General features: G+C 37.3%; 8 protein-coding genes across 17 annotated transcripts; 6 read left to right on the top strand and 2 right to left on the bottom strand.

Annotated features, from left to right (window-relative positions):
- The first annotated feature begins 4,182 nt into the window (after positions 1–4,182).
- rsf1b.1 (remodeling and spacing factor 1b, tandem duplicate 1) lies at positions 4,183–17,974 on the top strand. 4 transcript variants are annotated; one of them, XM_043229309.1, is made up of 16 exons: positions 4,183–4,399; positions 5,592–5,683; positions 5,888–5,980; positions 6,120–6,325; positions 6,486–6,634; positions 6,718–9,263; positions 10,244–10,522; positions 10,605–10,709; positions 10,790–10,869; positions 11,041–11,095; positions 11,777–11,886; positions 12,710–12,777; positions 12,865–13,072; positions 13,154–13,356; positions 14,399–14,578; positions 15,190–17,974. In XM_043229309.1, the coding sequence occupies exons 1-16, from the start codon at positions 4,246–4,248 to the stop codon at positions 15,705–15,707; spliced, it is 5,046 nt and encodes a 1,681-aa protein (XP_043085244.1). In that variant the 5' UTR covers positions 4,183–4,245; the 3' UTR covers positions 15,708–17,974. The 4 variants fall into 4 exon arrangements, with proteins under 4 accessions (XP_043085244.1, XP_043085243.1, XP_043085242.1 ...); XM_043229308.1 differs by having other exon boundaries at positions 4,184–4,399; positions 10,247–10,522; positions 13,157–13,356; XM_043229307.1 differs by having other exon boundaries at positions 4,184–4,399; positions 10,247–10,522.
- Positions 17,975–23,392: 5,418 nt separating this feature from the next.
- On the top strand, positions 23,393–32,397 carry slc1a3b (solute carrier family 1 member 3b). Its single transcript, XM_043229388.1, has 10 exons — positions 23,393–23,913; positions 24,447–24,694; positions 24,937–25,074; positions 26,784–26,988; positions 27,073–27,115; positions 28,175–28,446; positions 29,365–29,598; positions 29,680–29,874; positions 29,967–30,101; positions 30,547–32,397. The coding sequence occupies exons 2-10, from the start codon at positions 24,514–24,516 to the stop codon at positions 30,755–30,757; spliced, it is 1,614 nt and encodes a 537-aa protein (XP_043085323.1). The 5' UTR covers positions 23,393–23,913; positions 24,447–24,513; the 3' UTR covers positions 30,758–32,397.
- A 1,642-nt stretch (positions 32,398–34,039) lies between these two features.
- Positions 34,040–59,412, top strand: nipblb (NIPBL cohesin loading factor b). Of its 2 annotated transcripts, none has more exons than XM_043229305.1 (47): positions 34,040–34,340; positions 38,048–38,191; positions 38,701–38,866; positions 38,982–39,112; positions 39,629–39,737; positions 39,897–40,048; positions 40,348–40,496; positions 40,630–40,711; positions 41,688–42,227; positions 42,423–44,096; positions 44,259–44,381; positions 45,310–45,498; positions 45,598–45,669; positions 45,745–45,834; positions 45,953–46,053; positions 46,151–46,237; positions 46,320–46,551; positions 47,299–47,450; positions 47,710–47,790; positions 47,870–47,970; positions 48,047–48,176; positions 48,581–48,663; positions 49,168–49,300; positions 49,377–49,520; positions 49,601–49,687; positions 49,787–50,001; positions 50,117–50,219; positions 50,299–50,397; positions 50,478–50,624; positions 51,172–51,306; positions 51,566–51,664; positions 51,769–51,822; positions 52,147–52,255; positions 52,339–52,475; positions 52,573–52,713; positions 52,803–52,896; positions 52,985–53,139; positions 53,812–53,902; positions 53,997–54,170; positions 54,283–54,473; positions 54,551–54,658; positions 55,578–55,778; positions 55,946–56,090; positions 56,741–57,071; positions 57,162–57,336; positions 58,032–58,208; positions 58,300–59,412. In XM_043229305.1, the coding sequence occupies exons 2-47, from the start codon at positions 38,128–38,130 to the stop codon at positions 58,660–58,662; spliced, it is 8,316 nt and encodes a 2,771-aa protein (XP_043085240.1). In that variant the 5' UTR covers positions 34,040–34,340; positions 38,048–38,127; the 3' UTR covers positions 58,663–59,412. The 2 variants fall into 2 exon arrangements, with proteins under 2 accessions (XP_043085240.1, XP_043085239.1); XM_043229304.1 differs by having other exon boundaries at positions 55,946–56,093; positions 56,744–57,071.
- Positions 59,413–60,519: 1,107 nt separating this feature from the next.
- Positions 60,520–65,368, top strand: LOC122331823 (mesenteric estrogen-dependent adipogenesis protein-like). Of its 4 annotated transcripts, none has more exons than XM_043229349.1 (6): positions 60,520–60,961; positions 61,041–61,171; positions 61,387–61,502; positions 61,601–61,669; positions 61,756–61,771; positions 65,236–65,261. In XM_043229349.1, the coding sequence occupies exons 1-6, from the start codon at positions 60,762–60,764 to the stop codon at positions 65,244–65,246; spliced, it is 543 nt and encodes a 180-aa protein (XP_043085284.1). In that variant the 5' UTR covers positions 60,520–60,761; the 3' UTR covers positions 65,247–65,261. The 4 variants fall into 4 exon arrangements, with proteins under 4 accessions (XP_043085284.1, XP_043085283.1, XP_043085281.1 ...); XM_043229348.1 differs by lacking the exon at positions 65,236–65,261 and adding an exon at positions 61,843–63,124; XM_043229346.1 differs by having other exon boundaries at positions 61,601–61,771; positions 65,236–65,368.
- Positions 61,930–65,833, bottom strand: LOC122331824 (arachidonate 5-lipoxygenase-activating protein). Its single transcript, XM_043229351.1, has 5 exons — positions 65,562–65,833; positions 65,277–65,364; positions 64,426–64,496; positions 63,949–64,030; positions 61,930–63,572 (listed from the first exon to the last, which is right to left on the bottom strand). The coding sequence occupies exons 1-5, from the start codon at positions 65,677–65,679 to the stop codon at positions 63,410–63,412; spliced, it is 522 nt and encodes a 173-aa protein (XP_043085286.1). The 5' UTR covers positions 65,680–65,833; the 3' UTR covers positions 61,930–63,409.
- Positions 65,834–67,727: 1,894 nt separating this feature from the next.
- Positions 67,728–74,789, bottom strand: uspl1 (ubiquitin specific peptidase like 1). 3 transcript variants are annotated; one of them, XM_043229370.1, is made up of 9 exons: positions 74,635–74,789; positions 73,796–73,947; positions 73,418–73,540; positions 71,838–72,489; positions 70,738–70,848; positions 70,511–70,640; positions 70,286–70,411; positions 70,030–70,190; positions 67,728–69,306 (listed from the first exon to the last, which is right to left on the bottom strand). In XM_043229370.1, the coding sequence occupies exons 2-9, from the start codon at positions 73,913–73,915 to the stop codon at positions 68,081–68,083; spliced, it is 2,649 nt and encodes an 882-aa protein (XP_043085305.1). In that variant the 5' UTR covers positions 73,916–73,947; positions 74,635–74,789; the 3' UTR covers positions 67,728–68,080. The 3 variants fall into 3 exon arrangements, with proteins under 3 accessions (XP_043085305.1, XP_043085307.1, XP_043085306.1); XM_043229372.1 differs by lacking the exon at positions 73,796–73,947 and having other exon boundaries at positions 74,635–74,783; XM_043229371.1 differs by having other exon boundaries at positions 73,796–74,763.
- A 2,000-nt stretch (positions 74,790–76,789) lies between these two features.
- Positions 76,790–80,169, top strand: hmgb1a (high mobility group box 1a). The gene is made up of 5 exons (XM_043229375.1): positions 76,790–76,927; positions 78,657–78,818; positions 78,901–79,046; positions 79,139–79,313; positions 79,433–80,169. Exons 2-5 carry the CDS (start codon positions 78,672–78,674, stop codon positions 79,580–79,582), a joined length of 618 nt encoding a protein of 205 aa, XP_043085310.1. The 5' UTR covers positions 76,790–76,927; positions 78,657–78,671; the 3' UTR covers positions 79,583–80,169.
- A 1,243-nt stretch (positions 80,170–81,412) lies between these two features.
- katnal1 (katanin p60 subunit A-like 1) lies at positions 81,413–92,541 on the top strand. Its single transcript, XM_043229373.1, has 11 exons — positions 81,413–81,544; positions 83,892–84,150; positions 84,312–84,472; positions 85,478–85,640; positions 85,777–85,904; positions 86,658–86,763; positions 87,134–87,292; positions 89,304–89,430; positions 89,519–89,653; positions 90,626–90,752; positions 91,871–92,541. Exons 2-11 carry the CDS (start codon positions 83,989–83,991, stop codon positions 92,067–92,069), a joined length of 1,467 nt encoding a protein of 488 aa, XP_043085308.1. The 5' UTR covers positions 81,413–81,544; positions 83,892–83,988; the 3' UTR covers positions 92,070–92,541.
- Positions 92,542–101,062: the final 8,521 nt, after the last annotated feature.

Here is a 101,062-nt window from a genome sequence, read left to right as displayed (position 1 = left end):
GTGATTTTTCCTGACCTGTTGAAGGTCCTAAAAGGTGTGTTAGAGGAGTGCATTCAATAGCCTGACCAGTAAGCAGGTGGTGCACATTAACGTCACTGCTGACTTTAGAAACGCTGTTCTGTATTCCTCCTGTCATTCTTAATATGGCTGTCCCATCATGCCACGTCATTCTATGCAGGCCTTTGCTGTGTCAGCTGGCCGACTGCATGGAAATCAGTGGCAATTAATTTTATGAAGTCACTAATAAAAACTCATATACTATTTATAATAAATAATGTACGGATACGATGTTTGTTTTTACATATATGTATATATGGCTGCGTATAAAAATGGTTGTAATTCCTAAGCATTTTATGTTATATTTGTGTTTAAACCTTGAATTAAAGCTTAAAATCTGCTCTACATTTCATCTTGATTGTTTCATTTTTGTCTGTTCTGGTGGCATGCGTAATCGGAAATTATGTAAGTTGTGTCTTTTTATTTTGTTTTTTCAGTTTTATGGGTAAAGACAATTAAACGTATACATGAATTCACTTAATAACATAATACTTGGTGTAATGCACATTTTTACCTTTTTTCAGCAAAAATTACACTTTTAAAACCACTGATCTTTTAGTTCTATCAGTTTCATAAACATCCTTAGTACATGTATCTTAAGTGAAATACAAAAAATACTTTGAAACATACTATAAATGTTATTCGCCATAATCATGAATGTAATATGTAAATATAACATTATTATTTAACAAAATTTTTCCTGTTAGTCTATGTTGTTTGGTGTGTGATGACAAGGAAACATTTGCATGTTTCCAAGAAGAAAGAAAAAAATTAGGAATTGCCTGGGGTTGTGAATTAATGTCAGCATGTAAAACCTTATCAATTCCACAATGTTTTTATTTATTATATTTTTTTAATTTATTCATTTTTGCTGAGAATACAAAATGATAGATCAAAAAGCCACATAATGGTGTTCTCACACACAAGATTTGTAGGGATATATTAAACAATAAGACAGCAGGAGTTATGTACAAAGAAACCAAAGTGTCACATGATCGTTCTATAATTTCACATTGCTTATTATACTGCTCATCATAAACTTTCCCATGACATGTCATGACTCAGCAGACTTTATGATCCAATGAAATATGCCAGTCCACACTTTTTGTAAAAAAACTAAACAAAACTGCAAACTTGTATTATTTAAATGACTTACAGACCTACATATCAAGCTTATAAACCTAACACTTAACTAAATGGCAAACAGCATCTGGAATGACTTTGGCTTTAGCCAATGGGCTGTTTTAAACACACTCTACCCTCCTCATTATCCCAGCTTCACTGAAAGGAAAAGACCACCTCAGTTCCCAATACACAAATAACTGTTTAAGATTCATATAAATGGAATGCACAATGCCAAATAGAATAGGCATTGTGCATCACCAAATACAATTACTGTACTGTCATTATTTAACACATTTTTATTGATCAGAACATCACAGGTATATGATAAATAGGGTTAAGATAGTTGACAATTTACGCTAAATCTCAATTGACTTGAACAAAAAACATCAGCTTTCATTATTGTTTATCTGGTCTCTTTTTCTTATCTCATCAAAGCACTGAACCAAACTGTGATTAACTTCATGTTACAATGAGGAAATCTGACACAGAACTGAATGTACTCTCCAAACCAGGAACTTTTCCTTCCTGTCTGACCATATACATTTTCTGACCTAGATTGAACCAGAAGAATGTCTGAATGTAATGTTTCACACAAACCTTTCAGTTTACCGTGAATAGCAAAGTGATTGCATTTATTATTAAATCATAAGCCTTGTTTATAAAACAACAGCAGAACAAGTTTCAGAACCACACTGAATTGTTATGTTAACATCACTGACTCAATCTACATTAATTTATACCAACAAAACTAATTTTGGGGTAAATCCGGTAGAAAAAAGCTATATATGGTAACAATTGCAGTTTACCACTCTTTACATTGTGCACAAACATTCAGTTGTCCATTTAATTAACAAATCACAGTGCTCCCTAAATTTCACCAAAACGTTTTCTGTCACACCAGAGGAAACAAAACTTTGGACCATGTATACACGAACATGGCTGAAGCCTATGCTGTGACCCCCCTCCTCCATCTAGGACAATCGGATCACCTTTCTTTGTTCCTCACCCCCAAATTCTCCCCCCTCATCAACCGTGTGAAGCCATCAGTGAGGACCATCAAAGTTTGGCCAGCGGGGGCTGACTCCACACTCCAGGACAGGTTTCAACACACAGACTCGAGTATGTTTGCTTCCCAGGCCACCTGTGGCTCTCATATGGATATAGATCACTGCACTTCCTCTGTTCTGGGTTACATCAACACCACCATAGACAGTGTTACTACCCAGAAACAGATCACCACATACCCAAATCAGAAGCCATGGATGAACAAGAAGGTGCGCCTTCTGTTGAAAGCACGCAACACTGCCTTCAGATCAGGTGACGCACAGGCCTACCCACGACTGCAGGCCTGTGTTTGGATCTAACTCCATCAAGTTTGCAGACGATACTGCGGTGATCAGTCTCATCAGCAACAACAATGAGACTGCCTACAGGGAGGAGGTCCAGCATCTGGCCACGTGGTGCAAAGACAATAATCTGCTCCTTAACACTACCAAAACCAAGGAGCTCATTGTGGACTTCAGGAAGGTGAGAAGAGGCACACATGAATGGGTTTGCTGTTGAGCCAGTCTCATGCATTGAGTTCCTGGGAACCCACATCTCTGAAGACCTGTCCTGGACCACCAACACCTCCAGCCTGGTCAAGAAGGCTCACCAGCGTCTTTCCTTCCTGAGGAAACCTAAGAAGAACCAGCTGTCCTCAGCCATCCTGGTGAACTTCTATCGCTGCACAATAGAGAGCATCCTAATAAACTGTGTCACATTCTGGTATGGGAGCTGCTCTGTTGCTGAGCGTAAGGCACTGCAGCGGGTGGTGAAAACTGCCCAGCGCATCACAGGAACTCCACTTCCATCCATTGAGGACATCCAGAAAAAACACTGTTTGCATCGAGCATGCAGTATTCTTAAGGACTCCTCTCACCCTGCCCACAAACTGTTTTCCCTCTTGCCATCCGGAAGGCGTTTCAGATTCCCCCGGACTAAAACAAGTAGACTGAGAAACAGCTTTTTTTTAACAGAGCTGTCTCACTACTGAATTCTGCCCCCCACTGATTTTCACCCCACCCACCCCCATCCCACCCCATTAAAAAAAAAAAAAAATTGCACTGTTTAACATTCATTGCACTCCACTGTATAAATGTACATATCCATTGTACATACTCTTGTATATTTGTCTATACATATCCTGTATATCCTGTTTGTACATAACCATCTGTAAATTGCTTCTTAAATTGCATATACATAAATTTCCCTTTCATAGACAATCGCAACCTGTATATTATGCTCTTAACACATTCACCTGTAATTTAATTTATACATATTTATACATATATATTTCTCCTGTACATATTACCTGTATGTGCACTTGTAATTTATATTTATACCTATATCCTGCACTTGCTGCTTACTGCACTCCCGGTTAGACCTAAACTGCATGTCGTTACCTGTTATTCGTGTAATGACAATAAAGTTGAATCTAATCTAATCTAAAATTCATATAGTTACCTGACAGCGCCCTCTGCTGGTAACCTATAGCAACAGTTTATTAACTTACCTGGCCTCATTATGAATGCATAACAAGATGTACTAACACACACGAGTTAATTTTAGTGAGTTAGTTATCTTACATTAATATAAAAACTACTGATCTCTATTTATTACTGCATTTGTTTTTAAGCAAAAGAATATATGTTACAAATACCTTTCCTATTAGTCCCTGGTAGTATTTCTGTCTGTCTTGTTTTTATTTTATGTCCTCTTTTTCAGAATCTCTCACTCTCAAAGAGAAAGACTCCTTAAGTGCAGTTCACGACTATTGCATTCTCACCTATTACATTTTTAGTCTTGTTTTTATGTAACATTGGAATTTAAATGTAGTGCCACTTCAGGGGCCTTTGTTTCAGTTCCTCTCTCTTTCTCCCGCTCTCTGTCTCTCTGCTGCTGCTCGTGGTTTGTTTACATCAGTTCAGTATCTCCGACGCAAGGGCTTCTGGGCCATGTGTCTGCCATAGTCGCGGTGCATTGTGGGGAGGTTGTGGTCCTCCAGCGGCTCGGTTCGGAATAATGTCTGCCTCGGAGGCAGCGGACGGTTCTTCCCCGGAATTATGCCCGAGCTTCGCCGTTATCTGCTCGTTCCTGGAGCGGTATGGAGCTCTGCTGGACCTGCCGGAGGTGTCGTTCCCGGAGCTGGAGCGCGGTCTGCAGGAGAGCAGCGCGGGTGAGCCGCTCCTCCATTGTTGCTCTTCAGCCGCTTAACATGCATTTAAACGGGCCATTTGGTACTCCACCCGTGGGTGTCGGTGTTTTTGTTGCCGTTTGTGCCTCTAAAGCGCCTTTTCTTGCGTTAATATCGGCGTTTCGCACGACGGAAGGTTTTATTACGCTTTATTTACTCATCACAGCGCACAGAAACGCATTTCTTCTTTATTTGCGTTCATATGCGACCTTTTACTTATGGAAAACCGCTTGTATTCGCGCACAGCTACACACATATTGAGAGGAATGAAATAATCATGTTTATTCATAGTTAAATAATATTTTGGCATGAATTAGTGCGATGTGAGAAGCGCGCATGCGCAGAACGTGTAAACTTCCTGCTCGCGCAGCCGAGAGGGAGAAATAACATTATGGGATTATTTTGATTGTCAAACTTGGTGAAAGTTAATAATTTGTTAAACAGTGTGTTACAACTATCTATTCCCTATATACATATATAGCTTACATATAATACCACTTATCTTAGCAAGTATTGATAGGTCCAAAATAAGCCAGTATATATATGTTTTGCATTTTAATTTTTTTAGTTAGTTATTGAAAATAATATTTTTTTGAATGAACCGTCCCTTTACATTGATAGTTTATTGTAGTAACGGTAAATATAGTTATAATTGTATCTTGGCTAAAACTATAGCAGCTATGCTATGTGTATAGTAGAGCCAGATAGATTCTGCCAGTCATAAACACATTCATGAAATATATTAAATCAAATATGTAGGGGACTATGGCAAGAAAAACTGCAATTTTAAATGTCCAGGTACGCATTTATCATTGTGTTATTTATTCATTTAATGAATAAATAACACACTAGTGGTTACAAACTATTACCAGTTTCTCAGGTTTTCATGCCCTAAAGGAGTGGTTCTTTAATCCTGAAATTGCATTAGCATTGCTTGTTTTCTGCTGATGGATTTTAATTACCCCACTGTGGCTATTTAAGAAGTTGGACTTTTAGAACACTTAAGAACATAAATGTGTTATTATTGGTTATGTTGCTGAATGAACAGAAACAACAATCAGACAGTTAAAAATGTACCGCAAACCTAAATCATAATAAGATGTGTTATGAAATTCTAAGTGTAAATTATGTGTACTTTACATGTTGCTTTAACATTGAAATAATATGTCCCTAGTACCCAAACTCCTCGTGGATCTTCATGTGAAATTACTGAGGAAAATTGGCAAATCTGTGTCAGCAGACAGATGGGAGAAAAACCTTATTAAGGTGAGTAAATCAGTGTTAACAATAAATTAAGTATTAGATGACGGCACATTCTGCTTTTAACAATCACATTCAAACAGCTGTGAATTATGGATAATATAATAAATACGTGAATAGCTTGTGAGCACAATGAGCACTTAATAAAAGTATTAATATTAGTCTCATCAGTGTTTAATTTTTTATTACTTTGTCTTTATTACTTTGTAGATCTGTCAGGAGTTTAACACCACATGGGCGTGGGAGCTAGAAAAAAAGGGTTATCGAGAGATGACAGTGGAGTGTAAGACAGGAATTCTGAAGGTAAGATGGCAAAATCACAATGTCGCACCACTGAATTAAGCGATTGAACCTCACATCAATCTGTAAAAACTTGTTGCATTTGTAGTTTTTTTTTTTTAGTAACCCAATGTAACTTCACAATGTCTTGCTTTGCACACAGTACTTGTGCGAATGCCAGTTTGATGACAATGTCAAGTTTAAAACCGCTATCAATGAAGAGGACCCAGATAAAATGCGTCTTCAGCCAATTGGCAGAGACAAAGATGGCCTTATGTACTGGTTCCAGCTAGATCAAGACCATAATGTAAGGATCTATGTGGAAGAACAGGATGATTTGGATGGGTCATCCTGGAAGTGTATAGTAAGGTAGGCATTTTGTGATCAATGTCCAGTGGCATAAAAACCAGTTCATCATAACATGCTACATTGTGTTTTTGCTAGCTGTACTGGATGGCTTTTGTTAGAAAAACATGCTAAATGACAGTAACAGATACATTAAAAAAAACAACGTTATTTTCCATTTCAGAAATAGAGACGACCTGGCTCAAATCCTTGGATTGTTGAAGACTCAGATTGATCCAGCACTTTTGGTAAAGAAGGATCCAGAGGAGGGCTCATCTAATAACAGTCCGAACCCAGAGAAAGAAGACGACAAGAAAAAAGAGGGAGCTGAAGGTATCTTAAAGTTAATATTAATTAATGACTGAACACGGCATTAGTTTGGAGTTGATTTGTTTTTATCTGCTTTTGAATTCTAGTGGGGATCGGAGATGAGAAAACACAGAATGATTTATCTGCGTCTGAAAATAAGGAAAACATATTGGAAAAGGAAAATGCAAAGCAAGAAGATGCAGAAACCATAAATTCTTTGTCAGAAAAAGGCTTGAAGGGGAAGGAAGAGCTGCAGAAACCTTCGGAGACGGCAAATGGCACTACTGCATCGATTAAAGAAGAGCCACAAGATGAAGATGAGAAAGCCAAGGACTTGTCAACGCCTTCACAGATCGCAGAAAAAACAGAGGATATAAAAAGAAAAACTTTAGAAGAGACTCAGAGAGCTTTGAAAAATGACCATCAAGCAAAAATTCCCCTGAAAAAGCGGGAAATGAAACTAAGTGAAGACTTTGACACCAGCAGCATGGGAATACGAAATGCTCCTGTTGCTCCTGTAAAAGAATCTCAGACATGTTTCGATGACAGCAGATTGAATGCGGAAAAGATCAACGGTCATGTCCCGCACCTAATAGCGTCTGAGAGTGAAATACAAAAAGGGTCGGATAATTTTCAAAAGGAAAGTACAGAAGAGAAAAATTCAGAGAAGCTCCCACTAGATTTAGATAAATCCAAAGAAGGAAAAAAGGAGACAAAGGATGACCAGATGGAAAAGAAGATGGACACAAATGAAACCAGATTGTGTGCTGAAGAGCAGATGGAAGTGGAGAAGTCTGAGGAGTCCTGTGCCCCCACTGCAGAAGAGAACAAGGAAAAATCTGAAACTTCGCAATCTCCTGAAAAGACCCCTGGAGAAGAAAAGCACTCATCATTAAGTGAACAATCAGAAAAGACACCTGTTTCTGAAGAAGTGACCGACAATAAAAAGTCTCCCAGTTGTGATAATACGGATGCTACTGAAGTAAATGCATCAACACTTCCCGTAGAGTCAACAGAAGAAGAATCAGTGAAAGATCTTCCAAACAATGAATCATCAAATGATCTTACACACGACAAGTCAGGGAAAATTCCCCTAAAAGATGATCCAACAAAAGGTCTGGCGGAAGATCAATCAACAAAATGTCTCTCAGAAGATGAAACATCAATTGAAAAGTCAACCCAAGTATTCTCAAAAGAAGCAGTGAAAGAATCATCAAAAGATTGCACAAGAGAAGATTCAATAAAAGATCTTCCAAAAGACGAGCCAGAAAAAGAAGAGTCAAATAAAAATCTCTTAAAAGAAGAGACATCAAAAAAAGAGTCAATGGAAAACCTATCAAATGAACAGTCCAAGAAGGATCTTGCAGAAGAAGAATATAAGAAAGTCCTCACAGAAGAAAGTCAGCAGTCTCCCAAAGACTCTAATAGGGTCCATAAAGAACCAGATCTAACTGCTTCCACGCTGATGGAAACTGAACCAATCCCATCATCTAAAACAGAGGAGTCTTCTTCCTGTGAAGTAATCAAACCACATTCTGGCACTGAAAAGCCAGTGAACACTGAAGAAACAAAACCCCATCACAGCTCTGCAGACACTACCACAGAAAAAGAGCAAAGTGCCATTCTCTCAGAAACTGAAAAACAGAGCATGTCTGAAGGAGACAAACATTCAACCAATGGAGAAAGTGACTCCATTGTTCCTAAACCTTCTGAAGATACAGATAGCCCTCAAGACAAAGTGCAAGAGAAGTCAGAATCCCCTAAGCTAGCATCAGTAGATCTTGAAAAATCATCTGTTTCTGATTCAACAAATACTCCAAGCACACCAAAAACCACAGAGAAAGTAGATAGTGAGGAAAAATGTGATGCAGCTGAAACTGATAAAAATAAGGATTTGAAAGCGTCAAAAGACAAGGATGAAAAGGGTGAAGCTGCAAACAGCTCAGAAGAATCTGCAGGAAAAAAATCAGGAGAAATTAAAGCTACAGAACAACCCAGTGAATCCACCAGTTCGGAGAATCCTCCTTCTGATAGAGAACATGAAAAGGAACCAGATTCAAAGGAAGGGAACAAAGAGAAGCCAATGGAAATTGATTCAGAGGGCGATAAAGCTGATAAAATTCAGTCGGCTGTTGACAAGGGATGTGGGACTATAACAGCAAGTAAGAAGGAAACTGATATTCCTGTGGATCAAAACATCACCTCAAGCAAAGAATCTAAGCAAGACGCGAGTTCTGGGGAAGACAAAAGCTCTGCTGTGAAAAGCAGTAAAAGACCAGGGCGGCCTCCCAAGAAATCTCAGGACAGTCAGGATGAGGATAAAACAGGCGAGGAACAAGAAGAAAAGACACAGCAGGAAAGAATTCGCATGAAGATCAAAATCCCAGCTCACAGACGGAAGGCAGAACTTCAGAGAGAAGAGGTGAGAGGAGATTCAGAGACTGAGGTGACTGACAGCAGGTGCTTGAGGAGATCTCCGAGAATCTGCAGACCCACTGCTAAAGCTGTGGAGATCCAGGACAGGAGGGCGGAACGGAAGCAGGCTACTCCGGTGTCAGAGAAAGAAAAGGAGGAAAATGAAGACAAAGAGGATGAGGATCCTGTACCGAGTAAACCAAGGAAAGCTGAGCCAGATGGCCAAACAAAACCAAAGGTATAAATACTTTCTTTTTTTTTTTGCTGTATAACACCATAACACCAGTCATAATCAATTTGGGGTACATTTTTTGAAATTGAGATTTATGTACTGAAATAAATAAGCCTTATTCTGATATATAGTTGGTTAGGATGGAACAATATTTGGAAAACCACCTTTAAAGTTGTCCAAATAAAGTTATTTGCAATGCACCTTATTATTTACGGTTGGTAATTTACAAAATATATTTATAGAACATGCTCTTAATAAAGAAAAACGGATCATTTTGACCCACACAATATATTTTAGGCTGTTGCTACAACTATGCCTGTGCTACTTATGACTGGTTTTGTGGTCCAGGGTATGGTTCTTTTTTATACTTTTAATACCTTTGGCTCTTTTTTTATTATTATTCATTCTGTTATTCTGTTTATTGTAATGTTGAGATGACTATATTCACTCGTAGCAATAAAATGGCTGATTGTGGTTTTTAGTGTTCTATTTTCCATTTAGGTAAAATAATGTAGAAATGACATGCACAATTTATTTGCCAAAACAACATATAATAAAAAACAGTAACATTGTGCAATATTATTATAATTTAAAATAGATGTTTTCTGTAAATACGTAATAATTCTGTATAATACGTAATAATGTTTTATTAGAATGTTTAGCAGCATTAATCCAGTATTTAGTGTCACATGGTCCATCAAAATGTTTAATGTTTCTGATTTGCTGCTTAAGAAACACTTCTTATTATTATTGTTGAAAACGGTTATGCTGCTTAATATTCTGGTGGAAACCAAGATGTTGTCTTCAAGTTTCTTTGTTTTGTTTTTTTTGGTAGCATGGCTAGCCATAAATTGGCTTTACTGTGACTTTTGATCAATTTAATTGGTCCTTGCTGAAAGAAGTATTAATTTACTTTTTAAACACAACCTTCTGAGTAATATAGATTTCTTAATTAAAGGTCATTTTTAATGTGACTCATCATTCAGCAGGCGGGGAGGCGTCGGAAACGGCAACCGTGGTCTCGTATGAGACGTAAAAGGAAAAGTTCTGATGATGATGATGAGGACGAGGAAAGCGAGAGTGAGGAAGAGGAGACAGAGGAGGACGACAGCGATGAAGACTATAAGGTGGAGAAGACCAGGAAAAGAAGGAGAAACCGAAACCGAGAGCGGCACAGCTCTGACTCCTCTACCTCTTCATCAGAAGATGATACACCCAATGACGACCCCTGCAAACACTGTGGCCTTCCCAACCATCCCGAGCTGGTGAGACACTCTCCTGCAAAAATATTAAAATCTTCTCACAGTCAGTGGTTTGGCTTTTAACCTTTCATTTCCGTTCCCCCAGATACTCCTGTGTGATTCCTGCGACAGCGGCTACCACACTGCCTGCCTGCGTCCTCCACTCATGATCATTCCAGACGGGGAATGGTTCTGTCCCCCCTGCCAGCATGTGAGTCGATTTAGATTTCAGGATTATTTTTACATCAATTCTGGCTATTCAAATGCTGATACTCCTCATTTCTCTTGCAGAAGCAACTTTGTGACAGGCTCGAAGAGCAATTGCTGAATTTGGATGCCGCCCTCAAAAAGAAAGAACGTGCAGAGCGAAGGTGAATAAAGACATATTTAGACCAGCTCAAGTGAATCTGTTTGAATCAGTTAGAGAAAAGTTCCAAAATTAATCCAGTTATCATTTATCAGTCTGTTAATCTATAATATAATGGGATCAGAATATGAGAAATTGTTTTCATGTCAGAAACGTTGTCATTCTTCTCTCACAGGAAAGAGCGACTGGTGTATGTTGGCATCAGTGTAGAGAACATCATCACACCCTCCGTAAGTGCCCACAGTGGTGATTTAAATGTGTGGATATTTAATATGAAATTAATGTGTTTTTTTTTATTAATATTATTATTGTATATTTTTTTATACAAAAGAGCATAATATCAGCTATTGCAAATCTAAACTTTTCTTTTAAAATAGGATAGATTTTAGGAAATAAAAAAAGTATAGAAAGTTTGTTGTATCTGTTGAAGCCTAATTACCATTTTTAAATTACAAAGAAATGTTTGGTGTATTTTAAATTCTCAATGTATAACTGTCATTTTCAATACCATTCATAAATTTGAAGTAGGTATGATTTTTGTGGTTTATGCTAAGGCAATATTAAGAAACCTTTTACAATTTAAAAGGTTTTTTTTTCTATTTTAACTTTTTTTAAACATTTGATGGTAATGCAGATTTTTCAACAGCCGTTTCTCAAGTCTTCAGCATCTGATTTGGTGCTCAAGACACATTATTATTATCAATATAAAAAATACTTGAATTTTTTTTTTTTATATTATGTTTAAAAAACAGTTTATTAAAATATCTGACCTTATAATTGCCTTTACTCACAATTTTCATCAGTTTAATGCATCCTTGGTGAATTAAAGTATTAATTTCTTTTCTAAAAATACCTACCCCATGTTAATAAACTTCTGTAGTAGAATTTCATAAATATAAATATTTTTGAAGGTGGAAGTGGAGGAGGAAAAGGAGGTGGTGGTGAAAGAGAAGAAAGATGTAAAGAAAAGCAAAGGATGGGGACGGAGATCAACCAGGGCAAAGAAATACATAAGCTACAGGTATATCAGTCCACTTATGGCTTGTTTCCACTGAGCAGTATGGTTAGGTATAGTACAGTACGAATTGGGGGTGAAACAAATTAATTAATCTAGCTCATCTCAATTCTTTCTCAATCAATTCTGAGCTTAGTTTTAAAGGCACACTCCACTTTAAAAAAAAAAAAAAAGTCTCAAGTTAAGTTGAGTTTTACCGTTTTTTAAACCATTCAGCTGTTCTTGTTAAAATGTGATCGCCAGACCCAGAGATCAGCTGAATGGATTCAAAAATTAGTAAAACTCAACTTTTGAGAAATGAGTTGGAGAATGAGCCCTTTTTTTTTTTTTTTAAAGTGTGTTCCTTTAATGGCAGATGGCTTTGTGTTCCTTACACACACACAGTTAAACTTAAATAATTATAAAGTTCAAAAAGCTTGAAACAAATTACAAGTGGTCACAGTGGGTTGTTTACATTTAATCTTGCATCATAAAAGCTAAAGTGCAAGTACATTTAACCACTCAGTTGAAAGCACAAGTGGTCTTCTTCGTGAGCATGAGTGTGTGGTTAAAAACCAGCCTAGAGTGCCATCTGCTGTTGAAAACAAAGTTTAAAATTAATTTAAGAGAGAACTGCAATGCAGTATAAATTATGTCCGTTTCCATTGTCAGACGTTGTGAATAGCAAAACAGCAGACTGTACTGTACCACTTTCTTGGTACCCTTCCTTTGGTGTACCTAACACAGCAAAGGGTACCAAAAGGGTGGAGTTAACTGCCAGACCTTGACTGGTTGACTAGAATCATCCCTTTGTCCCATTATTCACTGTATATCGATACATTTTTGTCAGATTTGATGAGTTTGATGAAGCAATTGAAGAAGCAATCGAGGAAGACATTAAAGAGGCAGAAGGTGGAGGTAGATGAGCATTTTTATACATCACACTGTGTTGATATTTGAGCTTGAATATGGAAGTTTAGACTAATCAAAGATATCAATACACAGGAGCAGGCCGGGGAAAGGACATGGCAAACATCACAGGCCACAGAGAGAAGGACATGTCCACCATCCTACAGGAGGATGGGAAGGAGAACGGGCGGCCGCGGCGAATCAGTGCAGCTCAGAAGAAGAAACGGCGGCGTCTCAACGATCTAGACAGCGACAGTACCGTAGACGAGGAAGAGAGTGAAGACGAGTTCCGTCTCAGCGACAGGTAATGTTAAACAGCTTTTAATTCAAGAGCATCACAGAGTCTTGGCAATGAAATAACACTTACTCTGCTCTGATTGGTCAGCAGTTCAGAAGATGAGGAGTTTGTGGCCTCTGATAATGACGCGGAGAGCGAAGCAGAAGTCCCATCCTATGAGGACAGTGACTTCGGGAGTGATGTTGACCGCCCAAAGAGGAAACAGCCGCCACGCAGAAGACGCAAACCGAAAGGATACTCTGATGAAGAGGAGCTGGAAACTGATGAAGAGGAGGAAGAGGAGGAATTGGGTGAGGCATTTTTTACCAAAAAATTAATGCATACCAAAAAATTATACTAATACAACTTTTTTTATATATTGCAGAAATGTTTTTTTTTTTTTTTTTTTTTAATTGTCAAACAAATTTGACAAAATTTACAATAGTCTATTCACAAAGAGCTTGACTGACAAGCAATCTGATGCGTATATTATGTGCCGCCGCTGCTATCCTGCTTTATGAAGGGTACAAAGTCAAAAAATATTTAAAGTAAGTTAATTTAAATATAAAGATGTATGGAGGGTCAAGCTGTGCTGTTCCTGGCTGCCACAGTAACCCGTAATAAGTAATTCCTTTAAAGCACTTTTAAAGCATGAGAAAACCTGTCCAGCACTGTATGAAAACATGTGCGGCGCTGTATGATTGGATTTCAGCGCTGAAGTTAAATACTTGGTGTTAAATAACCTGTTAAAACATGTGCATTCTGTGGACTTAAAATGCTTCCGCGATAAAATGCTTATAAATATAAAATGCTTTCTGATGTTCATTCATTTTCATTTTGTGCTTCATGTAAATATGAAAAGACATGTTTGAACTGGGACAATACAGCGATCTGTCTAAACACATTAAATAGGTACAAAATGCTGTTTATAGTATAGTTTTTTTTTTTTAAATGACTCAACTTAAAAAGCTGAGTCTTGAGATCTTGTTTATTGTTAGAAGTAATCTGTTCTGTCTTCTCTGTCGGTGTGTTGTCAGTTTTCTCTTTGCTTTGCAATGTATTTTTCACCGTGTGAGAACACGTGTGGTGTGAGAGCTGCATTGTTTGCCAGTCATGGCAACAGTAACCAAGGAGATGTCTTAATTGTCAGTTAAGAGTCTCAGATATTTAAAAACTAATGTTCATGTTGGAACTGCTGAGGAAATCAAATAGCGTTTTTTGAAGGTGAAAAACTTTTGTTGAAAAGAATTGATTAAAAAGTTGAGTTGAGTTTGTAACATACTTGTGGTTTACCGTTCACTAATGTAATTCTGTTTGTTTTTGTTTGTGTGTTCGGGGGGGGGTTCCATGCAGCGACAGAAGGCTCTAGTGAATTCAGTGATAGTGATCTGGACGTCCGCTGTCGGCGGTCCTATCGGAGTCGTAAGCAAGAGGTGAATTACTGTGAAAGCTCAGATTCTGACGGCTCACAGGCCAGCACCAACAAAGACAAAAAGAAGAAACGCAGACATCTATCCAGCTCCGACAGTGAAGGTCAGTGCTGTTTACAAAGGCTCAATCATTATATAATTTTGTCCTCTAACTATAACCGTAATGTTACTCTTTAATGCGTCTTATATTATTATATTCAGAAATTATTTTCTTTTCAACTTTGTTCATTAAAGAATTTTTTGGGGGAAAAAATATATGTTTATATATGTATACGTGTATATATATATATTTGTATATGTTAATATTATATATATGTTAATATTATATTTGTAATATTACAAATATGAAGCAGCAGCACTTTCAAAATTGATGAGAAATGTTTGATAAGGATCATGTGACACTGCAGACTGGAATAATGATACTAAAAATTCAGCTTTATCATCACAGAAATAAATTACATTTAATACATAAAAATTTAAAAACAGATATTTGTAAACTGTAATATTTCACAATATTATTGTTACTATATTTGTAATCAAACTAATTCAGCCTTGATGAGCATAAGATGCTTCTTTTGAAAATATATTAAAAAAAATCCCACTAAACCCAAGCATTGATCTGTCTGGGTAATATATAAAACTGTAACCAAAAATACTATGTTTTGATATAAAGCCTTAACTGATGCATAACGTAAATGATTATTGCTCCTACAGCTAGTTTCCAGTCAGCCGAATCTGATGAAGAACGCAAGCCCAAGAAGATAAGAGCGGACTCGTCCGAAGAAGAGTCCAGGAAACGGCGAAGACGTCTGTCCCTTAAGCGTCGGAGGGAGTCGGAGGATGACGATGATGATGACTCGGACGAATCCGAGGAAGAGGAGCGGCCCATCCGGAAGCGTGTGAACCGCATCGACTCTGACGACAGCGAGAGTGAAGAGGAGGTGAAGAAGAGCCCGTCGGAGAAAGAGACAGAGGAGACTGGCAAAGGACCCAGTCCACTGGACTACAACTTGGTGGAGCTTCCTCCAACTAACGGACAGAGCCCAATGAAGGGTTTGGAGGGACTCATGCCTCGACCCGGGGTGGGAGTGACGGCTAAAAGCGGAAACGCCCCATCAGCAGTATCCATAGCACCGAACGGCATGGAGATTGCTGCGCCGGACGAAGATGAAGACGACCTTTTGGGCGTCACAGACCTTGTAGACTATGTATGCAACAGTGAACAGTTATAACTTGCTATTCTTTTTCTTTTTGTAAACATTTTTTTCTCCTTTTTTTCCCCCCGACCCTCATCCTGTTTTCACCACAGATCACGTCAACAGTCCCTGTTAAACGTGCCAGCAGAACAGATCAGGTGGCACATGAATAATAGCTGTAAATATTTTACTGAGCAAAAGTATCAAGAGAAGGCGAACGCAACCCTTCAAAGAGACTCCCCGAGATATTCCTTCTAAAGTATCGTTTTTTTTGTTCGATAAGAGCGATCGCTCTCAAACAAACCCTCTCTGGAAAACAACCTCTAAAACCTCTTTTTACACTAATCACACAGCCATGCTCACGCTCACATGTCTGATGTAGAGACATTTGTCGAGTTTACATGCGTTTCGATCTCCACTGCTGTCAGTTGCACATTTCAGAGAGAGACGGACGTGGGTGGAGTCAGTGCAGAGGGGGCGGAGCCTTTGTTTCAGCGAGGTTCCACACAAACTCTAAATCTCGTTAGCGTTCGTTTCCACTCCGAGGCCATTTTTAACTTTCATCTTTTATAATCTAATTAGAGTGGAAGTTGAATTTCTACCGATTGGTTACATAGTGTCATTTGGCAGGGGAAAAAAGAAATGTTTTTAAGTGATGTCATTATAAGCTTTGTTTTGTTATACTATTTATTATAGAATTTGTACCTGAAATTATCACTTGGTCGTACAGCTGCTGGCACCATTAGTGCAAAAGATTCCTGGAAGATGTCTAATGGTGAAAAATTGCTCATTTGCTTATGCCAACATACTAACATTGCATCCTATTCTGTTGCTTTGGACTGTTAAAGCACCCTGTTTTAATTTGAATTCAAACACTATTTACTCTGGCAGCTTTTCAATGCGTCAAATGCCAAATCTTCCACTCGAGGCTGATAAAATGCTGAGGACTCTCACCCACATCGATGTGCAGTCTGTTTCTCTGAGGGATTCCTTGAAGTTTAGTGCTGTTCATCTCATTTTAGCGCAGATATTCCATCAAAGGGATTCTTCTTTGCCCATCGTGTCCTGTGTTTCAGTGCACTATATTCATTTTCTTTATATAAATATATGAATATAATCATTGTAACGTTTTCCTTTAGTTTTGTAAGCATACTAATGATGTGTATGATTTGTTTGTTCCACATCAATTATAAAGCAATACATTTTTCTTACAAGACATGCGGGAAGAGATTCGTTGTCTCCTGGTTTTGTTTGTTTTTAAAAAGTGAAATTCATGTTGCTGGTGACATTCGAATAATTTCCGACCTTTCCGAGAGCAGCGTGATGCGAGACGCCCCTCCGAGATGTAAGAACAACGTCTGAGAAACATTGTATGATCTTGCATTATCCTGGTGTGTATATCTGTAGTTTTCTGCTGTAACATATTAGAGGCATTTTTAAATCATTTAAAGTATACATAGCAGTCCTTTTATGATTGCAGCTGTTTATAATTTGTTTTGTAGGTACATTTGTACCACTCCAAAGTGGGCACGTCTGTCTCATTTTCATGCGTTTATTTGGGTTTTGTCTTCTTTGAGGGTTTTGAGTCTCTCTGTCCTTATTTCCACTATTGCTAAAACATTTCCAAGAATGGTCTGTTCTCAGAGGAAAAGAGCATTTGATATAAAGCCCAACAGACAGTTTAATTGTTTCAATGTAAGCATTGATCGACAAAAGCGGTGTAAAAACGTCTTGTACATTAATGTTTATGCTTGGCATGCACATATATTCTAGTCCGATTTATTTGCTCTTGCAGCATTAGGGCATCAGATTTTGAGAATAAAGCTACCCAGATTTTTTTTTTTTTTTTTTTTTTTTTTTTTTTTTTACACAAATATAGTTTTAGACATGCAAAGACCAAGAGCATCATTAGGTACTTAGACCACAATGCATTTCTCTTGAGATGGTCTATTAACAGTATTGGGCTGGTGTTCAATTGCTGTGTAACTTAAAAATCAAAGGTACAGAAATCCATTTGAAATCAAGGCCCAGCCTATAATGATACAGTATATATTTATATTTCTCACACAAATCTGTTTAATTTGATATTATGTCACGAGGGATGCCGACACCAGTGTTTGAAGATATTTGGCTGACGTAGTTTGACAGCAGATGGACAGATGCCGTCTGGTTTTAGCTTTTAGAAACGTCCTTTGTGTTCGTCTGTTCCTCTTTTGGATGTTTTTGTTAACTGTATTGTAATTTCTTTCATATGATTTACTATCTTGTACATTTGTCATAATAAAAATGAAATGAAACCTGTATAATGATGGTATAATGCTTTTATGTGTGAAGATTCTTGTTGGTTTGGTTTTCATTTTAACAGTCGGCCTTTTAAGTTTTCTGACTGGAAAATTTTGTTAAATATTTTATATATATATATATATATATATATATATATATATATATATATATATATATATATATATATAGTACATCTGACACTGCAGTTCTCAATGTAACCGCATGGTGGCGACCAATTTGTGAGATAGGATGCTGATACTGTCTTGTCTGTCCATGGTGTTTAAAGCGTGTCTGGTTTTACATCTGGTGAAGAATGGTGTGTGTGTGTGTGTGTGTGTGTGTGTGTGTGTGTGTGTGTGTGTGTGTGCTGTATCTTAATGAATGTTGAATTTGAATTGCCTAAATTCATTTTCGCGATGTTATTGATTTACTGTACTTCTACGGTAATGATCCTGTTCTCATTCTGACCAGGCTGGTCTAGGCTGGTTTTAGAGTGGTTTTGAGCAATTTCCAGCAGGTCAGACTGGGAAACCATCTCAAGACCATCTAGCTAGTTCGGGCTGGGTTAGGCAGTGAGAGAAGTCCCATCCTTAACTCATTTACAGCCAAGAGTGCTCAATCAGTCCGTGTTTGATTCTTTATGAGTTTCTGGCATTCACTTCAAAACTCCCTGCGGGAATTCCTGTTAGTTGGAGACTTTCCCTAAACCGCCCTGTGTCTCTTCTTAACTTTAACCATCTGATCCCACATTGTATCTTAAGCAAGTGGCATCACCATGGCAACGCCGAAATTGGAAACAGGCGACGCTTCTTACGTTGTCGCATTTCTCGGATCATTCGCCCGGAATCGACATTTCGATCAGACCGAGAGTTTTTGTTAACATACATAACTGTTATTATGAGATCTGCTAACATGGAGACCAGCTGTGAAAGAGGATTTACTCGTTCGGATCTCATTACCGCGGAGTCTGGCCGACGCTGTCTGAGCGGAATACTAATGCAGCTCCTCTCTGCGTGTTAACAGTCCTCACATATTCAAACTTTTGAGTTTGTATAGAAGAATGAGTGTTAGGGATGGAGAATAGAGCATGAGGGTGATGGGAGGGGAACAGATATAATGCCTCGGGTGAGAACCCTCTGAATTTGGCCCCTTCAAAAGCCTGCTTGTTTTGGTGAAATACTCAGGCTTGACGATTAAATGTAAATTTATGGGCTATTTTCTTCCCTCTTTACGCGCCACTGTCTTTTCTAACGAAGATAATAACCTCGGTTTTATTGTAAATGTTTCATCGAGTACATAATTCCAGAAATAAACCTAGTCAAGCTGCCTAATTATGGAAGCATGTTTCCGCCACGCCGAGGGACTTTTATCTCACAATTTTGAATCTATATCCAACATTTAGTTTCTCGAAATTCTGTGGAAAAAAGTTAGAACTGCGAGATATAAACTGTCGAAATTACCATTATATTATTTTTAGTTTGATAAAAGGGGGCTGTAAATCCAGAATTCGGAGGAAGAAAAATAATAACTGCGAGATATAAAATCTAACTAATTTATAATAGGCCTATTTTAATAGAAAAAGGGTCGGAATTTGCCGAATTGTGAGATATTACTCAGAATTACGAGATAAAAACTCGCCGTTACCTTTTTGTTTTTTTTTCTGTAGATGAGCTTGCCAAAATATTACTTTTGAATGTTTTCTGAACGTTCGGAAACAAGTAACGTTCCAAAAGCGAAAGCGCTTGAACTCTGAACGAACGAGGCCGCTATTGATCTTAAAGGAATGTTCGTTCATAACCTTGAAAGAACATTGTCAAAACGTTAGCCTGAGAACGTTTCCTGTTTGCCAAGATACTAGAAAAAATAATCTCCTTGAAGCTTCTTTTAAGCAAATTTGACTTCATTAAGATGGATCTGCTTCATGTCAGTGCCGTTAAGGTCTTTAGTTTCTTTTGAGGCCGGCTGCTCTGTATACGACGAACCACTCCCAAGTGTGTGAACTCGGAAGTGTCTTTTGTTTTCTTTTGATTCCGTTCCCCCGAACGGCCTTGAACAAAACTGCCAGCTCCATGCTTTCAAAGTGATTTTCTTTCTTTGAACAACATGGTGGTGTGAATATGATTATGTGGGAGTGATTGCTCATGGTCACAGTGAACAGTCATGTGAAGAGGGAAATGTCCACTCAAGTTCACCAGAAGTCCAGGCGCGGAAATTCCCCTTTGCCCTCTTTCAATGAACCACAGGAGCTCCAAGGGGGGGGGGGAGGTGTTCATTTAATGCGTAAATAAACAAACGTTCAAATGTATTTATATTTGGTTAATCTAGTTTGATTTCAAGAGTGCAATGCCTTGTGAAATAGATATGCTTCAGATAGTAGAGAAAGAAAAACATTTATACAAAATAAGTTGTTAATTGACAACAAACTGGCAGTTACATTTATTGTTAAATTTGAGTTAATCTAGTTTGTTTACAGAATGATGAATTTTTGTGATCTGTATATTTTCAAATAATAGCTGGCCTCAGATAGAGTTAGGGAACAATATGTATTTTTATAATTTCATTAAAGTTAAAAATGAAATAATGTAGTAAAATAAGATTTTTACGTTTCCTAAAATGTAGGCTATGAAAATTAATATTATTCAATTTAATTTAAAGAATAAAAATAATATAGAAAATATTAATTTTAAATTAGTTGGTATTCTGTAATATATATATATATATATATATATATATATATATATATATATATATATATATATATATATATATATATATATATATATATATATATATATATATATATATATATATATATGTTTTTTTCATTTATTTAATTAATTTATTTTTTGGGGATCTGTTTATATCCAAATTAAATGTCATTAAAACACCAGAGAACCAACTCTTTGAGCAAGTATTTTGCATAAAACTCTCATAAATAAAGACACAGTGACATATATGGATTATTTTCTTCCTGCTTCCATTTTGATTATCTGGTGTTTTTTCTATATGAAGTTTTGTTTTGTGAGGGCAAAGAGCCTCTTTGCACAAAGCGGCATCCCTGTGGACCTGCTGAATGCATGGTGAATGAGCAGAATCTCTGCTAATGGCTTGAATGGTTGCTGGGTGATAAGCCATTGATGCCGACAGACACACTGAGTTTGCTCATCACAGTGGGTCTCTAAAAGGCCCTCAGCTCACAGAGACGCTGGAAAACCCTTCCTTCTGTCATCCTGACGCTTTTATCTTATGTCAGCGATAAATTATAGCCCACTTTTTTGACTAATAGTGAATAAAATGGTGTTTTAAAATGTATTTAAAAAGAAAACATTTATAGATTTATAGATTTTTTCTTTCTGAGATGTCTTTTCTTTTGGGTAAAGACCCTATCTCTGTCCTCTTCAATACATTTCTTGTAGTTCACCAGCAATAACAAGGTTTGGGGTTAGATTAGATCATGAAAAAAAATTATTTTGTTTAATTTAACATTTTAAAAGAATTTGTAGAAAAAAATTGTAGAAACCAAAGAACTCCAAGAATTTGTTTTATGTATAAATAAAATAACTTTCCAAAATAAAATCTTAGTATAAAAATGTGTTAAATGCAAATATAAATAAACAGAAAAATGAACAATGAATAAATTAAAATATAATTTATATTCATAAATGTATAAAATAACATTTATATTATTTGTAATAATAATAATAATTATAATTAAAATAGTTATTACTACAAAGTGTAGAGATGTAGGATCTCCAAGAAAATAAATGTTGTTAATAAAATATATAGTTAAATAAATTAAGTTAAATTCTATTTCTGAAATAAAATGTGTAAATTAATAAAGTAATAATATTTAGTAAATATTACAAAATATTTAGTAAAAGTTTGTCAAGACAATAAGGTATCATGCAAAAAAAGGGAATAGATCTTGATAAAATGTTGCTCAACATATAAGCCTATGCTAAATGTGTGTGTTTTTTGATTATTTGGAGAATTTTATATACACATCTTCACATATATGCAAACACTGCAGTTGTTTATTCATTAAATCTTCTTTTAAAATGCTTATAATAAAAATGTAGAAATGAAAGATGCCTGTTATAGTTTCACTGGCTCTTTAAGGTTGATGGTTGAACGGCAAGAGAAAATGCCCATGAAACGAGTGTTATCAGATGTTTCGAGCTGTTTCATATGGACTGTAAAACTGATACCTTCAGGCGCTGCGGCTCTATTCTGCTCCATCCAAACCCTCAGACTCAACAAGTTCTGGGAACCCATGCAGTGCGCTCACCCAACTGCCCTGCTACCCCAAAATCTACCAGTCTTCAAATGCTCTCCCTCAAAACTGTAAGCAGAAAGGCTGAAAGCGTCTTTTGTGCTTCATCTCTTTTGTCTGCCGGGAAGAGAGAGGGAACGGGTGGGTGATGGTGAAGAGGGGGGTTACTGGTCTGGAAGCGTTTGGTCCAAATTACACATTCAAGGCGAGCACTGTTTATGATTACTCTCACAGAGACCGGACAAAAGCAGAGACATTCCAAGAGCCCAGTGAAGAGGACCGACTTATTCTGAGAAAGGACAGAGACCTAGGCCTACATCATAACCTCATTCACATGAACTCGGGCCTGGAGATACATGTAAAACCTTCATACGCCTCTGGGGCAACCAGCAATCCAATAAAAATGACATCACAAAATGGATCGTTTCAGCCCTGGATGCTGATTGGTCAATACGACATTCCAGACCGGCTCAAATACGCAATATTGCAAATGTTGCCAAAACAGCTACACTACCATTACAATAAATGCTTTTATTAATCGAAGATGCTTTAACATTCATAATGATGCGAAGAAGATATGCTATTTATTTATAAAGACGCGAAAATATGAAGCAGCGCAACTGTTTTCATGTGATAGTAATAGCAATATGATTATTAAGCACAAGCAAATGGTCATATTAGAATGATTTCTTAAGAATCATGTGGCACCGAAGACCGGGGTAATCATGCTAAAAATGATTTTACATTTACAAATATTTAAAAATAGACAACAGTTATTCTAAAGTGTAATTATATTTCAGTGTATTACTGTTTTTACTGTATTTTTCATTAAATAAACGCAGACCTGTTTAGCATAAGAGACTTATGCTAAACTTTAATATAAAATATTTTACGGAAAACGTGTCCATAATATTTTTGTAAGCTAATTTTCACCCAATTTTTTTAAGTTTATTGTCCAATGTAATAAATAAAATTAAATATTTCTGTTATATTTGCTGCACTATGAAATACAAAAGAATGACTGATGTGCGCGCGATGAATGAAAGCTTTAATTGGTTTAAATCCCTCCGAATGTAAATGACACGGCGGTGACGTCACTTCTTGGGACGGGAACGGTTCACACACTAAACGAGAGAAGGTCTGTTTTTGTGGGGCCTGTGGGAGAGGTGAGTGTGTGAAACAACTCTCACCCCGCAGGAAGTCTGAATAGTCCAAAGAGCGTTATTCCTCGCCCTCGAAATCACAAAACGAGTTCGTTCTCGACCATTGAAAACGTCTCTCAGGATTAAATGTCAAACGCGCGTGAGTTCTGAACGCTAAGCGCGTGCCCTCGAAAAAGACTTGGAAAGTTATCCGCATTTGTGCAAAATTATCATAGGAGTGACGTTGATTTGCTTTTAAAACTGAACTGTTTTTTTTTTAATTGGCTGGTATATTCTAAGAGTTTCATTTATTTTAATGTGAGACTAAAGCAAAAAGCCTCCTGCCATTCCATCATGTAGCACCACTAGGCCCCCCTTTGAAGTGTCTTGACCATCTCCTATTTGGAGTTAGTAAGCTCCGCCCCTTCTGAGATCCTGAGCATCAGGAGCTTCTTACTGGTAGAAGGTTATTAAATTCCCAGCACAGACTGGCTAACTCTGATCACTCAGGGCATCTCTCAGCACAAGAGCTCACTGGAAGCAGGTAAGCAGCGTCTTCTCTCAGCTACTTGTAGCTATGGTTTTTATTTATATATATTTTTTTGCCTGAGTACCATTTACCTGGAAGTTAGATTTATTATAAATAACAGCGTTTACATTCTGTAGAATTAAAAATGTGTGTGTATATATATATATATATATATATATATATATATATATATAATATTAGTAATTAAAAGTAAAATATAAAATGAATAAAAATAATTCATTTTTATTTCAGTAAATTAATTATATATGATATAGTTTAACTTCTAAATAATATTTTTTATTTCAATAATTTAAAAACAGTAATATATATAAAGTGTTTTTTTATTTACATGATATAAAATTGAATTTATATTATATATATATATATATATATATATATATATATGTGTGTGTGTGTGCGTGTGTTTTTAAATAAGCTCATAATTATGTGTGTTTTGCCGTCTTTCTCTTTTTAACTCAAGGAGTTAAATTAGATCAGTGGGTGTGCTAGATAAAGTCTATTTCATTTTTTCTTCTCCTTGTGTATAGGGTCTCTTTTGGGTCACCGGTTCAGCCCAGCTTGTTTGATCAGAGTGTGTTGAGTAACACCGCCAGCATGACCAAAAGCACTGGGGAGAAGCCACGGTCGCGCAATCGCGTCCAGCAGATCCGAGAGGGAATTCACCTGCGTTCCCTAAAGGCGAGGAAGAAAGTGGAGGACATCACTAAAGATGACGTGAAGACCTTTCTGAGAAGAAATGCTTTTGTCCTCTTCACCATTGGAGCTGTGGTCTTTGGTCAGTGCACCTGGTTTTGTCAAGTTATATTCATTCAGGATGTTTTCATGCATGAAAATTTGCTCTAATATGTCATCTAAGCTGAAGTTAGTGTCTTTGTCAAGGACAAAAATCTACTGTACAAACGAACAACCTGCAACAAGTTTACTGTAAAGCTAAATGGATGCCTTTTAATTTATGAAAGAAAAGAGTTTTCAACAGATCTGTGCATCTGAAATGCTTTCGTTTTGTTTGTTTTTCAGGTATCATGATGGGTTTTGCTCTGAGGTCGTATAAAATGTCATACAGAGAAGTAAAGTATTTCTCCTTTCCTGGTGAACTATTAATGCGTATGCTGCAGATGCTAGTGCTTCCCCTTCTAGTCTCAAGTTTGATTACAGGTACGCTATTTTATTGTTTTAATAATTTTTTTAAAACTAGAAATTTAGTGTGCATGCACAGTTTATATGCAGATTTGAAATCAAATATGTTATGAAGATCTACAGCAATAACTAACCGAAAATCGTATCGCTTTGAAAGTATAGAAGAAAAGAGGGCAGGGTAAGCGAGGCATTGTTGTCCCAGGCCCTGAGAATGTTACAGACAGACCTATAATAAAAAACAATTATGTGAAACAGTGATTTGAGGACTAAGTCATTAACAGAATGAGAAAGTAAGAATGATGTGAATTTGAAATTGAGGCATGGATGGACCTTTTAAATAATTCTATATTAAGTGAACAGAAAAAAGGGATGAAAAGAAGCATTAGAGGCCAATCAATGCCAATACAAAGCAGCTCAAGAATTAAAGGGCCACAGAGTTAAAGTCAATCTAAAGAACGAAAAATTAAGTTCTTTTTGGTTTGGATCTTATCAAACCATAAACATTAGTAGCAACTTTGAAGGAAACAGGTGTTACAGCTGTTACCAGCCTTACGCTGGGCTCCGTTTTCTCGTTTGTAGACAGTGACCTCTTTGTGCTTCTATTAAAAGTGTCACTGAGAACGAGGCAGAGGTTGTAAAGACGAGTTCAGCCCCTCCCACCCTGCTGCTTCACTTCATACAAATAGAAGAATGAGAGAACTTCCTTCAGACTCATCTTTGTTAATATAACTAAACAAACTATGATTAGTTGGTAATAGTAATAACAATAGTTATTGTTATCATCATTATTCACATTATATTTTTTAATATATATTTTTTAAATATAATATTTGTTGGTCAATTTAGTAACTGTGGCACACTTGGGTGTGAGAGGGGGCTGTTTTGTTTATTCACTTCTTTGTAACTGCACAACATGAGTCATTTCTTTAGTTTGACACAAGTGCATTGGGAGACTGTTTGCTGTTGCTGTGGAGACGTAGAGAGGGTGGCATGACCGCTGAAACACGGGCAGGTGGAGGAATTTCCCAGGCTTGTCCTCGACTGAGAGAGATGAACAAATGCAGATCAAGAGAGTGAGAGAGTACGGTTGAGAGAGATGAAGTATGAACGGAGGAAATTGTGAAGTGAGAGGCTGAACTTTAAAAGATGCTGAAGTTTGGGCCCCCAGCAGAACGAGAGGACCAAACAATGGCTGCTTTCTCTTTCTGCTCTTGGGATCAGGGCTGCAGAAAGGCCCCTGACTTCAAAATTCAAATCTGAGTTTGTTTTGGCAAGTCAAAGTCCTTTTGCTCCATTGACTTCTACGATGATTGCTATTAATCCTAAGAGTCTTTCAAAGTGGAGCGATACAGTACTTTTCAGCTCAGTGAAGATTAAGTCATGAATCTTTTGTCGTTCCACATATCTTCATGTCTGTACAGATTCTGGTGAGATTTTTGTATTTAAGTCCTGGTACAAAACCAAGGCTGTGTTTACAAAAGCATCATAAGCTTTAGTACTTTGTAGACCCATTGAAACTATTGGAGATATGATCAATTTGGGCTTAAAATGCTTTTGGGAAATGCAGCCCTGGTCTTTTCAGCAACAGTGATATGTGAAACCATTAGGGCTGGGCAATATGTATCGATCAGTATATATTGCCTAGCCCTATTAACCATGTGTTTATTCAAACATGATTTTGGTTCAATCTCAGAAAGGAATACTGAATTCTTGTTCATTCTGTCTAGGCATGGCAGCACTGGACAGTCGGGCCTCTGGAAAGATGGGCATGCGTGCAGTCATATACTACATGACCACCACTTTCATCGCAGTGTTCATTGGCATCATTATGGTTCTGATTATCCACCCGGGCAAAGGCTCAAAGGATGAATTCACTAAACAGCAGAAGATTGAGCAGGTCAGCCCAGCTGATGCCTTCCTTGACCTCATCAGGTAATGGACAGCTGTAGTCCATCAGTTTCTCTGAAATACTGATATGAACCAGTGACTTCATTCATTATATAAACTTTTTTGCAGAAACATGTTTCCTCCTAATCTGGTTCAGGCCTGCACTCAGCAGGTGAGAATGTTTTTCACATCCTATTTTTTAAAGAATAATCATAAAGATTTATAAAATATTATCTCTCCCTCTTCTCATTATGAAAGAAATAGTTAAAAATGGTATATTAAATGGTAATTTAAACAGGTATTACACTATACATAATGTTGGTTCTTTGCGGAAAAAAGGAAGATAAAATAAAAAATAAACAAATAAAAAATAAACACATTTAGTCAGTTGTATATAAAATGGCACTAATGTATATAATGTATTATTTTCATGTAAATTGTGACAAAAAACGTTTGAAAGTAAATGTATACACCAAAAAAAAAAATGTGTGGTACACTTAACGGACGTTTATAAAGTTTGTTTTATTGGGTTATTCAAATTCATTCCTTCATTATTAACCACTTAATTGATAAAAAAGAACATTAAATAATCTCTAGAATATAATCTATATATATATAATATGTAATAGATATATAATGTTGAGGGTTATGAAGTTCACAAGCAGTTTGGTCTGAAATACTAATGTGTTTCCCTGTTCAGCAGGAAGTCAAATTATCATTAGATTTGATTAGACTTGTTGACATGTCAAAGGACGAAAACTTAAAATTCATCACTTTTGGATCCAAAATGTTTTTCTGGGAGGCCTTGAATTTATAATTATACCAATTCTTGACAGCGTTTCATTTCTCCTCCTGCTGGTCCAAGCTAGTTAACTTAGCGTGTAAGGAATAGACATTTTCCATTTAGCATTTTGAGTGTCTGGCTTGAGTTCGACCCACAGCTGTGTTTGGTCCGGCTGAGAGCTTTGGCAGAGCTGTAATGTTGCCACAGTCGGATAAAAAGAGACAGAAATGGCAAGATAATGACACTGAAGAGCCTGACAGTGGCTCACAGCCTGTCCGGACACACTCCGCAGGGATACCCTGTAGTCAACCAGATCTAAAAAAAAAAAAAAACATTTTTTACAAATATTGAAAAGAGTCTTTCTGTAGAACTTTTCTAGTAATCAGAATAACTGATTGATCAGATTCTTGCACATTTTTAAAACTACTTCTCTTCCTCTTCCTGTAGTTCAAGACTCAATATGGCAAAAGGATCATTCACGTGAAGGTGATCGTCAACGATTCGATATTCAACCTAACTAACGCCACCCAGGAGATTGCCCAAGAGGAAGTGATCCCTCTCTCGGGAACCACCAGCGGGGTTAATGCCCTCGGGCTGGTGGTGTTTTCAATGTGCTTCGGCTTGATCATTGGGAATATGAAGGAACAGGGACAGGCTCTTAGAGACTTCTTCGACTCCCTCAACGAGGCCATCATGCGACTTGTTGCTATTATTATGTGGTGAGTAATTTCCAGACACACAAACAGTGTTTAAAAAGTAAACTAGATTACAAACTGTGTCGATGTAGCCTACGGCGGGTTTTCCAATATTCATTCTTTTTTAATATGTGCGTAACATTTTATCTATGGATTTAGCTCTTAATTCTGCTGTTTCAACAGTTTAAAATATTTTATATATTAAGCAGAATGACTGTTTTTAACATCGATAATAAAATAATAAGATAATAAGAAATATTTCTTGAGCAGCCAGTCAGCGTATTATAATAGGGACACTGTAAACTGGAGTAATTATGCTGAAAATTCAACTTTACTATTACAGGAATTAATTAAATGCAGACATATATTCAAATTGAAAAGGGTCGTTTTTAAATTACAGCATTGTTCCACAATATTATTATGTTATCATATAAATTCAACCTTGACAAGATCGTCTTTCAAAAACATGCAAAAATCTTACAGACCACAACATTTTGAATGAGAGTGTATATATTTCGCATTATCATTTCAAACCCACAATAAATGTTTATTGGTATTTAATTATTGGAATTTAATTAATGTGGATGACTTGTTTAGTTTTGAATGACCAAAATTATCCTCAAGAATAACTACATGTTCATTGCTTGTCATATAAGAATCTTACTAAAAGGCATTCCTTACAATTCACCACAGAAACGCCTCATCATAATTTCACCTTACTACTAAATGAATTTCCCGTTTGTCTGGACAGAATTGTGCCCTATGCACTCATTTTGTGTGACCCTTTTTCATGACCCATTTTTCATTGCATGTGTAACTCATTGACATTTTGGGAGACCTTAATCTGAATCAGTTTCATTTCCACTGTTTGATAGTTTAAAATAAAACCTCAATAGCACACCTGAATGAAAGTAATCTTTAAACACCATACCCTCTTCCCAGGTACGCACCAATCGGTATCCTCTTTCTGATTGCTGGAAAAATCGTGGAAATGGATGACATCACTGAAATGGGCGGTCAGCTCGGCATGTATACGATTACAGTAATAATCGGCCTTATGATACACGGCATGATCATTCTCCCGACTCTGTACTTCGTCATCACGCGGAAGAACCCCTTTATCTTCATCACGGGTTTGCTGCAGGCCCTCATCACGGCTCTCGGTACCTCGTCCAGGTAAGTCCGACAACAACAAGCTGCCGAAATCAGGAACGTTTTACTCTAATTTCACTTTTTCATATTTTTGTAATCTCCCAGTTCAGCCACTCTTCCCATTACCTTCAAATGCCTCGAGGAGAATAACAAAGTCGACAAGCGCGTGACTCGATTCGTGCTGCCTGTCGGAGCAACGATCAACATGGATGGAACAGCGCTGTATGAAGCCCTGGCGGCCATCTTTATCGCCCAGGTTAACAACATGGACATGAACTTCGGGCAGATCATAACCATTAGGTGTTTTTTTGAATTTTTTTTAATATTAATAATTCGCTAAGCAAACGGAAACGTTTCTGAGCGTGTGATTAATATTCTCTTTAATGTTACAGCATCACAGCGACTGCTGCAAGTATCGGGGCGGCCGGAATCCCTCAGGCTGGTCTGGTCACAATGGTGATTGTGCTGACCTCTGTCGGACTCCCAACCGATGACATCACCCTCATCATTGCAGTTGATTGGTTCCTGTGAGTGACCGCTTATAGAATCTTGATGCGATTTGCTTTGAGAGGAAATAACGGTACAGAATATATCCACCAAAGTATTTTGCAAAATAAGGCAAAACAAGAATGAAAAGTGAGTGCGTTTGGCACTTCATCTTTCCTCTTATTTGGGACTCCCTTCGTTTTTTTTCTCCCATCTTCAACCCAGGTGACACACTTTGATGTGCTCCCATGAGACTTGCTCCATTTTTTTTTTCTGTGAATTTCATGTAATTCAATTGGTTTTAACATAGAAACGTAATTAGGTTGGCCAAATTAATCATTCCAGATAGATCCCCACAAGTTACACAGCTGAAAGAGCCTCTTTTTAAACTAGGATGAAAACTGAGATGAAAGTAGGAAACTTTTTGACAACAGTAAATAGATTCTTCATTTCCTCTTTTGTTCGCTTTTTCCTTTGCACTTGCAGTGATCGACTTCGCACGACAACTAACGTCCTGGGAGACTCTATAGGAGCTGGAATCATAGAGTTCCTGTCCAAAGATGAGCTTCAGAATGGCGATGTGGAGTTGGGAAGCTCAGTGCTGGAGGAGAACGAAGTGAAGAAACCTTATCAGATGATCCCTCAGGAGAATGAATATGAGAATGAGAAGCCACCAGACAGCGAGACCAAGATGTAGAAAATGCCCCAACCAAGGATTTTTTTTGTGTGTGTTTGCGTTTGTATATGTACAGTGGCCCTAAAAATATATGAACACCGGAGATACACTTAAAATTTATAATAACTGAATTGCTTTTAATGAGAAAATATCAAACTAAATGGCAAAAGAAATATAGTATAAGCATGCTATTTAAGCATTTGGACACTTTCTGGTTGTCAAACTCGAAATAAGGTTCATTGGTGTGGATATGAACTACATTTCATGTATTTACAAAAATCAGTTTTGAGAAAAACCCCAAGTTGCTGCTTGGTTTGCAATAAAATACATACACTTTTGAAGTGTTGATTTAAGTGTCTAAATATTTTAAGGGGCATTGTATATGTATATTTAATTTTGTTTTTTAATATTTTGTTTTCAAACTACTTTTGACCTTTTACTGTAATTTTGTTCTTGTGCTTTGTCTCCTGTCTGCAGGTCATACTGATTGTTAAATTCATTTGGCAGGAGAGTTTTACCTTGATAAAAATATATTGTTTTTTTTTTTTTATTGCTATTTCAATATTTTGATAATTTGCTGAAATGTGAATCCATGTGAAGGGCATTGGTATGTTGGTGTCCAGAGTTTGTTACATGCTTTATAATACAAGAAGCAAGGTTTAAATCTTAATGCCTGGTTTCATATACAGGGCTTAGCCTAAATCAGGATTAGTTCCATATAGTTCAATAAGGACATTTAAGTCATTTTTAGAGTCACCTTAGAGAAAAAAAAATCATTACTGGTGTGTATCTTAAATCAATGGCCCTGACAGATTTTTAGATAAGTGAGTGCAAGTTTCATTCATTTGAAACAGCTCAGATTTACATTTAGTCTAAGACTAGGCTTAAGCCTTGTTTGTGAAACCGGGGGTAAGAATATTAAAATGGACAGAGTCATGATTGCACACAGAACTGATTTTAAGCAGAAATGAATGTCAGTAAATTATTCATCTGATGAACGGACAGAAGTTCATTACACTTTGTTTAATGAACAAGTTCAGTACAGGGGCAGGATTCCAAGATTAAATACTTTTGGGCTCCGTATAGTGATCATATAAAATTGAGTATAAAATATGTCAAACTGTAAATATCAAGAGAAAATCATGTTTAGCTTTAAAAGTCAGCAGCTTTTACAGCAGATATTTTACGTTTTTTTTCAGCAGCTCTACACTAATAATCTTAACTGAACACACACATACTTATGCATTTATGAGATTTTTTTTATTGTTCTGCTATAGTTCATCCACTGACCCCTTTATTATCATTTGCTAACATTAATGATAAATAGAAATAATACGTAGCTGCTACTGATTATTAATTGTAGGAAAATGGACTGAATGTTTACAGTCCTACGGTTGCAATGACATACAAAACGGAGTCATTTTGAAAACTGTAAATCTTTCGAAAACATGCTATAGACACATGTTGGACTCACATGTACTCAGCTGGAAACTGTGATCTTATATATGTTTGCCTTTTTTTAAATGCTTAGTTTTTTTCATGTTGCTGTATATTTCCTGTCACGTTCATAAAAAAGCAAAATGGGTGGTTAGAATTATAGAATAAAGAGCATACGGATGTTGTGTGTTAAATATAGTTTTGAATAAAATGGAGAGTGGCGATGCATTGTGTGGAATTATTTTTTGGTTTTTTATGATAGATGAGTAGCCAAACACAGCTATGAGATATATATATATATATATATATATATATATATATATATATATATATATATATATATATATATAATACGGATATAATTATATATCCGAATGTAACCTATATACTTAAACCTTAAACAGACCTATGCCAACCTAGTAATCTTAAACAGACTTATGCTGTCATCTAGTGGTCAATGATTTTCTTCACGCAACAAAAGCACTACATTCAAAGAAAGTTATTACACATTTTTAAGTTAAATGTCCAGTTACACAACTGCTTGTTTTCTGTATCTATTTCAAAACTCGCCTATATTCGAAAATTCTTAGGAATTCTGTCCGCATATTAGAAGTCCAATATAAATGCATGTCGTGATTGTCTTGGCCTATTTATGTGCATTAGGCCTACCTTTTTTGTAGATTTGCTTTTCTATAACTGTTTTACTATCTACATTTTGCCACAAAGCATGTAAATGTTATTTAGTTGCAAGCTCCATATTGCTCCATTCGTTAAGACTTTGGGGTGTGTTACAAAAGGTGTTCAATGCATCGTTTTTCCAAGTGCAGATGTTAATGGAAAAACGGTATAAACGTAAAGGTAAAGGTATACGTCCATATATTATTACAGAAGTCATATTTATTGGTGTAAGAACAGTGACAACTAATAATTCTAATATGTCTAACATAATATTCATTTTAGTGTTGTACCGTGAGAGGGCGCAGGAGAGCTTGCATCCAGATGCGTATACTAGTGGACTAAATACAGTAGAACAAAAACACATTGGTTCAGAACAAGGAAAATATTCGTGTAATATCAACGTTAATAATAACAAACAAAAACATTCTTCATTTAATCAATTATTTTAGGTCAACTTTTTTTTGCCCAAATTTAAGACACCACAGTTTGATTTTTTACTAATAGATATCACCATGCATTCCCAGTTGGATAACTGCAGCACGTTAATAAATTACATTTTTATATATATAAAAAAAGACATTTTACAAGTTTTCTGTAAGACATAAATATGCAAATTACGCATTATCTGAATAAAATGCATTCATTTGCATCTTTATCAGAATCTGAAATGCAAACACATTTTAATCATAAAATCAAATAAAATGTTCATATAAATTAGTAGACTGATATATGATATCTGCGCATATATATGGAGATGTCTGGCTCAATGCATGATTTTTTTTAAACGTCCTTTATTATATCGAAATCGAAATCTACAGACGCAAACAATTTGAATGCAATAAATTAAACACTTTAATCTGTATATTGGATGTTTCCTTTAGGCTGGTCTGTTTGTTATGAAAGCAAAAACACCACAGACCCCCAAAACTGACAAGCGAGTTCAAAAACAACGGTTTTGCTGTAGCTTCTTGCCTCGAATGAAAAAAGTGCATTTTCCTAATAACCCCTCGCGTTATTCACACACGTTTAATGCATACTGGAAAGCGAACGCGTGAACGAAGACAGAGGGGAGAAGAAAACAGAGCGGAGGATGATAGAGGAGAGGATGGGAAGCGGCGGATGGAAGAAGGAGGGAAGGGGAGGAGAGCAGGCAGCGGAAGTCGGCGGGTCGCTGCTGGTTGGTTCGGCGCCGGTGGAGGGAGTCATTCCTGCAGCAGTGCTTCCGGTCGGCATTTTGTTCTGCGAGAGAGAGAGAGAGTCTGTGTGGATTCTTTTATGAGAGCCCAGGAGCCTTTCGGCACCGAATCCTTTTCTGCCATCGTCCGGAGTAAAGTGCGAGCTTCCGCGGGCGCCTACGAGAGGAATGACCGCCTCCAGTCCGTCTTCATGTTCGCAGTGAGAGGAAGCGGTGCGACCCGGATTATTGTTGTGAGAGGGACACAGCGAGCCCGAACCCCTCCACCTTCACCTTTCAACAACAGAGCCTCAGGTAAATGCGCCCGGCCCGTTTCGCTGGTTCCACTGGAAGCACGGCAGCCCGTTCTCGGGGCGGGACTGCTTCGGACTTTCCGAAAGGTTATCGGTGTTGTGCAGCCCTCGCTCCGCGTTAGCATACGCGTTAGCTCGGTGCGGGCCCGCAGGCGAATCCGCGGTTCGGATGGTTCGCGAACGAAAGGCCAAAACGGGCCGTTTAAACGGACTCGAGCGGTCCGGGGGGGTTCGTCTGGAGATGCAGGTGTGCAGCTGAACCTAAAGCCCGGAGATAAGAGTCATGCAGGCCTGCAGCTCCGCAGACCAGAGTAAACAATACTGTCCTCTCAGAGTAAACCTCATTCACCTTCCATCAGAGTAAACAATGCTGTGCTTGTAGAGTGAAATCGTTTCCAGCATCTGTCAGAGTACACAAAATCATATCAGAACAATCCACATTAACTGGAAATCATAATAAACAATACTCTCGTTTTTCGAGCAGAACTTAATAGGCATTAGAGTATAAACAATAATACTTTTAAGCAGTCCTCATTAGCCGTTTGTAAGAATCAACAAAAACTTTCCTCTTATTGAGCATCCTGATATCATAACCGTCTAGATCAGATCGTAAACCTGATTAACTATTCATAAGAATAAACAATACCCCCTTCTTAAAGCTGGACTTACTAGAGATGAGAATAGTTTTATTAATGAGCTCCACAATGTCTAATTAGAGCAAACCTTAGAGAATCTGTCAAAATACAGAGCACACAATACACACTTGTATTGAATAATGCTGGCATCTAAAAAAAACATAACTGTTATTCATAGGATTTTACCTGCAGCTCTAAATTTTCACGTACCAAGCTGAATATGAATTTAGTTTGTATGCTTGTTTACTGTTAGTTTTCTCTGAGGTTTAAGCATATATGAAATGACTGAAGTCATATCGAGATTAGTAATATTATTCAAATCTTGTAATATGTTTATAATGCTCATGTGCTTCTAAAGAACAGAATAAAATGATCAGTCTTGTATAAACAAACTTTCCTTATCGTTATACAAAATACATTTATTTTGGATATTTTACAACAAAATTTTGAGCCTTTATTGATTGTACAAATGCCGTTTGCGTTTGAAAGAGTTGTTATGACTGCTAAGATTGACTGATTGAATGAATGAATGAAATGCTGCTAGGATTCGGTTAGCTTTAGCAGCTGATATCCAAACCCCGCACAAATCAAACACCAAACGTTATATTTAAAGTTCGGTGTGTGTTGACAAGATCCTGGCTTCATAACAGTAGATTCTGAGAAGGGATTACTGTCGAAATCGCTTGCGTTTATGAAAGGCTGTCAGATTTGTAGGTTTAAATTGCTGTGGAGTTTTATGGGAGCAGCTGGTGCTGCGGTAACATTGAGCTGTGTCTGTAAACTGGGAATGAGATTTTACATACTTATGTATTTACCTTTTAATAAATTAGCAGACACGATCAAGTTTGTCCTAAGATGAACTTTAAAAGACTTGCCAGTTGACCATAATTTGATGCTTTTGCTTGATATTTGTTCCTGTTGTAGCAATTTTCCTGGTTTTCTTTCAATATTGCACTATTCTCTGGCCAGTAAATAAGATGCCACGATGAGTCACCCAAACTAGATAAATAGATATTGAAATAGAGAGAGAGAGCACTTGTCAGGATCCGTTTGGTTGGGAGTAATAATCAAGTTTGAGCTATACTGGTTTATATGTAGTCCATGTGGATAAAAGCTCTTTCTTACCCATGCATAACTATTTGTGTTGCACAATGTATATTCATTTTTGATATGTTATTTAATTAGCCTAAATATTATGCTAATGTACCCATCACTGCATCCAGCCTGAACCACCTGTAGAATTATTGGATTATTCTGCAAGTTCTTAGTGGTACTGTTTATATAAAATTGTACTTGTTCCCGAACGCTAAAGGTTTGGTCAAAAACTGAACTAGAAGTGTGTGTTCTCCAAATCAATCTCTAAATATAAATAATAATGGTTTTTGTTATTGTGCATAATAATAACAACAATAATTATAATTGTTTATTACGTGATTCTAATATTACTATTAAAAATATATGTAATGTTAATAATGTAAAAAATTTGTTTTACTAAATTATATTAATCGATCATCGTCATTAATATTGTTAATTATTGTAATTATCATCATTCTGATAATAATAATATTAAATAGGATATTTGCAATGTTTGTCTAAAACGTTGTTTCTATTGATAATAACAATATTAACAATAATAAATTAGCCCTGAATATTGTTTTTTAATCATTTAAAAAATTTAAATAAATAACGGTTAAAAAAAAACAAAACAATATTGGTCTGTGTCTTTTTTGTTACATAGGCCACTACCATTAAAAGAAAATGCAATTCATCTCATGTAATTTTTTCCTTTTAGCTGTGTTTTCTGTGCGTTTCCTCCATTGCACTGCTTCCAGTTGCTCTCGTAGCAGTAAAATGCAGGGCATCCACAGGCAGCTGCTCGTCTTTTATGTTCTGGAATTGATGTTGGAGTCTCACTGAGACTCTGGTGGTTTGCTGGAGGAAACGATTGGCTCTTGAGCAGCCGAATACAGCTGAAGCCAAACTCTAGGTTTTTCCAAATTTGTTGCAACCGTCTGGGGAAGACCTTCCTGTTTCAACAGGACCGTGTCTCCTGCAGCCTGTCCCACTGCCTGATGGGAAACCCTCCTAGAGGAGTGCAGGCAGTTTTAGAAGCATAGGGGGAGGGGCAACTACAAAATAAAGCCCATTTGATGAGCAGATGCGCGTGTAGTTTTGGCCTTGCTTGGTGCCTCTTTTGTTCTGTTCATAATGCATATGGTAAGTTTAAGATGAACGTTTTTGTTTTTATGTATATAGCTCCATGGCTTCATTTTTTTTCTTTTATAGGTGGCTACCTTCTTTGGTGTTTCTATGTTTTACATTCCAGATTTCCAGATGTCAGTGCTAGCAGTCAGTATCATGTTTATTAAAACACTAGTTATTTTAAATCTAGTGCTCATGTTATAAAGAAAAATGTGGTGATATAGAGGCAAAACCAGTTATATAAAAATACATATGCTACTATTTGAAAAATGGGTTGCTAAATTTTTTCTTAAATGTTTTTAAAAGCAGGATTATGTACACAAAGGCTGCCCATATATGATTACTAACAGTAATATTATTAAATAATATTACAGTATAAAAATATTACAGTTGTAATATTTTTTAAATGTCATTAATTATTGGGATGGCAAAGCTGAATTTTCAACATAATTACTCCAGTCTTCAGGGTCACATAATCCTTACAAAATCGTTCTAATAGGCTGGTGTGCTTCTCAAGAAACATTTCTTATCATCAATGTTGAAAAGATTTGTATTGCTTAATGTTCTTGTGGAAACCCTTTTCAGGATTTTTTTTGATAATTAGACATTTTAAAAGGACCGCATTTAAAATCTAAATATTTTGTACAATTGCCACATTTGTTTAAACTAATGCATCCTTTTTGAATAAAAGTTGGCTATAGATTTTTTTTAACTGATAGTATACAAAATAAAAATTATAAATATATAAATAAAAATAAATAAATATCCCTAAAAGTATTTTAATTGCAATTGTTTCCATATGTCAGAAAAGAAATTCTTCTAATACTGAACCTGATGATGATGTCTTCATGTCGTCTTCTTTCTCTTGCAGCGAAAGATGTAAAGGTGGATCAGTGAGCAGCGACACTGAGCGACCTGTGCATCCACGCGAGCCCCCTGCCCTTCTTCAGCATGAATGGGGATATGCCTCATGTTCCTATCACCACTCTCGCTGGGATCGCAAGCCTCACTGACCGTAAGTTGTACAAACGCTCGCTACCTTAAATTATAAATTTACATGGTATGTCTTGAAGACATATGCAAAAATGTAACGTAAATAATTGTAATATTTATCATGGTCAGGTACTAGTTTTCAGTTCATCATTTAACTTGAACACAGTCCACATAAGAGGGAGACCACCAATATAGGATACTGTGTCTTATTGTCAAACACGGTGAAACACATTTATCGAAAGTACTATTGATTTCTCTTGGTGTTAAAATTACTTGGTGTACCTTCAAAATCGTTATAAATATTCATTCAGGCTGTATATACTGAAGAATGCCCTCTTGTGATTGGCTATTGAAGATGTTGATTAAATGTATGTGCATACGTTTTAAATCGATAGGCCTTGGACTTGATTTGTACAGGCAATCATTTTTTTTGTGACTGGATCGAAATGGGAAGTCCCCTTGAAATGAGTGAAATATTTCATGCCTCCTGTTGTGATGAGGAATAACTCATTTTTTGTGTTTATTTCTCAGTGTTAAATCAGCTGCCTCTCCCTTCCCCTCTACCTGCCACCACCACTAAGAGCCTGCTATATAATGGGAGGATCGCCGAGGAGGTCAGCTGTCTGCTGTCCCGGCGGGATGACACTCTCGTGTCCCAGCTCGCCCACAGCCTCAACCAGGTGTCCACCGAGCACATGTGAGTATCTCATCTCGGCCTCCTTTCTTCGGTGCACTTTCACCAAATGTGGTTTTTTTAGACGATATGGGAAATATCAGTGCATCTCATTCAGTCTTTGTGGTTTTACATGCAGAGAGCTGAAGGACAACTTGGGCAGTGATGACCCGGAAGGAGATGTGCCTCTACTGCTACAGACGGTGCTGTCCAGGAACCCCAATGTCTTCAGGGAGAAAAGTTCGCCCACCCGATACGGGGTTCAGGGCCGTAAGGAGAAACTGCAGAAATAAAGCTGTTTAGTCTGGGCATGCTTTTATTCTGTGATCTCTGTTTAAGCTCCCTGAATTAGAAATCCCATTTTTTATAGCTTCCAGACTCTAGTTAGTGTTAATTAGTGGTAGCTTTAATTATAATTTTTAGATGTATGAAATCCAAATGCCGTTCAAACTGCCAGTTGTACTGCTAAATATTTTTTCGGAAAATTATAAAGTCTAAAACAACATTATTTAAAATTGCTGAAAAAAAAAAATTCAATTAAGCAAAACTCAAAATAAACTTTTGAACAGTGGTGTGAATTTGCAAATATTGTAAGTGTTCAGCATTTTTGAAATTTGTGACACATTGCACAATGTTATTTTATTGCTGAGTTAAACCAATCTATGTAGTTGGAGTTCTAGTCAGACAGCAAGGCAAATATGAGTTGAAATTGGCACATTATTTGCCACACAAAGTCAGCATTTTAAATCATAATTTGTTGACAGTCTTTTTTTTTTTGCTTTGAAGGTTTAATGCAACAGCCAATGATACCACCGTACAAGATGCCTCAGAATTCAATGCATGGAAGTCCGGCGTCAAACTACCAGCAAACCACTATAACTCCGAGCCCTCCCAGGTACTGTTCCAGTTTCCTTTTTATTTGGGTTAGATAGGTAAGTGGCAAACAGCATATCATTTGAAAGGCATATAGTGTGATTAAAGTAATTAATATATGCAGAAAAACCTGGTTTCATTTCCAGTCTTTATATTGACTGTTTCTTCTCTCATTCGACAGCCGATATGTTCAACCTCAGGCGGGTTCTGGTACCAGGTACATGCCCCAGCAGAATAGCCCAGTGCCCAGTCCGTATGCGCCACAGAGCCCTGCAGGCTACATGCAGTACAGCCACCCACCCAGCTACCCTCAGCACCAACAGATCCAGCAAGGTGAGTTCCTGCTCTCCCCTTTGAAGAGAACCTCAAGAGGATTGTCACCATTTTCAGTATCTGTAGTCTTAAAACACCTCAAGGCTCAGGGAAAAGTGGTTTTAATAAGGTTGGTTCTTAGTGAATCTTTTTTTCCCTGTCCCTTGCTGAATGATATGACTGAAAACCATTTCTTGCTGTTGAAATCAAAAACTGAAATGTGCATTTAATTTTTAATGCATATACCAGTTATATTCTTGTGTACAATTTAACATTGCAGATTATTCACAATTAAAAAAAAAAATGTGTGTATGTTGCAGTATCTGTATCCAGTCCGATAGTTCCTGGTGGCATGAGGAACATCCATGACAACAAGGTCTCATGTCAAGTTTCGGGTAACTCCAATCATAATGCGAGGCATTGCTCCAACGATGAGTACATCAGCATCGTCCAGAGACTTGGAAATGATGTGAGTGCTTGCCAACAAAAGTTTTTATAAGTCAATATATATTTCTGCCTCCAGATTATTTTTCCTAATTTGATTGTGTCTAGTCTGTATTAACAGCACATTTTTCAAACCATGTTTCTCTGTGTTTTCACAGGAGAGTGACCCCGCTATGAGGAACGCCTCTTTTCCTGTACGCTCTGTCTGCTCCCCTGCTGGAAGTGAAGGAACTCCAAAAGGTACATCAAACCTTTTTTGCACATATACCATTTTTAGGTAGGATGTGCTTTTAAGCCCCCATTTCACCTCTTCACCTCCTAAAATTGGACTTTTGGTACATAAAAGTACCACAGTCTTTACTGCTGACAGGTGTGTACTACTGTTAGTTTGAGAAAATACCAGATTCACTGTCTAATTTGTGTTATTGTCACTTTGCACATGCACCCTTTACACATATGCTTGTACCTCTCTGTATAGTCTGCGTGTGCTTGTTGTTCTACCAAGGAAATACATTCAGATGCAAGCAGCTATGAGATACTCTCCTCATATTAAAGGAACACGTCACTATTTTTAAAAATTGGCAATTTCCAGCTTCCCTGGTTTTAAACAATTGAGTTTTACTGTTTTTGAATCCATTCAGCTGATCTTAGGGTCTGGCGATAACATTTCAGTTGTATCTTAGCATAGATCATTTAATCTGATTAAGTCATTAGCATCTCACTCAAAAATGACCAAAGAGATACATTTTTTTCCTAATTAAAAGTTGACCATTCTTTAGGTACATGGAGTACTAAGACTACGCAGCTCCTGAAAAAAGTACCCAGCCTTTACCTTTTTCATTTGAGAAAATTATCTTAGCATACATTTATTTACATCGCATATGTAAGCTAATATTTGAAAAACTCCCATTGTGAATGAATTCATGAAAAATAAATGACTATCTGGTTAACTTTTGGAGATGAAGGTTAGGTTAATTTTTAATACAATGTGACAATATTTTTTAATCCTATTTTGTTTGCTTTTTGCGTCTTATAAAGTGATTGGACCCACAAGGTCAGGCTTAACATATGGATATGGAGGGTAACATGGATCTGCAAAGATGCTAAAATTAAACCAACTAACAAACAAGTTAATTCCAGAAGATCATAATATGTTGCCATGTTGCTGATTCAAACAGAAGTATGATTTTTTTTTACTTTGTTGGTTGCATTTCAGTTGGATCTCGGCCGCCCTTGATTCTTCAGTCTCCTCCACCCTACACCTCCCCAAGAGATGCTGCTCCTGACCTCCTGTTAGACTCTCCCGAACGAAAAAAGAAGCAGAAAAAGTTAATGAAAGATGAGGGGAGTAAAGGTGCCATGTACGACATTGTCAGCTCACCCACTAAAGACTCCACAAAGCTAACAATAAAGTTGTCTCGAGTGAAGTCTTCCGAGACTGAGCAGTCAGCTGAGCCATTGTCGGCTGTAGAGCATGGCTCAGATGCTGAGAATGAACTATCGTGCAATAGCTTACCATACCACAGGAACCCCCAGGAACGGCTCTCCGCAGGACAGTGTCTTTCGGGTGAACAGTCGGCTTACCAGCAGGTTCCTGTACTACAGAACACTGGGGCACTTGCAGCCAAGCAGCCCGGGGTAGTTAGTGGAACCCCCTACGATGAAGCAGAGCTGGATGCTCTTGCTGAGATTGAGAGGATCGAGAGGGAATCCGCTATAGAACGAGAACGCTGCTCCAAGGAAGTTCAAGATAAAGGTTGTGTTTATTTTCTAGTTGTCCCTTGGCGTTCATGCTTTTTTTAATTGTCTAAATGCTTTAATTTGTCCAGGCACCCATTTTCAATCAACTGCACAGTTACACCTTATCTGAGAGCAAACTCCTCATATTTGTTGATGAAAATGTTAATGTGTTGAATACTGCTTCTTACCTGTTTGACTCTTAACTTTGCAGATAAACCTCTGAAGAAGAGAAAGCAGGATTCGTACCCTCAGGAACCAGGAGCTGCAGGCACCGCAGGGGCTTCTGGGACACCTGGTGTAGGTGGCGGATGCAGTGCTGGGAACAAACTGGTACCTCAAGAAGCTTGTGCTGCTAGTAATGGAGCCAGTCGGCCGGCCTTGATGGTCAGTATAGACCTACAGCAGGCAGGCAGGGTGGAAGGGCCAGTGGACTCCTGTCCTGTGCCTGCAGCAGAGGCCCAGCGCTGGCCAGAAGATGGCTCTGAATCCACCGGGGTCTTGCGGCTTAAATCAAAGACAGATGTAGAGGTGCAAAGGACTGTAGATGGTCGTCCAGAAGTCATCAAGCAACGGGTGGAAACTACGCCACAAAAAACGGTTTCAGATGGACGACCAGAGACTCCCAAACACAAGCATGAGAACCGCCGCGAGATCTCCAACAAAGTCAGTTCGGAGAAGAAATCTGATACCTCCAAGCACAGACATGATGGTAAACCGGACAAAGTAAGACCTGAGGGAAAAGGTCATGAAACTCCCAGAAAACAGGAAGGACGGTCAGATTTGACTCGAGAGAGCAAAGAGGAGAGGCAAAAAGATCGGGAAAATGAAGGCTCTAAAGTCCGACGACCAGACACATCTAAGTCCAACCGCGTAGAACTCAACAGGGACGTAGATCGGGACCAGGAACGGGAAAAAGAAGGGGAAAATCAGGGTAAGGAGCGAGAGAAAGATCGAGACAAGGTGCGGGACAAGGAGCAGGAGAAGGATCGGGACAAGCTGCGGGAAAAAGATCGGGACAAGATGAGGGAGAAAGATAGGGACAAGGTGCGAGAAAAAGATCGGGATAAAGAGCGGGAGAAAGATCGGGACAAGGAGCGCGTAAAAAATCGGGACAAGGAGCGGGTAAAAGATCGGGACAAGGAGCGGGAGAAAGATCGGGACAGGGAGAGGGTAAAAGATCGGGACAGGGAACGAGAAAAAGATCAGGACAAGGAACGGGAGAAAGATCGGGACAAGGAGCGGGTAAAGGATCGGGACAGGGAACGAGAAAAAGATCGGGACAGGGAGCGAGAAAAAGATCGGGACAGGGAACGGGAAAAAGATCAGGACAAAGAACGGGAGAGGGTACGGGACAGGGATCGAGACCAAGAAAAGAAACGCCACACAGAATCAACAGAGGCCCGGGACAAGCGGTCTCCTGAGCAGCGTTCCCGTCCTGACAGTCCTCGGGTGAAGCAGGAACCTCGTAGTGGAGCAGAGTCCCGAATAAAACCTGAACGGTCAGTCCACAAAACTCCCAACAACAAAGACGAGAAGCGGAGTGGAGACAAAAACCGGCTCGATGGACACAAACCTCTGTCCTCGGACAGTAAAGCAGCAGAATTTCCCAACTACCTACTGGGGGGCAAATCGAGTGCATTAAAGAACTTTGTCATTCCCAAATTGAAACGGGACAAAGATGGTAACGTGATGCAGGAAATGCGGCTAGAGCTGTTTTCTGAGCCACTTGTCAAATTAGAAAAACTGGACCTGGTGGAGGACCTCAATAAGGGTGCCAAACCTGTTGTTGTTCTGAAGAAACTTTCCATTGATGAGGTCCAGAAATTGATCAGTAATTCACGCAGCAAGTCAAGCAAGAGCAGGTTGTCTTATGGAAAATTTGGAGGTATGTCCCCTGTTTTCCTCACTATTGCGTTTTTTTGTTTGTTTGTTTGTTTTTTTCGTTTTACACAGATTTGACAGACTGTCTTAAGAGTTTGTGTAGCCCTCTCTGTAGGGGGCTTCAATGATTCAGTGTTAACGGAATTTTTTCATCATGTGCTGGCAGAGATGGATTCCCGTATGCCACTGTGTGAGAGGGTGAAAGTAAATAAACGAAGACGCAGCTCCACTAATGAGAAGCCCAAGTATGCTGAAGTCAGCTCAGATGATGAAGGTAGCGCTGTAGAATGTAAGTAAATATACTTAATCTAATTTGTTTTCACACTTAATGTGCCTGCTTGATCTGAATCAGGATTCATTATTAATCTTATTTCAAAAAAGGAATATTTTACGGATTATCTGGTATCAAATACTAATGCAATATGAATCCGGTGATGAGAGCATGCTTATATATGATGGTGGCACTGTGCAGAAGAAGGACTAGGTATAAAGAAATCAAACGTGAAACGTATTAAAAACAGTGTGTACAGGGAAGCGATTAAAGGTGTTAACGTTTCTCAAAAACAAGACAGGTGTGAATATACCCTTAATAAATTATTATTTTTTTGTTACAAACCTGTAAGACCTTTGTTTGTTTTGGGAACACTAACAACAGATAATTTTGAGTGAATCTGAGAGCTCTCCGCTCCTCTATAGACAGCAAAGATCCTAACACGATCAAGGATTAGAAACGTAGCAAGAACATTGTTGAAGTAATCCATGTGGCATCAATGGTTCAGCTGTAATTTTAGGAAGCTACAAGAACAAAATTAATGACTTCACTCAGCAATTCACAAACGAAAGCAATTTATCTCCTCCGCATCACCCTATAACACCATTTTGGAGATGATCACATATGTAAACAACACATGCAATGTATGCATGCTGATACGTTGTTTACCCAAGATCTGAATGTAAACAATGTATCTGTGTACATATGTTGCATATGCTGTTTACGTATGTGATACTCTCCATAATGGCACTATAGGTTATTTTTGTCTACACAAAATCTATTCTTGTAACTTGAAACACTGAAATCTTAATTTGTCCCGAAGATGAATGAGGGTGACATGAGAATGAGCGATTAATGACAGAATTTATATTTTTACGTGAAATATCCCTTTAAGTCCAGATTCAACCTGATTATGAGGAATAATTAAACTGTTCCTGGCTTTTAGTGCCTGCAAAGCGTTCGAAAAAGGACAGAGACAAAGCATGGGAATATGAAGAAAAGGACCGGAGGGGTTCTGGAGATCATCGACGAAGTGGAGGTCACCACGACAGCCGGAGAAGTTCAGGCAGTCGATACAAAGAACGCAGTCCCGTGGACTCGGATGAAGATTCACCTCCACCCACCCTGAGTGATCGTAAGTGACCAGTTAAAAACATTATCATTTATGATGGCAGTTGTGTTTCTCAAATGAGTCGAAGGGTGGAAATCGAATAACTGTGACCTTCAACAACAGTCGCCAGAAAGTTGAAGAAGAAGGAAAAACAGAAAAAGAGGAAAGCCTACGAGCCCAAACTGACAGAAGATGGTAGGTTTTCAGTTTGTGTCCAGCATTGAGTGATTGAGTGCTGGGATCTTTAGTAATCCAAGTTGTGCTTCACAGAAATGATGGACTCCTCCACGTTCAAGAGATTTTCCAACAGTGTCGACAACATTCTTGAAAACCTTGAAGATGTGGACTTGACATCGTTAGGTAAATGTGCAAATATGCAGAAATTATTGCATTTGACATTGACTGTTCAAATTATTTCAGATTCTGCTGTACTGGAATGCTTCTGCAAGTTTGACACTAATTGATTTAATGAATACAGATGATGACGAGATTCCTCAGGAGCTGCTCCTCGGAAAACACCAGCTGTCGGAGTTAAGCAGTGAATCAGCCAAAATAAAGGCTATGAGCATCATGCATAAGGTGGGTACACCTCTGTCAACAGAAGAGACTGGGGCAAGGCTCAAAAGACAGACACATCAATACCTGATCTTTTATTGCTGACTGATTTTATTTTCAGATTCCTACTGATAAGATGGTGAAGGTCCAGAGTATTCTGGAAAAAAATATTCAGGATGGCGCGAAGCTCTCCACCCTTATGAATCATGTAAGAATCATTGTAGTTTTTATTGGCAGAATGGCTTTGCTGTTGACTCACGCTGACAGGTTCCCTGTCCTTGTGATTTCAGGACAACGACAGGGACGACGAGGAGCGTTTGTGGCGTGACCTCATCATGGAACGTGTCACCAAATCTGCTGATGCTTGTCTGACGGCTCTTAACATCATGACCTCAGCACGGATGCTGAAGGCCGTTTACATTGAGGATGTTATCGAGAGGGTCGTGCAATACACCAAGTTTCATCTACAGAACACACTGTACCCGCAGTACGACCCTGTCTACAGGGTGGACCCTCATGGCGGTCAGTTTTGGAAATTAAAACATATAGTGTCCTAACCTATAAGATCCTTCCCCTTCCATTATGACTTCCTAAAATTTTATCCTTGCCAGGTAGGGCCACAAAGTGACAAAGCTTCATTATCCTAGTGAAAAATAAATATACTAAAATGTATTCGATATACTAAAATATACTTAGAGTATACTTCAGGTACACTTTAAATATAATTTTAAGGCCAAGATTATTTAAAGATCACAAAATACTTTTTATAATTATAATTTTATTTGTTTTAAATCAGATATGTCAGTAAATATGTGAATAGGTTTAAAATATATTTAGAATGAAATGTATTTTAAATATATTACAAATGTATTACTTTTTTGTGAATGTGTGGTTTTTGTTTTTTTCCCCAAAAAAATTCAAATTTTTTTCTTCCACACGTATGCAGATTTCTTTATTTTCTGACCTGACTCGCATGAATTGTCTACATTTTCAAATACATTAAAATATATATGTGTTTCAATTTTAATGTTATCATATAAAATTATTATTTCTTAATTTATTTCTATAATTACAATTAATAAATACTTTTATACGTTTATTTATCAAAAAATGGCATTACTGCAAAAGTAATGTATTTTTTATTTAATTTTTGTAATTTAAATAATAAAGTTTGAATCGTAGTACTATTGTTATTGTTACAGTTGTTGCATCACATACCTGGTCATCACAACAATTGTCCAAATGATGTCTCTTCTTGCTCCGTTTCAGGTGGAACCCTAAGCTCAAAAGCCAAGCGAGCAAAGTGCTCAACGCACAAGCAGAGAGTTACCATCATGCTCTACAACAAAGTTTGTGACATTATCAGTAACCTATCTGAACTCTTGGAGATTCAGCTGTTGACAGACACAACCATCCTTCAGGTGAGAGTCTGACACCTGGCTGCTGCTGCATCTGAATACAGTTTTCTTGTTCTTTGCTGGAACCTCAGCCCTAACAGATTTGAAAAAAAATGTTGCTTTTGAGGTGGAGCTAGTTATTGCATTTAGGCAAAATATTATGAAGGCGAACATTTTGTGCACCAGTAAACTTTTTTTTTTCTTGCATTTCATACTTTAATTGGCAAAATTAAAAAATCTCTTCTGCTTCTCTCTCTGTCTCTCTCTCTCTCTCTCTCTACAGGTCTCGTCTCTAGGTATCACTCCATTCTTTGTTGAGAATGTGAGTGAGCTGCAGCTTTGTGCCATTAAACTAGTGACGGCTGTAAGTATCGGTGCAGTTCAGCTTTCTTTACGCTATGCTGTGCTATCTGCGTCTAACATTGTTCTTATGCATGTTCCAGGTGTTTTCTAGATATGAAAAGCACAGGCAGCTGATCCTGGAGGAGATCTTCACCTCTCTCGCCAGACTCCCAACCAGCAAAAGAAACTTGAGAAATTTCAGGTAAAGGCTGCACTCTGGTCTACCAGCCATTAAAGGCGCAACGTGAGAATGTGTATTGACTATAATCTGTGTTCAGACTGAACAGCAGTGATGTGGACGGAGAGCCCATGTACATTCAGATGGTGACAGCGCTAGTTCTGCAGCTCATTCAGTGTGTGGTCCATCTGCCTTCTGATAGGGACTCTGATGATGATAATGACAGAAAGGTAAGAGTTAAGGAACTGAAGTTAATTGAAGTGGCATTTCAGAGAATGCATTCTATACTATTGTTCAAAAAGAAAAAAAACAAAACATGAGGTCTTTTTAGATTTTTTTTATGTCCTTAAGTGATATATTTTCACCAAGGCTGCATTTATATGGTCAGAATATAGTAAAACAGGAATATTGTGCTCAAGTAAAGTTTCTCATCATTGTTGTAAAGTGTTTGTGATGCTTAATATTTTTGTGGGAACATGATGCATGCATATTCAAGATTCTTTGGATTAATTAGAAAGTTACGCTAGGTGAATACAAATCTAATCTGTAAAATAAAAAGTGCTATTTGTAATATTATTCTTTTGGTATGCCTTTTTAGGCTTATTTTATAAAGTTATTGCATTTTTGTTTGCAGGTTGATAAAGATGTATTAATCACAAACTCATATGAGACTGCAATGAGGACAGCACAAAACTTCCTCTCCGTTTTCCTCAAGAAGTAAGAAAAGCCTCTGACATTATTCCAACCCACACATTTCAACCCATTTCAGTTGGGGAAAAAAACATATTGAAACATATTTCATGTTTTATGTTCTTCTGGGATCAGTAAAATCATGTCTTTGTCTACATACTGTAGTATGTAAGTTAAGCGTGTACACTCTTAGGAAACACCTGTTTTATCTGACACTTTTCAAAAGGACTTAACCATGCCATCTAAGGATAAACAACACCTGCATCTCTAAATTATTGTTGTAGTTTTACTTAGGCTATCTGTTTTTGTTCTTTGTCTGAATGTTTGAATTTAATTTAATTTATTTTATTTAAAAAAAAATTTTGAGGGATGGCGTCTGACAGGAATGATGCTGAATAATATTACTGTAAAGGGTTGAGCAACGGATGCTCTGTATACACACTTGTAGATAGCTGCTACTTTATTCTTTTTCAAGAAAAATCTTGCAATTCATGGAAATTAATTTATGTATGTTTTTTGTTTAAATTTCAGGTGTGGTAGTAAGCAAGGTGAGGATGACTACAGGCCACTGTTTGAGAACTTTGTTCAGGATCTATTGTCCACAGTGAATAAACCTGATTGGCCAGCTGCAGAGCTGCTGCTGAGCCTTCTGGGAAGGCTGCTGGTGAGTTTCAGATTGATATTTCACAGGTAGAATGAGTAGCGTTAAACTCACACAATGCGCTGGTTTCGCTTGGTAGGTTCACCAGTTCAGTAATAAGCAGACAGAGATGGCTTTGAGAGTGGCCTCTTTGGATTATCTGGGCACAGTGGCTGCTCGTCTTCGCAAAGATGCTGTCACCAGCAAAATGGACCAGCGTTCAATCAACCGCATCCTCGGAGAGGTAAACTGCAGAGTCCGCCCCATCGCAAGTGCGAATACCTCACTGCTAGAAGCAGACTCATGCCAGTTTGTGTTTTACAGAACTCAGGTGGTGACGAGATTCAGCAGCTGCAGAAGGCCCTGCTGGATTACCTGGATGAGAACGTAGAGACTGACCCATCACTACTGGTGAGAAAATATTAATGTGGTAAAACAAACAAACAAAAAAGCCCAGGAAATCAGAAAATTTTAATGTTGTTGTTGTTGTGATATCTTTGTTTCCAAAAGTTTGCACGGAAGTTCTACATCGCGCAGTGGTTCAGAGACACCAGCACTGAGACGGAAAAAGCCATGAAATCGCAGAGGGATGATGATTCATCTGATGGGCCGCACCATGCAAGGGACATCGAGTCCACTAGTGAGATCTTGCAGAAAGCCGAAGCACGCAAGAAGTTCCTCCGGTCTGTTATCAAGACCTCGACAATGAAATTCAGCTCACTGAGGTACTAACAGCAGCAATTTTTTTTACTTTCTTAAAGGGGTAATTTACCTCAAAAATAAAAATTTTTTTGATATGTTAGGTAGCTTTTCTGACACCTGTTATGTATTTTCTCACAGAGTGAATTCAGATACTGTCGACTATGAGGACTCGTGTCTTATTGTGCGATATCTGGCCTCCATGAGGCCGTTTGCACAGAGCTTTGATATTTATCTCACACAGGTTAGAGGTCATTTCATCTCTCAGCAGTATTTCTTTGTATTTGCAAATTGGTATTACATCTCCCCATTTGTGTGTGTAGATTTTGAGAGTTCTCGGTGAAAGTGCCATCGCAGTGAGAACTAAAGCGATGAAATGTCTTTCTGAAGTGGTTGCGGTGGATCCCAGTATTCTGGCACGGGTCAGTGCAGTTTCCAAAAAAGACCTAAGCTTTTAATGTGTTTGCATATTTAAAAATTTTTATTTGCTTTTTCGGTTTAGTCGGACATGCAGCGAGGAGTTCATGGCCGACTGATGGATAATTCCACTAGTGTGAGAGAAGCTGCGGTAGAGCTGCTGGGGCGCTTCGTACTGAGTCGACCACAGCTAACTGAACAGTATTATGATATGCTGATCGAGCGCATCCTGGTTTGTGCTTTTCTTTCCATACGTATTTGTCAGTGTTGCAGATATATTTTTTGCATTATAACTGCAAAAAAAATTCTCTTAACAGATTTTCCTAATAGCTTGTTTGACATATCCAGTAGCAGTCAGCATTTTCTGTTCTTGTGTAATAAAATTATGAATTAATCAGTATTTCTTGTTTATTTTTCCTATTATGCAAGTCATAATTTTGTACATTAAAACAACAACAAAATTGTAACAATGGTTGCCAAATTGTTACTTTTTGTTACTTTTTTTCCCTTTTCAAGTGTGAACAACCATGTGCAGATCAGTATTACATGTCCACCAAATAATGAATTTGGTAAATTAAAAAAAAAAAACCCTAGTTTAATGCAAGACTTCTTTGCTTTAAAAGTTGATTATTCCATTTGGGTTTATGCAAGGATAATAATTGGCCATCTATCAAACGTATTGTAAATTTAACATGCTTTTTATGTCCAGTTAGCACTGAAAACTGATTGCTTTAAATGCATCACGTAGACTGATTTGAGCTGGCAAATGTTTTCTGTAGGACACAGGCATTAGTGTGAGGAAGAGAGTTATTAAAATCCTGCGGGACATCTGTCTGGAGCAGCCCACCTTTAACAAGATCACAGAGATGTGTGTAAAGATGATCAGGAGGGTCAATGATGAAGAAGGCATCAAGGTTAGTTGTGTTTTACTCTTCAAATCTGTAATCCACCTACTTATGATTTATGTATGTGTTTTGTTTTCTGTGTTTACTAAAGTACTATAATGAAACAAGATATTTAAGTTGATTTAAGCTAGTTGTCCAATTTAAAAAAAGAGAACTTATTTAAGGGGACTAAATAAATTTCTAAGCATTCAAAATGTTTAATTTATATATATTTTTTTTATTGTGACGTCATGTTTTAACCAGTTTATTTTTGCCATCTTTTATTTAGAAATTGGTAAATGAGACCTTTCAGAAGCTCTGGTTCACCCCAACACCTAATCACGATAAAGAGGCCATGACTCGCAAGATTCTCAACATCACAGATGTGGTAAGGATCTGCAGAGTGGGCTAAAATCTGACCCTCAGGACATGTACTTTAATACACGGTTAAGGTCACATTATGTCTCTCTGACGTTAATCATTGTCTCTCAGGTCGCTGCATGCAGGGATTCCGGTTACGACTGGTTCGAGCAGCTCCTTCAGAATGTAAGTTGCTCATCTATGGTTCAGGGCCAATTTAGTTGTTTTTTTGGGGGGTTTTTTCCCTAAGCTTAGTAGTAGTGCATTTAAGGGTTCTCTGAGATCTGGGATGGTAACTACTAGTGGGGTAGTTGGTTGTAAATTTGGAAGATGAAATTAGAAGAGCAACATATACATTCGATTCCATTCTGTTGTTATTTAGTAGGAAAGTTGTACATTCTGCCTTGCTCAGTTGAACTGAACAAAGCAATCGCCCCAGAGGAAGTGTGAACTGGAATAAATGAACTTTTTCAGGTAACCTAACCGTTGATTTAATCTGTGTTATCACAGCTCCTAAAGTCGGAAGAGGATGCTTCGTACAAACCGGCCAGGAAGGCTTGTGCTCAGCTGGTGGACAGTCTCGTGGATCATATTCTGAAATACGAGGAGTCTCTCGCTGGTATGAGCTGTATTAAATTATGAAGCATAGGATTTACCTTAATTGAACTTTTGGTGAGTTATTTATTTATTTTTCTGTTGCAGACTGTGAAAATAAAGGGTTGACATCCAATCGTCTAGTCGCATGTATCACCACGCTGTACCTGTTCAGCAAGATCCGCCCCCAGCTGATGGTGAAGCATGCCATGACTATGCAGCCGTACCTGACCACAAAGTGTAACGTGAGTATGCTTTCTGGGAATGTTGCAATAAATGGTGTTGTGCTGCCATCTAGAGACCAGAGAGTGAAGGTGCTTTTTTTTTTTTTTGTCACTGTAGACTCAGAGTGATTTTATGGTGATCTGTAATGTGGCTAAAATCCTGGAGCTCGTTGTTCCTTTGATGGACCATCCGAGTGAAAACTTCCTCACAACCATCGAAGAAGACCTGATGAAGCTCATCATCAAATACGGCATGACGGTCAGTTGGAGAGCGAGTATCAGCAGCTCTGCCGTCCAGGAGTTTGTACGTGAAAAGCTTCATGGTGCCATCTGCCTTGTTTCCCGCAGGTTGTGCAGCACTGTGTGAGTTGTCTCGGTGCGGTTGTCAATAAGGTCACTCATAACTACAAGTTTGTGTGGTCTTGTTTCAACCGATACTATGGTGAGTAGTACATTTCAACAATGCCTTTTTCAGGAGTCTTTTGCTCTTCTATGATGCTGAGAGTGTTTTATTTTTCTTTCATGTGAAGGAGCACTAAACAAGCTGAAGCTGCAGCATCAGGAAGACCCGAACAGCACTGTACTGGTCTCTAATAAACCTGCTCTGCTGCGTTCACTCTTCACTGTGGGTGCCCTCTGCCGACACTTTGACTTTGACCAAGAGGAGTTCAAAGGCAGTAATAAGGTAAAATCCTGATAATTTCTTGATTTTATAAGTCTTGAATTTAAGGAAATGTATGCAATTATAACAAGATAATAGACTTGTCGCATTCATATATAATAGAATTTCCTTTTAGATCACTGAAGGTTTTTGTAATTGTGTTAGTCTTCACAAATTTTGTTGTTAAATATTTTTTTCATTTTGCTCTATTAAATAACAGGTTTTTATAAATTAGCACAATCAAAATTGTTTACTTAATGAATAAATTGAAATGTATTAGAATTACAGTTATAGTATTAATTATACATTTATTGCATGTTTATGTATAATTAGTCCTATATCTAATTAAAACATCTTTAATTTTATATATATATATATATATATATATATATATATATATATATATATATATATATATATATATATATATATATATATAAAACACACACAGAATGTTTGTGAATTTTTAAAAAATGTGGCTCTAAAGACAAATCTCAATAATGAGAAATGTTTGTACAAAAAATAATAATCCGGACACATTATGAGAATGAGAGTTTTGAGGAAAATATACTTGTCATTGTCGTGAAATGTCATTTAAGCATCATGTCATAATATGAAATGATCTTAATGGCCTGCAAATGTTTTTTTGTTATGCACTTTTTTACACGTCTGATTCACGATGGTCTTCTCTTTCAGGTGGTCATAAAGGACAAAGTGCTGGAACTGCTGCTGTATTTCACTAAAAATGAGGATGAGGAGGTCCAGACCAAGGCCATCATTGGTCTAGGTGAATACTTGCTCTCCATAATCACTACATTTCTTGTTTTTTTTTTTCTTTTCACGTTACTCAATGTAAACAAAACCATGATCTGGTTTTCCAGGCTTCCTGTTCATCCAGCACCCAGGGCTAATGTTTGCTTCAGATGTGAAAAACCTGTACAACTGCCTCCTGGCTGACAGGAAAACGTCAGTGAATCTGAAGATTCAGGTGCTAAAGAACCTGCAGACATACCTGCAGGAGGAAGACTCGCGCATGCAGGAAGCCGACAGGGAGTGTGAGTGTCATTTATAAAGGATGTTCTTGTCTGCGTTCAATGCATCTGTCACTTTTAAGCAGCTAGCCAGTCAGCTATTTTTATTCTCATTCTTTGCCTTTGGTCTTTTCAGGGAAGAAGATGTCTAAGCAGGAGGACCTGAAAGAGATGGGTGACATCTCATCTGGAATGAGCAGTTCTATCATGCAGCTCTACCTCAAGCAGGTGCTGGAGAGCTTTTTCCACACGCAATCCAGTGTAAGGCACTTTGCCCTCAATGTCATCGCCCTGACGCTCAGCCAAGGCCTCATTCATCCCGTACAGGTACGTGTCCTCTGCACAAACTCTCCTGAAACTGGACTGAGAGAGCCTTTGGTTTAACTTGTTTCCTCCTTCATCAGTGCGTTCCGTATCTTATCGCAATGGGAACCGACTTGGAACCCACAATGAGGAATAAAGCTGATCAACAGCTGGTGGAGATTGATAAGAAATACACAGGATTCATTCACGTAAGTGGATTTGAACAACTCCCATGCATTTGTCATGTCATAAATTTTAATATTAGGTGCATTAGGCTAAAACCATAAAAAAGTTAATAAAATATATATATATATATATATATATATATATATATATATATATATATATATATATATATATATATTATTTTTTTTTTTTATTGAAATCCCTTTTTCAAACCCAAATTGTTATAAGAACAATAATAATAAAAATGAAAACTAATAATTGTTACACCATCATATAGCTGCTGCTAACAAGTTAACAGCTGATTTAAAAAATAAAAGCTATTTAGCCAAAGCTATTTATTTAGTTTTAATTGAACTTAAATTATTAAAATAACTTAAATTATTAAAATAACTAAGACCTAAAGGAAAATTAATACAAATTGTATATACGCATAAAAACCCCCCAGAACAAAACATGTTAAGAACTTGCCTGGTTTAATAAGGATTAAATAAATATATAATCACATATCAGAGTGATAAACTATAAAACAGCTGAAATTGAAATGAAAACTGAATATAGATAATGTTTACAGAAATGTAGAAATAATTAAATGGTGAAAAATAATAATAATGGTAACACTTTACAGTAAGGTGTCATTTACAGTTAAAGTATTAGCTAACATGAACAAACGATGAACAATGCATGCCCATTTATTCATCTTTAATGTTCATAAAAATAAACTTAATTATTGTTGTTTCATGCTAGTTCACAGTGCATTGACTATTAACAAATGTTTTTCAGATTTTAATAATGCATTGTTAAATGCTGAAATTATTAATTAACTAATGTAGGTAACTTATGTTAATAAACCTTATTGTAAAGTGTTACCAGATTAATGCCAAATTAATATTAATATGTCAATTAATACAAAAATAACCCCGGCCATATATGCCATCCAAACAGATGAAGGCTGTGGCAGGGATGAAGATGTCCTATCAGGTGCAGCAAGCCATTGTGGATTCAAAAGACACAATAGTCAGGGGTTTCCGTCAGGATGAGACAAACACGGCTCTTTGCTCTCACCTCTACACCATGGTGCGCGGAAACAGACAACACCGCAGGGCTTTCCTCATCTCGCTTCTCAACCTGTTTGATGACAACGCGGTCAGTGTTGTTTTTTTTTAAATAAAGTTTTGCATTAAATGTCACTGTCGATTTCTATATTTTGTGTTCTCTTCTGTAGATCTAGTTTATGCTTTTCTGTATCTGTCAGCATTTTGAGTGCCCTGTGATTCTTAAATAATGCAGTTTTATTTTTTTCCCCCACGCAGAAGTCAGACGTGAACATGCTGCTGTATGTCGCAGACAATCTTGCCTGCTTCCCATATCAGAGTCAGGAAGAGCCGCTGTTCATCATGCACCATGTAGACATCACACTATCAGTGTCCGGCAGCAACCTGCTGCAGTCCTTCAAAGAGTGTGTGCTTTTTTTTTCTTTTTTAACTGTATTCAGTTTCTATCCTTTTACTGTAACTTCTGTTATATAAGACCCTGGACCTGGTCTTGAGTGACTGGGGGTTTATTTGTAGCAATAGCCAAAAATACATTGTATGGGTCAAAATGTTTGATTTCCTTTATGCCAAAATCATTGGGATATTAAGTAAAGATCACGTTCCATAAAGATGATGTTTTATAAATTTACTATTGTAGATATATCAGCACTTTACTTTAGTTTAGTAATATGCATTGCTAAGGACTTCATTTGGACAGCTTTAAAGGTGATTTTCTCAATATTTAGATTTTTTTTTACGCCCAGACTCCATATTTTCAAATAGTTGTATCTCAGCCAAATATTGTCCTATCCTAAAAAAAATATAAATGGAAAGCTTTTTTATGTATCTTTTTAAAAAAAACACTGGTTTTGTGGTACAGGGTCACTTATATTATAGAATATAAGATTTTTTTTGTACTTTTCATTTTCTTGTTAAAATAAGTATATCTTGTTTTGTTTATTTGTTTTTTGGATGCACCACTCTTTTTTTCCAATGTTTTTTTTTTTTTTTTTTTTTTTTTCCGAGAGCTGACATGAATGTTGACTGTTTTCTAACAATACTGCCTTGTGTCACAGTCTTTGCTCAAAGAGCCAAGACCACGGGAAAAGAAGAAAAAAAGAGGGAAAAAATATGGCTCCGAGGAAGAAGATGAGAGTAGCAGAGGAAGCAGCAGTGACAGTGATAGCAGCGATGATGTCATCCGTCGGCCGAAGAAACCCAGACGATCCGCTGCGGTGAACTCTGACTCAGATTCAGACCTCGACTTGGAGGACGTGGACAAGGTCATGCTGCGTCTGCCTGACAACCCTGAGCCCTTATTGGATTTTGCCAATGCCTCTCAGGGCATCTTGCTGCTCCTGATGCTCAAGCAGCACCTTAAGAACCTCTACGGCTTCTCTGACAGGTGAGCTGTACCTGCGCGTCTGACAGACCGTATGTAATGTGTAAATGGTCACTGGCTCTATAACAAAGGCATCTTGGTCTCTTCCTGCAGTAAAATTCAGAAGTACTCACCCACGGAATCTGCAAAGGTTTATGATAAGGCTGTAAACAGGAAGGGCAATGTGCATTTCAACCCACGGCAGACACTGGACTACCTGACGAACAACCTGTCCAATTCAGATCTTACTTACGATGTCAAGAGGAGAGTCGTCAGACAGTATTTAGATGTAAACATTCAGATTTTCTTTTTTATTTGCTTTGATTCATAATAAAGGATATATGGAAAGAAAAGAAACACACACACATATATTATTATTTTATGTTTATTTGCTCTAAATAACTTGAAAATTGCTTAAAGCTGTAATTATTTCTTCGGTTTTTCAAATTATTTTGTTTTTTTTCAAGGCAAATAATGTTTTTTTTTTTTTTTTAATATAATAGTTAAGTTTGTCCCTTTTTTTAAACATTGTTAGTTAAGACAAGGTAGAGTGATTTAATTATTTATTATATGCAAACTGAGCTAAATATATTAATTAAACTAATGCTTGAATAAAATATATTTCTTTAATTTTTTTAAATAAAAAAAAATAAACAGAAGATATAAAAGTTCAACATATGAATTAATATTAATATATGATATATTAATATATGCTATATATAATACTATATATAATTAATAACGCTGTATAAATAATACTAAAATAACAAAGACATTTTGAGATATGAGGAATAAAAATCTTAAATATTTCAAGATAATTATTGACACACATGACTCTTTGAATCGTCTTGAATTGATTTATTAAAATGTAATTTATTTTTTTTTATATATATATAGATTTACTGAAATGAATTAAACTGATTTTTTTTCTGGTTTTTTATATATATTTTATTGTTTTTTTTATTATTACGTTTTATTGCACAGTTTAAGGTACTAATGGAGCACTTGGACCCAGATGAGGAGGATGAGGAAGGGGACGCTTCAGCCAGTATCCACGCTCGAAATAAAGCCATCACTGCTCTACTAGGAGGCTCCAGCCCCAAGAATAATGCTGCTGACTCGTACGACGACGACAGTGATGCAGACGAAAAGGCTCCTGGGGTAAGAGAGACCCGCTGATGATGTTTTCATTCGATTCTCGGCGTCCAACGTTACCGTCACTTTAAAACGCCATGTTTTTGTTCCCTTCTAGTCGTCACGGAAATCCAGAAGAGGTGGAGAATCCGAGGCATCAGGTCACATGAACGAAACGGTAGAAGCCATGGACGTCATCGCTATCTGCTGCCCTAAGTACAAGGACCGGCCACAGATAGCGCGTGTTATTCAGAAGACAAGCACAGGCTACAGCGTTCGCTGGATGGCCGGATCGTACTCCGGCACCTGGGCAGAGGCCAAGAAACGCGACGGACGAAAACTGGTGCCTTGGGTGGACACTATAAAGGAGTCTGACATTATTTACAAGAAAATTGCCTTGACAAGCGCGCACAAACTGTCCAACAAAGTAGTGCAGACTTTACGTTCACTGTACGCAGCCAAGGAAGGAACTTCCAGCTAATTAAATCTGTAATAACTCTGGAACTGTTACACCCAACAGACTCTCAGCAGCCAAACTTCATCAGGATTTAACGTTTTGTAAACTTAAGTCGGAGAGAGAAAAAGAGTACTACAGACTTCACAGGTTTTAAGATCCAAGGCAGGAACTGGTCGGATTAAGGAACGACGATTTTAAAAGTGTGGTCTGTTTGGAAATGTAGATGTGATTCCTGTACATCTTTTAAGTTAAACGGAAAAGAAAGAAACGGAGCTCCTTCGCTGTTGTGCAGCAACTTGGTTGTTTGAATTCCCCCCCCCCCCTCCACTGTATCATAGTTTAACACAAAACAGAAACAAAAAATGTTTATATCTCTGACGAAAAAAAATCTGTTTAAAGAAATAAACCTAAAGTGAATGTTGGAAATTAGTCTGTTGATGTTCTTAATAAAGTGACCTTGGAGTTTAACCTAGCACCGGATGGATTTCTTTAGCTTAGCTCAGTTTCCAGGGAAATAAACTTTTAAACATCTCCTCTGCTTTATGTTCTACTTCTTTTGTGCTGTAAAATGGAGTCTCCTGGACATAATTTATTCAGTTGAAAGCAGAGCATGCAGTATCTGTCGCCTACATGGAAGGGAGGGTTTTTTTGTAAATGTAGATTTTTGATGTATTGGGTCAGGGTTTGGGTCTCTACACCCCACAGCGGGACGAGGGAACCCCAGCATGTGTGGAGGAGCAAATACTGCAATAAATTTTTTACTTCTCTTTGTTACTTGTCTGGTTTGCGTTTGACTTTGATTTTTTTTTTTTTGATGTTCACGTTCATGCATCGTTTTTGAAAGAGGTGTTGTGTCGGCTGGAGATTGCATATAGACTACCATTCAAGAGTTTGTTGTCCGTACGTTTCACCATATTTTTTGAAACGTCTCATGCTCACAGGGCTGCATTTATTTGATGAAAAATAGAGTAATATTGTTAAACACTATAACAGCAGTTTTCTGTTTTAATATGTTTAAAAATTTCAAATGATTTCAAATTTATTGCTTGCTTTTTAGCCAACATTACTCCAGTAATTAGTCACATTCTTATGTGAAATGTTCCTAAGGTGCTGATTTAGTAATTTGCTGCTGAAGAAATATGTCGGATGATTATTATCAACGTTGAAACCAGTTGTGCCGCTTCATAACTTGTGAAAACTGAAAACTTTTTTTTTGATAAATGGGAAGTTCAAAAGAATAGCTTTTTTGGCCTACTAAAGAATTTGAAAGGTAAAAAAATATTAACCATTTTAACTCTTGGTTTAGATGCATTAATCTGGTCAACTGGAACCAGGATAAGTAAGACGCATTAAAAAAGAAAAATGAAGAGGAACAAACGTTGCTTTTTTAAATACTTCACTGGAAAAGCCTAAATCATACCACACTCCAACAGTTGGTCAATCAGTTCAAGCTGTGTTGTGGTTAGCCTAGCTGTTTGTGACCTGGTTGTCTGTTTTAACCATTTTAACCACTTTCTATTGTGCAAAACCAGTTACCATCTTTGCCTAACCCTTAGTAAGCGAAAACTAAAAGCTAAATGTAAAACTGGCTCCAAATAAGTATTTAAAGTAATTAAAAGTATCAAACAAGCCTATTCTAGCCTAAAACATATCACTAAATCAATCCTCAGATTACGCTGGTTGTCTGCAAACCATCTTGGACTAGTTTAAGATGTTTTTTCCCCCACACAGTAGCGATTGAAAAATTCTTGAAGTAACAGTTCCCTCGTGAAAACACTAACGTTATTTCACTACCGGAGGCTGATGACCTACTTTTAATATGACTAATGGGAAAGACGGAACTAAATCGCGCCGTTTCCCATTATTTAAAACACCGCTCGTCTGTGTGAGTAGGTTCAAAACGGGGACACCTGGGTCACCTAACCGTGTTAAATAAGTATAACAGGTGATAAAACGCAAACTTCCCGTCCCAATGTCGAGCTGCTCTGTGCTGGATTACTGTATGACTCAGTTGGCGGAGATGCAGGGATTTATAGAGCAGCTCCACGCCCGCCGAACCAAAGAGAAGGGCGACTCGCGCGCTGGACGAACACTCGTCCTCGAGAAGATACAAAACAAAGAAAATGCGGGCGAACGCGAGCTCGGGTTTTGTTATAGACGTTATCGAGCTGGAGTCGTTTGTGAACAGCCCTCCTGATGGCTTCGCTGTCGAGAGCCGCGCGGGCTGCAGAGTCGTGAAGTGGGATCAGGAGGACAGCTGCGTGTTCATCGACGACGTCCAGTCCAGCGAGGGGAAAGTGGTTTTCTGTAACTCTCCAGGAAGGTAAATAGCGAGTGTTTAAATGAAGTCACGTGAACGCGTGCGGGTCTAGTGCTTCTGGAACTCTTCTGTGCCGTTTCAGGAAAGTCACAGTACGTACTTTGGGGGAGTACGCAGATTTGAGACGACGGCTGACCTCGAAAACGATATACATCCTTGTGTCTGCGTGCACCAGAACAAAAGCAGAAAAAAAGAGGAACACGGATGCTCCAGGTACTATTTTTTTATTAATACTTATTCCATGGTCTGTCAGAATACTGGATTCTGATTGGCTGCACGGGTAGTTTATTCACCCTTCCATATTAACGCATTGTACCTATGTGTCACATGTCAGCAGGGAAGCTATCATTAAACTTTGCCACCACACTATATACTGTATTAGTAAAAATATCTCACCCTTCTTATTATTGCACTTCATTACTTCCTAGTTCTTCACAATTATGTGGTGGCGATCAACGGCGGTCATCCAATGATCAGATGGGAGATGGAGAGAGGCTTAGACATGACCATTTCATCTGTTGCTGGAGAAAGTTATGCAGTTGATGTGAGTTCAATGGAGGCTTTGTTTTTAATGATGTACAAATGTAGTGCCCTTCTTATGGTTATGTAAAAAATCAATTCAAACATATTTATTTTTTTAAGGTTGATGTTAGTGCTGCACTACACGGATGGGTCGGTGAGAGCTTTCACATCCTTGTTGATGTAGAAAAGGTAAAGCCCATCTGGAAAGACGCACATTTCACCATCAAGTACCGTTCTGATGCTCTTTTTGACTTTCCCTACTGGTTCGGCTGCAGCAAACGACAATTCAGGGTGAGTTTAAACAAATGAGCAGACCTCTCTTTTGATTTCTAGTATTGAGCTTATGAAATCTGATCTTGTAGGTCTCTTACCATGGAAGATGAGATCGACACTTAAAATGTTGAAGCCCTGCACAGACGAGGAGACCATTTATGCACCTTAAAGGACAGTTTTACTGTAGATAAAACTTTATTTTGCTCATGTCAGCAGTAATACGAAAACGATCATAAAGAAATGGAGATCACTAGTACTTAATCTTAATTCTGTTGAAGCAGAAAGGTCAATTTCATAAATCCTCACATTGTAAACCAGCAAACTCAAGATAGTTACAATACTTTCTACGCGAAAGCGTCACCTTCATTGCTTTAAATGGATCATATCATGAGGAATCTAAAATTTTAGCTGTTTGGATTCCTGAAATAAATAATTATGTTTTTTTACAAATTCTGGCTGTGTGTCACACCTACAGCTCTGCATATAGTTCCATTAACAGAAACGTGCAGTTGGGACTGGGCGATAAAACAATGACAATTGTTGCAATGTAATTCTCCTCAAAAAATGTTTGCTAAACGTTCAATATGATGTAAAAACCGTAAAACAAAAAACGGTGCTACTCGTTTGAACCATACCAGCTTAAAGTTCAAATGGCATTTTAAAGTATCCATCATGTGATGGAAACAATGAATTTCAAATAAAAGTGACTTAATTCGCGAACAAGTTTTAACACTTGTTTCAGGTGGCTTTTGACTTGAAGTGCGAAAAAGGGTTAATGTGAACAATGGGACATGGAAATGCATATACTGCATTCATTTACTATGGATTTAATCATAAGAAATTTTATTATATTATTAATGTAGACATAAATTAACAGAGTAATTACAGTATTCTTGTGATCAAGCTGTAGTTAGACAATTGTTTTTGTAAATGCCTAGAAAGAATATAGATACATTTACACCATGATATTGAGGTGCTATGTGTGGTTTTATTATGAGATAAATGTGGTCAATTTTAATTTGTAGAATTTTTAACTGTAGAAAAATTTAATTTCACCTTATAAAAATTAGGTATTAAAAGATTTATTATAGTCATCAACTGATATGAAAATTTGGTTGTGATATATCGCTCAGCCCTATATGCAGTTATACCCTGGTAATTTGGGTCTGACATTTCATCACAGATTATTTTGTCATGTAAAGCGGACTTTGCAAAGGGGCTGATTTTGCTGAGCTGTATTTCACACAACAGGAAACCTGCAATCCGGTGCAGAACTTGCCATTTTTAAAGGCACAGTAACAAAAAAAAACGACCATTTAAATCTGAAGCTCAGAGAGAGGTGTGAAATCAAACATTTTTGACAAATCTTTCCTAGCCTTACACGTTGACCTCAAAGGAAAAAAAACTAAAGCATGATATGACCCATTTAAAACATTCCTTAAAATACATATACTGGGATAGTTACAGCAAAAAAAAAAAAAAAAAAAAAAAAAAGCTTTGTATAATGTACATATTATAAATGCCTCTGTGACCATCACTCTGATCCCTTCAAACTGTTCTTGCCACATCCTCTGACTAACTGACAAACCATTAACTGAAAGAGTTTATCTACCCTGTTGAGTTTGTATTACTGTAGAAAAATCAGTTTGGCGCAGTTCAGGGCAAGAGCAGAAGTGTTGACGCTGCTTTTGTGATGGTCTGGATGTACTCCTTGTAGTCGCTGCCGCCGTAAGTGAGCATCAGGTGGTTTATGATTCCCACAACACACATGAGTGACAGGAAGAAGAGAATGCGTTTCCCAAACAGGAAGCCAGGAATGCTGTCGGGCATACAAGCAGAATATCTGTTAACAAATCTGATGTGTGTAAAATACAGCTGGCTTACAAAGCATTGTTCATGTCGTCTGTATAAAGCAACAGCAAGGGCCGATACAAGTGATCTTATCACACAAGTTCTGCCCATATCATAAATTAGCGATGACTAATAGCCTATTTGTATTGATTAACATTAGGCAACATCTAATGCTGCTGGAATGCAGAAAAACCCACATTTTTCTGTGTTTCACGTAAACGTTTAAAAGTCAGGAACCTCAGAAAAAGATGTTTCGGCGGACTCTAATGTAGCTTTAGCTTGAGAAAACATATCTTTGATGTTTAAGAGGCCTTTGTTCATAGTTATGGATTTAAAAATCTTACCTCTGGCAAGTCTGCCCTAAGTAGCCGACAAAGTACTTCTGCCGGACCACAAGGTAGATAATGCCAGCAAAGGCAGCTGGAGCTGTAACCAAAAAGGGTTTTCTTATATAAATCAGAGAATGTCCAAAAGTTATTGTACAGGTATTTTATTAAAGCTGACATATATATATATATATATATGTATGTATGTATGTATGTATGTATGTATGTATTGGTTCCTTAGCAACTCAATTAACCTAGTCTTTCAGTAGTTAAAAGTTGTTATAATATTTGCATATGGGTCATAACGGAAATCATTAACCGGTAAATGCAAACCACATTACAGAGCTGTTTTCTTTGGTCTGATCCTAAGGTTATATTGTAGTGAACGCTAAAAATAAAAAGCACTTTCACTTCTAAAAATATTGATCGCATGCTCATTCAACTGAATCAGTTTTTATTGTTTTGTTTTGTTTTGACAAATGTGATAAATTGTACCTTGACTGAGGCAGATACCAGCGCACCACAGCACTGCCAGAAATGTGGGGTAAGTGTCCATGCAGTTTCGACTGAAAAAAAGGCCAAATACAGACACTATTACGAAGCAGATTCTTTTATTAACTGATAACATTCACACAGCTGCCTACTCTGGTGTTTCATTAACCGAACTGTCTCAATGTCAGTTCTTGTACCATTTCCATGTATCTTTAGAAATGTTGCGAAAGAGCTGTTGCTTCCTCTTTGGTTTGGTTAATGCCACTTTATGATTGCATCTAAACTGAGATAAAGTTAAACCAGAATCCAACTGCCCAGATATGCAGCTGATAATAATGCTGTCAGTTTGGTTTATTTTGCCTATCTAAATAGAAATAGTAATATTTTTAAAATTAGCTACAGCTCTCATCCACCTAATCTAAATTTTACTAAGTAATTTACAGTGCAATGCAAAAGGATACTGGAAATAGATGCAAGCTCTTTACACAACATTTTGAACGTTATAATTTAGTCTACCTTTCCCCCCTTAGATTCACATTCATGACTGGCGTAAAATTAGCCCGTTTCCATTTATGCAGACATTATAAGAATCTTTAAACAAGTGCAAAATTAAACGTACAGCTACAGGCTTTCAATATACAAACCTGTGCAACGCTTTGGCAACATTAAGATTATGTAAATAAATCAGGAAGTTACTTTCCAGAACAACCGGAACATTTCGAACTGTCATGCAAAATAGGCTACGTCCAACACTATTTTATAAATAGATCTTTCTCTACAAAAAGCGCTTGAATTAATAATTATTTTTTTCAGTCAACCCGTAGCGTGGAGAAGATCTGGACCACGTTACCCACCTCGCACAGGACAAACGCTCGAACGCCGCGGAATGATGTTTAGAGTGTTGACCGGTGCACTCTTTCTCAACCTTCAAGGCGAAGAACACTAGGAAGAAGTTGAGTTAGAAGTTTAAATACCGGACGTCACTCAATTTCATACATGTGCGTGTATATTTAGGCAACATTATAGACTAATTCCTGGTAGTTGTATAAATAGCACAATGTGTTCAAACTTAATTTGCATACACATTATGCATACACGTCTTACAAAATAATGATAATAATAAAGTATAAAGGACATACCATTCTGAACGACGCTGAGAAGAGTGACCAGCGCAAGTAAGAAAATGTTGTCCATCACTGCGACGTACATGTTGTCAAGCGTGCAAGGAGGATCTGTTTCAGAATGCGGTCTGATCATCGTGGCATCGCAGATAACATCAGCACTGAAGAGATGCGCTTCCTGAAGGGAGGGCCGCTAACACCATCACTTCGGCCGAAACGGTGAAGCGTTTAGTACTTTTTTGGAAGTCGATATTATAACTTATTTTTCTGGTAAAGCTGCATTTTCCGTTTCGCAGCCGATGCTATGAACTTCTGTTTTCGGATAAAATAAAGTTAATGAAATCTGTTGACGGCCTCGATGTTACACCGCCCTCTGCTGGCTGAAACGGTTTTGCGGGCCTTAGCTGGTTTCAGCTCGTTTTCGGCTGCGCGTCGCGCTTCTGGATGCCACCAAACACTGCCTATTTTGGGCGCCTCTTCAATCGGTCACACCTGAATCCATTTAACAGCTTATTAGTGTCTTAATCTACTAAAATGGTGCGTTTTCTGAAGACTGCCTTATTCAGGACTGATGACATACATACACCTACATAAGGAGTAAGTGATTCATCGCGCACAAAATAAGTTTGTGTTTACATACAAATGACAAATTGTGTATGTGTATTTATAAAACGGTTAGTTCCATTCCTGGATTCTGATTGGCCAGCAGCTGTGTTTTATACACGATACAGCACGGCTATGACCGCATCACCCAACAGTTCTGTGTATCACTGAGCAGAGCCCTTAGCAACCACCGTTAGCAACATAAATAACCAATTATACACCTCCGTGTGTTATGTATTTCGGCCAAAGTTAAATGCCTGTTATTTATTTAATGAAACATGAGACACCTGCTGGCGTTATGCTGCATCTTTAATCTTTAATTTTGAGACCACGCCCTTCCCCGTCTACAGGCGGAGATATGTTGTGTGTGCGGCGCTCGTCTGAACGACAGCCCGTTTTTCCACGTGATGAAGAATATTACTGTACCTACCAGTTTTCAGGTATGACTATATATGTCCATCAGTTTAAACTGTAATTATGCTTTCAATCTCGCGCGAAGCAGTATGTTTTGAAACTAAAAGACGGAAAACGGACCTTTTCACATGGTGAGAGCTGTGTGTGAGAAAATGTTATATATGGTGTTATGAAAATTATGATAAATGATGCAGCGTATGATAGCCATTCTCTACTATTGTTTTTATTTAAGCGCCATTATATGAGTGGCGTGTTCAGAACATGCGTTTGGTGCTGTCAGGGACTATTTTTTTTAGCGGAAGGACTGTATTACTATACATCAGTAATATATTATTAGTTTCAAATATTTTTTTTTGTGTGTGTACGTTTTATAAACGCAATAAGGTACTCGAGGCAGTGCTGTATCGTGAATAAATTACGAATGAAGGGCGTTTTAGGTACGTTAAGTTCCTGCAACCCCTTCAGCCGTGATTTGTTCACGATACAGCACTGCCTGGGATATAATATAAATGTATACATGTAAATATTTTCCAAATATTTACTGAATGTGTGTTTTTGTGCATTTTGGTTTATTTTCAGTTGTGACATGGTTCCTTGAATATTGCAAAAATAATTTTATTCAATTTTTTTTTTTTTTTGACGAGATGCTCTTCAACAGTACATTTAGTAAAATATTGACTATAAACAAAATGCTGTATTGCAACTAAAATAACATTTAATATGAACTTATTTTTAGTATTGGCACACTATTTTAATAATAATGCGATCATGAAATCAAGTGCCAAACAACAACAACATGTCGTTGTGTATAATATACAAATTTCCCATGCCATGGAAAACTTGTGAAAAATATATATATATAAAATATATAATGCATGCATTAAAACAAAGTTTACTATGATTTCTATTACAAACAATGCTGTTCAAATAGTAACATTACATGACAAAAATAAGCAATATTTTTGATCAATTAAATGTAGTGTTTGGTGAGCACTAGTCTTTAATATCCTGTAATTCATAATCTTAACAGACATAAGCCGCAGAACATGCAAATATTTAAATGGTTAAAAACTGCTATTTGTATCCAATAAATAGTGTATATACCCTAAATGCAAGATTTTTACTCCTCACTCACATGCTAAATTAAAAGCCAATAACCACAAGACATTACATTTTTGGGACCATTTAATATGAACCACTTTAAATACAGTGATAACCAAAAAAAAAAAAAAACCTAAATAAAAAAACTGTACAATGCTGTACAAACCTTTACAAAAGCATTGCACATAATTTGATCTTCAAACATTGCATACTCTGCACCACTGAATGTTCTTTAATCTTCAAGTATATCAGACAAATATGAAAATATGACTAATTTAACTGATGATGCACCACAGGCTTTCCTAACAAAAGGTCTTGCATTCCCAATACAAAACTACAAAGAAGAAGAGTTCTTAGGAACAACTTGTTCAGACACCAGACCAAACTAATGGTTTGTAAAATCTAAAAACTTTTCTCGATCAGAAAAATATATCTAAGCCGTTAAAATCAGTGTGGTCAATTGCAGTCTGGCCCATCCCTGACTCTATGTATTCATCAAGACTCAAAACAGAGTCATTAGTAGAAGAAGGGTAGGTTAAAGCTTCCGGAACCACGGTTGCTACAGAAGGATTCTGTTGTATCGTCTCCGCATTCTGGCCATTGTTCAACATCTCAAGGAGGCCCGTGCTATCAGGTGAGAGGTTACTGACGGTATTCGCAGGAGACAAAAGCTCAGCGAAGAACTGGTCATATGCCGGGCTGTCGTACGCTGACGTACTCGAGGTGACCGAGTAGGGCGAAGAGAGCGCAGTGCTGTCCGGTTTTGGTGCAGAACTTCCCAAAAGCTGGTTTAGTTTGGCCAGTTTCTTCTTCTTAGCCTTAAGTTTTTTCAGTAGCTTCAGCCTGAGGGCTTCTGTAGTGCTAATGGGCTGCTGGTCTGCCGAATGGCCGGGATTTTTCATAACAGATGCACCACATATGCCACCAGGAAGGGTGACCGGTTTGTGCTGAGGCGCTCCCGCTGGATTCCCGCCACTTGAATTTGGCAGTTTCTTGTTTAAGAAGCCGCCGAACATGTCAGCTGGTTTTGCAGGCAGAGCTTCGTTTTCACATTTCAGAATGGGTTTCGATTTTGGAGCAGGCGGAGGAAGTCTAACTGGTGTCGACTGGAAGCAAGGATGGCGTTGAAGTAATGCAGATGCAAGCGGTACATGTGCTGGTGTAGCCACAACTGAAGAGCATTCCTTCAGATCAGAGCTTTGGGGTTTTGAAGGTTGAAAAACGGACTTGGAGATACAAGATGAACTGGATGTTACAGGAAGACTAGGGAGAGCGGTCGGTGCGACGGCTGGGCTCTGGGGAGTCTGAAGGGCCTCTGTGGCTTTGTTCTCATCAACCAGAGTGAGGGTCACTATGTCTGTATGTGACAGACCCTCAAAGGTGTCCAGTAATGTGGTGCTGCCAATGGATGCATCCAGAGGCCCGGTGGCAGTTGAGTCTTCCACGGTGACGCATGTGTCATCGGCTACAGAGTTTGACAGATTCGTGAGCGCTGAGGGAGCCGTCGGCGAGCAAACCTCTGAAGCTTCCTCTTTAGTGGAGTCTGATTCCCAGAAAACAACGTGAATTTCATTGGCAGGAAATAAAAACCTCTTGTGGATGATGCTGTAAGGGTATTTCAAATCATCGAGTTCCAGCCATGACCCTAAAAAGACAGAACACAAATGTAAATAACCCACTATTAAGTTTAAACGTGAATAATCAGACTAATTTAGCTTTTATATTTAAATCATTTGCCAATTATTTTTTAGTTTCTGAAAGCAGTCTTCTGCTCACCAAGACTGCATTTTATTCTATCCTTGTTACACGTTACATGTACTCTTCTAAAAATTAGATGCAAGTAACCCTAAACCAAACCTTAACCCCAACCATATAGTAAATGCATATGTAGTTAATTAATATTACTTAGCACTTAAATGTAACCGTAACAAGGACACCTTGTGGCTTAACTAATATTGAAAAAACAATTTTCTTTCCATTTTATACATAACATTTTTAATAAAATAAAAATGAAATACATTCCACAATTTAATCAATATATTTTGAAAATTCTTTCATCAAAGCTGAATTTCTTGCATCATTACTCCAATCTTTAGTGCCACGTGACTTCAGAAGTCATTCTAATTTATTGAATTGTTGTTCAAGAAGCATTTCCTCTTATTAATGTTTTGCAACTGAATATTTGTGTGGAAAAAGTGCTTAATGTTTTAACAGAACAGCATTTAAATTTAACTAAAATGTAACTTTTTTTAATGTTTTAAATGTCTTTAATGTCAGTTTTGATTAATTTAATGAATCATTGCTGAATGAAAGTATTGTAAAAATAGATCAGCTAATGAACTCGCAGAATAAAAAAAAAAAACCTCACCGTTGCTCTGGCGGATCCAAGTGGCAAAGTGCTTTAGATGATTATTGTACTGGATAACAGTGCTAACATGGTAGTGTGCGCCCTGGAACTCAAAAGAGTATTTAGAGAGGTCTTTCCTGGGCAAGCCCTCCACAAAGTGCACTGCAAACACAGAGGACAGCCTGCAAAATATTTTTCAAAGACAATAATCAACCAACTGCATAGACCAAAAGGTTAAACTGTGATGAAAAGGAAATGTAGATATTCCGATGCTCACTTTTCAAGCACCATTTTCCTCCTCTGGTTTTTACGGTTGCAGTTACTGCACTGAGTGCGGTGGATGGCTTTCAGTGGGTGCCAGTCATTCAGAATCTGAGTGAATGTAGTTAGAGTCTTCTCAACACTGCAAGACAAGAGGAAGGTTGTGTTACATACATTTATCATGCATTTCATTTAATTATCAAATACAAATGATTTAAAAGGCCATGGCTAAAATCTTTACCTGTTATTCAGAGTATAACTACAAGAAGTGCACTTAAATTCCCAACGGACAGTGTGCTGGAAAAGCTCTTGAGCCCACTTGTCTGTGCGCAGAAGGAGAGGGAGAGCAAACACCGGCGTTTCCTTCTGACCTGTATGACAGAGCTTGTATGATTAGCACTAAACAACAACTGACAAGCAACAGATTGATATCAAATGCTTTTATGATTAGCTGGTGAAACATTTTACCAATTTCACACTTGAGTGTAGGCTGAAGGAGTTTGAAGAGTGACAGACGGAGCACAGACAGCTGCCGCTCTGCCTCGCACAGGACATCAGCGGGGACTCTGCTTACCTCATCTGCAGAACCAAAACCAGGCAGGCTCTCCAGTTAACACAAACTGCATTGGTTTAGTTTTAAAATGTGTAAACATACATAATTATTAATCATTTAAATACCTTCCACTGTGTAATAAGTTTAAATAACTTTATACTAGACTAGTCAACATCTGAAGTTGCTTTGAAAACGAAAAGTTGTCGTAACCTAAAACCAAAATGTGTTCTTGTCTTAGGACAACTTCAATGCTGATCCACTTCAAATGTTGACTACTGTACATGTAAAATACTTTTTGTTATACATATAAATTTATAGTGTGTTAATATGTATAAATACATTTAAAAGGTTATTTCACCCAAAAGTGAAGGCTGTTTTTTTTTACTCGCCCTCAAGCCTTCCTAGGTGTATATGGCTTTTTTTCTTTAGACAAATTCAATCAGAGTTATAAAAACATTTCTAAATAAATAAATAGTACTTCTAAGTACTATAATTGCAGTGGACGGGTGTTTACTTTTTAATAGTTCAACACGTAATAAATAAAGCATACACATTATGTAATAAAACAACCCTTACACAGAACCTCATATACAGCTAGGACGGATTGAGGGTGAGTAAAACAGAAAAATTCTCATTTTTGGGGTTGCACAGTTAAATAATATACATTATGAAAATGTATATTAATAGTATAATGTGTTTGTAATTTAAGAGTTTGAGCTTAAATCAATGTTAACAAAACATTTAAATATATAATTTAAAGGGATGTATTATAAAATAAAAAAAAATTATATATATATATATATATATATATATATATATATATATATATATATGCACTTAATGTACTTTTATAATACATTATGAAATAATACAAACATTTAAAGGTTTAATTCTGCATTCATTTATAATTGTGAAAATATGTAAATTAATTAATTTAGCAAAAAAAATTAAATGCTAATACAATAAACCCTAATAAAAATTATTTAGAGTCCTGGAAGGGTTTGCTTTTTCTTACCTTCACACTGTTTCTCCTTGGATTTCAGATAGGAGCACGTCTTATCATATGTTGAGCAAAGGTTCCAGACAGCAGAGCTGCAGGAAGGCACTGATGTCAACTTGTCCGTCAGCTTTAAATTCTCACATGGAGTCTCTCTGATGGTCCTGCAGTTTACGAGCATCGCCAACAACGAATCCAACCAACACAAGTTATCCTCATTTTTCCAGAACAGATGAGGTTGCACAGGAACCAGCTCTGATGAGTCCACATCTACATCCATTCCAACAATCTCCTCAACCTCACCTTGAGTACTAGATACACAATCATCCTTCTTGCCACACAAATCTAAGTCCTCATGGATGGCAGCGGCAGGTAGATCTTCACGATGTTCCTCAATGCCATTAATAGAGTCACTGTTTTCAAGTATTGATTGTTCATCAGTAAACCTTTGTGTTTCGGCTGTGTCATCTGGAAGTGTGCCGTCATTGACGTCAGCACTAAATGGCGCAGGCACAGCAGACAAAATGCCCAGTTTCTCCTCTCTTGTTCGTTTTGAAGGGGAGGATGCTTCATCCACATCGGTCAGGGAAGAAATGGTCCTCTTACATCCATCTTTAGACAAGCTAGCACGGACATCTTCCAGAGATCTACTAACCAATGGGTAAAGGCACTGCAAAGTAACAGAAAAACACACCACAGATGTTAATGACGCAATCTCAGTTGCCAATAATTCCTTACAGAAGGGTCACAAACATTTAATACTTTGTTGTTTTTAAGATATAGATTATATTTGTCAGAATTGGAAAAAAGATGTCGCAAACATGTTAAGCTGGTATCTTATTCCAAAATCAAAATGCCAAACATTTGCAACTTCCCCCCTAAAAAGATAATTCATGTGATAGTTAAATTACTTATTAGATACTGACATATTGCACCTTTTTCTTTCTATCAATTTTATTGTACCTCTTTTTTTTTTTTTTTAACTAATTTCAGCATAAATAAATTGCATTGGGTAAATTGTAAATAATATTGCATGCTTCAATGCAAAAATTCTTCATGTACCCAAAATATCATATTTAATGTCTTACTATATATATATATATATATATATATATATATATATATATATATATATATATATATATATATATATATATATATATATATATATATATATAAATACAAATCATTTAAAGTTAAATAACTTACAATCAAAACTACTTTATGCAATATAGGTATTATTTGTATCACGTTTCTATAGTACTAAGCCTCAAATGTCACCTATCCATTAGACATGTTTAGACTCCTTAAAAAAAAATTACAAAAAAATAATCAAACAAAAACAATTACAAAAACAAAACTATACATGGTATCATAATATTAAACCAAAACTATAATTAAAATAACTGGGAACCTTTAAGATAACCTATATAAAGAAGAAAAAGCCTCTTAAGCACTCAGAACAACATAAGTTGACTTTGAACGAGTATTGCCTTTACATAATTGTGGCATCCATAATTGCAATTGCAAGTAGAAGTTTAATTAATTGTTCAGCCAATCCTGATAAATAAGGAAAAAAAACAACATAAGCCACTCACCACTGGATTTGTACAGAGCATAACGGTCTCCTCCAGGTTGACAGAATAAAAGCGGAGAGCATTTTTCTGACCTTTTGCCATGCACCAAGGACAGTTCCCTGGCGAGGCATTTCTGTCTTCACACTGTAAACAAACAAGAACATTATGAGAAAATCACCGTAATGAGAAATGCCCAAAACACAATTACAATGGTGTACAGTACACAACTGAAGAGCTATTGTGACTATTCTTTCGCCTTTTACACACAGATTTCCGTGTTTTTGTTTGTTTTCTCGTTTGAGGTGGGGGATCAATTCGACACAATTTCCATTCAGCACAAACTTAATTTGAGCGGAGCTTTGCACCAGTGACAGAGGGAGAGAACTGAGCATAACTGACTTTTCCCAAATACCCCACCACAGCTGGGGTCGGAGCCCCTATACCAGTGCCTTCGCCGTTCATTCTCATGCCACTGAGGTTTCCGTTCTCTGTTGAGTCCTGCTGCCATAAACTTGACATAACCGTGACGCCTGGCTCACCGCCTGAACGCGCTGCAGTGAGAAAGAATAATTCATTTCTGAGACATCAACTGGATTCGCATTTCTTCAACATACTAGTGCTTGGAAGTCAGTAAGAGTACAGTTTTGGCTCAGTGCAGTTTCAGTAAGCAAATATTGGTGAAATAGAAGACCAAACCAATTTAGCATAGGAATGCGCCATTGCTTGGGGGTGAGGTCTTGAACGTCCTATAAAGTAAACTTCATATAATAATAATAATAATAATAATAATAATAATATTTAAACATCCATGATGTCTGTATACATAAAAACTGAATACACGAAAAACTGAAATGTCTACCTGTTACTCAGAAGTAAAACATACCTTGACCTCAATGCTAAAGGAATAGCATGAAGGAATCTTTTAAGGGAAAACGATGTTTTATTTGCGACCAATCTAACGTTACTGTTTTCGTACTGACAACTGAGTTTTGGATAAATGTAGCTGCGTTGTTAAAAATACAAGTCGCTCTCGGTAGCTGCTGAAAGCGAACCGTTACGTAAATAATAGATATAAAGCAGCTAGATGTTACATATTTAGATATACTTCTTTGTTGACCACGACCAGGCGCGGACAGCCACGGCAATAAAAAGCGGACTATAAGACAAGCGCCCAAAACCTTTAAAAAATTGCATTCAAAACCGATTTTCCAGTGCACATCGTTCGCACCGACACATACCTCGAAACCGGATCGAATGTGGAGGAATTCCAAACTGGATTTTATACACGCATTAGGTAATTCCAGCACGCCGGTAGGAGACATTTCCATGTGCATGCTCTCCGTCGTACGTTCAACGTCCTACTTCCGGTTTAGTCGGCGCAAGCAATAAAGTTTTTACAAAGAATTCATTTATAGCAAAAGAGCGCCATCATCCGGATTGTCTGCGTGTCATGAACATACTGTCTGAAATTAAATTAGGCAGCAGCAGGGATTGAATAAACACCATCAGAACACTCAGGTCTAAGATACACTTAACAGCAGCTACACACAAGCAGACAGTCAGAAGCCTGTTAAATGAGATAGAAATTATTTAGAATATTAAATGTGTATACATATGGTCTAAGTAACGCGATTTACATTTTAAAATTCACAAAATTATTAAATATATTGCTACGCACAATCTCTAACTCTGTATTTGCACGAGTATGAATATGCAGACGCACGGAGAGACTAAAGACATAGCACAGTAGGCCAGAATATATAGAAACAGTAGATAGGGAAATGTATAAATGAGTTCTTTTTAAGCAGTTCAGCTTTCATATTTGTTTTAAAACAAAGAAAGGTCATATAGATATCTGTTGTTATCTTCAACTTAAAGTCATTCTGTTTTGTTCAAAAATGTTTTCTATTCTAAACTGGGCTGTTACAGAATGCACTTTTATCATAAATAGCATATTTGTCTCTGTTAGTGTTTCCTTTATAATAGTTACAAATATTTGGTAAGTCAACTTTCAGTTTTATTTTATTTAGGCTATTATATGTACGGTGATAGTTTTTATTGGCACGTCGATTGAATAAAACCAACCAGGAGTTTTATATTTATAGAGATTTTGCACACCTTTCTTACACGGAACAGTTTTTCGGTAACACTTTTTTAATTGTGCTATTTTGAACAGACCCATACATGCCGTCTACATTTGAAAAATAATATCAATAATAAAAAACTGTACCGCTCAAAAAGTAAATATATTAGATCAACAATAAACACGGCCATATAAAGCATATCTAATCGATAATACATTTTGAAGTAGCCAAGTGTGTGCTCAGAGCAGCATATGCCTGTGCGTCTGCGAGCATGTGCTCGAGCGGCGAAGCGCCTGTATTGAAGAGTCGCAGGGAGCTACAGCTGCTCTCTCGTGAAACAATAGAAGGCTATATGGGCATCAATTTCCCATCAGACTCCCTCGGCGGTTTATCTGCTGCCCCCCGTCCCACACAATACGAATTTGCATAATTTTTTTTTTCCAAGATTCAGTCATTAACATGCATAGGCTCCGGTTCTTGCGTGTGTTTATGTATGAAAATAATTTGGTTTCTAATTACGGTGTAAATAGCAAAGCATATGTTAACAGTATGTTGTGAGATATCAGTATCGTGGCACTTTTTTATTTATACGATAGATAGGTAGATGACAGACAGACAAATAGACCAGTCCACACTATCTGTATTTTATCTGCTGCAATTACTACTGTAATTATGAAATGTAAGCAAATCTATCGATCGTCGGGCTGCTCTTAAGGCTACGATATCGAGATTAATGTTTTGAGGGTGCTGATTTAACACACACAGTACGAAACGCTTTACAGTTGTCTCCTGCCATTTAATTATTCAAATCAAGGACTCACTAACAATCTGCAGAAAAGCTCCTTTGACTTTGCGTCACATCGGATCATCTCGAAACTTTGTCAGCAATCAACATTTATTACACGAAAACGGATCCCACCGGTTAAGGCACTTTAATAAATATTGCTCATAATTGCATATTTTGGTTAAAATCTGACTCGGATGTTCATATAGTGTTTGATCTAAGCGGGGCGTCGGTCGGACCCAGCACTCGTTCATTCAGCGTTTCGCACCTCACGGAATCGCCGACACTCCACATCGACTCACTCATTCATTCAGCCCTCCGCGTGGAACACACAGAACACAGTACTACTACAGCCAACACAGTACACACAGCCTTTGCTTTAAGCTGAGACAAGAAACACACACATACACTCCGTATTTTGTATTAACCCGCCATTTAAAACACCCGTGACGTTTCACAAAAGGCAGCCAATCGCGGGCCGGCTGTTATTAGGACAATGGAAAGCGCTCAGCCAATCGCAGGAGTGTTCGCCGTGGCGGCAGCCAATAGCACGCGAGCCCTATTGAGAGTAATGCTAGAGGGTTGAGAGATCAGACTACTGCGTAGGGCTATTACATCCACATACAGCCATTGCAGTACATTCACTATCCAGACAAGACAGTGGTAAGTGTCAGCTTGTAGACATTTCAAAGTGTGGGGTAAGTACAACAATTGCGAGAAAAGGACAGGAAACCATACGGAATTTAAATTTAGCTTGTAAGAGAGCTATTTTAATGGCGGGAGATTTTTGAGAAACGTTAGAAACGATGGTATTATCCCCCTCAGAATTAAAACGAGAATAACCTTAGCTTTTTTAATTTCATTTGTCTTGGTGTTTACGCCTTAAAATCGCGCGGAAAATAGTCGGGTTTTTTTCGAGGGGCTGAAAGGTTGAAAATGTGCAAAAAAATTTTATTCAGCCTATTCGAAATGTAGCGTTAAGCGGACAACTAGGTGACAGAATTGCGTACAAACAAGGTCTATGGACGGTGATAGTGCCAGCAAGCAGCCATTGCAGCGCGTTACAAGGGATGTCTGTCAGAAGAACTATGAGAAATGATAAGAAAGAAAAAAAGCAGACTAGCGAAAAAATTAAAGCGCAACGCCACTGCCATGTGTGTGGATTTGTAAACTCGGTGATATTGAAATGACAAAGATACGGGCGAAAAAAAATCACCTCAGGAGCTGCGCTTTACTGTAATGGCTGACTGTACTCGCATAGGAAACAAGGCAAATCCACAGAGCCGTAGACAGGCGCAGTTCGCTTCAACTTTTTCAAATCGTGTTTTCTACCCCGCCGGCCTCAAAGTGTGCGTTTTTCGAGGCGGAAAATAAAAATTTCATCTTTCGTCGTTCCAACCTGCGTATTTTGACATTTTTCCGTGCGTGAGAAGGGTGTTAAATTGAGAGTTGAAGTGAGGTAGGTAATGCGGTCGCGCGGCTCCCCCTTATTGCAAAGCAGTGTAATGGCTGAGCGCTGACACAAAGAGAAGGAGCCATATTCTCAGTGTTAGTGCATGAAGACAAGCGGCCATTGCGAGCCCACAGCAAACTCTGCACAGCACAGACCCAATGTATTACTATACACCAGGCGAATGCACTGGGCTTTTTGCGAAGGAAACAATTTTCGGTCAGGAAAACCGACCCGCGCCGTTTGTTTGTCGTGTCCAAAAGCGAGCAGGAAGGCGGGTGGAGACATTTTAGGGGGACTTTCTTTCATGAAGAAGGCTTTCTCACAAAATGGAAGAAGAAATATTGCCGTCGTTGTTGACCTCCTTTCCTTCAGCGAGACGAGAGTGTGCGCCATTGCTATTTGAACGGTACATAGAAAGAAATGGGCTCTTTTCAACGGAGAATACGGCGAAAGTGAACTCGATTATTGACATTTTTTTCAAGTTTTACGATGTCGCGCGTACTTTGGCACACAAAAGAACTTTAATTAACCAACTTATTTAAACCATTTTAACCCTTTTTAACTTTGAAAAAAATACGGTTTTGGAAAGTTTGGGCATTTAGGACAACTTTTTAAGGTTTCGAAAGTGCACACGAGACGTTTTATTTTTAAAAGCACTATTATGAAAACTCATTTGTCGCCTTATGTTTACACAATAAAACGTCATTTTCGCCTGGAAGATGCGCAAATGCTCGCCTCGTAAAATACTAACGTTAAATGTTAGACGCAAAATACACATTTAAAAGATAGCGCTGGTATTTATGTCATCGTGCCAAAAGAAACATTTTGCTAATCGGGTTTATTCTGAATGGCACAGAGCAACAAATTTAAATATTGCATTTAGGAAGTAGAATTTAATGAAATTTAAATTCAATGATGCATTTTCTTATTCAATTTCAGAATATTTAGACAAATATGGGGAAGGATCCTACAAAACCAAGGGGCAAAATGTCCTCTTACGCATACTTTGTCCAAACCTGCCGAGAGGAGCATAAGAAGAAGCACCCCGAGGCAACGGTCAACTTCTCTGAGTTTTCCAAAAAGTGTTCTGAGCGATGGAAGGTCAGTCACACCTTTCGTTTACATTGTGTTAATGCCCTTTCCTTCTTATCCCAATAATAATTTTTTTTCTTCCCTTCCTCAGACCATGTCAGCCAAGGAAAAAGGGAAGTTTGAAGATATGGCCAAACAAGACAAGGCCCGTCACGAGAGGGAGATGAAAAACTACATTCCACCCAAAGGCGAGAAGAAGAAGAGGTTTAAGGACCCCAATGCTCCTAAGAGACCCCCGTAAGCATCTTGCTTGTTCATGAAGATGCGTTGACATTTGTGAAGGATGTAAAGTTTGTAACATGTTTTTTAAATGCACTTTTCCACCAAAGGTCTGCCTTCTTCATTTTCTGCTCTGAGTTCCGACCCAAGGTGAAGGAAGAGACCCCGGGTCTGTCCATTGGAGATGTGGCCAAGAAACTGGGTGAGATGTGGAACAAAACATCATCTGAGGAGAAGCAGCCATATGAGAAGAAAGCGGCCAAGCTGAAGGAGAAGTACGAGAAGGTGAGAAAGGATGGGGCTACCGAGCGTCATGCTGATTCTGAATGTACTGAAAAGCAACCATAATAGCAATTGATAAAGATATTTTCTGTATTAAAAAAAATATATATTTTCCTTTTTAGGATATCGCTGCCTATCGCTCTAAAGGCAAAGTGGGAGGAGGTGCAGCCAAAGCCCCCTCCAAGCCAGACAAGGCTAATGATGACGATGACGAAGACGATGACGATGAGGAGGAAGATGACGATGAGGAGGAAGAGGAGGATGACGAGTAAAGAAATAACATTTAGAGCTTAGCTTGTTGTCTATAAAGCATTTAACCCCCCTGTACACTTTACTGAGGCCATAAAATGGGTAAAAGAAATAAACATTAAAAAAAAAAAAACGAAAGAAAAAAATTAAATAAGGCTGTGTATATGATATGTTTTTAAGCTGTACAGTTTCTTTTTTTCCTTTTTTGTATAGTTAACACTACAGAAGTGTCATCTGTGTTTGTCTGAATGCCCCAACCCTTAATTTAGTAATTAGTTTAATTTCTTAAAGATGGTTCCAACACCACTATCCTTGCCCGGTACAGTTAAAAAAAAAAATGGGGTTGTAAAATTGTCTTGGGGTCAGTGGAGTTTTAGACGTGCGCAGCACACAACCTAGTTTCATGTGAGGTTGTAGTTCATATCTTAATGTACTTTTGTTTGTTTACTCTTTTTCCAGATCAAATATTATCATCATTAGTAAATTGCCGTATCAAAGTTATTTTACTGTATTTTGAATACCACTGTAATTGCAGAAATGATTAAAAAAAATGTAATTGTTTTGTTCTGGTATGCTTCTGACATCAATAAACTTTTTTTTTTTAAATAAAGAGGTTGCTTTCACTTTTTTCACAGCGTTGAATTTGATTTTAGAAAATAACTCGTTGGATTAAGCTTTAAATAAATTCATCTGAAATTATTTTTAGCGGCAACAATAATGCAATGTGTTCGGAACCCGGCTCTTCTAATACTGAAGGTGAATGGAAGGATTTATGGGTTTGCCATGTCTACTCTTGTTCATGTCAAAGATCACATTATAAATAATTTAGGTAAACACATTACCAGAAGAGCTTCTTGTATCAACTTCAACATTTTTATTACTAATTTAAAGCTGTTTTATTACCCAAGACAAAGTGATTTCCAGCTCGGTTATCTTTATGGCTATATTGATTTTCTTTTCAAAATCATAAGCACCATATTATATTGATGGATATGTGTTTTTATTCGGGCAGTAGATTTGAATGTATGGTTTTAGTTCACCGACCAGTGTGTCGGTTTAAAGGCCTTCATGTTTTTCATGGCAAACACAGAGGCTTAAAAAGAACACATGAACGTATCATCAGAATAAAATCTCGATTAATCCGAGCCACCTGCTGTTCATCTGGTTAAACTGCATATATTACAGCGGCATACAGCGCCATCGTACGGTCATTGTGTGGCACTGTAATATATTTATACAGGCCATGACGCTTCAATCAGATTATTATAGATCAGCAACTCTCCATCCATGCCTTGATGCGCATGCCCTTGTTTCTGAGCTTTGAGCTATTTTTTTCACTGGTTAATATACTGTCGTCCTTCTGCTACTGCAGGCGGATTCTTTTTTTATGTAGTTTTGAACATTATTCACAGTAAAAAAAAGAATAGGGATATTTTGGTCTAACGTTAAAGACCAAAGATGCAGACAATTCTTCCTTATGGTTCGTTCTTTAAACTGGTATTTCATAGAAGAAATTTGGGCTTGTTGCACTGATGTATATATAATGAAATGAATGTTAATAATAATAATAATTGTTATGATGTTCTCTGTTGTAGATCAGTGGCTAGTTGTCACATTTTTACTTCAGTCCTTCATTTCTGCTATCAATACTTATTTTTCTGTATAGTCGTGGCTACAAAGACAATAACATAATAATTAAACATTTGTAGAATTACTAAACTATTAAATATTAATAACTATAAATACATTTCATTTGACATTTTGAAAACCTAAAAGTTACCTTACCTTAAACCCCGTGAGTCAACTAGCCCCAGTCCCTGTCAGTTTATAAAGTTATAATAGAGCAAAGTCCCTTGTTCTTGTCCAGACCCCGCCCACAGCACATGCGTTCATTCATCAGTCATTCAGCGTCTTTTCGCGGCCATGGCAACATCAGTGGGTAACGGACTGTGGGCCAGTCGGACGTAAAAGTGCCTCGCATAAAGGTAAGGCATTAACATATTCCCATGAAAACGTAGGAGTAAATGCAGAACGCATACATCGTACCAGATGTTCTTAGTTTTATTCATAAACTAACAAGTGGACTTGATAGTTTGTTTCTTGCAAATCCTTTTTGTTATCGCTGGCCTAAATCTTAAGCGTCTTGCACTGTTGCCTCACGGGTAATGTAGTTTTTATTGCAACGTTCACTATTTGTCTGTTCTTAAAAGCAAACGAGGAAAAACTACAAATCCCTTGTAAAGTAATAACCAAGAGCGGTGACGTTTGTGCTGTTTTTACACACAAACGCGACTTGATTTTGTAAAAATGGTTGTATGACATAATATATAATATATAATGTAATGGTCGATTTTCAGGCAGGTTAGTTTTTGTTAAAATATAACAAGGAAAGACATGGGATACAAAACAATGTAGGCGTCCGGAACAGTATTTATTATGTATTGCACGTCAAGTGTCCGACAAACGAAATTATTTAATTAAAAGACAAACGTCTTATTTTTGACAGCCACTCTTTGGTCAGGGCAAAGCTTACACCCTTGCACACAAACACGTAGAGAAATCCTTTGTGTTATCAGTGAATCCACACACAGAGTGATTCAATCAGTTAAAATAGACGTGTGTCTATTGAGTGTTTTAGTTAATTATTACTCAGTCACTGAATTTAAACAATTTTACAATTGCCATAATTAGGGTGAGAGAGAGAGAAACATTTCTCAGAGGCCTGATAGGGAAAAACGTATGAATATAACATTTTAACTTTGCAACCTTTAATTTTAAATTAGTATAATAAGAAATTATTGGGCATCTAAAGGTAGCACACCATCATTTAAACATTTATTGTCTTAATAATAATAATAATAATAATAATAATAATACAGTTATATATTTAAAATATCATAATTGTAAGAAAAGGCAGATTTCGTCCTGGCCTATTTAATCTATTTTAATCAGTTTAAAATGTCACATACTCCTTGGACCCAGAAAAAAATGTGGATTTGATATGATATTGATTTGATTTTCATGTTTATACATTTTTCATGCATATACATTTTCACATTGTTCATGGTATAAATCAATATCTTAGGAAAATGTGTTATGGGGTTTCTAATATGAAAACCCGTATTCAAAATATGACTTTGTGTTATAAAACAGGATATAATTTCAAAGATGTTCACTGTATAGGACACCAGGGCTAAAAGCATTTTGGGAGGCACAACAAATGAATAAGAAAATAAATTATATATCGACATTCTTATGAAATATTAGATATTGTTAAAATCTGGTCAATTATTATTCCTATTATTACACTTCTTTTTTTTATCAACATGCTGTCCCAAAAGCACATTAATATCCAAATTAGATGCTGTGTATAGATCGCCTTTAATAGGAAAATCTGTTTATGGAAATTTTGTGGACATACTGCAGAAAGTAAAATACAAATCATTCTTTTATATCTTTTATTACAGTTGAGAATAATCCTCATAAAAACTTTGGCATAAAATAATCCTAAAATCTCAAAATTGGTTGGTGATTTAAAACAATAGAGGTAGTGGTAATAGTGACACTTCCAAATATGTTTTATCTCCGAAAAGCCCTGAATGTACTCTTTAAATGACATCAGATTTAAAATTGTGACGTAAGATATCAGAGAAATTCACTAAAATATAATGTCCACCACAGAAACAAACACCACAGCTGCCTCTCAGGAAGATATATATATGTGTATATATATATATGTGTATATATATATATATATATATATATATATATATATATATATATATATATATATGTATATATGTATATGTATATGTATATGTTGTTTTAATGCTCATACTCACACTTCCATGCACTCATGCCAACTTTGTTTATCAATAAACAAATCAATACAGTTAAGCACAAAACGTATATTTAAACAAAATAAATAATTACATTTCTAAATAAAATTTAAATAGACATGGCTCACACAGAATGCTAAAAATGAATTAAATAGAATGAGCTTTAGTAAAGTTAAATGTTTAATGTTATAAATATTTATCTTTCTGGACAGACTCCCTTGATTCTTTAAGTTGAAAAATATGGTTCTGACAAAGAGGACTTCTAAAAGAATAGCTCTTTAAATAGCTCCTGGTTTTCATTTTGTTGCATATTTTAAACAGAACTGTAGAAGAGAGCTGGAAATGTGCAGAGACATTTTAATGCAGCTCCGGATGATTTGTCAGAAAGTCATTGGCTGTACCCGACTTCACCCCTCTTTTGCTACTATCTCTATAAATGTTTGATTCAGCTCTTCTTCATCTTATCAGCCTCTCTGTTTATTGACATGTTTAGGACTCATGGCCTTCAATCAGCAGCATCTCTGATGACGCTGTGAACTCAGGTCGTAAGGAAGCGCTGAAGAGACGTTCGCTTTGATTTCTTTCTCATCATGAATCTGACTGAGATTTGCGACAACGCTAAGAAAGGAAGAGAATATGCACTGCTTGGGAATTATGACTCATCTATGGTGTATTATCAAGGTGTTATACAACAGATCTATAAGCACTGTCAGTCCCTCAGAGACCCTTCTCTGAAAGTCAAATGGCAACAAGTAAGGCGCTCGTATACTTTATGATTCAATCTTATATGTATTTATTTATACTGCTGTGAGTTATATATGCTTGTATAGGTATTAGCCAAAGAATTTAGTGATGCTGGTACATTATATGTAATCTCAAACCAGTGCTGTTTTTCTCCCTTCTTTGAACCCAGGTTCGGCAGGAACTGGTAGAGGAATATGAGCAGGTGAAAAGCCTCGTAAACACCCTGGAGAGTTTCAAGGTGGACAAACCCGTTGATTTCCCCAACCCTCTGCCTGAAGAGAGCCCAAGGGACCCCGATGTCTGGCCTCCCCCAACCCCAGCGGAGCACAGGTAGAATAGGCAGCTGATTACATAAAGCCCTGAGGAGTTCAGCCGCAGAGCATGTCACACGTCTCCTGTCTTCATGCTGTCACTGCTGTGTTCACTCGGGCGTCATGTCATACAGCACAAAACCAAATTATCTCAGTGAAAACATATTCACATTCACGCCTCTTACTGTGCTGTATATTTTTATTGTATTACAAAAATTGTATTCTATTGAAATGTTGGCTTAATAACTAACACATATTCTACTGGTCTGGTTTTCACAAATATATTAAGCAGCAGTTTTTTTTTTTTTTTTAATGTTTTGCAAGAAGTCTTGCATGCACGCCATATTTCGTAGTATCGTAAATGCTAAAAACAGTTGTTAAATACAGTTAATAATAACAAATATGTATTAGGAAGTCTTAAAGAACAGCATTTTTTTAAGGTCTGTTTTGGAAAAGTGAATAAAAAATGTGCAAATGCTTTAAGATGCACATAATACACATTATTTATTTTCATTATTTTCATGTGTCATGTTGGCCCTGAGTATGTACTGAGTAGGTACGCTTGACAAAATTAACTATGAAGTTATATTAGTATCAAATGTCTTGTTTTCCCCCAGAATTTACTAACATTACAATTTAGTTACATTAGAATTTAGTACATTCATTTCAAAGGGGTTGACACTGGTAATGTGTAATCTAAATTTTTTAAAACATTCTTGATTAATATAATATAATGTGGTTTTGGTTGGAAAAAAATATACCTAAAACTTTTTTTTTTTTAACAAAATAATGATTCTATAGAGATTTTAAATGGAGTATTAGATTTGAAATTTAAATCTTTTGTGAAGTTACAGATATCTGTGCTGTTACTTTTTAACCAGTTTAATGCATTCTATGTATTATATAAATTCTAGAAATAATATTCAATAATCGGTTGACAGATAAATGAAAAAAGTAAGTCGGAGTATGTGCATGTGTGGTCACATGGTCCAGATGCCCATGATTTCACTCTGTCTGGCCATAGGGGACCTGTCCAGGTGAAGAAGCCAATCACTGTATCAAAGCCCCAGAGAAAGGAGTCCCCTGGAATGCAGCATCGTGGTCCTGTGGGCAGAGGTCAGCCGAACGTCAAATCCGAGAGACCGAGCACCCGTGACGGCCGTGGAAATAAAGCTAAGGATGAAAAAGTAAGTTATTTAAACAAAACTTGACAAAAAGCTGAAAAAAAAGTCTGAATTGGAATTATAGTAGTTTAGAAAATTGTGGTTTTCTAAGTAGTTCCTTAGTGTTGTAGCAATGTGTCCTGCCTGTCTGTGTTTTCAGAGTAAGAAGAATGCCCAGGAGGGTGCTGCTGATGTGGAACAGAGGAAGTTTGATGGCACAGGCTATGACAGCGATCTGGTGGATGCACTGGAAAGGGACATTGTATCCCGGAATCCCAATATCCATTGGTATTATAGCATTTTAGCATTTGTTTTACTGTTCAAATACTCAGAAAGTATAAAATAAAATAAAATAAAATAAATAAATATATATATATATATATATATATATATATATATATATATATATATATATATATATATATACACACACACACAGTATATATATTGAGTATATATATATATTGTATAATGTATGTTAATGATGTATATGTATGTGTGTGTGTGTGTATGTATATGTGTATGTATGTGTGTATGTATATGTGTATATATATATATATATATATATATATATATATATATATATATATATATATATATATATATATATATATATATATATATATATATATATATATATTAGAATTTGAAATTGAATATAATTATATTGTGATATTGCATGACTTTACATTCTAGATGTTATTATCGACTATTAAAAAAACCTTAGTTGCCTTAGTTAACCTGAATAAATCAGTCTGCTAGTCTGATCCTGTTTTCAGCATTTGGTAAGAGTTAGAAGTCCAACCTTTTTTTTTTTTTTTTTTCTATAAAAATCAACCCAGAAACTGTGGGGGAAAAAAGCTCCTCCGGGCCTAGGAATTGGCTGTATAAATAGCGATGCAATAAGTTTAGTTTTCATACTTGACCAGAGACAAATAAGTAACGTGTTGAGTCAGCGACAGCTGTCAGTCACAGTGGCAGTTAGTGATTCAGTGCTGGACGGTGATTCAAGCAAGCTGTCATGTGTTGCTGTTCCTGCAGGGATGACATAGCAGATCTGGAAGATGCCAAAAAGCTGCTGAGAGAGGCAGTGGTCCTGCCTATGTGGATGCCAGACTTCTTCAAGGGGATCCGCCGCCCGTGGAAGGTTAATATGTTAGATGACACCTGATGCCAGAGTTTGACATCTGAACATACACACATATGGATGCATAGTCTGTCAATATTATGTTTTTGCCAACATTTATGTGCCCATTTGTTTCCATTTCTCGTGTTCATAATTTTTCAGGCCAGAAGGGGGCGCTGTTATACTAGTTAATTAAGTAGGACAGAATTCACATTTTTCAACACAATCCCTCATTAATGCTGTATCATTCGTCACAGATTAAGTATGGCCGATATGTGTCGTCTTCAGTTTGTTTTCCATGTGCCTGTTTTATTAAACTCTTTTTTTTCCCTCAAACTATTGGCTGCACCTGTGTTTGAAATATGTACCCATGCAAAGTTGTTTCTCGCAGGGGGTGCTGATGGTGGGCCCTCCAGGCACCGGGAAGACCATGTTGGCTAAAGCGGTTGCAACCGAATGTGGCACAACGTTTTTCAATGTTTCGTCCTCCACGCTGACCTCAAAGTACAGGGGAGAGTCTGAGAAGCTTGTGCGACTCCTTTTTGAGATGGTGAGTAATCTCCGAGGAATACAGACACTGCGATAGCATGTCCATTGATTTTTTTTATTTATTTATTTGTTTGCTGATGGTATAATTTGATAGTGATCAAAGATCAGGGGTTAAGTAGGCATCAGGGCACAAATGATCGAAAGTGATAAAAATGTTCTACACTGGACAAAATTATAAATGCAACACAACATTTGTTTATGCCACCATTTTTCATGAGATGACTTTTTCTAAGTAAACAAAAAGCGTATTGTTCTCAGATATTGTTCACAAATCTGTCTAAATCTGTGTTAGAAAGCACTTCTTCTTTGCCTGAGATGGTCCATCCGTCTCACAGATTAGATACTGATTAGACAGAATGATTATTTCACAGGTGTGCCTTAGACTGTACACATTAAAAGGCCACTTTAAAATGTACAGATTTATTGTATTGGTGTGTCCAGGGGAGTCCGAAAATAAGTCAGTATCTGGAGTGAACACCATTTGCCTCACACAGTTCAACGTATCTTCTTCGCATAGAGTTAATCAGGCTGTTGATTTTTGCCCGTGGAATGTTGGTCCACTACTCTTCAATGGCTGTGTGAAGTTGCTGGATATTGGCAGGAACTGGAACACACTGTCGTATACGGCAATCCAGAGCATCCCAAACATATGTCCGGTGGGTATGCTGGCCATGCAAGAACTGGGATGTTTTCAGCTTCCAGGAATTGTGTACAGATCCTTGCAACATGGGGCAGCGCGTTATCGTTCTGCAACCTGAGGTGATGGTTGTGAATGGCACAACAATAGGCCTCAAGATCTCATCACGGTATCTCTGTGCATTCAAAATGCCATCCATAAAAAGCACCCATGTTGATTGTCCATGACATACGCCTGCCCATACCATGACCCCTCCGCCACCATGGGCCACTTGATCTACAGTGTTGACATCAGCAAACCGCTCACCTACACAACGCCATACACGCTGTCTGCCATGTGCCCTGTTGAAAACCGGAATGCCAGATGCCATTGAATGTGAGCATTTGCACACTCAAGTCAGTTACGATGACAAACTGCAGTCAGATTGAGACCCTGATGAGGAAGGCGAGCATCCAGATGAGCTTACTTGAGACGGTTTTTGACAGTTTGTGCACAAATTCTTTGGTTATGAAAAGGGTTCAAGCACAGACTGTGGCTGGGCCAAAACAAGTACATTTACAGAGTTGTCTATAAATTACTCTTGTCCTGTTGGAAGATGAACTTTTTCCCAGTCTGAGTTGTTGAATGCTCTGGACTAGGTTTCCTTTAAGGCTATCTCTATATTTCTATCTCTCTATATTACTCCACGTTGCTTTTTGCATAACTCTGGGTCGTTTACACAAGCTTCGTTGTAATTTCTTTGTAGAAATTAATTGCTTTCGCTAACCTTTAAAGCAATCGCAGAGGTGCAGGTAGATCTGCGTCAGCTCAGCTATGTATATAGTGACTTGGAGATGTTGCTCCCTAGCCTGACCTCAGCTGAATGAAAAAGCAACCGTGAAGAAAATATTCAGTGTCAAAGAAGGTGGAGTTTCAGAACACACCCACTGATTGCTTAACCGCCTCAGACTAAAGGCAGCTCAAAGGTGTTTAGGAGCTAAAGCAAACTCCCCAAAAAGTTTGCTTTGGTGAGCCAATTTGAACTGCCAAAACAAGCTCAAAACAAACTTTGTTTTGGCCTGATTTTGTTTAAAATTTCAGATTTCCATGTCCTTTTGAAGTGTATTGGAGTCTTTAGTTTTTAAATTCATTTCTAGAGATGTTAAAAACCTGTTTTTGGCTGTACAGTTATGGTGTGTGGAGTGTAGATTGATTTGGAGAAAAAGTAATTTAAAGCAGTTTAACATAAGACAGCAACATAACAAAATGTAAAAAGAAAAAAGAAGGGGTATAAATACTTTTTGCAAAGCTCTGTATAATAATCTAAAAAGGTGGGTCATGTCATAGTCTATATTGTCTGTTTTGGTCATTTTTGTTTCTTTTTTTGCTGTAACAGGCTCGTTTTTACGCCCCTACAACAATTTTTATTGATGAGATTGACTCTATTTGCGGGAGACGAGGCACATCAGACGAACATGAGGCCAGTCGCAGAGTAAAGTCAGAATTACTCGTGCAGATGGATGGTGAGTTTTGTGTAGTAGGCGACTCTGTTATGATAGTACAATGAATGATGCAGCCTTATTTTAACACCCACCCGTGTAATGGCATCAGGTGTAGGAGGTGCTCAAGAGAGTGACGATCCCTCTAAAATGGTAATGGTCCTGGCTGCCACTAACTTCCCCTGGGACATTGATGAGGCTCTAAGGAGAAGACTGGAGAAGAGGATCTACATTCCACTACCCACTGGTAATCTAACACCCTCACACACAAACGCCCATCAACAGGAAAATGTTCTCCAGGCAGTCACGGCTCCTCTGATTCCTCCATGCATGTCACCCACTCATAAATGAACCAGCCTGACTAATTTCTCTCCATTCACACTGTGCTGTATAGTTCAGTTAGTTAGTCATTACTCACAAGCTTTCATTGTCTGATGCAACTCTTTTGTTATAGTTACAGGGCCTGGATTTTAGAATTTCAAATTGGATGAGAGACAAAAAATACATACATTTTTAAAAGGTCACATTTCCCCCAAAAACAAAAGGGAAAAAAAAATAAATTATTTACACAAATAAAAGGAAGCTTATTTTTAGAACAATGAAGATGTTTCTAATTGTGACATTTATTCCCGACACGCAAGCACCTTTTGAAATATTAAAATTAAACCAGTATAAATCAAAATCAAAATTCAAAAAGTAATCAAAAAAAGTATACTTTTATAATAAAAGTTTTATATTTTGCTCATTTAATGTAACTCAACATTAAAAGTTTTAAATTTAAAATTTTATTTAAAATATATTTATATATTCCTGTAAAACAAGTCACACATGACTGTAAGTCATATCAGGTTAAATTTATTATATTCAGAAATACCGTGAAATACCCAGAAAATAAAAAAAATTACAACTATATTAACACTTTACACATGTTTTTTAGTTCCCCTTACTCCACAACAAATAACAACTACATTTAATTGTATTCAGGACAGAACAGGATACTTAAAAATATCTGTATTAAAAAAACATAAATCATGGTAGAATTCATTGTGAATAACACTTAGTTTAAAGTCCATTTTACTACATTTTTAAAAAAATATAAAAACAGAAATACAGCAGTCAAAATAGCGTCATGATAATCACATAGTTATCTTTTTTTAAAATCAAAACAAGAAAACATGGTTTATAATGTTGATTGATTATTGATTACTGAACTCCACAGCTCAAGGTCGAGCGGAACTCTTAAAGATCAATCTAAGGGAAGTTGAAGTGGCATCTGACGTGGATCTCACTGTCATCGCCGAGAAAATTGAGGGTTATTCAGGAGCTGACATCACCAATGTCTGCAGGTACAGTATGTTTTCAGGATTACAGATAGCGCCTTGTCCTAATTGGTCTTGATGTGACCAGCTTAATGTGTCATTTTTCTGCTCTTGCTAAAAACATAATGTGGTGCTTAGTGACAAAATCACAGCCAATAAGAACAGACTCGAGCTCAACAGTGGTTGCCTTGGGCTCGTTAGTATATTTTCCATTCATTTTCCCCTTCAGCGTTGCAGAAAATTTCTAAATAGAAGAGTTATCTTGAAGCAAACCAACCAGCTCTAGCTTGGATCTATTCATCCCAAGAGGCGTGCTGCATATTGCCAATAACTGAAAATGATTTAATCAGTTCAGTAAGGATTCATACAGTACGTTTTGACCCTGCATAAAAAGCAGGGAGGGGAGAAAGTATTTTTCACTTTAATGCCTAAAGAAATAGTTCACCCAAAAAAGAAAATTTGCTGAGACAAAGTTGTTTCTTCATCAAAAATTATTGGGAGAAATTTTGCATCACTATTCCTATTCAATGAATAGGTGCTGTCAGAATAAGAGTCCAAACTGATTAGAAACATCACAATAACCCTCAAGTAATCCACACATCTCCAGTCCATCAAATTACATTTTGTGAAGCAAAAAGCTGCATGTTTGTATTAAATCTATCACTGAGACCATTTTAAATTCAAACTGTTGCTTTCAGCTAAAATAAGAGTCCTCCATCCGTAATAAAAAAAACATGTTGGTGATTTTAATGTGAGAGGAAAAGAGGAAATCGATTTGGATGGATAATGGACTAGTATTTTGGCCGGAAGAAAACCCCTTAATGATGGATTTTTTTATTACAAACCCACAGCAAGATGTAACTAATGGGCTGGAGTTGTGTGGATTACTGTAAAATCTTTCTATCAGCTGTTAGGATTCTCATTCCGACGGCACCCATTTACTGTAGAGAATAGCAAAGGTTAAAATGCTAAATTTCTCCAAATCGGTTTTGAAGAAGAAACAAACTTACCTACATGGGTGACTACGTTTTCAGCAGATTTTTATTAGTGGATGAACTATTCCTTTAAATGAAGCTGCATGCTCTAAATATGTAAATTGATGGTGTTGATTTGACTGATTGAACTTTGCACTTCTGTCCTCTCAGAGATGCATCGATGATGGCGATGCGAAGGAGGATCCAGGGTCTGAGTCCAGAGGAAATCCGTGCTCTTTCTAAAGATGAGCTGCAGATGCCAGTCACCATGGAGGACTTTGAGCTTGCGCTCAAAAAGATCTCGAAATCCGTCTCGGCTGCAGACCTGGAGAAATACGAGTCTTGGATGTCTGAGTTTGGGTCCGTGTAAAGCGAAACAACAGCCACAAGATAAGTGGGGGAACACATTGTGGACCAATACTTGAAAAAAAGACAGTTTTATGTTTTGAGACATTTTAATATGCAAAGACGAGTCAAACCAGTGTTCAGATGCCTTTGGACACGTTTGGACTGAGAAAAGTTGCACCTTCAATTGTCAGAACTGCACTACCGGTCTGTGTATGACACTGAGCCATGTTTATTTGTTTCTAGCATCTTGGTTTCAAGCATTTCTAACTTCATTCTCTGCTAACAGATGGAAATCACCTTAGTTGCTAATGACCTGTCTTAAGTTTCAAAACTGAAACGTCTGTGAAAATGATACTTGACAAAGGATGCTAGCATAATCCTGGTGCAGTGCTGGATGTTTTTTAATGTTTGTTAGGGTGTAGACATTCATAAGTGCTGTGTTCTTTTATTTGTTTTACTTGATAGTTATAATAAAAATTAACATTTGTTCTCTACCTATTTAATGTCAAAATACACTAATACACTAAAAAAAACAAGTCAGATATTACTGATGAATTATTTTACAAATAATTACAAAGACCCTGCCATTAACACATTGAATTAAACATGAAAATTTAAAATAGAAAGTTTTTTTTAAAACTTAAAACTTTTTAGTAATCCTATTTCAATTGAATGTAATAATGTACTTGATTTAGCAGTGCCTCCTTGTTCCAAAGGAAAACACAGGTTCACTTTATAACTTTTCCTTCCAAAATAATATCTTGCGCTATCTCTGAAATAAATTTTCTTCCGGACGATAACATCTAGACAGGCTTTTGATAAATGAACATTTAAACATAAATAAGCACAGGAACTACCTCAAATGACAGAAAGTGAATTTTAAGTGTAATTTGATTTAGTTTGTCTCATGTCCCATTAGATTGGAGAGGGCAGGATTTATATTGCAGCCAGCCACCTGGGGGCGAACTAAACATTCTTTCAGGACGTTAACATTAACAAAATTTCTGTATAATTTCATGAGCAAAAAAAGGGCATTGTCTATTGTCAACAGTGAAGCAGGTTTCTGTTGGTGAATTGAAATGAATCTGTTGCGAAATCTGTCAGGCTCTGTGCTAATTTCACAATTGCTTGGATTCCTGGATGGATTTGCAGGCAAAAATTCACAGAACAATTATAAATGTGACCTTTTATTTACATGTTACCGAAATTTCAGTACAATTTAGCAAAAACAAAAAAAGACCATTGTCTATTGTCAATAATGAAGCACAGCTCGCAACTCCTTTTCCAACCGAGCAGGTTTTTGTTGGCAAATTAGCATAAATCTGTCTCGAAACCTGTCTGCCTTTATGCAGAATCAATGGATCTCTGGTCTGCGAAAAATCGCCAAGCAGTTATAAATGTGACAGTATATTTACATTACAGATTTTCAAACATTGTCTAAAATGCCTTCTTAATCATTACTCATTAATTGAAATATTATATTAGCAACATCAGTAAAATTTGACGATCGTAACCAGGAATTATACCGTTTGATGTTCGAGCTTTTACAGTTTGTATGGCAGCTTGATAGTAAGCGGATCTGGATGCATGATGGGTGATAAAGTTGTTGTGTCCTGCAGCAGCAGAAGGGTGTGACTCAGTCGTCAGGAGGGAGGACGGTGGGGGAAGAGGATGACTGTGTTGTTGTGGGCCGTGCTGTGTGAGTGTGGGCTGTGTGTGGAGTTTATTGTTTTCTGACTACTTCAGAGTCAATGCGATAACCGTCATGATGTGTTTGTCAGCCCCAAGCGAAGTTTCCTGACAGTTATGAAATTATTTATCCGTCCTGCTTTTTAGTTTTTCTCCATCTCTCAGTTATGGCCAACATTAACAGCCACAGACCGACAATAGGTAATGTAAACTTGCACGATGCCGCGTTATACCGGCAAAGATAGCATCCGGTTAAATTGGTTATAGAGTAGTAGGTGAAAAAGATGGCGGTTTTGAGTTTCTGTGGACACAGATGGACGTGGCAGCTAGTGTATATCCAAAGAGAGTGTGAATGAATCATAAGTATGGACAACAGTCCGACCGGCTGACGAGAGGACCGGTGATGGCATGACGTGGCATTTGTTCACTAGAAATCGAGGATAATAGTCAGTACTTGTCCTGAAGCGTGGTTCTTCACTGAGCGTGGCTGAAGGCCACTACACATGGCTACGACACAGACCAGCTGCTCTTATTTTTTTTTGATGATTTGTCTCCACTGAACATGTGCGAGCATCAAAAAGTGCCATTTATATAGAAAGTATTATAATTTAGCTAAAAATAATTATACAAAATTAGCTATACAAATTATTTCATACATGTATTTATTATTAGGTTATATAGGTCGAAATAACCGCTGTAGTGGAAATGATTCTAATTTAAATTTTTTCTAATTTAATTTTAAGCAATTTGAGCATTTTTACAAACGTAACAAAATTAGTTTATGAATTTTTTAGTGTTAGATTGTTGCCATTTATTGAAAGTTTAATTGAACTTTCTGCACAATTGTATTAAGTTGCTGCTTTATCAAATTAGATGTATAGCTTATATATAGATGTATAGCTTATATATATAAGTATTATAAGTTATATAAACATTATATTATGTAATTTATAAGTTCTGTCAAACAATAAATTGATTAATCACATACAAAATAAAGGTTTTTGTTTGCGTAATTATATATATATATATATATATATATATATATATATGTGTGTGTATATATATATATATATGTGTATATGTGTGTGTGTGTGTGTGTATATGTGTATTGTGTATATTTATAGATATAAATACACATACATACAATATATATATTTTGGAAATATTTAACACCTCTAAAAATATATGTTACATGACGGCACTGATAACAGCATTGCATGCTTGGTGTGTGTGGGGTGTTGGATTAAAGGCAGATGTTTCAGACGGCGTCAAATGCATCTATTTTTACCCATCCATAACTGCCTGTTCCTGATCACCAAGAGCATTCTGGGAATATGTCTTTAGTTTAATGGTGTGGATTCTATAGTATGTAACTTGAGGATTTAGTGGCACAGACTCTGACCGGTTACTCCTCCGCAGCATCTGGCCCCAGACAGATGTAGATGCTTAATGGATTTTATCTATTAGAAAAAACACGCCGATTGATACATCTGCTGCATTTAGATGTGTACATTACATAACTCTACATAAATTTGTATTCGTTAATGGCACCATATCCACACGAAAGCATTTGTTGATGTTTTCTCTAGCACAGACACACGTAAACTCTGAAGATATAAATGGCTTTTATGTGAATATTTGTGGTTTCCATAGAAAGGGTGTTTGAGAATTCAATTTTAAGTACTGCGTTCTCAGAAACTCACATGACCTTCAGCAGACTTTACGCTCCTCTAAAACTAGTTTTGAGAGGAAGGAGAGTTTAAAGAAGGCTACTGTGCTGCATTTGATACTTCTCTGCATTGTGTGCTTCTGCTCTCGGTTTCAGACCTCAGCTGTGTTGCAGTTTCTAATATGTCCCATGAGATGATGCTTTTGTTGGTTGTTGCTCTTCATCACCAAATTTCCTGTTTTACACATGTGACCCCCGGTGCCTTAGAGAGAACAGAGTTTCCTGAAATGAATACAAGCTGTAATATGACCAGTTAGAAAGCCTGTGGGACGGTCTCAAAAAGGCCTATGTGGGTAATAACATTCAATCTTTGTTGAATTTTATTGAAATTGTGGGCAATAACTGTGTAAATGTTCTGTTGCACACTCTTTTTATATTCCCTATCTCATATGATAATCATCTCCACCATCTGACTTAAGTACTACTTCTATATTTTTTTGTTAATGTTATATATTTTTTAATAATTCTAATAATAATTTAATATATGTGTTATACTTTAATGTTAATATACAGTTTTGTATCTATTAGGTTCAAATATGTACCTTTTAAAGTATGAAATTTGACACTTTAGGTACCACCACAGTGACAGCTTTTGTACCTTTATTTCTGAGAGTGTGTGTGTGTGTGTGTGTGTGTATCTTCTTCTGCTTATCCGGGGGCCGGGTCACGAGGGCAGCAGTCTAACAGGCCAGGCTCGATTGGACTCCTCCTCCAGCTTGATGGCGTTCTTTACTTCTGGTGTCCACCACCATGTTCGGGGGTTGCTGCCACAACAGACTTTGCAGCCACAGCTCCGAATGGTCTCGACGGCAATGGTGGCAGAGAACATAGTCCACTTGGATTTGATGTTTCCAACCTCCCTCGGGATCTGGTCAAAGCTCTGTCGGAGGTGGGAGTGAAAGACCTCTCAAAAAGGGGGCTCTGCCAAACGTTCCCAACAGACCCTCACAGTATGTTTGGGCCTGCCGAGTCTGTCCAGCTTCCTCCCCCGCCAACGGATCCAACTCACCAGCAGGTGGTGATCAGTCGAACGGCTCCGCCCCTCTCTTCACCCGAGTGTCCGAGACATACGGCCGGAGGTTAGATGAACCAACCACAAAGTCAAATCATCAACCCCCGGCCCAGGGTGCCCCAGTGCCATGTGTACCGATGGACACCCTTATGCTCGAACATGGTGTTCGTTATAGACAAACTGTGACTAGTACAGATGTCCAACAACAGAACATCACTCAGGTTTAGATGAGATCAGTTCCTCCCAATCTCCAATCCTAAATACGTAATATGTATTGTAATTATTATATGTGAATATCGTTATTTATTAATTAAAATAATGTACTATATTATACCAATATTTACACTCACTATATGTTTTCTTGCTGTTCTTTTCCTGCATCTCCGGATGGAACCGCCGTTCTTAGGCTGCCGGCCATAATCCGTGACAGAGCCAAAACTCAAACCACTAGGGTCTCCCTCTCATCAGACGAGCCCAGCATGTTCAGCTCTGCCGGACTGCTGTGCTTCAACATTGTTAGTGAGATACAGGATATCCCTGAAGGGGGAGACAGCTAAACAATATCAGACCTAATCAACATTGTTTGTTAACAAACAGTAACCCAGACATCCTTCTCCATGATATAACACCCCACGCCCAACAGACATAAACAGTACACCATGAGCTCCCGGGCATTATTTTAACCCCTAAATGTGAACACGTGTTTGAATAGTAGTAGTATTAAATGCTTGCAGTAAACTTACTGAAATGCCAAGTTCAGTCAGGCCAAGAAGTAAGGCCTTCAGTTGTACAGCTATAAATGGAATAAAATTGCGTAAAAATGTAACTCAACTGTACAAACTAATCATATACTGATCAAATGTTATTAAATAGTAGCTGGATGCCTTGTTTATATCAGTAGCACCCTTACCTAAAAATAATTATATATATACATATATATATATATATATATATATATATATATATATATATATATATATATATACAAACTATGGTTAGTGTAGCAAAGCTATTGTAAATTTGTGGCTAGTTAAATCATTGTATAGTAATCATGATTTTTGGGTTTTATTTGTGATAAAATCATTTTTATAGGGGCAAGGACACCAGTGTTTTTAAATTTGTGCATTTCATCACCATTTTAAATTGATAGAATAAAGAAAAGTAATTTATATTAATTAAAATAAAATCACTATATAAACATAAAATGGATGTATTTAAAAACACATCTGTGTAATTTATTTTTTCTTTTTTTTCAATTTAAGTCATGTTATTACATCATGTTAAACTAAATGAAAAGGACTAAAGTTAACTAGCAGAAATATATATTATTTTTTTTTTGTTGCATTTTTTATTTAATTTCAATCAATGTTCATTTTATTTTAATAATATTTTGCATAGTTCCAGCCCTATAATAACCCTGAAGCAGTAAAACACTCCCTCTAAAGCCTCCGGGCCTGTCTTTGTGTTGAACACATGAGGTCAATCTGCCATCTGCCCGATTAATGTTCCCAGTAATAACTGCTATTTAATTTTGTTATTCTTTCAATAGGATCTTCCTGTCAACCCGCATCCTAATCCTGAAAAATGTTTGTCCCAGGCCCACTTACAAGAAGAACTTGTTGAAATCAAGAAAATCCTCCTCATTTGTTTGCGGCCACATGTGACTAGAGCCCTCATTAAGATAATGGTCGATATTAGACCTGCGAGAGGGTTCGCATTACGCCAATGCTAACTGAGGTCCTGCGAGGTGGTCTGGTTATTTGCAGCTTCCTGTCATCATCACTAATGTCGAAGGAACACAAAATGGGATGTCAAGGTGCTCTGTCAGACCAACCCCCCCTGCAGCTGTACAGGATGATGTGAGATTTTTTTTTCCCCACAAATGAAGCGGGTTTAAGAGGTATTAGACCGGGCTGCCCACATGATGTCAGCAGATGATGTCACATCTGATGGAAAAAGCAACATCTGTTGATATTTCTAGTTAAAGGTAAAAGGTTAATCACTTGTAAGGGGAGATCGTTTTCAAGACATTAAAGCCATTGAGGATTGCATGGGAAAATGTAAACATGAGCCCTCAAGTAAGGCTATGTTTCAAATATATGAAACATACACTGTGTGTCTCCACCCTTTATAATACAGTGTATTTATCGCTGTTGTTGTGTTGAGGTAATACTGTCATTATGGCCACACCCAGCCTGGTATGCACTAATCTTGTGTCTGGCTGGACTTTACACAGGCTTTACAGTAAAAGCCATGTTATATGAAGCCTATGAGTTCAGGAATGGTTAAAAAAACCGTAGTATAGAAACGAAATGCCAAGATAGTGCAAAAAGAAACTCATTATTAGTTATTTTTTGTGTTTGTCATCGATTATCAAAATATGTATTTTTATTCTGTCGAACACAATGTTCAGCAGAATTTCTCTCTCTGGATAATTGGTTGTGAACAAGCTCTTATAGGCAACTATAAACACACTAAAAAGTACTATAAAAGTTCTTTATGTGATATGTCATTTGAGGAAATATGGAAGCTTTTTGTGGTGTTATATATTGTGTTATCTTATTTTTTTTACCTTGACAGAAAGCATCAACAATAACTTTAGTATGTGGAAATGAGCACCGCGAACATTCTTCTAAACTTTGTTTTCCACAAAAGAAAATAGGTCATATAAGTTTGGAATGATGTAAGAGGTAAATGATGACAGAAGTTGCACGACTTATTAACTTATTCCTTTAAAAGCGTTATGAACGGCCAGTTTCAAAGCTTTAACTGAAACAGTGGAAATGTTTAGGGAGTGTCCCAGAAGGTTTTGCTCTGAATTGGAAAGAAAAACAGAAAATGGTGGCTGCCATGGCGATTTGAGCAATAGTCTCACACAGCAAAAGCTGTGGTACCTGTGCTTCAAATGATAGTTTAGACATCGACCAAACTAGCAGAACCAAAAGCTTCATGGAAAGGTTCAGACACGTGATGAGGGAGGCATAAACAGGTTTATGTTTAGATATAATGTAATGCGAGACTAACCACGGTTTCACACACGCATAACCTAGATCTAAATTAGTTCCTCATAACTTAGTGTAAATCTCAGACGGAAGAAGAAACTGTTTACATGATTATCATGTTTTCATCATTACAAATATTGTGTCAAGGATCAATGTTCAAGGCAGTTTAAAAGCCAACTTTTACAATGTTAATTATAAACCAGAAACACGAGTGCAAATATGTTTAGGAATTTCCCCGTTCAACTCTTGCCACACTTTCTGATTTCTGAAGGATCATGTGACACTGAAAACAGGAGTAATGGCTACTGAAAATTCAGCTTTGTCATCACGAGTAAATAAAATTTCATACCCATATAAAAGTTGTAAGTTGTAATGTTACAGATTTTACTGTTAATAGTAAAGAGTATGTCTTCCTGTAAAAAAAACCAAAATGACACTTCATGTGATCTACACTATAGATGCATAAATCTTATATCTCTAATACTGTATATAATTAATTAGGAGAAACATCTGAGACATGCAGCGCTTCTATTTAAAGCATAAGTGAACTCTCCTGAGCTTTAATGTTTGCATCCCTGAGCAATAACGTTTTCCTAAGGGTTACGTTTCTATCTGAGGTGACGTTCTCTGTTTGTGACCAAAGACGATAGAATACCCAAGACATGTCACTCGTATTGTTTTGAATGGGGAAAAATGCATGCTTAAAATGACCGATCAACCACAAGAAGCCCTGCCTTCTAAATAAAATAGCCAACCACTGATCTGTGAAATCGGTTCATCACCGCATCTGCTGTTCCGGTTGATTTTTATAACGCTATTTCAGCGTTATGAAGAAACAACAATTATTGCAATTATTGTAAGAAACAACAATTATTGCACAGTTGTTGTTAGATTTCATTGGTGATTTCAAATATGAAATTTAATTGTAAGCTTATTGAACAATTTGGGAGAATTTGTTGTTTCTCAATACAAAAAGATAGGAGCTACACTTGGATGCCCGAGAGGCGTTTCAAAGATGGCCGCTGAGTGACACGGCTTGTCTTAAAAAGACTTTGTTGTGACTAATACGTATAGCGCTAGTCTCAGTTTCTCCAAACTGTGAAAAGTTGCAAATACACAAAACAACAAACACCAGAAGGACCAAGCAGCCTGTCGATAATGCATTCAGAGCGCTCTTTTTGTAGTTTAAGGAATGCGTGTAACTCTAACAGTAGTTTGGAAAGTCATTGTTTATCAAAGGCAGTCATGTAAAACCCTCTGGTCTGGTCCCACAGCACTAAGCTGCCACTCAGAGCATCTGTGCTTATTCTGGACCTAATCTCACTTCAGCTCTACCTATTCTCTCTTATGTCTGCAATGGAGAAGGCTTCCTATGTCATTCAATCCTTGGACTTTGACACACATAATCCACAGTAATTGATTTCCTTGTGTGTGTGTGTGTGTGTGTGTGTTGTGTGTCCGTGTGTTTGTGTGTCAGTTTGTACTCAATGACTCCCGTGTAAACACACTATTACAGAGATTAACATTCGTAATCAAACAAAGGAAGTAGTTACATGTTTGTCTGAACATCAACATAGTCGTAA

Source organism: Puntigrus tetrazona, unplaced genomic scaffold (assembly GCF_018831695.1).
Source record: "Puntigrus tetrazona isolate hp1 unplaced genomic scaffold, ASM1883169v1 S000000002, whole genome shotgun sequence".
Classification (NCBI taxonomy): Eukaryota; Metazoa; Chordata; class Actinopteri; order Cypriniformes; family Cyprinidae; genus Puntigrus; species Puntigrus tetrazona.
The sequence above is the reverse complement of the archived record's forward strand: the minus strand, read 5'-3'. Positions and strand labels throughout refer to the sequence as shown.

What these genes read in the sequence shown, in the direction of transcription:
- rsf1b.1 (XM_043229309.1), top strand. Translation starts at nt 4,246, where the DNA reads ATGTCTGCCTCGGAGGCAGCGGACGGTTCTTCCCCGGAATTATGCCCG. An exon ending in TCCTGGAAGTGTATAGTAAG is followed by an intron (nt 6,326 to 6,485) that starts GTAGGCATTTTG and finishes TTTCCATTTCAG; the next exon opens with AAATAGAGACGACCTGGCTC. An exon ending in TCTGTCCCCCCTGCCAGCAT is followed by an intron (nt 10,710 to 10,789) that starts GTGAGTCGATTT and finishes TTTCTCTTGCAG; the next exon opens with AAGCAACTTTGTGACAGGCT.
- slc1a3b (XM_043229388.1), top strand. Translation starts at nt 24,514, where the DNA reads ATGACCAAAAGCACTGGGGAGAAGCCACGGTCGCGCAATCGCGTCCAG. An exon ending in CATTGGAGCTGTGGTCTTTG is followed by an intron (nt 24,695 to 24,936) that starts GTCAGTGCACCT and finishes TTTGTTTTTCAG; the next exon opens with GTATCATGATGGGTTTTGCT. An exon ending in GCCTTCCTTGACCTCATCAG is followed by an intron (nt 26,989 to 27,072) that starts GTAATGGACAGC and finishes ACTTTTTTGCAG; the next exon opens with AAACATGTTTCCTCCTAATC.
- nipblb (XM_043229305.1), top strand. Translation starts at nt 38,128, where the DNA reads ATGAATGGGGATATGCCTCATGTTCCTATCACCACTCTCGCTGGGATC. An exon ending in TGAAGGTAGCGCTGTAGAAT is followed by an intron (nt 44,382 to 45,309) that starts GTAAGTAAATAT and finishes CCTGGCTTTTAG; the next exon opens with TGCCTGCAAAGCGTTCGAAA. An exon ending in TGTGGACTTGACATCGTTAG is followed by an intron (nt 45,835 to 45,952) that starts GTAAATGTGCAA and finishes TAATGAATACAG; the next exon opens with ATGATGACGAGATTCCTCAG.
- LOC122331823 (XM_043229346.1), top strand. Translation starts at nt 60,762, where the DNA reads ATGCGGGCGAACGCGAGCTCGGGTTTTGTTATAGACGTTATCGAGCTG. An exon ending in GAGGAACACGGATGCTCCAG is followed by an intron (nt 61,172 to 61,386) that starts GTACTATTTTTT and finishes ATTACTTCCTAG; the next exon opens with TTCTTCACAATTATGTGGTG. An exon ending in GAGAAAGTTATGCAGTTGAT is followed by an intron (nt 61,503 to 61,600) that starts GTGAGTTCAATG and finishes TATTTTTTTAAG; the next exon opens with GTTGATGTTAGTGCTGCACT.
- LOC122331824 (XM_043229351.1), bottom strand. Translation starts at nt 65,679, where the DNA reads ATGATCAGACCGCATTCTGAAACAGATCCTCCTTGCACGCTTGACAAC. An exon ending in TCTCAGCGTCGTTCAGAATG is followed by an intron (nt 65,365 to 65,561) that starts GTATGTCCTTTA and finishes ACTTCTTCCTAG; the next exon opens with TGTTCTTCGCCTTGAAGGTT. An exon ending in TGGTATCTGCCTCAGTCAAG is followed by an intron (nt 64,031 to 64,425) that starts GTACAATTTATC and finishes TTTTGGTTACAG; the next exon opens with CTCCAGCTGCCTTTGCTGGC.
- uspl1 (XM_043229370.1), bottom strand. Translation starts at nt 73,915, where the DNA reads ATGTCAAGTTTATGGCAGCAGGACTCAACAGAGAACGGAAACCTCAGT. An exon ending in TACACTCAAGTGTGAAATTG is followed by an intron (nt 70,641 to 70,737) that starts GTAAAATGTTTC and finishes TCTGTCATACAG; the next exon opens with GTCAGAAGGAAACGCCGGTG. An exon ending in TTGGATCCGCCAGAGCAACG is followed by an intron (nt 69,307 to 70,029) that starts GTGAGGTTTTTT and finishes CTGTCTTTTTAG; the next exon opens with GGTCATGGCTGGAACTCGAT.
- hmgb1a (XM_043229375.1), top strand. Translation starts at nt 78,672, where the DNA reads ATGGGGAAGGATCCTACAAAACCAAGGGGCAAAATGTCCTCTTACGCA. An exon ending in AGTGTTCTGAGCGATGGAAG is followed by an intron (nt 78,819 to 78,900) that starts GTCAGTCACACC and finishes TCCCTTCCTCAG; the next exon opens with ACCATGTCAGCCAAGGAAAA. An exon ending in AATGCTCCTAAGAGACCCCC is followed by an intron (nt 79,047 to 79,138) that starts GTAAGCATCTTG and finishes TTTCCACCAAAG; the next exon opens with GTCTGCCTTCTTCATTTTCT.
- katnal1 (XM_043229373.1), top strand. Translation starts at nt 83,989, where the DNA reads ATGAATCTGACTGAGATTTGCGACAACGCTAAGAAAGGAAGAGAATAT. An exon ending in CCAACCCCAGCGGAGCACAG is followed by an intron (nt 84,473 to 85,477) that starts GTAGAATAGGCA and finishes GTCTGGCCATAG; the next exon opens with GGGACCTGTCCAGGTGAAGA. An exon ending in TGCGACTCCTTTTTGAGATG is followed by an intron (nt 87,293 to 89,303) that starts GTGAGTAATCTC and finishes TTGCTGTAACAG; the next exon opens with GCTCGTTTTTACGCCCCTAC.